Source organism: Rousettus aegyptiacus, unplaced genomic scaffold (genome assembly GCF_014176215.1).
Source record: "Rousettus aegyptiacus isolate mRouAeg1 unplaced genomic scaffold, mRouAeg1.p scaffold_m13_p_8, whole genome shotgun sequence".
NCBI classification, from domain to species: Eukaryota; Metazoa; Chordata; class Mammalia; order Chiroptera; family Pteropodidae; genus Rousettus; species Rousettus aegyptiacus.
Genome location: NW_023416311.1, coordinates 17,640,902 through 17,781,706, shown reverse-complemented (window position 1 = coordinate 17,781,706; position 140,805 = coordinate 17,640,902). Strand labels below are relative to the sequence as shown.

Here is a 140,805-nt window from a genome sequence, read left to right as displayed (position 1 = left end):
CTGGCCCCTGGAGTCCTAGCTCCAGCTCCTGCTTCAGCTGGAGCCTGGCGCTTGCTGCCTGTGCTCCCTGCTCCCTCCGACTCCAGTGGCTGCTCCGGCAGACTGGCTTGGCTGTGGGTATTAATAGCTCCACATTCACGCTGAGAAGCCGGGAGGTTAACTCCTTCCCTGCCAGAGCTGGGAGGCCGAGCGGAGAGTGGGTGGCCGCAGGGAGCAGAGGGAAGGGCGGTGCCTCGGTTCGCCCCCACCCGAGCCTGGCCGCCTCCTGCCCACGCCAGAGTCTCCGAGTCCCTGTGCAGCACTCAGCATCTGGATCTTGGTCAGTGTTCTGGCTGTCCGAACCCTCTGAAGGCACTCCAGGGAGCCAGGTGAGACTGGGGGCTCAGGGCAGCACCCCTGGGATGGGCAGGACTCTGAGCTCCAGGGAGCACCCCCAGGATACCTCCACTCACACATCCACCCCTCAGCTCACGGGGTTTCCCCCTCGCATTCCTCCCTCCCTCCCCGCCCGCCGCTGTGTTCCCTTAACAAACAGCATCCCCGACTCTGAGTACAGGTCTGTGGCTGGCTCCCTGTGGGACCAGATGAACTGCATGCAGAGCCTGTGAGACCCAGAGATGCACTACACACAGCCATTTATTCCATTGAGGAGTGTGGGAAGAGGGTGGGAGTGGAGGAATCTGAGCAGAATTCGTTTGCTTGAAAATGTTCGTTGAGCCCTGCTATATGCCAGGCACCGGCAATGAAGAGGGTAGACACTGCTCTTGTCTTAGTGGGCTTGCATGTCACAGCAGGAGGCCAACGGGGCCACAGTCTGTCTACAGGGTGCCCTATGGTGACTTAGGAATGGGCGTTCCCTCCAGGCAGGCACGGCCCAGGAGAACCAGCTTGTAGTGTGGATCACAGGCTGGGTTTCAGCCCTACTCACCTCCTCTGCAAGTTACAACATGCACGACCATTCACAGTGGCCTGGAAGCATCAGCAAAGAAAGGACAAATAAACTCAGATTGTGAAAAGTGCTATGAAAAAATAAAACAGGGAGATGTGAGCGGCTCATGCTGGGGAGGTGGTTTGACAGGCTGCTCAGGGAAGACCTCTGGGGGAGGTACTGTTGGAGCTGTGACCTACAGGAGGAGGAGGAGCTGGCCAGATCTGGAGGGAGAACAGCCCAGGAAGAGGGATCAGCAGGTGCAAGGGCTCAGAGTCAAGAACTAGTTGGCATGTTTGCGGAAGAGAGGGAGGAGCAGAGGAGAAGGCCTCCCAGCTGAATCTTAAAGAGTAAGTAGAGTTTTGCAGGGGGCTCAAGAGGTGGGACAGCGCCAGCAGAGAGAACTAAGTATGTATGCAAAGGCCCCGAGGCATGAAAGGGGGGACAGTGCACTGCGGGGAGAAGACCGAGGCGACACTGTCGGAGATGTAGGAGGTGTTCATTCCCGTGCTGGCCCTCCCAGGACTCCAAGGAGGAAGGATGGGTGGCGGGGAGGATGCCAGAGGGAACCTGGGTCAGCCGAGGGGCTGAGGGAGGAGGAGAGCCTTGGAAGGAAACACCTGTATTAGCTGAACTGAATTCCACCGGCTGGAAGGGCAGATCTGGGCCTTCTTGGCCAAGAAAAGGTGAACCCCACATTCAGTTGTTTAGGCTGCATACATGGCACTGGGGGTCCAGGGAGATGGTGAGTGGGGGCCGATAGCCACCCACCTCTGCCCTGCCAAGCCTTTCACCTTTAGAACTGTGACAACGTAAGTGGGGGTTACCTTTTTCTAATAGGTCGGCCCAGAGGAATGCCTTATTTGAAAGTCTATCCAAAGGGAGTGACTTTTTCTGATTTGCACAAAGGCTCCCCATAGGCTAGGCTGGGGGTGGTGACATAGGGGTCCTAGGTGTGGGCTCTCTACAGACTTGCTGTGTGCTTTGGGCCAGTCACTGTCCCTCTCTAGAGCCATAGACCTAGATATTTAGCTAGAGGCCAGGCAATCCAACCCATGAGCCCAGAGAGGGTGGCCTCCCCCGAGGTCACATAGGGATGCACAGCAGAGCTGGGCACTCCTGACTTTCATCTCAGTGCTGTCTTCCCCGCTCTAAGGCAGCCAGGGTCTCGTGCCTCAGAGACTTGGTGTTTCTCTGAGGAAGAGGACAAGGGACAAGAATAAGAGCGAAGACTAGGTGAGGAGGAGGTGGAGGGGAGGAAAGGGAGGCCAGGCTGTGCCACCTTGGAATGGGAGTCAGAAGGGGTCAGGGTGCCCCAGGCCTCCAGGCACCCCTTTCCCCCTCCCATGGGCCCCATGGGGTTGTCATTTTTGGATGTTAATTATTCATGATGCTGATGCTTTGCCTGGTTTTAATGCACTCTGATGGCGTTCTCTAGCTAATGGGGAAAATCAATAGGTTTTAATTCTCAGTGGTTGTGAAGCTCTTTCTGTCTCCTGTTTGGGTGACTGTGCCTGGCTCTTGCACTGGGGGTGTGGGGAGTGGAGGATCAGACCCAGTTCACAAGAGCCTGGGACTCTGCTTTCCCCTCTCCCAGCCCTGTCCCCTTCTGTCTCCAGGCTGCGGAGGAAAGATTAGAGTCACCAGACAACTCCAAACTCTGTTCCTAGCATCTTAGAGCAGGCATTTGCACCCTGCTTCCTTCCTCAAGAGAGATAGATGGCGGGTGGCCCTTCCTGGCCCTTGCCAGACCTATGGGCCTGAGGTGAGGCAGCAGGGGCAGCCCCACATTTAGGCGGCTGGTGTCAGGCCTGTAGCTCTTGGCTCTGGTATTTCTGGGACTGGGGGAAGCTTTACCTGCCCACCACTCGGGATTGGCCTCAGCCCGGTCAGCCTTCCAGGCTCAGGCCGGCCTCTTAGGCATGGGGAGAATCTGGCCCAGGCCTCACATTCCTGAACAGATTTAAATATAAGCTTCCAATATTATGTCTATGTACAGTTATACATTCAGTTATAAATTCAGACTGTTTCTCTGACAGGATTTAGAACCAAGAACATTCAAAGGGCATTAAAAGCACGTCCCATTGCAGACCACATCCTCCCCACACCCCTGCCTGAGTTGACATTGTTTATGAATCCTGTAATTATCTTGTGAACAGAACAACTGTATTGCACTGTATTTGTGTGTGTGTGTGTGTGTGTGTGTTAAGAGTGTTAATTAGGCAAGCATAAACATTTACGATACACCAAGCCCTCACAATGCTGTCCTCGGTATTTCTTAATGCTTCCAGAATACAATGAGTCTCCAAAAATGAAGAAGGCCTGACATGTCTTGACCTTGGAGAGGCCCTACCTGCTTCCCAAAGAACTCACGCCTTTCTCCATGGACCCAGGGCTCATGCCTGGCTGGCTGGAAATGCTCGGACCATCTGCTGGGTTCCTAGCCTAGCACTGTGGCTCTTCGGAACCCAGCAACCAGGACATGGAGAATGATGACTGCCAGGTCTCACCCATTCTGTCCACCCCAGCCTGGCCTCTTGCTCTCTCCAAACCAGGCTCCAGTGGATACTGGGCCCAGTCCCAGGCCAGACAAGGAGCTTCTGGGGTACAGCTTTACAGTGGAGCAGACCTGGCTTGAGTTCCCCTCTGATATTTAATTTCCATTCTCCCCCTTATTTTTCATTTAGGACTTACGTGCTCAGAAGACTGAGTTAATCTTTCAGTTCACAGCACACTGTTATTCACGGTCCACACAGGGCCCCGCCTTTGTTTTTATTAATTTCTCTATTCTCTTTTACACCCATGGATGGTAGGCAGGCAAAGCTGCCTATATGAGCAGAGGGTGTAAAATGCCTGGCATGCAGTAACTGATAAGTTAAGGCCCAGTTCCATCTCCTGGTCCAGTTCTCTCTCACAGGCGTCTTTAATGTTTGGACAACACACCTTCCCCTTTGGCACATCTGAGCATGGCTGGTATTTGTCAAAGTCCTTCACTAAAGACCAGAATGATCACTGAGGGGGAAGCAAATATAACAAAATTATTTCCCATTGCAAATCAAACACAGCACATCTAGTCCAGGCCACGTGGTGAGCAGCACACACAGGGCACAGAGAGCAAAGGGTCCCACCTGGGGGAAATTCTCTGCCCCGTGGGAGTGGGTGGAAGATGGCCCTTCTCTCCCTATTAGTTAGGTTGTAGCTGAGCTGCTGTAACAAAGAGGCCCCACAATATAGTGGCTCAAACAAGTCTTCTGACTAATTAGGAGCATACGCCAAAGTTTTATTTCAGGTTTGCCATGAAGAAAGCGGCTATGACCAGGCTGGGTCAAAGAGACCTTTTAAGGAAAGAGAATAGTTATTCTTTGGCCAGATACAAGAGCAAAAGAATGTCTGATGCCAGGTCATTAGCACCATGAATAACTGACAGCTGAGTGGATGGGAAGCTTGCTTCCTAGAAGTTGCACTTGAATTAAAGTTTATCAGAATGTTGCTTACGCATTTTTGTCAGGAATGCCAGGGTTTTCCCAGAGGAGCTTGTGAATTATAACACGTGGAAAAGGTTACGTCTCAAACCAGATTTGGTCCAAGTTTTCTTTATCACAAGATGGAATTTTATTTCTCTTCAGATAACAGTCTGGAGGTATGTGGTCCTGTTGGTTGAAGCTGGCGTATGCGCACCATATTCATGTTTTAGTCCTCAAGAAGGAGGAAAGATGGGGTGATGCAGAAGTGGCATTCCTCACTTCCACCGTGTTCTGTCGGCAAGTAGTTGGTCTCCTAACTGCAAGGGAGACTGGGAAGTTCAGTCTCTATCTACACAACCAAATGCAGAAAACTGGGGCCGGAGTGGGGTATCACGGAAAGGAAGAAGGGAGAATATGGTACGGTTAGCAATGATCAAGGCCTAGTTCACACCTGAGGCTCTGCTTCCCGCCACAGTTTACCAGTCAATTTTTTGGTCTTTTTAATTGAGGAAATATATGGAACGACCAATCCATATTGGACCAAGAGGACAAAGGCTCCAAGATGTAGCTTATATGATGTGTTTGAAGTTACCAAGAAGAGATTTTTAGTTTTGTCAGGCAGGTTTGAGAATGCATTACTGAAGGTGAAATGAAAAAAAAAAAAAAAATGAAGCAATTATCAACTTCAGGGAAAACAAAACTTTGTTCAATAAAGAAACGTAATCTTAATATACTATGTGGCTGAGCTGTGAATATTATATATAAAGGCATAATAATATAAATGCTAAAAATGATTTTAACCAAACGGGGACTATAATTACATTGGAAGGATGAGGACAGGATGCGTGTGTGGGTGAGGGGGACAAAGGTATAAGGAAATTAAATTTTCATTTTTTTATATTACAAAGAACAAAAACAGAAAAATTAAGAAATAGCTGTATTAACATGTTATGTAGAATCTTACCATTTAAAAAAATGATCCACGGACCAGCAGCATCAGCATCACCTGGGAACTTATTAGACCTGCAGAATCTTGAACCCCACCCTAGACTAGCTGAATCAGAACCTGTATGTTAACAAGACCCCAGGTGATTCTCATGCTCCTTAAAGTCTGAGAAGCCCTAACTTAGCAAGAGAATGGCAAACAGAAGGAACAGCTGAAAGAGCTCAATTCACTGCCTCTAGGGGTAAAAAGTGAGATAGGGGCCCGCTAATGTGTTATGTAAGCCCTGTAGATTTTTTTTGAGTATTAAACTATGTGGAAGATCTACGTCACTGAAAAAAAGTAAATCATGTGTATAATTTAAAATACTAGCAATATACTAGCAAAGGCTTCCTCTAGAGAACCCCGGGCTGCTCCCCTTTACCTTGTCAACAGTTTCTAGAGAATCCCCTCAGAACATTTCTATGCTCATTCAGCCTATGTGCGTATAAATATCCTGTTTATTTCTTACAGATAAGAACACATGCAATGTGATGTGCTGCATCTTGCTATTTTCACCTAGCGATATCTCGGAAATTGTTCCAAACGAGCACATATAGATCTACTTAATTCATTTATACACTATTACAGGATAACCACTCCCCAACTGGTGGAAAATTTGGTTGTTTCCAGACTTGTTACAGACACTGCTGCAATAGCATTTTGTAACTGCAAGTACGGTGTGGAGTTAGGGCACAGGCCCTGGACATAGATGCTTGGGACTGACAACCCAGGGCTGCTGCTAAGGCTAGTTATTTCATGTGCCTCAGTTTCTATAGCTGTGAAATGGGGACGAAAATAAGTTACCTCTGAAGATTATTGGGAGGAATGTGTTCAACAGATGTCTATTGTGTACCTACTAGGTATCAGGGACTATTTTAGATACAAGGAATTCAGTAATGAACAAAACAGATAAAATCCCTGCCCTTGTGGAGCTTATATTCTAGTGATGGGAGACAGATAGTAAACAAGATAAATTAATAAAATATATGATGATAAGTGCTAAGGAAGTAGAGCAAGGAAGAGGGATGGAGTGGGAGGCTTGCAATTTTAGATAAGGTGGTCGTGGACGGTCTCACTCATAAAGTGATGCTTGAGTGACACAGGAGATGAGTGGTGAGTTACATTAATACCTGAGGGGAGAAGATCGGGGATAGGGAACTCACCACTTTCCAAGACAGCTGCTGGCAATGGGAAGGGCCCCTGTACCTTCACCCACCGGCCCTATGTCTGTCCTTGGGGACCTGTACAAAAGAAGTGGAATGCCTCTTCTACGAGCAGCAGCCCTTCCTTCAAATGAGACAGCTGCTGTGCCACATGACCCTGTGTTGTGACGGAGTTGCCCAAAGAACTCCAGTGGCACCAGCCACAGCTGAAGAAGCCTGGTGGCCTAGTGAAGGAACTGGATACCTGGACCAGTGGGATCAGTCCTTGGCGCCAGGAGACTGTGTCCAAGCCTCGGTCCTTCTTCTCAGTGGTGTATGGCAGGGAGGAGGAACCCGAGAGTGAGGGTGGGGAATGCTGTCTGTGGGTCTATATACTGGGTGAGCTCAGCATGGCAAAGATAAGCTTCGTGGGTGGCTGAGCTGTGTGCGGACATCAGCCAGGCAGCTCTTGGATCCGTAAAGCAGCCCCTTAGGCCTTGTGATCTCTGCTTCTGAAACCAAGACCAGTTCCAGAATTTCTCTGTAGGTCTCTTTAGGACAACAATCTGAATACAAGAGGAAGAAGAGTTTGCTTTGAAGCAGTGATGGAGAGCAAGGGTGCTGTTGAACTTAAGACGTGTTTATTTGGGATGACTTTGGAGCAGAATTACTGAAGTGGTGGGAGTGTTTAAGCCCTTTAAGCCGCCCACCCTTTAGCATCACCATTGCCCCGGGGTCATGTGCCTTTTTCACTCCTCCAGCCTTGAAGTCTACCTCTAGCACTACCTACAGGCAGAGGCTACCACAACCCGCCACCGCCTCCCTCCCACCCCACCCCCGCCGGCCGCCCCCTGCCGCCAAACCGAGTAGAGTGGTACCTGACACCAGGGCACTTCAAATTTGGAGGAATGGATGGGTGACTCAATAGGCTTTCAAAAATCTAAATCTGGATCATCACTTACTGGATGTCTCACTTGTTAAAAGCACAGGAAACAACAGATGGATCAAACATTTCAAAGTTAAAAATAAAACTATAAAAGAATTTGAAGAAAATATGAATAAAATTTAAAAAATAACCTCAGTGGGAAAGTGTTTTTCAGGTGAGAAATCAAGCTCAGAAATCACAAATTTGACTATAAAAAAATTAAGATTTTTCTACACAGCAAAAACTACCACAAACAAAACCCCTAGAAATGGCCAACTATTTTTAAAGTGTGTAATACAAATGACAGATAAAGGCTAATATCCTTAATATTAAATCAGCTCTTATAAATCAGAAAGAAAAGGACCACAAAACCAATAGAACAAAAAAGAGAGATCATGAACTGGCAGTTTCAAAATAACTAGAAACAGCCAATAAGTATGTGGGGAAGGATAGATATTCAACTTGTCTTGTTCCTGAAGGGTCTTTGCACTTCCTGTTCCTTTTTCTAGAATGTTCTTCCCCCAACTAGCAAATAGCTTGCCACCCAGTTCCTTCAGGTTTGTGTCACTCAAGTGTCACTGTATAGCCTAAGGGTTATAAATGACCAGGAGCCTGAATTATAGAATATTGCAGGTGGGAAGGCCCCTGCAAGGTTATTTGGGAAACAGGCCCCCTCTGCCACAGTGACATAAAGCTGGCAGGGACCAGGCCTTGTCAGCAGGTTAGGGGATTTCATTTGATCCTCAGAGCAATCAGAGGTCAATCAGGGACATAATCACATTTGTGATTTGAAAATCTCCCTCTGGCTATGGGTGGCAGGGTGGTGGTGGGGAGCCAATGCAGGAGATGGTACAGTGGACTGGGCTAAAGGTGGTGGTGGCCTGGAGCAGACTGGTGGCAGTGGGAATGGGAGAAGTGGATGAACTAGAAAGATATTTTGAGGGTGGGTCGTGGCAAAGCTTGAGGAAGAGGGAGGTGTTGAGGATGACTTCTAGGCTCTGGCTTGCATATCTAGACTGCTGGTTTTGCCAGTCATTGGAATAGGGAATGCCAAGAGGGGCTGGTGCAGAGGGTCACAAGAGCTTGGCCTGATGGTCGCTGGGGCCTTGGAAATGTCTGGGTGGAAATGTGGAACAGGAAGTTGGATATACAGAAATGAAGCTCCAAGGTGAGGTTTGGAAGACAGAGATTAAAGTCAAGGGAGTGGGTGACATCAACTAGGGTTAGTGTGGAATGAGGGGAAAGAGGGTGTAGAACCCCATCTTGAGGAACCCCCATATTTAATTGCCACCTAGAAGGAGATGAGCCAGTAAAGGGAATGGAGAAAGGGAAGCTGAGCCAGCTTTTCAAGAAGGTGAGAGGGAGAGTCAACGATGCTGAATGCTGCTGAGGGGATAAGAGGAAGACTTAGAACAAGTCCACTGGACTTAACTTTGATGCCAGAGGCAACCTGAATGCCGTGTTTCTCACCCCTGGCACTGTGGACATTTGGGTTGGATGATTCTGTGTCGAGGGGCTGTCCTGTGCTTTGAAGGATGTTTAGCAGTATCCCTGACTAGATGCTAGCAGAACCCCACACCCCAGTTGTGACAACCAAAATTGTTTCCAGACATTACCTAATGTCCCTTGGAGGGCAAAATCGCCCCCAGTTGAGAACTGCTGTCCTGACAGTGTGTTTTCAGTGGGCGCGCAAATGGAGGCAGTGACATTAGGTAGTTGTTTCCAGGGTCTGCTCGTGGAGATGGGAGATACGGAAGTGTATGGAGAGGGCAAGTGAGAGTTACTTTACTATTTTTTTAAGAGGGAAGAACTTTGAAAATGTAGAAATAATGATGAAGTGTCAAACTTTTGAATTTATTTTTGCCACTTTTTGATAGGTGAAAAAAATCCCCTCATTATGGTTTTCATGGGCATTTCTTTTATTATGAATGAATTTGTCATCTTTTCATTGGTCTAATAGAAAATTTTTATTTAGAAAATATCTTTTTAATTCTTTAACCCATTTCGCTATTGGTTAATTGGTCTTTTTCTTAATGATTTTAAGAACTCTACATATTAGGCAGAAGAGCCCTTTATTTGTGATATATTTTTCCCTAGTTTGTCATTTTTGACTCTTGTGAGGCGACAGACAGGCCCTTGTGTACATTTCAGATAGACTGTGCATATTCGTACAATTCTTGTGATTGGTAATTTATCTCATCTATCATAATTACAAATGCATTTATCCCTTGACTCAGCAGTCTCACTTCTGGGAATTTACGCTACAGAGCTACTTGGCATGGATGAAAGAGTGTGTGTGTGTGGTGTGTGGTGCGTTGGTTGTTGTTGCTGTTGACTTTTTTCTCACAGAGACTGGACATAGCCTAAGAGGCCACCAACAGGGCACTGATTAAATAAACTCTGGTACATGTGTAAAATGGAATATTTTGCTGCTACAAAAAAATGAAAAAAGTTTATACGTACCATAATGGAAACATTGCTAGGATAAACTGTTAAGTGAAAAAAAAACAAGAGGAGGAAGAGTATATTTAGTGTACCATCTTTTGTGTAAGACATGGGGGAAATGGGAAATATGGAAATGTTTGTCTTTGCATAGAAACATACTGGGGAAAAAAGTAAAAAGTGGTTACCACAAAGGGGTTGGAGCATGGGGAGAATGGGGAACGTGATGACAAATGTAACTTTATTCTTGTTTTTAGTTATTTTTTTTTTAATGGTGAATTACTCTAAAAAGTTAATGGGATGGATTCCAGTCGGGAGAAAATATGTAGAAGTTCTCAGAGAGGTGGGAGCGGCTGGGACTCAAGGCACAGGTGTAAGTAAGAATAAGGGAGTTGTTTCAGTTTTTCCAACCATAAAATGAGGGTTCTTGAGCTAGCCATGAAAAGCACCTAGCATTGATTTTCGTCCAATGTTCAGGGGAGGCTAGGTTCAGGGGAGGCTAAGTTCAGGGGAGGCTAGGCAAGGATGATGGCCTTGGGAACAGGCCTTGTCAACAACTCTGATCCACATGTCCTCCAAGAGCATCCTGGGAGGACAGTCAACAGTCAGTGGAGGGCCTGAGCCAGTTCAGAGCCTCACTGGAAGTGAACCAGGGGAGGGGAGGCTGAAGGCCCACAGCCATCACTATGTGAGTCAACCCACAGCTTTCTCCAGCTCCACCAAGCCCACAGTGAGGACAGACTGGCTCTAAATTTAGGTGAAAAGCAGCCTTAGAGGGAGCTTTGAGAAGCAAAATGCACAACAGCAGCCATTAGCATGTTAAGCCCCTTGCTTCACAAAGGAGAAAACTGAGTCTCAGAAAGGGCAGGGAGTTATTTACCCAGAGATGCACTGCTAGGCAGGCCCGGCTCCTGCTAGCAAGTATATGTTAAGGAGTGGTGTTCACCCACCTCGATTCATATTTTGAAGTCTTGAACCCCAGTACCTCAGAATGTCAATGCACTTGGAGATGGTGTCTTTAAAGAAGTAAATCAAGTAAAATGAGGCCTTAATCTGATGTGATTGGTGTCCTATAAGGAGAGGAGGTTAGGAAACAGATATACAGAGGGGAGATGATGTGAAGACAGGGAGAAGTTAGCCATTTATAAGCCAAGGAGAGTGGCCTGCTGACACCTTGATCTCAGATTTCTAGCCTCTAGAGTTGTGAGAAAATATATTTTGTCGTTTAAGCCACCCAGCCTGTGGCACTCTATTATGGCACTGCACCCAATATAGTGCATTTTCCATTCACATTAAATAAGTGTGGAGGCAGACAGTACAAGACGATATGGCCATGGCACATAGACTCAGACTCTACTTTCTCTCCCACCTTCTATTTTCAAGGTCACTTCTTGGACCAAGATGGCTGCCTGTTATCAGACAGCAATAGGAAGAAAGGACAAAGAGTCGGTCTCTCTCTTTTAAGTCTACTTCCTGCAAGGCCCACAGAGCGATTTTGCTCACATCTTACTGGCTACTGCTTAGTCACATGATCATACTTTGCTCAAGGGCGTCTGGGCAACATGCCTAGCTAAAAGCAAGGGTTCATTCCTAAGGAACAAGGGGAGAATGGATGCTGGGGGACGCAATCAGACTCTCTGCCATAGAGTATGACCTCAGTCCACACCCTCAAGGGTGCATGAAGAACTTTCTTTATGTTTTCCATAACTCAGCAAGATTTCTATTTCAAGCCAGGATGGCACTTTTACCCTTTTATATGAATGTGTCTAATTCCTGGGTGGCTTTGAAGTGTCCAGCTATGGTGGGCAGTGTCTGTCCTGAAGTCCTTTGTCCATGTAGGTGTGCCCACGGCAGCAGCTCTCAGCCATCTGCCCCTGACTTTCAACTTGCACAGGCCACCTTATTTCTGTCTGTGCAGCTCTTTGGCCTCTTCTGGACCAATCTTAAGGCTCAGGGATTGTTCTGTTGCTCCCACACCTGCTGAGAACCAGGCTACTCTATAAAGCATTCTTTCCATCTGTTCTTGGGTTTTTGAAATCTCTCTCTGGAATTTCGCCATTCTCCCACAAGAAGTAAGGTTCAGCGTCTTGCCTTCAGAGACTTCACAAACTATATTTTTTATTACCTCTCCTCTGCCTCTTTCTTTCCCCCTGAACCTCAGGAGACTATTACTGATCTGAAGGTAATAAGCCTATTTTTGGTCTTTATGTTTCTACAATAAGAATATAAGCTATTGGGGCATGGGTCAGACTCATGGGTTTTTCTGCTTCCCACCCTCTCATATTCCTCTCTTGAGGTGACAAGCACATATTTTGGCTTGACAGTAGGGAGTAAAAAAGAAAATATAAGAAAATTGAAAAGAACATAGGTAAGTGGTCCCAAAATATTATCCTGCTATATTGATGATAAACTTTCCTGTGGTTGACGTTATTTGGCATTCCTTACCTAATTTTCTCTTCTGCCACTGTACAGTCTAGAAAAGCTAAAAGTTACTTTCCCACCCTCTCTTACAGGTTAGGGAAGCTGTATTTCTGAGTTCTGGTCAATAAGATAGGAGCAGGAGGCTGCTCATTTTCAGAAAGGTTTCACTTTATCCAAATGAGGAGCAAGGTGTGGTTGGCAACATATTTCTCCCTCTGCTTCCTACTTAGAATGTGAACACAATGCCTGGAGCTGCAGCAGCCATCTTGCTACCATGAGAGCAAAGCTAAGTGAATCATAAAGGTGCCATGGCACCATTGAGCAGCTGAGTCAACATCATTTATTTACTTTTTTTTTTTTAGGCGAAGCAACCCTTAGTTGACCTCACAGATTGCAAGGACCCTGTCAGCTTACAATTCCTTATTAAAAAAAATTTTTTTATGCCTATAGCACCTGGTCTTCCTAGGTGGTCTCTCCATCCAAGTACTAACGAGATTCAACCCTGCTTAGCTTCTGAGATCAGAGGGGATTGGGCTTGTTCAGGGTAGCATGGCAGTAGACCACTTATTGACTATTAAACAAGAAAAATGAGTCCTCATTTTTAAGTCTTTTATTACTTGCTGTTGAAAGCATTCCTAATGTATACTATCGCTTTGTCTAAATTGGAAGTGGGTTCCATTTATTGTTACAAACCATGCCCAGAGAGTAACAATATCTTGAATTCTGAAACAGATATATGCCAGACAGTTCCTAACTACCCTCCATCCTGCTAAGCCCAGGCTTAGCCACTAGTTTTGTCCTGGTGGTCCCCAGGCCAGGCTCTATTTTTCAGTGAGTCACATAGGTAAGATAATACTATTCAAGGATATTCAGCAGAAAATCTTGGCTCTTCAAGCAGGCTGGAGGATGGAGGTAGTCCAGCAACCATTGTCAACCTTGGGACCTACTACATCTCCTTGGCTCCCTTTCTGGGCAGCAAAGGCCTTCATTCACTGAAATGTTTGAGGGAAATTCAGACCTGTCTACTATAGCATGTGTCATAATATGTTGGGCAGGTTCCTGACTATTCCAAGGGGAGGTACCTGCCTGAGGTCTCCCTTTCTGTGAGAAGTCCCCTCTGTATCCTCCCTAAGCTGAAATCACCATGGCTTGAAAATGGAGGGGTGACAGAGCACAGAAATGGTTGGTATGTGGGGCATCTACGCCATCCAGGACTTCAAGTCAGATTCCACACAGTTCAGTAGTGATGGCTTAAGCAGTTCCAATTGGAGAATAAATCCTAGAACTCTTTCCAGAACAGTTCCAGAAGAAAATCTTTCTTTCCTTTTGAGTTATTCCTGAAACACTGATAGCTTGGAACAGCCAGAGTCTACCACTAGGGGAGCGAGCTTGGATAAGACCAAAGCAAAAACTAAGAAACAGAGAGACCAAGTCCTAAAAACATGGTAGGAACCCCAGATCAAGCTGTGCCTGAAGGCCACCTATACCTAGACTTTTAATATATATATGTTTTTAAAAGCCAATTTGAATTGCTTTTCTCTCATACAAACTAAAACAGACCTGAGAAGTTCAGCCTTTGACAAATAGTGTTGCAGGTAGGCAGGTAGGCTGAGACCTAAGGCCCAAATTGCCTGCTATCAGATTCAGTGCAATGCACTGATTGACCAGAGCCTGAATCTGAAGTGTCCTTGGAAGAATCTGTGTGCACATAGCTTCTCTTGATGTTTGAGCTCTGCCTGGTCTCTGAGGATTTCCCAGACCATTTGGTTCAGCCCAAAGTGCATCTCTCTGCTCTGCACATTTGTCTGTGCAGTGCACTTGGCACTGAAGTATGTACCATCACACCTGTTGTTGGTCCTGAGCTGGTCTTTAAATCTGGGCCAACTCAGGCTGCACTTTAGCTTTTCTCTTTTGATGTGAACTCCAGGCCAGGGACTGGCTCTTATAGGTTCATTTTTCCAAACAGCTCAGGGCTCAGCGCATGGATAGAATTTTCAGGTGGCATCATGGGACAATGGAAAGAACGCTGGCTTTGAATCCTGGCTCCGCCAGTCACTAGCTGGGTGACCTTGAGCCAGTTACTTAACTATTCTGAGCTTGGTGAGGGTTATTATAAAAGACACTCTGTGTCAGACATGGGGCTAGGGGCTGAAAATCCAATGGTGAGTGTATTAGTCAAGATATACTTTGGTTGGTGGCAAGCAATAGAAACAAAATCAACCCTGCTTATTTTTCATTTTGGCATACAGCTAAACTATATTCTTTAGTAGTTGAGTGGGGCCATATGGCTAAGTCCTAGCCAATGGAATTTGGAGCAGAAGTGATATATGACACTTCTAGATCTTTCTCCTAAAGTACCTGCTTTGGAATACTCCACGATCTCTCTTTTTCTGTTTGCCAGCAGACACATAATATCTGATGACTCCAGGGACTTAAAGGAAGGGTGAGTTCCAAGATGGAAAAGGTCTGGGACCCTGAATGACTGTGTGGAGCAGAGCTTGTCTGCCAAACCCCTGTGACTGTGACACGAACAAGAAATAAACTTATACTGTGTTAAGCTACTGAGATTTTAGATTGTTAGTTATAGCAGCATAGCCTACCACGACATCAACTGTGACTGATGGAAATAAAAGTGAATTTCTTCGAAGGAAATGGGCTCCTTGTGGCATCAACAGGAGGCTTGGAGATGGGCAACTCTAGAGGTTAAGAGGGGGATTTATCACATAGAGTGACATCTATGCATCTAGAGCATAGTCTGACCATTTTGTTGTTCCAATTTTAGTATATGTGTTGCTGAAGTGAGCACTAGTTTGACCATTTTAATCTCTTTGTCTAAATATTCAAATTCCTGGTAGTGGAGTCCATCTGCTCTAGTTTAGGCCATGTGCTCCTCCCCTTGGCTAGAACAAAGAAAACCTATGAGAGGAAGAAAACCTCAAAAGAGATGGATGTTGGACAGCTTGAAAACAAATGCTCCCCCAAATGAGCACAATGCCTTCTCCCTTAGAACTCCAACCTGAGGGAGGCCCCTACTAATCCCATCCTCCCACAATATGATGTGATGACTTAAAACATAACTTAGTATTATCCCTCATAGTTCTGTGGCTGGACTGAGCCTAGCTGGGTGTTTCTTACCTGGGGTCTCTCCTGTGGTTTCAGTCATATAGTCGGAGAGGTGCTGGGGCTGGAGCCTACAGAAGTCATGACTGGCTCAATTGTCCAAGATGGCCTCTTCAGTTACATGGCTGGCATCTCAGCTGGTTTAGCTGCAGCAGAAAGAGGCTAGTCAGGCAATACTTTCTCCACACGGTCTTTCCATGTGGCTAGCTACGACATCCTCACAGCATGGTATTCTTAGGTAATCAGACTTCTTATATTGTGGCTGGCTTGCCTCAGAGGGAACATTCTAAGAAACCCAGGCAAAAACTGTAGAACTTTTTAAGATCTAACTTTGGAAGTCATACTGCATTCCCTCCATTTCATTGGTCAGAAGTGCATTCACAGGGTCAGATTTGAGGACAGGGGACTATACAGTGTGTGAATACTGACAGACCCGATTCAGCAGTAGCTCACCTTTGCAGACCAACTACCACACACGATCATGTGTATCGGTCAGGAAAGGCCAGGTTACGCTGTAGGAATGCACCACCCCTAAATCTTAGTGCCTCAAAACAAAAGTTTATTTATTGCCTGTTTTTCTAGCTTGGTAGGGTCAGGGAGGTGTTCTGACCCATGTAGTCATTTCATCTCATGATGTACAATCTCAACATGACAGCTCAGGGTTCACAACAGCAGGGGAGAGTAGAATCAGAGGGATTTGCACAGGCAAGGAAATGCTCTGGCCTGGGAGTGACAAGAGTTACTTCTATTGAGTTGGCATTTTTCTGCCCAACTGTAAGGAGTGGGGAAGTGTAATCCTCCCTTTTACTAAGAAGACAGCAGAGGCAGATATGGCTGAACAATAGAGGCCTCTCCCCCATGATGCTGTACCCATGGATAATTCCTGTGGTATGTCACCATTAGGTAAGTTTTCAGGCAAAATTTATCCATTAATCATATTAATAGATGTTTATAAACAGCCTTTTATTCCACATGTGGGTGTCAGACCAGCCTGTTCCACATCTCTGCCCCTCTTACCAGTATCAGGGTGGCCTCTTCTGTGTGTCCCCACTTGTAGGACTTCTGTTCAACTAGACTTCGGGCAACTCCCAATTATGGCTGTTCTGTAGTTTAGTTGTAATTTAAAGGTCACTCAGTAGGAGATATATGAGTTGGGTCTTCGGGTTGAGTAGGAATTTGAAAGGAAGGCAAAGAGATGAAGGAAAGAACATTCCAGATGGTGGAATGACAAAAGCATAGGCTCAGAGACATCAGTGAGTCTGCCTTTTTTTCCAGGAGCCATGATGATTCTAGCTTGGTGGGTTGTAGAAGAGGAGCAGATGGAAAGGTGGGCTGGAACTAGGCTGGGAATAATAATTATTAATAACTATAATGTATTAAAAATCTTTTACTACACACTCATGAACATTACCACACTAATGTGCTCTGCTCGGTCTCTTTCATTTGGACCCGGAAGTCCCGTTCTTTTTCTCTACCCAGCTCTGTGCTCAGGAGGTTGGCCTCTATGAACTACATCACCAGTCTTCCTTGCTTTCTGGCTTCTGGTTGGGTTTGTCTAATGGGGAGCCCCACTTGGAGATAGAGGGAGGGAAGACAGTGAGTCAAGTATTTACCTCATTGGCTTGCTCCCTGCAGGATCACCTTGGATGGCTGCTTCCTTCAGTGGCATTCACACGATTCCCTTGCCTGATTCTGGCAACTGTTCCTCCTCCTGCCCCTCCAGATGTAGGGATACTAATTGTCCTTGAACTAGACCTGGGTACTCTATTACCCTCTGTAGGGTTTCCTTACAAACTGCCCTTTTTAAATAGCCCCCTTGTCAACTCTTCACATTCTAATTAGAGTTTCCTGATAGAATCTGACTGATACAGGTACCTACCTGACCGGGTAGGTACAAATATTGTTTTTATTTTATAGATAAGGAAACAGGTACAGAGAGTTTGAGTGATGTGCTCAAGGCCACACAGCTGTGTAAGAGAAAGAGACTTAACCCAGAGCTTCTGGTCAAGATGGCAGAGTAGGTAAATGCTGTGCTTTCCTCCTCTCACCACATCAAAATTACAACTAAACTACAGAACAGCCATAACTGGGAGTTGCCTGAAGTCTAGCTGAACAGTAGTCCTACAAGTGGGGACACACAGAAGAGGCCACCCCGAGACTAGTAGGAAGAGCAGAGACATAGAATGGGCGTGTGGCAGTTGAGAATCAGGAGGGATATCTCAGTTGAGGAGGACTTCCTGGAGAAGGGGTCACAGTCCCACACCTGGCTCCCAAGCCCAGGGTTCTAGTGCCGGGAAGAGAAGTGCCCATAACCTCTGGCTATGAAAATCAGTGGAGAATGTGGCTGGGTGAGACAGAGGGCAGCTCCTCTTAAGGTGCCTACATGCATACTTACTTGCTGACTGACTCACTTGCTCTGAGTTCCAGAGCTGGTGCAGCAGCTTGAAAGGCACTGGGACATTCAAGGAGGAACTAAACTGGCTTCAGAGTGAGGGATGGAGGGGCAGCTTTCTCCTAGACAGATGTGCTGGCAGAGGGCATTGTTCCTTTGTTGAACCCTCCCCTTCCTGGCGTGCTGATGCAGGCAGCCACCATATCTGGGTCCCTTGTATGGGTTGTGTGTGCCCTCCTTGCTCTGCTGATTCCCTGAGACCCTACCTCACCCAACTTGCAGGCCCACTCAAAACACTCCAGTGGCTTTTCCATACAAATGGCTTGTCTTGGTTCATGTTGCACTATCCTAAAATCTCTAAAAGGTTCATAAAACCCAAACAAGCAGCATCTGGCCACTGTATGCCCTGTACCTCTTGCTGAGAAGCCTGAGCCCGGCACTAGCGGCAGCTGGCCTCGGTTTGTGGCTTGGCCTCTCAAGGCACTTCCAAGCCCAGAATGAGTGGTGTTCATCTGCAGATTCCTTAGTGGCTCATGCCAGGTGGCCTCAGGGAGGGCACAGGCTGTGGCTGAAGTTGGCCTGTGGTGGGGCACCTCCCAGGAGTCCCCAGGCCAGCACACTCAGAGGCTACTCTGATCAAGCTGGAGCACCACCTGAGACTGTACCCAAGGACGATGCACACAAAAGGCAGGCAGCAGAGCCTTGCTACAGTGAATCCTACTTCATAGGGTCAGCGCCTATATAACAGCTCCTCCGCTGTAGTCATAGCCAGTCTTCACAACCAATTTGAGGGCCAGTCCCTTCCACTGACATACAAGGAGCAACTAAGTTCAAGTACAACAGGAGGGCACACACAACCCATACAAGGGACACACCTGAAACACCTGGCTTAGGTGACCAGGGAGACTGCACCACTGGACCCCACAGGATACCTATTACAGAAGGCTATGCTACTAAGACTGGGAGACATAGCAGCTCTATCCAATTCATAGAAACATTCACAGGGAGGTAGCCAAAATGGGGAGACAAAGAAACATGTACCACATGAAAGAACAGAACAAAGCTCTGAAAAAGAACTAAACAAAATGAAGACAAACAATCTACCAGATGCAGAGTTCAAAACACAGGTTATATGGATAGTTAATGAACTTACGGGAAGAGCAGATGAACTCAGTGAGAACTTTAACAAAGAGACAGAAAACATAAAAAAGATCCAGTCAGAAATGAAAAATACAATAACAAATGAAGAAAACATTAAAGAGAATCAACGGTAGATTAGATGCAGAAGACTGAATCCATGATTTAAAAGATAAGGTAGCAGAAAACACCCAATTGGAGGAGCAATAAGGAAAGAGAATCCAAAAAAAAAAAAAATGAGGATAGTTTAAGGGGTCTCTGGGACAACATTAGGTGTACTAACATTCAGATCATAGGGGTACCAGATAGAGAAGAGAAAGAACAAAGAATTGAAAACCTATTTGAAGAAATAATGACAGAAAACTTTCCTAACCTGGAAGAAAATAGATATACAAACTCAAGAAGGGCAGAGAGTCCCAAACAAGATGAACCCGAAAGGCTCATACCAAGACCCTCATAATTAAAATGACAAAAGTTAAAGACAAAGAGAGAATCTTAAAAGCAGCCAGAGAAAAGCAATTAGTTACCTACAAGGGAAATCCCATAAGACTATGTGCTGATTTCTCAATAGAAACTTTGCATGCCAGAAAGGACAGGCACTAATTCAGTGATGAAAATCAAAAACCTATAACCAAGATTACTCTACCCAGCAAAACTTTCATTTACAATCAAAAGACAGATAAAGAGCTTCCCGGATAAGAAAAAGCTAAAGGCATTTATCAACACCAAACCAGTATTACAGGAAATCTTGACAATAACTACATATCTATCAACAATTATTTCAAATGAAAAAGGATTAAGTGCTCCAATCAGAAGATAGGTGGTTGAATGGATAAGAAAACAAAACCCTCATGTATGCTGCCTTAAGAGACTCACTTCAGAGCAAAAGACTGAAAGTAAAGGTATGGTAAACAATATTTCATGAAAATGGAAATGAAAAACAAAATCTGGAGTAGTAATAATTATACAAGACAAAATAGACTTTAAAGCAAAGGCTATAGTAAGAGACAAAGAAGGACCCAGTAGTCCTATTTCTGAGTATTTATCCAAAGAAACCCAAAATACTGCTTTGAAGGGAAATGTGCATTCACATATTCCTTGCATTATTTATAATAGCCAAGATATGGGGTCAACGTGGATGTCCATCAGTGGATTAATGGATAAAGAAGAGGTGGTACATATATACATTGGACTATTACTCAGCCATAAATAAATAATAAATAAATAAAATGAAATCTTGCCATCTGCAACAACACGGATGGACCTAGAGGGTACTATGCTGAGTCATATAAGTCAGACACAGAAAGACAAAAGCCATTTGATTTCACTTACATGTGGAATCTAAGCAACAAAATAAAACAGAAACAAACTCATGATACAGAGAACATTTTGAGGGTTTCCAGATGGGAGGGGAGTTAGGATGGTGGGTGAAAGAGGGGAAGGGATTAATAAGTACAAATAGGTAGTTACAAAATAGTCATGAGGGTGTAAAGTATAAAATAAAGACTATAGTCAATTATATTGTAACAACTATGTATGGTGTCAGATGGATACTAGATTTATTGGGTGATCCATCATAAGTTATATAAATGTCTAATCACTACAATGTACACCTGAAAACTCATATAATATTGTATGCCACCTGAAAAATAAAAAAATATTTTAAAAAATTCATATTGAATAATACTGTTATTCCTATGCTTGTTGAGAAATCAACAAGATTCCTCATCTGCAAATGGAAGAATTCTCCAGATTCTGATAGCCTGGTAGAGCTGTGGTGCAGGCTTAGAGAAGTCTTGGCTATTAAAAGAACTATTCTGGAGCTGGGGGTAGAGTATATGACCAAGGTCCAGCCAATCAGAGCATCTCATTCTCTCTGGTCACAGTGATTGATTCAGGAATGATCCAATCAAAGTCAATGAGATTATTTTCCTGGAATGTTTGTAGGACAGGCATGATCTCTTCTCTATCAGAATTCAACCTGGGAGAGGATAGAGCCTAGATATGCTACAGACCACCATGTGAATAAAGGACCCCCTCCCCCCAATCCGCCCCAATCAAGGACGCATAACCAAGAAATGGAGAGAAATTGAGTTTTGTGATATCATTTCAGACCCATGTCTGAAATCCACACAACCCTTTGGATGATTCTCTTACCCGAGATGATATAGTCCCTTTTTTCCTTATGATAAAGTTCCAGCTTTAGAGTTTGAACCTTGTTGCAGTGGAAAGAGTCTTGGCACAATAGAAGACAACTTAGAGTGGAAAGAGTAGTTACCCTGCAGCAGTCAGGTGAACTTCTATTCTTCTGTGAAGACTCAACTGAATTACTATCTTTGTTTAGCCTTCCAGTTACTGCTCCGCCCATACTTAGTTGCTCCCTCCCCACTTGTGTGCTTAGGTTTGTACACATCTCTATTATAGCACCTCTCTCACTGTGCTGTATTGTTTGGGTGGTTGTTTCTACCAAGAGGCAGAACACAATCTGCTTGAATCTTATTCATTTGGAACACTTAGTTTTTGCAAAAAGGCCTGGCACAAAATTGATACTAACTCATTGAAAGTTTGTTGAGCAAATAACTAAACGAATGAGACTGAGGCAGCAGCAGTAGGAATAGGCAGGAGGAGATAGATGGGGGACATTCCTGCAGTGCCAACAAAAAGTAATAGCAGCCTTAAATGTTTTTTTGGAATAGATAGGCTTGAAATTAATATTAATAACAAAATGTTATTTAGTTGACTTGGACAAAGTCCCTGGAGTAAAATTAATAATAGCTGTGATTTATTGTATGCCTTATGTGCTAGGTGTTTTGTGTACATTAAATTTAATTTTCACCCCAGCCTGGCAATGGAGATATGGTGAACTTGTGGTGACTCCACTTAATCCACTTTATTCTGGGGAATTGAAATCAACTCCAGGGGCTGATTCTCTAAGACCATCATAGCAATTCCACCTTCCTCCACAGTAGCTAGTTCAGAGATGGGCAGGCCTGGGACAATTAGGACCAGTAGTATAAAGCTTACTGCCATGAGAAAGGATGAGAGAAAAGGTGCTCTCTCTTGCTGGATGTGAATGGGGATGTTTGTGGCCCGGGCTGTTCCTGGCAACCATCTCGATGTGAAGGAGAGCAGAGCCAAGAAAATTCTAGAGGAATGGATCCAGGGCTTCCCATCACTCCCAGCCTGAAGCTGACCTCTCTCTGGATGTTCAGCTATGGGAATTAAGTGAGTTAAAGGCAAACCTCTAATTCATTCTGAGTTGAGTTTCTGTTATTTCATCCAATTACACAGCGAAACCAAGACTTTGATAGTAATGTGCTCAACAGACCTCAGCTAGCACTGTAAGAGCTGAGATTCCACTCCCAATTGTTTCATCCAAAAGCCTTTCATTCACTAAACTGAGCCAAGAAAGGACAAGTCAGTCCTGGGTTTTCTTCTTATCTTCCGAGATGACTTTTCTTGTACTTTCATTTTCTACTGCTTAGACTATTCTATGCCACCTCTCTTTGCCTAGCTAAGTACATTTCTTTCAGGCCACAGCTTAAATAAATGTCATTTCCTGACCACCTCCCTACCCCATGCTTTGAGATTAGCTTAGATCCCTTGGCTGTTAACTCTCATGGTGGTTTGTATTTCTCTTTCACACTGTTATCCAAATTATAACTAATTACTTATTGTACATTACTTTAAAAATAATGTCTCTCTTTCATAAGGGCACGTGTGTTTTGCTCAGCACTGAATCTTCAGAACAGTGGTTGTCACTCAGTAGGTAACAGTATATATTTGATGAAAGAATAAGTGAAAGTTTTCTGTAGTCATGAGTTATATTAGCAGTTCTCTAAGTGTGGTCCCTGGACCAGCAGCATTAGCATCACCTGGGAACCTATTAGGAATGTAATTAGGTTCCACCCCAGATCTACTGAATTAGAAATTCTGGAAGTGGGGCTTAGATGGCAATCCGTGTTTCAATGGCTCTCCAGGTGATTCTGATTCTTGCTGGTGTTTGAAAGCCCCTGGTTTATACAGATTTGCTCGTTTTTGCAGTCCGCAAACCCTAGCAGCACCTCTGCCACTAGGGACTTTTTCCTGTTTTGTTTCTTAAAATCAACTTTCATAAATAAGGAAAATGGGTTGGAGAGGTACAAGAACTCACCACATTCTTGGCCATCTCAGAACCCAGATCCTCAGCAGTTGTTCCTTCGACTTTGATCACGCTGGCCTTACTGACTTTATCTTTCAGGTCTGTTTACATTTTCCATCCCTCCCTTCAATTTTCTCTGAGCACACTGAGTGTTTGTTGTGTTCACAACACCCACAGTTTTCCTCATTTCTTACAATATATTATTCATTTGCTTTTGTTGCTTATCTGCCTCCTAAAGGGCAGAGACTATAGCATTCTAGTTTATCGCCCAAGTCCTAGAACCCACAGCAGCACCTGGGCCATAGTAGGGCTAAAACGTGGGTGCACTGAATGGATGTACGCTTCACGAGGGCGGAGGCTGCGTGCCGCCGAATTCTAGCTGGGTTCTTGACATGTTAAAGGCTCTTCCCCAAAATTTGCAGAATGAATGAGCCAACGAAACGAAAAAGGAAGTGCCCCTTTACTAAGATGACAGACCCAGCGCCCTTTACCAACATGGCTGCCGGCGCGCGTGGACAGGCGCCGGCGCGGGGCGGGGCCTTCGGGGGCGGGGCCAGCGGGAGCCGTCAGGTGCGGCCCCGCCCTGCGTGCCCCCGCCCCTCGCTCGATTCCGGATTGGTCCGGTTCCAGCGCCGCAGCCCGGCGGCCGTGCCGTGGAGCTGCGCCGGGCGCTCACCACTTCCGGCGCGTTGGAGCTGTTGGTCGGGGTTAGCCTCGCGGCGCGAGCGGGCAGCTTCAGGGTGGAAAAGCGCAGGGATGCTCCAGGGGCTGGCGGGGGCGGCGGCCGTCTGGGCTGAGGCGGTGAGGATAGTGCGGGTCTCCGGGCCTCTTCTCTGAGCGGGTCCCTCAGGCTGCGCCGCCGAGGCCCCTCCAGCCTCCGCCCCTTCAGCCTCGCGGCAGGGCCCGCCTCTGCTTCTGAACCCGGAGGCCGGGGAGCCCCTGCCTCGGCCCGGAGCCTCCCCTCGGGGGTCGGGCCCGGGCAGGGGGCCCCCAGCCGCTGCCCTCCTTGCCGGCCTCCGAGCCCCATTTCCTGCTTTTTCAGCTTCCTTGTAGGGGGGAGTGGGTCTTGATGAATTGTTCCGGGGGTCCCCGATGAAGCAGGGGCCGCGCTCTTTTTAGAGGGTCCCCGTGGGGCCCGGGTGGGGAAGCGGTTCTTTGTGCTTGGGCGGGGGACTTCCCGAGCCTGCCGGGACCATGACCTGACCTGTGCGAGCGGGACGTGTCGGAAGCCCGAGAGCCAGCTCACCTGAGCCGTCTCTCCTTCCCCTGCCAGCATGGTAAGTGGGGTCCGAGCTTCTTCCTCGTAGGGTGCCCGGCCTGGGGTGGGAGCGGGCCCTGGAACTGCTGAGCAATCGCTTCTCTCTTGGGCGGGGAGAGGCGCGTGCCGAGCAGGGCAAGCGACACATGCGTGCAGGGTTTGCAGCCCAGGCTCTGGGCTCCCATCCCCCCAGGGATGTCTCAGGACTGGGAGGGACCTGGAAGCACAGCCCGCACAACCCCTGCATCTGTTTTCCTCTCACGGTGTAGCTCATCATTACAGTAGCTATCATTTTTTAAGGGCTTACTATGTGCCAGGGCCTGTGCTAAGTGATTGACATGTGCTATTTAATTAGCACACCAGCCGTCTTTCGAAGTGGGGAGACTGAGGCACAGAACCACTAATTACCCAGCTCAAGGTCACTCTTAAGTGACAGTGGCACAATTTGAACCCAGGCAGTCTGACTTCAGAACTGTTAGATGCAACACACAGAGCTGATCGGGGTCTTGCCGTAGGTTTATATATGGGGAAACAGAAGGTTTGTGATTTTGCAGAGGTCACTTACTTAGATAATAGCAGTCAGGAACGGTGCTATTCTTTTGAAACTGCTGTTCTTTCTACTACGTGCTCTGGCCTTTTCCCTAGTGCCTGGAAAACTATTCATCCTTGCAGATCCAGGTTAGAAGCCGCCTCTGCTGAAGATGCCTTCTGCATTTTCCAAGTACTCCCTTAGATTTGTGAACTCACTCACATCTATTTATTAAGCACTCGTCTTTTGTTATTGTAATGGTTTCTGAACCTTATCTATCTACTATTGAAGACGCAAGTCCCTCAGAAGTGAAATTGTCTGAACCTTTAGTTCCCCTGCTCTTGGCAGTAGTAAGCCATGGGGAATGGTGGATGGCTCACCCTGTGTTTGAGCACTTTCAGAGACAGAAGTTTTTTTAAGGCTGCCTATTTTACTCCTGCCAAGCTAGTGATTTAGTTGAGAAAAGGACACAGTGACATCTTTTGTAATATAGACGTTCAGGCCAGTGGGATTTTCAGAACATTCGAAGAGCCTGTGGATGGTGTGTTCAGGTTCTGGGCATAGAAAGAAGACCTGAGGTGTAGCCCTTGTCTTATTGGGGTTTACAACCAGTTGGATAAAATACACTGTTAATGCCAAGCAGCACTGTGTAGTAGATACTATATGTAGTATAGTGGCAGGTCAGCTAAGCTCTCTGAGTTCCAGTTTCCTCATCATAAAATGTGGAGGTAGGAATTCTTTAATTAATAACCCAGAGGTATGAAAGAGAACATTTAGTGAGTGATAAAAGTAGTACTGAGTATTTCTTCATTTATTCTTTCAAATAATATTTTTTAAACTGTAAAATATACATAATATGAAACTTTTTAAATCATTTTAAGTGTACAGTTTTGTAGTTTTAAGTATCTTCACATTGTTGTGCATTCCATCCCCAGAACTTTTTTCATCTCGCAAAACAAATTGTACCCGTTAAATACTTCATTCCCTTCTTCTTGTCCCCTGGTGACCACTCTTCTGCTTTCTGTCTCTCTGAATTTGACTACTCTAGGTACCTAATATGAGTGGAATCCTTATTTCACTTAGCTTATTTCACTTAGCATAATGTCCTTGAGGTTCATCCACGTCGTAGCATATGGCAGAATTTCCTTCCTTTTTAAGGCTGAATAATACTCCATTGTGTTATTTTGTTTATCCGTTTTGTTTATTCATTCAACTATTGGTGGACACCTGGGTTACTTCCACCTTTTGCCTTTTGTGAGTAATGCTGCTATGAATTTGGGTGTACAAATCTTTCAGTGAATTTTAAATAGGTATTATATGCCAGGCTTTAGGGAATGTCAGGTAAATATAGTCATATTCCTCCTCTCAGGGAGTTCTGGAACCCCTCCGTCAAATTTACTGGTTATGCACTAAGCCAAACAACTTTGTATTCAGGTTTCATTTTTATTGGTGATCAGGAGAGCATTATGAAATGACCACCTTCGAGCAATTAATTGTAAAGTAGTAGTTGATTTTATAATCACTATGTACAGTTTTTTCTGAAGTTTCGAGTCACGTATTTAAGCACAGTGGATATGAGATGAACAGGATGCTCTAATTATGTCCTTTCTGCATCACTGTCATCAGAGGTTCATCTATAGCTGTACCAGGGTCAGGGTGTGGGCAGGGCAGGCTTTGTCCCCAAAATGCAAGGAAGCCATTGCCTGGTTTGTGTCTTAAAGGAGGAAAGTCTTTCCCTGGTATCACAGGTATTTATTTATTCCAGGAACTTTTTTTCCCATCTATTTCTTACTGACAACATTTTTACTCCTAAGAGTATTAGTTGACATGTTTGACAGTGGATTAGTGGTTACCAGAGGGAAGGGAGGAGGAGGAGGAGAGGAGGTAGATAAAGGTAAAAGGGGTCAAATATTTGGTGATGGAAGGAAATCTAACTCTGGTGGTAACGCAATGCAATACATATGTGACTTACTGTTGAATAATACACTTGAAACTTATTTGATTTTGTTAAACTATGTCACCCCCAATAGTTTACCAGCTTCCCATTTACCAGCTTGAAAAAAAAGTGTTAGTTGACATGTTTGAGCCTTTGTAATAACTTCTTTTTAAAACTTCAACTCTAGTAAGACAAAAATAGTATAATATGATAAAACTACCATTTATAGTGTATCTGCTGTAAGTTACCTGTTTTCCATGTATTCATTTTTCACGTCATTCAGTATCAGTTAACCACATCCATCTTGCAAGGTTACATTATTGTCATTACTACCATAAGGGGAGATGAACAGACCTGTTGTATGATACCTGTCTCACAAGCATCTGGACCCAAGGTGCTCTACCCCAATACCTGTGCTCTTTGTAGTACATATACTGTCTCACATGGAAGGTGATTGGTGATATCATCCAACTGAATTTGAATTCCCATGAGTTCTTAAGTAATGTAACATCTTAGAGTTTCCCACTACTTCTCTGAAAACTTGTTACTTAAATGCTTATTATGGAAATTTTGTGCAAACTTGAGTCTTTGCTTACATTTTTTTAGATGCTCAGAAAATTGCTTTGGTTAGAAAGGCTTCTCATTTTTGAATGTCACCTTCTGCAAGTGGTCTGTAATGGAGGCAAAACCAGACTTTATATTTGGCAACTCAAATGGTGTGTCTGTCATTCATTTGTCCATCAACAGTGTAGCATGGTGCACCATGTGGTGGGAGTTTTGAAGAAGCCATGGTGGTGTATAGAGGTGGCAGGGAAAGGTTCAGCAGTACTCAGAGGCTCTGTAGTCAGTCACATAATTAGAGGTGGACTGGGAGACAGGTTAAAAAATATCAAGAAGTAATTTTAACGGCTTTTGAAAAAATTAGTACCTGACCTGGTTCAAGTGATGAAATTATCTGGTAGACAAAAAACTCAGTGTAGTATAAAGAAGTAATTCTCTACTGTAGGTCAGCGCTTTCTAGTGCCTCAGTTTATTCATATATGAAATAATATATTGACTTCGCGAATCAAGCTTAAAAATCCTAGTTACTATAGATATAATGTAATAATATAATAGTTAATATTTATAGGGCTTAGCATATGCCAGGCATTTTACATATATTAACTCATTTACTCTTCCAAACAATGCCAGGAGGTTGAGGCTATTTTTAATTCTCATTTTATAGATGAGAACATTCAAGGCCCAGAGAGGTGAGGCAACTTCTCAAGGTCACACTGCAACCACGTGGTAGAACTGGGATTCAAGCTCAGGCAATCTGGCTTGAGTCCGGGCTCTTAACTGTTATTCTTTCACCCCACGAGGGGCGCTGTTTGTTGTGCCTTCTCTTTAGGAGTCAGTTTAGGGAGGAAGTTGGGACATATATTCTGATAATTATAAGGGACTATGATAAAGGTGATAGAAGAATATCTGAGGGAGATTAACTGAGGAGAGGGGCCAGGGGAGGCTTCCTGGGAGGTTGAGTCTGGAAGGATTAGGAAGAATTTGACAGTTGGATGAGGGAAAAAAGGGTCTTTCAAGAAAATGTTTGCAGGTAGTTAACAAAAATCAGATACATATAAGTAAAGATGACAGTGATAGGTGTAAAGGGAGGAAGGACATTTATTGAATATTTAGGACTTTTTAGGGCTTGATGTGCAAATGGCACTCAGGCATGGAACTCTTATAGTAAATATGTTACTTCTTGCTAGCAACTGCCCTATTTCTTTGTTCCTTTTTGCAACAAAATGCTAGGTAAGAGTGGCTGCTAAGTGGTTACCCTCTGTTCTCTCTCAGGTTCATTTGTCAAGGGCCTTCTCCCCATGGTGGCTAAATGCAGTGGTTTTCAGTCCTCATTTTACTTAATTTGTCGGTAGCTTTGGACAAGTTGAGTACTCCCTCTTCCTTAAGTTTTCATTTGGCCTCCTGGACATGTGCTTTTGATTTTCTTCCATCTCACTGATTTTTGAACAGCTGGGGTGCCCTAGGTCTCAGACCTGGTGAACTCCCAGTCCAGACCTCTCCTCAGCTGTAGTTTTCATGTACCCAACTGCCTGCCTATTTGACATACAAGCTTGTTTGTCAGGCACTTCAAATATAACATGTCTCAAACTCAACTCCCTATTTTCTATAAGTCTTCTCCACCCACAGCCTTCATTTGGGGGCTGCTCTATCCTTCCAGCTGCTTGTGCCAAAAACTTGGAAGTCATCCTTGACTTTTCTTTATTTCAGATCCCACATCTGGTCATATCAGGAAAGCTGATCGTTTTCTACCGTTGAAATGTAGCCAGGACTTTATCTCTTCTTATTCCCTCCACTGCTAACACTCTAGTTCAGGACTTCATCGTCTCTTGCCTGGATTGTGGCAGTTGCCTTCTAACTGTTCTGCTACCTTCTGGTCTTGCCCCTTTATAGACTGTTTTCAACGTTGTAGCCTCAATGATTCTTAGAAAAATCTAGGGCAGGTTGTGTCTTTGTTCTGTTCCCATGGCTCTTCATTTCACTTAGAGCAAGCCAGTAGTGGCCCATGTACTCCTGCATGGCCTACTGTGCCCTCCATATTCTGGCCTGTGGTTATACTCTGAACCTGTCTTCTGCTATCCTTTTGGCTCACTGGTCAGCTACCCCGGCCCCCTTGCTATTCTTTAAATTCCAGGTGTATTTCTGCTTCAGAGATTTGGCCTGGCTGTGCCTCTGCTTAGACTACACTTTCCCCTGAGATAGCTGCACGACAGGTTTGACTTTCTGCGAGCCTTCTCAAGAGTCATCTTCCCAAGGAGGCCTGTTTACCACCCTATTTAAAATTGTAATCCCACTCCAGAACTCCCAGTCCTTCATATCCTGCTTTACTTCTTTATGTAGCATTTACGATTTGTAAACATTTTATATACTTAACGTTATTTATGAAATCTATTTTGTTATCTCCTTCTGCTAAAATAATAACTCCATAAAGCTGGGGATCTTTGCTTTGTTTGTCGATGTATCCCAAGAGTCAGGATTAATTCCTGGCTAGTAGCCAGTTAAATTGTGGTAGGAATTCTATAGTGGTCTTGAATATTCAAAGATGGTTTTATTTTTTATTTATTTTTACTTATTTTTTTTCCCCCCTCTATAATTCCCCCCTGCCACTTCCACCCCGACCTACGGATGTTGCCATCTTCCCTTAAGAACTGGATCTCTGAAGGTGGGGTATCGCCTCCCATGTGCTCGCGGCACGCCCCCAGGGCCTGGTGCACCTGGGGCCTGGCACACTCGGGGTATAGTCTGTGGCTCCACCTGGGGTGCAAACCCAGGACCTTCTGCGTGTATAGCAGACGTACTAACCACTACACTATGGAGCCACCCCCTCAAAGGGAACCAGTTTTAGAGCGAGTAAGCTAGGTGCCTTATGATGAGTAGAACTTGCAGTAAGAAGATATTTCAGAAGACGAGAGTGTAACTAAATGTGTAATATTAAGAAAGACTGGTTTGGCCATGGCGGAGGTTTTTGTGAAGTAGTTAGCTAGAAAGCTGTAAAGATAGTTATGACTAGCTTATGGAGGGCCTCCAGGACTGCTTCAGGGAGTTGGGCTTTGTTTTTTGGCTATTTTATCCTTAAAAATGAATTCATCTGCCATGCGTAGGTTAGATTGGTGTGAGAAACCAGATATGACACCATGCTTGGACGGATGTGCCAAAGGCCTGTTTTTAGATGTGGAGAGGAAGAGTGAAGAGAGGTGTCACTGAAAACTGACTGATTTCAGGTTCAAGGAATGAAAAAAAGGGGAAAGCTCAAACTGATCTTGGAAGCTTCTAACCAGGCAATTGGGAATAGTAGAAAATTTTAATTGGTGATTTGGATTTGGTGGGAATGGTAAAGAAACTGACAGGAAGCTGTCAGGAGATGGGTCGTCTGCTGATAAAATAAGGGATCTGGCTCTGTAGGTAGGTGGGCAGTTGTTGCTGTCGAGATGAAGGTAATTGGCATTGGGCAGTACAAGGATCTTGATGATTTTAGGTAGTTGGATTGTGGACATACCTGGTCCAAGTCAAGGAAGATGTGACAGCACAGCTTGGGGTGCAGAGGGAGGGAATTCCTGAACACGTAGGAGCTATTCTACCTCTGGTATTTCAAACCCGTTTCCCTTCCCAGCCAAGGTTCATTCTACAGTTATTGCAGACTTTTTGTCTTTGCTATGTTTTGAGCACACCTATAACCTCTGTGTGCTGAATTCAATACAAATTGCCTCATTTTAGTCCTTGTGCTATCTGACTTTTCCTTTTGGCCTTTAGCAACTACCAGTCTCTTTTTCTTTTCCTGAAACACTTTTTCCCCCCTCGGCTCCCTTGGCTTTCATAATATTACTCTCTTGGTTCAGTCTCCTTGATCTTTCCAATGGCTTTAACTATTGACCTGTGTGCTAGTTAGAACTCAGCCTTCCTTTCCAGACTTGGATATCCACCCGAGTGACCTGTAGACATCAAATTAAACATGTCTAAACTAAATCCATCATCCTTCCTTCAGGTTAGCACCACCTCCCCCATGCCCTAGTACTGTTAATGACCTTATTCACAGGACACTCAAATGATAAACCTGTGTCATCTTTAACTTTCCCTTTGCCTTCAGACTGGTGGATGCTGCTGCTAACTTGTGTCCTGACCCCTGGCCTTTCCCTTCATCCCCTCCACTTTAGTCACACTATTGTCTTGATGGTTTCCAGGTTCTTCTACCACCAGCCTGTCTTATGTAGTTTTACCAGAGCTACCTCATGGAACTCAGAAGTGATCATGTCACTTGATCCCAAATCATTTGGAACAGAGGGTCCCCACTGTTGTCAGAGACCAAGTTTTTATCATAGCAGAGGAGCAGAAAGCATCATGGCCCTGGATTTTCATATTTTCACTCACTTAGTTTTCTCAGTAAGGATGAAAGTGATTTATTAAATGCATAAAGTGATTTATTTGGAATGTTTTTTAGACTTCCCAAATTATGTCATGTTCTCTAGCCACAACAAACCACTTGTCATTCCCAGAACACTGAGTACAGTTCATACTTCTCTGCCTTTGCTCAGTGCTGTTCCCTCTGCTTGAATGTCCTTTTCTTCATTTTTGCAGGTGAGACTTTACCTACAATTTCCAGGTCACCATAACCTCTTTGAGACTTTCCAGTCACTAATATCACATTTATCATCTTTGATTATAGTTAGGCCTTTTATTCACTTTTATTATTTGGATTCATTTTTATTATATAAGAATTATGAGACTATATTGTAGTAAGTGTCAAATGGTTCAGAACTTCGAAGAGCAAAATATGAAACTCGTTCATTTGTGCCTTCACTCCCCACCACTCCCACTCCAAGCCTGGGAGTGGGATTCTCTCTGAGTCCATATCAGGATAAGTCTCGCTCCTCTGCATCTCCAGTGCCCAGTAAGCAGTCAACAGTTATTTAGGTAGTCATGAGTCAAGTGTGAAAATAAATCCAAGAGGGTCAAGGTGGGCCTTTTAGGTTAGTAAATGATGGTAGCAGTATTTAGAGAGAGCGGTAAGATTGAAATAGAGTATGAATATAGTTAACACCTTGTTTTTCCAAAACCCAAAGCAGCCAGCAAGCTCAAGTATTTTTTTCCCCTGGGCAGGTGGAGATATGGAGCAGGTGAGCAAGGGGAGTTGTTAGAACAAATGCCATGTAGATAATGTACTTACTGGGAGGTTCTAAAAAGTAACTGCTGCTAGGGGAAGTGCTGAGGAGCAATTGCAAGTGGGGATGGAGGGAGCGGAGAAAGTTGTGGATAAGGACTGAGGAGACTCACAAGGCAGAGAGAAGGAGGGAGGTGAAAGAGGCTAATGGGAAGGGAAGGAAGCTGGGGTTTAGAGGGAGAAAAAGGTCAGTGTATGTTTCATAATTACACTTTGTGCAGACTGTTGTTCGGGGGCCCTCGTGTGCTGCACACAGTACATCCTTTAACATCGACAGACACCCTGCAAGATAGGTATTATTATCTGTTCCTGTATTACAGCTGAGGAAGATGAGGACCCTGAGGCTCAGGGAGGTTCGTGTCAGTATCTTCTCCGAAATTACATAGTAAGTTGATAGAGACAGGATTCAGACCCACTGCTATGACTCTACAGCCTGTGGTTTTTTTATTAAAAAAAATTTTTTTTTTTTACTACTAGTTCTTTTCTTAAGCTTGTGCACATTTACTTAGGCATATTTACTTGAATTGTAGCCCGATTTAAATACTGTTTCAGGAAAAAAACTACATCTAGTTATCTAACCTTAAAACTTGCAAAATATGCTTCATAATATGGTTAGAGTTTGCTGTTAACAAAAGAGAAAATAGATATTTCTCCATATCCTCTAATGTGATAAAAAAGCATGACCACAGTGGTGGCTGGACCACGTTACAAGTCATCTATGGGAAGGTTGCTTGATAATTTTTTTTCACGGCAAAGAACTAGTTGTCTTTTATTGATTAAAAAAAATTTCCAATCCATCATGGGCCAATACTTTTATGAAAGACAATAAAAATGAATTGTTAGAAAAATGAAATGAAAAACATGTTTCAAAATGTGGTCCTAAAGTTGTTACTGGGTTTGACAGACAAAAAATTGTGGCAATGCCAAAATGATAAGAAAGTATTTAAATGCTTTCAATTTCTGTACTTTGCCATAGACTAGGAGTAGTGTGAAGAGCACTCCTTGAGCAGCATTTGTTGACACCCCTAATTATGGGTAGTAGCCTAATCCTGGACTTTCTTCATCCTCATTCACCCCTACTAAAATTCATCCCACCAATAAAGTTGTTTTTTTTGTTGTTGTTGTTTTTGGTGGAGACGCTTGGGATCGAACGCAGGACCACATACACCAGTAAACTTTTGAAGCAACTTCCATACATAGGTCACAGTGTTAGGGATACAAAGCTAATTATGACATAGTACTTGCTCTAAGGAAGTTATAGTTCAGTGGAGGAGCTCAAGGGAGGTACATAAATAGCTGCATGTGATGGTGTTTTCACCAAAACAGTAATAATAATACCTAGTCTTAGGATTTAACCTTTTTTCCTCAGTCCTGGCCTGTCATCAGGTGCTAGTGCAGTCAGTTTCTCTGACTTTTTGTTAAATATCTCTGGGATATCCTACTCTTATTTCACTCTTGCTTTCTAAAACTGAAAACCAATTGCTTGATTTTAGTTCAGCCTATTAGGTTTAGCTTTTGCAGTAGTTCATTTACATGAGCAGCCTGCTGCTATTTTATATGAAGGTTATAATGAAAAGGATCTCTGGTCTCAAATTCCCTGAAATGCTAAGGGTATTTCATAAGCTAAATGCAGCTGGGAAAAAAAAATTCCTTGGTTTCTAAATTGGCTAATAATCAGACCTGGGAAGATTTTTTTTTTTGAGTAACAACTGGATAATTTTTATAAAAATGACACGTGTGCATTAAAAAATAAAGATACAAAGAACATGGCAGAAAAATTACTCCAAATTCTACTACCCTAAACTATGGTTAACATCTGAACATTCCATACATCTTTGTATCTATCAATTGATCAATCGATAAGGGGAGTGGATACCTAATCTAAGTACTTTTATTAAAAAAGTGCTCATTTTTTGGGTCATTCTAGTTTTAAAAGGAAAGTCAATTTGCTATCATTTGCATTAAAAAAAACTACATTTTTTGAAATATATATACACAGGAAGTTGCAAAACGAGTACAGAGAGCCCCATGTACCCTGCACCCAGATTCCCTCAATGGTGACATCTTGTACAGCTGTGTGCAATATCAAAACCAGGGAATTTGACATTGGTATATATCAATTATTAACTAAACTACAGACCTTATTCAGTTTTTACCATTTTTTAACCTGCGTTCGTGTGTGTATGGTTCTATGCAGTTTATTCCATGTATTGATTTATGTAACTACCACCACAGTCAGGGTATATAACCACCTAAAAGAATTCTTTTTTGCCTAATACTCTGTTTGTAGTCCCCCTCCCTCTCACCAAGCAGCTACCAAGCTGTTCTCCATCTCTATAGCTTTGTCATTTTGAGGGTGCTATAGGAATGTATAATCTGCCATGTGTAACCTTTTCAGATCAGCTTTTTTCACTAAGCGTAATGCTTTTGAGGTTTATTCATCTGACTTAATTTTATAGCAAAACAAAACAGAAACAAGTGAAACTGAAAAAGGAATTGTCAAATTTCAAATCTTTCCTTTATTAATTATTAGCTCTTGTCAAATCCCTGTAGGTTAAGGAAAAGGATTATGGAAAGCGTTAAGATGATGGCATTATTTTATACAAATATACATTCCACGTTTCAGTTCTAGGCAGTATCAGTATACTTCATAATGGGAAAAAATAAGAACACTCCTGCCTTTCCCTTTTCACTCTTCATTATTTTACTTTGTTTTTAGAGCATAGTCTGATCTATACCCAGAATTCCTTCAGTATTTAGTTTTATATTTTAAAGGATCCATTGTTCCTTTCTGATTCTTGTTTTTAATTTTATTTTTCAATTAGAGTTGACATTCAATATTATATTAGTTTCAGGTGTGCAGTGTAGTAGTTAGACATTTATATAATATACAAAGTGTTCCCCCTGATTAGTCTAGTTCCCCACTGGTTCTTTTAACTATAGCGTTTCCATATCTGAGTTCTTTGATTCAACTCTCTGTTGGCTAGATTTTGTCAGTTTTTAAAAAGGGTGCCTTATTTGGTGAATTAAAGAGTGCCAGCATGCCTGCCTGCCTTTATACTTGAAGGACATCTTGATTAGATATGAAATTCTTGGGTTGTAATCTTTCCCTCAGATCTTGTAGACAGTGTTCCACCATCTGGGATTGAGTGTTTTGTTGAACCTTTTAATGCATTTAACATTGATTAGCTGATAATTTTTTTTTTTTTCAAAAGTTTGCTGTATCTCTTGAATTATTTCATGTTTGAAAATGTCTTATCTGTTGTCCTTACCCATTGTGGCAATCTGGCTGGGTATACTCAATGGGAATACATTCTTTTCTTAAGAAGTCTGTAGCTATTTCTTATTGTTTTCTATCATTGAATGGTATGTGGAAAAACTTGGTTAGGCTAATTCATACAGTGCTCACCCTTTACCTCAGTTAGAGATAACTCGCCCTTTTTACATGGTTGCTGGAAGAAATCTATTTGGCTGAAGTTCATTAACTCAATTAAGGTATCTTTTAGCATGGGTCATTTTATTATTTTACCCTGGAACATGGTATGCCTGCCTGCCTTACTGTATTTACCTAGTTCCCTAGTTTAGAATTTTAGTGTTTGCTGCCAATACCATAAGTACTACAACAAACACATTGAATATATATTTGCCCACTTTGTGAGTTTGTAGGATAAATTACCAGAAGTGGAATTGTGGGGCAAATGGGCTGTGCATGTAAAAATTCTGGTTGATAGTGTTATTCCTACAAAGGTATTGTATCAGTTTATACTCTCACTAATGGGATGGTGCCTGTTTGCCTATCTTCTGGTAACAACATTAACACTTTTTAATGTGAAAGGTGAAAATGGCACTTGAGGAATTACATGTGCAGTCCTTTAGTTCCAGTTAAGTGGAACATATTTTGATATTTTATTGCCATATGTATTTTTTCCTATGTCAGCTGATCATTCTTGATCTGATCTTTGTAGATTTTTTGTTGGGTCAGCCAACAAATTTTTTTTTTTTTAAGTGTAATTTGGCTGAATAATTTTAGAATGCTGATAAAATGAGATTTGGAATAGCTTGCACATTTGGTTGATGAATTTCTTGCTGCTGATTTTAATCAGAATAAGAATACTAACATTTTATGTGTACTAATATTGTGGACTTGAATAAAATTATTGTTTTGTAACCATCATCCATTTATTTACCTTTTGTCTAATGATCCTTGCAGTTAAGATGTAAATTCCTCCACACTTAGCTTCACATTTATTTGCCATAATATTATGTAAGAACAGGTTTAACTGTAGGAAAGCAATTACAGTGCCAGAAAGTTGCGGAGTTTACTTTGGTGAAATGATTTTTCTGGTAATCATTTGTTGCTGGTTCTACTAATTGAGTAATGAACCAGGGTATAAATTAGAATATTATAGGGTATATGAAGGAGCTTCATAGGAGAGTTTACTGATCATACATACTTAAGGTTTCTCTGATTTTTCACTGAAATTCCCCCAGTGGCAGAGAGAGCCTGTATCTGTTGGAAGGAAGGCACCTGTCCTGGGTCTATAGGTCATAGCAACCCTCTGTAAACCTGAAATTTCTTGAAAATCTTGGGTTGTACCTTAAACATTTATTGTTTAAAAATAGGTAATATATTCTTTTTTTCCTTTCCTCTCTTCTCTCTTCTATTCCTTTCCTCCCCAATCTTCACAAGCCAATTAAAGATACAGGCATATGTCATCTTCGAGGAACACTGGGTGGCCTTCATCTCATTTTACTGTGGTGACTGGTCCATGTCTCCAAAGCTTTGTGGACTAGCATACTTGACTGAAAAGTGCTGAAAAATCACATCATGGTGTATCTGTAAAGAAGACTTATAAAGAGAAAAAATTTGAAGGCTTTTGAAAAGACCTCAAAGAAATGTAAGAAGACATTTTTGAGAGAGAATCCTTTACACCTCAGTAGTGAACAGATTGAAGATGAAAGAACTTTGATTAGCATACTCAGTAGACCCTTGATATTCAATACTTGTGTTTTTGATAGATTGTCAGTAACCTTCAAATCCTTTGATAAATCATTTGCAATTTTAAAGAGGTCTGACTTGCAGAACCTTCAGGTTTCTGGAGCAAGTCACTTAGCTGGCCAGTGAGTGGGCCCAGCTGACCTCCTAGCTCCGTGTAGCCTGGATGTTCTTTACCCTTCAAGGTTATGACTTGGAATTTATAAAAATCTTCATTATTTTATGTAAGATAATATCTAAGAAATTCAGCTAAGAACTGGTCATGCACATAAAAAGATATGAGGAAGTTAAATCTCTTAGCAAATAGAAGTTATGGGTAAATTAGAGAGTAGAATGTTAAAATTTGGTGTCTTGAATCCACCATACTCTAGGTGTAGAAAGAAAGGAAAGCAATTCCTGATACTGGGTGAGTGCTGGGCCATTGCAAACATTGCTCATTTAGAGAAAGTCCAAAAACACACTTAGCTCCTGGTGTGAGTCTGTGCACTGGGATACGTAATTTGTAATTCTTTACTGAAATGCAAAGTCAGGAGCTGGAAGGAAGCCTTGTTGGTGAATTTGGGGGCTTAGTTGCAACGGAGTTGCAAAATAATTGAGAATTATTGAATGTAAGCATGGAAAAGGGTGAGTAGAAGTTCAAGAAGTTTATAACTTCTGAAAGTTTTGAACCTTGCATGAGGAGATGTACGTGTCAGCAAATGAATACAGTGCATATAACTACAGAAACAATCTTGTAGAGGTACAACAGGTCTTAAAAAAAAAAAAAAAGCCTGGCTAAATTGGGGATGGGAGGGCTGTATCAGGGAAGGCTTCCCAAAGGAGGTGACAACTGAGTTAGGTTCCAAAACAGAAGTGGGAAGTCACTAGAAGAGTTTGGGGCCTGAGTGAGGAAGCAGAAAGGTCATTTGGGGCTGATGGAGCCACAGATATACACGGAAAAGTGAAAAAGCTCTGTGTTTAGGTCTGTTCATGAAGATGAAAGCTTTGAAATGTGGAAGAACAAGGCCTCTAGTAGGTAAGCGCAGGTGATTTCTGTGAGGGCAGCTACTCCAGGAAAGGCTTTATTTAACTCATGAGGAAAAGCGCCTTGTACTTATTACTGCCCAGGAAATTGTTCATCTACATTCCACATTCTGTTTTTAGTGAAAGATAAATTAATTGATCTATCAAGGATTTATTTATTTAATTTAAATGTCTTATTTTGAGATATTTTAGACTCGCAGAAGCACTGCAAAAATAGTACAAGAGAGTTCCTTTATACTCTTCTCCCATAGGGATTTATTTAAAAACAAACAAACAACCCCCCTCCCCCCCCAAAAAAAAAACCCCACAAAAGATGCAGTAGCCATGCCTTCTAAGGATGTGTGGCCAGTGATTTAGTGCAGTTTCTGCACCTTCTTTGTTCTAGTACTGTTTGGCAATTAGAGTAGGTACTGATGCTGTCAGAAAGTCTTCTCTGCCACTTATCGATTTTGCTGTTATTGTTTTCCTGACTGTAGAAAGTATTTTGGGCTCTAAAATATTTGTTAAGTATAAAAAAGAGAAGAAATTACCACCATCTGATTTAGCCTTTAGTAACATTTTGGTTTGTTTCCTTCTAGTCTTTTTTTCTATTTACTTTTTAAATATAGTTGAGATCACACTGTAAATGCAGTTTTTTCTTCTGCCTTTTCCATTTAACATTATAGTATAAGTGGTTTTTGAAATCCTTAAATACTTTATAAATATTTACAATGGCTTATAATATTGCATTACATGGGTTCTTGGGCATTTAGATTGTTCCATTTTTTTTTGCCATTGTAAATAATATGTGATTAATGTTTTGGCAAAAAGCTTTTTCTGTATTTCAGAAAATTGCCTTAGGCTAGGTTCCCAGAAGGGCCCAAGGGTATGAAGATTTTTTTTTTTAAATAAACCTTTTATGTTAAAATAGTTTTAGATTTAGTATGAACATTTTTAAGTGACATCATCAGATATTTTCCAGAAAGGTTATGCCAGTTTATTCTTCCTACCAACTGAAGATAAAATACACTCATCAGCACTGGGTAGTGCTAAGAAAAATGTTGCAAATTAAATAGGTTAAAAAATGGCTTTTCATTGTTCCTCAATACCTTTTTTTGGTAGGAAAAGTTATCAAGTTATATTTTTTTGTTTGTTTATAGGAGTTAGGCACCTTATGCTTACTGTTTACTTAAGTATCCTTTATACTTTATTAGAAATGGCGCCTTAACATATTTTTTTTTCACAGTCTTAAGTTGGTGATTTTTTATTTTGGCACGCTACACATAACATAAAATTTGCCATTTTAAAGTGTACAGTTCAGTGACTTAAAGTACATTCACAATGTGTGCAATCTTTGCTACTTTCTAGTTCAGGAGCTTTTTTGTCACTCCAAAGGAAACCCCTTACCTATTCATCTCATTTCTCCTCCCCCTAAGCCCTGGCGACCACATTTCTCTTTCTATGGGATATGCTTATTCTAGACATTTATTTAAATGAAACCATATAATATGTGGCCTCTCAATATCTTTTAAAACAAAAAAAAAATGAAGTAAACTTTGAGTTGAATCTGTGTATTATAGTTTGAAAATTAACTATATATGGAAACACTCTTGAATTTAGCATGTATAGTTGGTCAAGATGCCCCATTCCTAGTTCACAGTTATTGTCGGTAGAGAGAGGGCTACAGGTTTTGGGGTAGGATTGATCTAAAAATACAGATAGGAAGAGTCTGGTGCTTGGAGAGTGAAAGCCAATGAAATGACAGCACATTCCATGGCCGGGTCTATACAGGGAACTTTTCTAAAAGTTAACCTTCACAGCAGAGTGATTTGAGAACTGTCAGGAAAGGTACTTCCCTGTGTTTCATCAAAAAATGGCAACAATAGCAGCAAATAGCCTAAAAGCTAATGAATAAATTTATGACAGTATCTAATATGTAAAACCTCAGGAAAGGGATAAAATTTTGCTTAAAAGCAAGAGTGGTATCGGGGAACAAGGACAACCAGAGAGGGTCCAGGGACATGTGTTTCTCAGAGTTTGACATCTTCACTGGGAGTTCTGGGTGGTGTTATGTTTCAAAGTTAAGTGGTTTTTATTTTTCACATAGAATTATTTTCCACAATGGGAGTGAGGTCTTTCCCTTAGTTTTTTAGATCAGACACTCACAGAGGTGGAATGCTTGGTATAGATAGAGGAGGATTTTATTTATGGAACCAAATATAGCTTCTGTGGTAAATTCACAGGTGGGCAAATCAATGTCATGTTTTAATCATTTCCCCAGAGCCTGATCCCCTTGGGGGTGGAATGAATGTGAATCAGCAAAGCTAAAATCAGAGTGTAGATTAGGAATTCCTCAGCCCCACATAGGTGGTGGCCTAACTCATTTTACTTCAACATGTTTTATAATTAAGCATTTGGCAGGAGATTTTTGTAGCAAATGTTCAATAAGGAGTGTATTTTAGTGTTTAGTTATTTCAGTATATTCCTAGGTATGTGAAGACTAGTATAACCTCATATTTAAGAGCAGGGTTTGGGGGCCAGCTTTTGAATCCTGGCTCTGCCACGTTACCCAGGTGTGTGATTGGGGACAAGTTACTTAATCTCTTCAGGCCTCAGTTTCCTCATCTGTGTAATGGGATTGTTATGAGAATTAAAGGAGTTAATAATGTCACGTCCTTAGGACAGTGGGTGCTACTCAGTGCTAAGTAAGTATTAGCTTTTTAAGTTATCACCATTAGTAACTAGTTCACTTACTATAAGAGAAGAAGTTAAAATGATTCCTGCAGCAAATATTTATTAAGTGCCTGCCGTGTGCTAGGCACTGGGAACTTAAGAGATGATTAGGAAGCAGTCTGTGTACTCCTAGGCTACCAGGGAAACCTGCACAGGTAATTCCTTTTTTTATTCTCTTTTTTCTTTTCTTTTTTTTAAACAAGTGATTATTGTATCATCTTGTATCATCTTTAAATGATACAAGAGAATGTACAAAGTGTAAGCCTCTTTCCTTCCCCCGGTCCGCATAACCCCATTCTCTTCCCTAGAGGCAGTCACCATTATCAGTTTAGAAAAGAAATATATACGAGTGTGAATGTATATAGTATATATATGTTTTTTCATATTCCCCACTCTGTCTTCATGAATGGGTAGCATATTGTACACACTGTCATATTTTGCCTTTCGAAAACAATTTATATTGGATGTAATTCTATACGTATGTATAAAGCTTTCTTACTGTTTTTCACAGTTGCATAATATTCTACAGTATGGATGTACCTTATTTAACTAATCTTGCTTTGATGGAAATTTAGGTAGTTTCCAATCTTTTGTTTTACAAAGTGTTGACTAAGTAAGATCCTTTTACACACAAACTTTTGGAGGAAAAAGTCACTGAAAGGGTACTTGCTGGGTGAAGTTGTTTATGTATTCAGAATTTTGATAGGTATTGCTAAGTCATCCTCCATTGAGATGGCATTAATTTATGCCCTTGCCGACATTGTATCAGAGCGAAAGAGGTCAGTTCAATTCAGTGTATGCAATGGTATGTTAACAAGCCCAGGAAGAGTGGCCCTGCTAGGGGTTATAACTGTAGGCTTCACAGAGGTGGTTAAATTGTCAAGGTGTCTTAGTGCATAGGCAGGAGTTTTTCAGGTAGAGAAGAACATTCTAGATAGAGGAAATGGCATGCCTGAAGACATGGAAATGTTATGAGGAGGGAGAGTGAGAAGCTGGGTCTGGCTGAGGCATAGGATGGGTGAGGAGACTGGGTGAGGGAGTGTGGGGACAGGGAAGCTCAAGGAACAGGCTAGGGCCAGGTGATGCACTGATTTGATTCCCCTTACCCCACATGGTCAGGTGATAACCCTGGAGAGTGATGAGGGGCTTGCAGTTGAAAGATACCTGAAAGAATTTACAAACCAGTCTTCCATCAGCCATTTATTACCTGAAGACAACTTTCTAGACTTGGTAGAACTTTGAATTATAAAGCTGGAGGGCTTTTGTGCAGAGGCATTTTAGTGTGGGGATTTCTTGCTCATGGTGGGGTGTCACTGCTGGATTTGGGAGTATATAGACTTTTGGGTCCCCCTTCCCCACCCCCACTAAGCAAGCAGAGTCTCTGAGTCTGTGTCATATATTAGGGTTCTGTGTGATATTTCTTTCCAAAAAAAAAAAAAAAAAGAAAGAAAGAAACAAATAGAAGCCTGGAGGATGTGCGCCGCCATTCTTATAATCTTTGCAGAGCTGGTAGGTGATCTGTATACAAATGAAAGTGAAGACAGTTGACATTCTTGGAATTATTTTTTTTAAGCATTTAATTGACTTGCTATATGTGGGATTTTTGTTTATTTGGTTTTTTTCTTTTCTCTCTCTCTTTCAGCTTATTAACTCACCAGTGAAATATCTATAGAAGTTGTTTTGGTAATTATGGTTAAGGTTGCAAAGGGATTAGTAATTATGTCTCCTCACAACTACCTGGTGAGGGGGAGTTTTGTAAGTCCATTTGGCAAGTGAAGCACCTTGAGGCTCATAGAAGTTAAGTAATTTGCTAAAGATCATGGAAATCTGAAGTAATGAAGTCAGAAATCAGATCTGGGCTGACTCTAGAGCTCACCCTTCACAGTTAACACTGACAAACAGTTCGTGTTAAAGCGTTCCCAGGATAGGGAGCAGCCAGCCATCTGTGTGGTGGAAGGGCACAGGTGATAATGGTATGGAGTTTCTAGTCTTTGCACTATTGCCCATCGGGAAGGAGCAGAGCTGGGCTTTGGAGCAAATCAAAAGCATCATTTCATTGCTCTCCCACTGCTTTCCCTGTGTTCTAGCAGGGTTGCTGAGAACTGTGAGAAGGATGATACACACTCCCCTCTCAAACCTGTATGGCGATCGGACGCTGATGGAAAGCTGCATGTGGAGTCACCCCTTCATTATGTAGGGCTGTGAGCAAGGCCAAGGTTCCTGGCAGAGTTGGGTAATTAGACAGGGGCTAAGTACTCAGGTCTTTCCTCCCCAAACAAACAAGTTGCTGTCTTTCTGCCTTTCTAACCCAGTGAATCTCCAGTGGTATGGAGGAAGGGAATCATGTATAGTTTCAATATTCAGTCCTTGGCTGAAGAGCATTGCTCTCACCCAGCTTGATGTGTCCTCTCTCTTTGTGGCCAGCAGTCATCTAGGTGATGGGAGGAGCATTTAGAATCCCCGGGCCAGGAAGAGTCACTTCCTGCTGAACACAGATCTTTGCTTATGCAGCACCGTCACACTTCCTGCATAATGTAACACCATCAAAGGTCCCCCTGCAGCTGCCCTTATGGGCATTATTGTGTATGTTGTGTGGGATACATAAGCACCCTTTGGCAGTTGGTAATGATACTTTGAGAGACTTGGAGTGATGTGACTTATCAGGAATTGAGAATTAAAGTAGTAATGTGGTGCTGGGTGTAGTAAGAGGGACAAGCTGTTGACAACTGATGGGACTTTGCCTTTATAAAAGCAAATCTAAACATGGAGTTTGGGTAAGAGAAAATTGCAGTAAGTGAAGGATGACCACATTAGCCAATATTTGTGTTTTATAATCAATACGCAATATACACGCCTCATTGCATTTAATAATAAGGGTGCTCCAAAGAGCTTGCAGGATTTACCCAGAGTCACGTAGGCTGTCCTCAGTGGTGCTGGGACTGTCTCTAGCTCGTTATTTTCTCTGCCCGCCATGCTGTGGCCAAGTGCTTCTCAGTGGGTGCACTGATTCCCATGAAGCTTGTTCTCTTATTGCTTGTGCAGAGGACATCCTTTCTGTGTCCCTTCATTCAGGGGGTTGTCATCTGGCAGGTGGGAGCAGTATTGGAACACATTCTTCTGGGCTTTGTCTACCCCTCACTTTTTTCCTTCCCACAGGAGTGATTTCTCACCTGTTTTGTTTATGATGGGTGCACTGGGGAGAGCCTAACACTGGCCCACGTCTGCCAGGTGTGAGGTCTCTGCACCAGAACACTGCCTAGTGCTGTGCTTATAGTGTCACCTGTTTACCTCCGGAGAGGCTCGTCTTTCTCTGTGATCTGCTTTCCTGTTGTTGCTGGGCCTGGCTGGGTAAGAACAGTTCAGTATGGGAAGGAGGAGGCATTGTAGTTTTGCCAGTCATGAAGAGGACATTAGGCTTTGACCTGCACTAGGTTTCTGGAGACTGTATGGCAACTGGATAGAACCTGGAGGGGAGGAAGGAAGTGCTTATGCTCCCCCAAATCCCAGCAGTTTGTAATACAGTCTGGAGATTCTTGCCAAAATAAAATGAGTGTTATTTTAACTTACTTAAAATGAGAGTTTTCTCTGGGAATAAATCAGGATGAGGGTGGTATAGGTTTTATAAGAGACTCGATCTTAAACAGTTGCAGGTGTTAGCAGCCACTGAAATGAATTGGTTTATATATGAGCTGTAGTGTTAATCGTGATTTTAGATTTCCAGCATGCATTTACAGTGGTCCATCAGCTTCAGTTATTGATTACCTGATTTCATCTGATGCAAGGTAATGCTGGCTCATTTCTTTGTCCTTACAGCCCTTGGAGAGGAACTCCTTGGTGCTGGGAAAGGGCTTTGGTGTTCCTGCTCGGTGACTTGACCAGTAGCAGGCCAACTTTGGGCACGATATTCTCTCTGAGCTTCATTTTCCTCATCTGTAAAATGAGTTTGGAATCGCTGTTCTCTAGGGTTTGTTTGTTTCTCTCCAAGGATTCTGTGATCCTGTTTTAGCACTTTTTGGTAGCCTGCCTTCCATTAATGTGCTCAGTAAATATCCTTTGAGTTTAATTGACTGGGCATGGAGATATAAACATTTCATCCTCTTCGGGTATGTACCTGGGAAAGAGAAGCAGATGGGATTGTGAAGAGAGAGCCTATTCTTGGCTATTACTCATTTATTTTAGACAGTTTAACTATTTTTTTCATTTGCTTTTTTTGTGTTTTTTTTGGCTAACTAATTAAAACCTTCTGTATATAAATTAATGTCTTTTAGCTCCTAGTGGGATATGGTTATTGTCCAACCAGCAGATGCAAAAACTTTAATGTCTGGGCTATTTACTATCATTTTTCAAAAACTACGTGTGGTAATATACCTGTAATCTGAGAAAATAGAGTAAGCTCCTCCTTATTCTATCCTTTGCTCACTTTCTCTGCCCAGCTAGTTTAGAACAGTGAGGCACAAAGTGGAGGGTACTGATCCAACAGATGACATTTAAAATCACTATTTATTTGGAAATAATTCCAAACTGATGGAAAGATTGCAAGGAATGAGTAGTACAAGGAAGGCTCTTTTACCCGTTACCCAAACTCACCTACTGTTAGCATCTTGCTATTTGCTTTATTTGCACTTTATGTATATACAGTTGACTCTTAAACAATGTGGAGGTTAGGGGCGCCGACCCCACACAGTTGAAAAGCTGCATATAACTTTCGACTCCCAAAACTCAGTTGTCCCTTTGTATCAGTGGGATATTGATTGGATCCAGGACTCTCACAGGTACCAAAATCTGGGCATGCTCAAGTCCCTTAATAAAATAGCAGAGAACAATGCATATAGTCAGCCCTCCACATCCTCCGACTCCCAACTGTTTCCTTCCACTGTTGGTTGAATTCGTAGATTTGAGACTTGGGGATATGGAGGGCCGACTGTGTATTAAAAAAATTTGCATATAAGTGGACCTGTGTAGGGACTTTAGTGTTGTTCAAGAGTCAACTCTATATGCACGTACATACATATATATACACACACAAATATATATTTTTTTCTGAACCATTTGAGAGTAAGTTTCCTGCATCATGGGCCATTACCTCTATATAGTATATTTTCTAATAGAGATATTCTCTTACATAACTATAGTGCAGTTATCAACTTCAGTTAATTTAACATTGATTCAGATTCAGTGCTTTTATCTGATCTACAATCTGTATTCTAATTTTGTCAGTTAGCTCAATTATGTCTTTTATAGCATTTTCCCCTTCAGTACAGGATCTAGTCAAGAATCAGTTGTAGCATTTAGTAATTGTTATGACTCTTTAATCTTTTGTTGTTTTAAATTTTTGAAACCAGTGCACCTGTCCATTGGTAGCTAATGAGTGCTTCTTGTTTTTATGTATTGTCCAGTGGCATGTGGCTCCTAGCATAAAGCATACTAGTTGTACAAGTTGTTTCCTCTAATTGGTCCCCATGGGGACAGAATATGCTGCCTCGACATTATCACTACCACAGTGGGACTGGTTGGGCTTACTGGCCCAGATGCCTGGCAGTCATCCTGCTTCTAACTCATGGTCCTCAGCAGTAAACAGATAGATCCCTTTGTTCATGGAAAAGACAGAGAATCGGACTGGGCACTTTGTGCAAACCCAAGAAATCTGGGGGGAACAGTTTACCATTGGTCATCTTTATAATAGTTTTAGATTAAAGCATAAAAGTACCTTTTAATGACTAGAATTATGGTTAGATGTGGCCAGAGTGTATACTTTAATCAAATATTAAGTATTTGCATGATGATATTATACAGGTTATAGCTGTAGTTACTCCCAAAGGGCAGATACTGTTCACATTTAAGTTGTAGGCAAAACAGTGAGGAACCTTTCTGAGGCAAGTGCATAACTTCGAGAGTTAGTTCCAGACGTGTTCGTAAGCTGTGGTAAGTGGCACCCACCTTGGCTTTGCTTTCCCAGTACATGGTGTGGCCTCTGTTTCTTTCCTACAGTAGGAGACATTTTTTCACCCAGTGACTTTTGAACATAATTTTTAGAGTTAATTCCTTTAATGTACAGTTGACACTTGACAACACGATTTGAAGTGTGTGGGTTCATTTGGAGATTTGTGACAATTGAAAAAAACTTGGATGGAATGCATAGCCTAGAATTATCAAAAAAATTAAAAAAAAAGAATAGTATGTCATGATGTATACATATTTTCTCATGATTTTTAAATATTGTCTTTAGATTACTTTATTATAAGAGTATATAATATAACAAACTATGTGTTAATCGACTGTTTGTTTTCGGTAACACTTCTGGTCAACAGTAGCCTATTATATTAGTTAAGTTTTTGGGTAGTCATAAGTTATATGTGGATTTTTGACTGCGTGGGGTGGTCAATGCCCCTAACCCCCACATTGTTCAAGGGTCAACTGCATATCTGTACCCCAAGTCTCCCCTCTGTTTGACCTTACCCCTCCCTCTCTATAACAAATAGGCCAAGGGAAACCGAGGGTATGGTCTAGGATCAGGAGACCTGCTTGCCACTTACTGGCTTGCACTTTTGAGCGAGGCATTCAATGCCCCAGGGCTTACGTGGCTGCACTTCTGAGTGCTAGATTTTGAAGATTCAACTGGTTTCACCAGGTGCTTTTACAGAAAATAAGTGATGTTTACTTCATCATGATATATTTAGTTTTTTTTTTTTTTTTTTTTTTTTTTTTAAAGAACAGTAGCTGCAGTTCGAGACACAAGAGCAGTGACAGTAAAGTTGGGAAGCGGACTTGTTCTAAATAATGTTCTTCTGACTGGGGCTTCCTTGCTATTGGTGTGCTTTTCTGCTATCTAGTGTTTTGAGCTGACTTCAGGAGAGGGTAGATAGATGCCACATTGATTCCTATTGTGTGTTATTTTTAAGTTTAGTATTTCATCTCATACTTACATGCAGGCCTAAAGGCTGAAGAGATTTTTTTCCTTGTCTGTTTCCTTTGCAGTGGTGAAGAAAAGGGAAGAATGAGGGTGTCCTTTTGAGAACTTAGACATCCATGATAATCCTGTTAGCTTCCAAAGAAAGTTATATGAGATTTAATTTCTTTGCTAATGATACGTGTTATAACTAACAGGAGATAAGTTTTGCATACATTTTAACCTTGATCAGCAGCTACTGTTCAATCACTTTCCCCAGAAACCTTCTTTATATGCAAGCAAATAGAGTGATAAAATTGTTCTAGATATGCCACAGGAATATTTTAATGGGACTCTGGGGTGCTAGTCCTCATTTTTAGGTTTGCTATCAAAGAGGCCATGAACCTGAATACAGGAGGCCCTTGATATACAAAGTATGGCTTTTGGAAAAGGAGGCAAAAAGCTTGATTATAGTTTCCTTTAAAAGAGTCATTTTCTTCCCAATACCAATTTTGTAAAAGGTTATGTTTCAGAGGGGATGTTTTAGAGCCAATTAGGTAAAACATTACATATTAGGGTTTGAGAAAACCGTCATCTAGGTGCCTTATTTTAAGGGACAAAGCACCATGGTATCCATCCACTTTTACTCTATTTTTTTAGATGAATTATCAGCAGTCTCCTGTTTTTCAAAACATATTCTTTGAGTAGCTATGAGCAAATATTGTGATCAGAGGCCTTAAAGGGGGAAATTTAAACAGTCATATGTATCTTGAATTTAGAGGAATTACTAATATTCCTGAGAAACCAAAAATGATAATTGATAGTCTGTTTGTTCCTTTTACTCTCCTGAATTTCATCTGTAAAATATTTGAGTACCAGTCCATACTGGATGTTATAGAAAATACAAACGTAGTAGGTAGAGTCTCTTTCCAGACATTTTATGTTCTGGTTGGGGAGAGAGGCCTAATATCTATGGAATATTATCAGTTGCAGGTAGAACTTTCTTTTCAGCCCTTACTTTATTTCTGGCATTATGTTTACCACAGACTTTACTATTGTTTAAGCCTCAAATCAACCCCATGTGTTAGGTTCTCATTATCCCCCATTGTGCACAAGAGGAAAAAGAGCGACAGGTTAAATAACTAGGCCTAGGTTGAGGTACGTTCTGATTCAAACCCAAGGAACCTGACACTAGAGCCTGTGTGCTCTTTCAGTGTGCCATTCTGAACTGATCAGAGAACAGTGCCACGGGCAAAACTCTGTAGTGCTGGTTACAGGACAAAGACAAAGAATGAAAATAGAGAAGGGACGGTAGAAAGAAATTGCATCAGGGTTGAACTATGCATTGCATGACCAGGAGCAAATGCAGGATGGGAAATTTGCATACGTGATGGTGAGTGTTCAGACTAAAGTGATGGTTTCCTGTGGTGAGTAGTGGTGAGTAATGATGAGTCAGGCATGCTTTCCTTCATTTTTCCTCCTAGTAAGCTTCCTCTGCATTCTTCAAAATCCAAACTATATCATCACTTCTGTGACGCTTTCCCTGTGTCCCTCAGAGTTAGTTGTCTTTGGACTCCTGAAGCTGTTTATATATGTATGTCACTATTATAGAATATAAACTATCATATTCTACTTTTTTATTTTAGATTCTATTCCCCCCCCCTCCCTGCACCCCTCAGGCCATCTTCAGTTCTTTGAAGTCAAGGGGCTAAATGCAGTTATCAGTTATGTAGTGAGTATTGAACTTATTTGTTTATTGAGTGAATAGCTGAGTTCCTTAGTTGGTCCGGATTTAAAGGCTCTTTAAAGCTAGCTTTCGAATAATTGGGGCAGAAAAATCTGTATTTAGGAGAATTTATCTGGTGATGAAATACAGATTGGATTGGAATTGGGAAAGCTGACATCAGGTGATCAGATAAAGGAAATTATGGTAATCTAGGCAGGAAGTGGTTAGGGCTGGTGGAAATAGTAGTGAGGGAACAGGTACAAATCTGAAAATAGTATAAAGTACGCATCAGACCTGATGATGTTGTGGGCATAGAAGATATGGGGGAAGAGTCACAGAAGATTTCAGATTATGTAATCCTCCTCTTTCAAGTTTTTCTTAAAATTTATTAGATGATTATGGGTCTTGGTTGACTTAGTAGTTCCTTAATAAATGAGTCGGTAGTAAAAGTCTCTGAACTGCTAATCACGAGTAGTACAATAAAAGGAGCAGATAAAGTCAGTGCAGGCACAGATGAAAGCTCTTCCACTTTGCAGATTTTAAACTCTTTCTGGAACAGAGAAGTTTGGTTTATTTTAGATATATACATAGCTTTGCAAGAGTATATTCTGAGCCAAGTATAACTCATCATCCTGCCCAAGGATTTTAATTCCCTATTGAGGTAAGCCAAGCAACTGTGAGGGAAGCATAGGGTTATGGGATTGTAATAGTTTGTGTTGCTACCCTGGCATCTCTGAAGACAAATAAGTGATGGTTCCTAGGAATCCAGGAGTCCTATGCTCAGACGTCACCTGCATGCTAGCTTCAGGCCCCCAAGGTGCTCTAAATAGTTGTGGTAATAGAGGAAAAACACAGTTTCTAAGTTCAGAGTCTGAAAATATCAACATAAATGTTAAAAATAAGTATAACAGTATGTTTTTAAAAATGTATGTGTGCTTACAGAAACATGCACAAATCATAATGTAAAGCAATCATCCTTGTGTAACTAACACTCAGATCAAGAAAATAAAATGTAACCAGCATCCCAGAATTCCCTCTCCCCAAAGGTAACCGTTATTCTGATTATAACACCATAGATTCTTTTTGTTTGTTTTTGAAGACTAACGTAAAATGAATAGTAAAACATGTATTTTGACTTCTTTCATTCAACATTATGTTTGTGAGATTTATCCATGTTTTTGCATGTAGCAGTATTCATTCACTCTTGTTGTCTTACTGTAGTCTTCTGATGAATAAGTCACAATTTATCCATTCCATTTGTGATGGACATTTAGGTTCTTTTGACTTTTTGGATATTATGAATAATGGTGCTGTGAATATCTGTACTTTTTTGGGGGTATATACGTATGTATACATTTCTGTTGGCTGTATTATCAAGGAGTAGAATTGCAGGTATACATATGTTCAGCTGCAAAGTGGTTTTCCAGAGTGGTCATATGACTGTATACTCCCACCAGTAGCAGTATATGCATGTTCCAGTTGCTCACCATCCTTACCAACACTGGTGATTGTCTTTGTAATTTTAGCCATTTTGGTAGATGTACAGCACTATCTGGTTTTTAATTTACATTTCCCTGATGACTAAGAGGTTGAGCACTTATTTTATGTATAGACTTTTCGAATACCCTTTTATAACTATTTGCCTGTCAAAAATATTGAGTTGTTTGTCTTTTCCTTATTGATTTGTAGAATTATTTTATACAGTAAGTCCTCACTTAACCTCTGTGACTTTAACCGAAGAGATATAGAATGAAACTAGTTTTACACAGGCTATGGTATAAACAAGAATTAAGTTCCTATGACATCTCATCAATGTTATAACAAAACCAAGCTGAATGAAACAACATTATTTGAGGACTGATGCGAGTTCTGCTAGTTTATATTGGAAATAGCTTCTCCCATTTTGCGACTTACTTTTACTCTTCATTATGCCACCTGATGAACATTCTAATGTATCAGTCTTTTTCTTTGTGTCTAGGCTTTTATGTGTCCTGTCTAAGAAAATTTTCCCTACTAAGGTCATGAAGCTGTTCTATATTCTTTTCTAGAAGCTTTGTTGTTTTACCTCTAACATTTTCTATCTACAGTCTAAGTGGAATTTTTTTTGCACGAATGTCTTACTTGGTTTGAAGCCGATTTATCCTTAAGTTCTTCAAGCTCTAGGCCTTAAATCCCAAGCATAAGACGGGAAGCAGTGGGATGTATCTGAGCCCTCAGTGTTCTTCAAAAATTAGTCACTGTGGTGCTTAAATAGCCTTTGGGAACTGAAGCCGCCTCTCCCTGCCATACCGTGGCACTGCTTTGTTTTATGTCCTTTGTCCCTTTTATTACTTGAAAATGTAGTCTATGTGGACTATTACCACATCCTTACTTGTCATTAATTTCTTAACTCACTGCAATGTGGATCCTGGCTTTACCATCTGCTTGAAACAGGCTTCTTGCCAGTGGGGGAAATTTTCTAGTATCTTCAGCCAGTTGCAGGTCTTGAACATATTTTTGGTCATTACATCTCTCTTCTGATTGTATGACCTTGGCAAAGTCTCAGCCTCCTTTTCTTCTGTAAACTTAACATAGATTTCATTTTGAAATCCAGTTGGAAGAGCCCTACTAGCTAGCTATGTTTGGGACAAAGCCCTTCTGCCTGAGGGTGTGAATCTCCAGTTTCACAGTAGGCCTGACCACTTTGTTGTTTTGCTTTGGTCTGTTTTCATTTGGTATCTTAGACCAAATAAAAATGAAAGCCGTCATAACTACGAATTGCATAACTCCTTAGAGTTTTCAGAGCAGCTTTACATAGATCTCTTCATTTGATCCTTAAAACACCCTGTGGAGTAGGTTATCAGTATCGCAGTCATAGAAGTGATTGAAAATGCCAACAGCACATGATTTGTTTTTGTTGAGAAGTACTTGGTGATGCTACTGGGTTGGGGTATGGAGTTCTCTTTTTCATGGAACCATCTTTTGGTGGGAGCCATCCTGTGACCCTTGTGGATACTTTTTGTCTTTCCACTTTCTTCTGGAATGTTAGCTTCTTGGGTTGGAGCAGGGAAGGTGGAGTGGATGGGACTGGGAATGGAGATAGAGTTGGATTCTTTGGGGAGATTGCCATGAACTTGCCCCTGCGGCCTTAAATGCAGGGCCGGTAGTTTTCAAGTCCACAAACTTATGTTTTAAGAACCAATTTGAAATGAACCTTGGTGGTTTATTGCCTGAATATGATGAGCTTCGATTATTTCCAGGATCTACTCTAAAATGATTTACTACAAGAAAAAGTTGTGGAGCAGGTGTCACTTGAAGATATGTCCTTAGTTTTCAGGAATCCATTTTGGCTCCAGAAGAACTATTGACTTAACAAATAGCTCAACAAATATCTCTTGAGTTATGTTTATTTTTATTTTTTTCCTAGTAAGTTACTTTAACATGTGAGATTTTCCTTTGATTCTTTTAAATCTTCCTACAAACTTTTTTTTTAAACAGCAATTTTTAAAAAATGAAATGGTACATCAGGTTGATTTATGAAACACACCAAAGTATTATTTTTCATATAACTTTGCTTTAGAAGTTTGAATTCATAGGATTTACTTGGAAAGTTAGTAACAACAGTGAGGCTGTTTTGATTACAAAAAACTTGAAATGGATTGAAAAAAATTAGTCTCCGGGGGCAACGGAGAGGATGTGGGAAAGGGAGGAGGAGAGAGGATTGATGGGAAGAAGCAAAATAAGAAATCAGAACTGATGTTGGCTCGCGATTATCTTTGGGTAGGTTAATGCCAGTGAGGGTTCAGAAATGGTCTGGGAATGCTCACTTTTTGCAGATGGGTTGTGTGAAGGATTGTTGACTTATTGCATCTGATGTTCATTCCCTACTTCAGTGAGAGAAGAGGAAGTGGTTTGGGGCTCCATATGAAAGAGGGAGAGCAAGGCTTCTCTCTTCTCATCCTCCTTTAGAGCCATTCTACTAAGAGTCTGGCTTTCTCTGGGTCTATGATTGGAGTGGCTAATTTCGAGTCCCTGGTCAGCTTGGTTCTTAACTGTACCTTAATCTCTGTTGACTGCTCATGTGAGATTAAGAGTTGACTGGACATGACTCCTGAAGCACCTTCAAAAAATTTCAAGAATCCATGCAGCAGTTTGACTACAATGTCTCTGAATCAATATGGCTAATTATGGGGGAAATGTATTGTTGATGGATAGTCTGTAGGGAACCCCACTCTTTCTCTTTAATGTCTTCACCTGGCCTAGTTAGTCAGGCCCAGGGGCTGTTAATTTGCTTTATGTTTCCAGAATGAAATCATGAATTATTTGCTTCCTTTATCTTAGCATAAATAATTGAAAATCAATTTCACAGTAGCATGAATTTATAGAGTATACTAAAACTTGGAGTTTCAAGCCAGTTGGGAAATTCCCTTCAGTTTTTCTGGCTTATACTACGTATTTGAAGAATGTTTTGAGGAAGTGAATTACAATTGCTGTTGAATGTGACCTGGAAGGAACTGAGAAACAGTAGAACTAAAGATATAATTTATTGATTTTTTTTCCCCCCAAATTCCTTTGTTAGGCATCTGAAGAAGCCTCCCTCAGGGCATTGGAAAGTCTGATGACAGAGTTTTTTCATGACTGTACAACCAATGAAAGAAAACGTGAGATAGGTAAGTGAAGTGTTGAGTTGTAAAGAGTCATGTATAATGGAAAGGCCGCAGTGGGGAGGAAGGAGTTGGTAGCCTTGACTGGTCAAGCCTATATGTTTCTCCTTGAATTTTTTGTCTTTTTGCTCTGGTTCTGCTGGTTGGTGGCTGGTGAGATCTGCAAATCTAGCTGCCAGGGCTGTATTCATTGGAGCCCACCATAGTCCGTAGTGATGGATTTTCTTTCCTTTGGTGAAGTGTGGGAAAGCCCTCCCCTTGCTTCGTTCTTAATTTCAGCAGTGTTGAACTTTCTAAGAAGTCTATGACTATTAGTTTAAGAAAACTCATAAAAATGTTGAAATGAACATGTTTTTCGTGTATAGATGTGTAAGCTGAACCTCATTTAGTGCCCAGAGAGCCTTTAATTGGTATTACCTTTGGGGGCTTCTTGCTTCTTTTTCCTTATCTCCACTGTTACCTCACCCATTCTGCCAGTTTTGGTGAATAAAGACTTCAAACAACAGAGAGGTGTAGGTATAATTACTGCAAGTCTTTTGGGAACCTCAGCACCTCCTAGAACCTCTTTGAATTTTATTTTCATGGACGTGAATAATCTTCATTAAAGTGTACTGTAAACTAGAAAGTATATTCAAGTGTCAGATCTCTGTCTCAGGGACATGTTGCACTGTGGTCCTAGAATAATCCTTTTCTCTCTGAGTCCTCATTTAACCCCTGAACTTGAAAATGAAAAATATTTTTCTCAATTCAAACCTGAAGGCTTTCCCTTGGTTGTCTGTACTGACCTTACATTCATTGCTTTCACCTCCTTGGAGGCCTTTTTCTATGTGGAACTCATTTCTCTGTCCACTTGGCCTCTCTAACATATTGATCCAGTTAAGTGTTATGGCTGATTTTTGCCTTTGGTCCAAAGCGTGATTGGGGTTTGGATTTCAAGTGGCCAGTAGACCTTGGCTATAGCTCATTTTTCTCTTGGATTCTGTGAGCATCATATCAGTTCCTGGTAGATGCTAACTTCTTATCTCTCTTAATTTTAAACTTGGTGTCTCTTTTGGACTTGCCCTGTACATGCCTTTCTTTGCTGAGGGAGTGCCCAGAGCATTTCTAAACAGCATACTGACAGAAACTGAGCCCAGTGGATGAACTGGCATTTGGCTTAGAGCAGCGGTCCCCCACCTTTTTGGCACCAGGGACTGACTGGTGCTTCTATGGGAAGCTAATGCCTGATGATCTGAGGCGGAGCTGAGGTGCACTGATGCTAGTGCTGGGGAGCAGCTACAAACACAGATGAAGTTTCGCTTGCTTGCCCGACTCTCACCTCCTGCTATGTGACTGGTTCCTAACAGGTCATGGACTGGTATAAGTCCACGGCCCAGGGGTGGGGACCCCTGGCTTAGAGGATCTGCTCCGCTTGCTTCCCCAGATCTTTTCTTATTACTCAGTTGACCAGACCCTTCTCCTGCCCCTAGAGTGATCCCCCTGTTAGTTTTGTTACCAAAGTACCTTACAGTAACTATATCACTGGTGATTTTTACCGAAGAAGGTGAAGGATCTTTCCTTTACCTTAGTCTGTTTTAAGCTTTGTTTTTAGCTTATATGTAAAATGCTTGTGTTTTTTCTCTTATTTTGATTTGCCAGGCAAATATTGCTCACCTTCAGTGTTCACGAATTAAGAGTAGAACCTTCTGAATACGTTTATATTCTAATCTGATTTAAAAAATGTCTTTAAATATCTGGATGTTACAAATGTCTGATTTAAATGCAGGCTAAGGGGAATCCGGGGGTTTGGTTCTATGTAGTGGGCGTGTCTTAGTTCAGGTCTCTTTGTATCTAATCCTCATAGCTTTATTTGAGTGTGTGGGCTGGAACTATTTCTTGCTTCTTTTTTTGATGTTGTAAGATAAACTAAAGGCCTTCTAGCTCAGTGGGAGAAAGGAGGGAGTCCTTTTATTATTATAGGCTCCCCCCCACTCTTTACCAGAGGTGCGTTATAAGTGTTCTAGAGATAGAGCCGTTAGCAGGGAACCTCAAGAGAAAATCTAGCCATTTTAACAGTGGAGGAAACCGAAACATCAAAGAAGGGCAGTGGTTCACTTGGGATCAGACTCAGTGAATTAGTGGCCAAGTCTAGTACAGAGCCCAAGTTCCTCATTTCCAGCCAGAGCTCATTCTCTCTGGTGTGACTTCACCTCTGGCGTAGAAACTTCTGCTTAATTATAAGAGCAGGCCATCAGCTTCCTTTTGTGGAATTTCTAATGAGACTGCCTGGCGCATTTAGCCTAGGTTACAGGGCCTACCAGAGCTGTGACTTTAGGGTTAGAATGGGCTTCTGTGCTTCCTGCTTTTCCACAGGCTTCCTAGACTCTTTCAAGGTTGTTGCCTTTGTATTTTTACCCCTTTTCTGTTAACATTTCATGACCAGTGCAGCAGGTTAAGGTGACTAAGGGGCTGCGTTTCCAGAAACATGGTGACAGACTCTTAATGCTTGCTGTCTGTTCTGGCTGATGCTACCAGAAGCCTAAGGGGGAGGAAAACCATTTCTAATTGATTTGGTGTGGACAGGGCTGCTCCTAGCAACTCCTATGATTGCTATTCTTATTTACTTTTTTTGGGTGGTAGTTAAAAATAAAACCAATCCAAATGAAGAGAATTAGTTATCTTGAGTTCTCTTGCATTTTTTTCTGTCCTTTATTTATGTTAGTTTTAATTTTTTCCTAATTCTCAAGCTTTGTGTGTGTTTTCAAGCTGTGTGTGTGTACATGTGTGTGCGTGAACAGTGTGAAGAGGATATATTGTAGCTCCTATCACAAAGGAAACAAGTTAACAATTAGCTATCATTTATAAGGTGAAATGATACTCTTGTAATTGTCTATCCACAAGGTAGGTTAAGTAAGAACTTTAACAGTGAGTTTCTCTGCCTATAAATGTGTCTGTAGCAAGCTTACTGGCTTTTAGATAGCTGAACACCATCTATGTTCATGGCCACCCAGAGTTGGGAAAATATTGTGTGGGCCGTCCTTTCTATGTTGAAGAATTAGCTGGATTTTGTGAGTTGGTTTTGACATTATTTACATATACGGAGAAAGGCGTTTAAAAAATGAGACAGCCCAGCCTTGAACTAATTTCTTGTATTTTTATGGCCTTCTTTTGTTGCTATTTAACTTTTCCAGAGGAGCTTCTTAATAACTTTGCCCAGCAAATAGGAGCCTGGAGATTCTGCCTATATTTTCTTTCCAGCACTAGGAATGACTATGTGATGATGTACAGTTTGACGGTTTTTGAGGTAAGTTGTCACATAATTTTATACTGTTCTAAAAGTATTTTATAGTCACATTGCCATGTCATTGGCATTAGGCTTTAGCTTTGATGTACAGATGCCTGAGAAACAGTGGTAACTCAGCTCAGGGGCTTCTCCACGTTCTGTCTTTATCAGGATATCTGGCATTCTGGGGTACCTCTCCATCTTTCTCAGAAAGGTAAGGTGGGGTTAGGTAGGCTGGTCATTTGTGGTAACATACAACTTTTTCTTCCATGTTATCATTTAAAAAAGAAAGAAAAACAGTTTGGCAGGAGGGATAATACCCATAATACTATCATCCCAACCCCCAAATTTTCCTTTTTTAAAAACCTAATTACAGCAATCATATGGCTCAAACCATTTTGTATTCTGCATTTTCCCCCAACTTACCTTTATACTGCATTCTCGTTTAAGTGGTTGTACCGTTATTCCCCATGCTATTTTCCTATTTGTATTTCTGTCCTTATTTTCTGGTGAATTAGAGACAGTGGTATAATAGAAAGTTTTTACACATATAGCTTTTTGTTTCCATTACATTTAGCAGATCTTCCTAGGATTGTTGTATCAAGATTTGAATATTTTTTGTTACTCTTATTGCCAAATTGCCTCAAACCTTTGTTTAAAATTAGGGTTTCTAGTTTGAAGTGATATAGTCAACCATTGGTTGAAAACCATTAACTTTTGTGTTGATCGCTAACTTAAAAGATGTGTATTTGTTTTTCAGAATCTGATCAATAAAATGTGGCTTGGGGTCCCATCTCAGGATAAGATGGAAATCCGTAGCTGCCTACCCAAACTCCTTTTGGCTCACCACAAAACCTTACCTTATTTTATCCGGAACAAGCTCTGCAAAGTTATTGTTGATATTGGCCGTCAAGATTGGCCCATGTTCTACCATGACTTTTTTACTAACATTTTACAGGTAAGGATATAGCTAAGGAAACTTTTATCTTGTAAATTGTTTGTAGAAGTGATTATTTCCTTGTCTTGAAGAAGAGTTTTAAGATAAGCATTTTGGAACTGTAGTAGCGAGGTCATTGTAGGACAGATTCATGTAACTTTATACTCTTGAGACATGTTGTACCTTTGTGTGTTGGAGAAAGGCCTGGGGAAATCCATTTGCTTTGTTAACCTCTTGTGAAATTTTGGTCAGCAAATATTTGAAAGCCTGTTAGGTACTGTGCTAAGTATTGGAGTACAAGGACGAGGCCTTCAGTACTCATAATGTAGTGGCAAGATAGCTATGCAAACAGTAATTATCCAACAATATGACAATTACTGTAATAAAGTGTGTGCGGAGTGCAGTGGTGGCATAGTGTTTAGATTCAGGAGCTGAGGTATTTTCCGTGTTGTTGGTAATGAGATGAGAGGTGGTAGGGTGGTAGAGTAAGAAGCTAGATTGACGGGCAGCGGCCAGACCAGGAAGGGCCTAATCCTCACAGGGGAGCTTTGATGTTTGTCCTACCTTCCTTGCGAGCTAATGAAAAGTTTGGAGAAGGGAGGGAACGGCACCTTTCAAACGATGGAATGACAGCTTTAGCAGTTGTGTGGAGTCTGGATTGCAGAGGGGCAAAGCTGATGCGAAGGAGGCCAGTAAGGCTGCTGTTGGCAAAATCTAAGTGAGACGAGGTGACCTACACAGAGGCCTGCTTGGTGGAGAGAGGCAAGGCACTTTGGAAACAGAGTCAAGAGGCTTCGGTCAGTGACTAGGTGGTAGGGGTGAGGGGAAGAGGTATTCTAGAATGCTTTCTGGATTTCTGGCATAGGTAGCAGGTTTTCCAGGCCAGGGATGAAGAAAGGAATGAATTTCAGTAGAAGGTGGTGAATTCAGTTTGGCAGAAAATGCATTTAAGATTTGTATGTTTCTTCCATGTATATCTAGTGAAACATCGGGAATTATGGATCTGAGGTTCAGGAAAGAGATCTGACTATATACATGTCAGGATTTGGAAGTCATTGTGCAGTAGGTGTAACCTAAAAGCTACGAGGGAGATGCTGTTCATTTGATTCATGTTTTAGAGCTAGAAATGTTGCCATGTTATTGAGACAGTCTTGAGTATGCAGGAAATGGGTATTACCCTTCAGTTTATAGGAAAAAAAAATTGTTTATAATCTCACTGACTTGCAGGTTCAGGATTTTACAGAACAATACCATTTTCTAACATTCTGTCTGCTCTTCCTACAAATCATTTAAATGATGCAGCAATTAAAAAAAACTCAACATCAGTATTTCTTCTCTTAGATTGCTTTTCAAAGTGGCCAACAAATTCTTCATTCAGTTTTATTTGTTCATTTATCTAGAATTTTATTGAATTGATACTGTAAATGAAATTCATGCATTTGTTTAGTAAACTATTTGTTGAATACCAGCCATGTGCTAACTAAGCATATAAGGATGTAGTAATGAAAAAGTACAGTGTCCTGTCTTCATGGAACTTGTAATTCTCGGGTGTGTGGGGGGGATCAGTAGACAATGAGCAGATGAATACTTGCAGGTTATTAAAGTATTATGATGGAAACTAAATTCAGGATAAGGAGAAAGGGAATATCAGGAGTGTTATTTAGATGGGGTGATTATGGAAGGCTTTTCTGAGAAGCAGACATTTGAGCAGAAACCTGAGTGGAAGTGATGGAGTGATCCATATGGGTATCCTGGGGAACAGTGTTTTAGGCAGAGGGAATATAGCAAGTGCAGAGAACCTGAGGAGACCAGGGAGCCTGGAGTGGTAGGATATGAGGTGAGAGGCTTTGCTGGTTCTATTTTACTTACTTTCACTCCATGCTGAGGACAGTTGTGGTAACTCTCCATGGCTCTCTAAGGTGGGAGCTGAGAAGTCCATTGGGGATGGAAAGACCAAGAAGGTTGGAGGTCTAACTGGTTGGTTAGGTGCATGTCCCATGAGAAGAAGCCATGGATTGTTAGCCAGTAGCAAGTGAGGAAGAGCCATGTTTTTACCCAGCTCGGGTCAGCTCCTTTGTTGAAGAACAGATATTTCTTGTCTATCCTTGAAGTATAATTACAGATGATAAATGAGAATTTGGAAGAGCATTTTTAGGTGAAGTGCTCATGGAGATTTAAAAAGGCTAGTTGTCTTCTCTTGTCCTCTACCACTTCCTTCTTTCCACACCTTCAGAAATGACGTTTTAATCTCATGCAGCCTTCGTGACTTTGAAACACCCCATAGTCGAAGGAGCTTTGCGTTGGGAGGCAGCAGATTTGGGGTCTGCATCCATTCTTGTCAAATCATATTTGGTTTTAGTAGGCCCTGCTGCTATGTGGGCCTATATTTCCTTCTTTGTAAAATGAGAGGATTGGACCTGGTGATCTTTAAAATCCTTTCCTTCCATTTGTATTATTTTCTGCTACTTATTTGTTCATGAGAACCAGTTAGTGGCATGAAAGCCATGTCGAGAATGAATGGTGTTCAGTTGCTGACATTTCAGATAATGATAAAGTGAACCTTTTCTTTAGATATTGGTAAACAAGACCAAACTGGTTCTGGAATCAACTTCACCATTATACAGTCCTTTGATTGAACCTTGTCTAAAAGGTTTTTTTGAATTCAGTTTCATCCTGGTCTGCTTGCAGTCTGGGATGCATAGTTAAAAAATTTAACTCTGTGACAGTTGGCCGGGGGCATCTATGCAGTTTATGCTACAGTTGTGAGAACTACCATACCTGGCAGAGAGGAGTTGATTCAGGACCCCAGAAAGATCTTGCAGAAGTAGTTGAAGTCCAAACTGACCACCATTCTGTCCCCTGCCTCCCCCCATGCATTGGCACACACACCACACCTTTCTCTTGAGTCTGTTCTTCAGATTCCTGAAATCTCCTGAGCTGGACCATTGCAGCTGAGGCCAGATAATTAAGGGGCAAGCAGCAAGCAGCATAAGAAAAAATTGCCTTTTCTCCTGCGATTGGTAGTAAAAATTGTTGTACTTTTTCAGAACCTCACAGTAAGAACCTGAACTTGATTTTCAACCTAAAAGTGCTATTCTCTGTTAAAATAAATTGCTGAGATTACCTGTGTTATGAGCTTAAATTATATATGTGAAGATGGTAAAAGGAAACACTATTTTAATAAAAAAAGCATTCTGGACATAAAGCTAGTGGGAAGTAAAATTATATACCTTATCAGACTGTTCTTTCATAAAGAGAATAACTTTCATTTTCAGCCTGTTTCTCGCCTGTCTCCCCTTCTCTCAAAGGATGAGAGAAAGGAAGGCTTTAAGATACATTTTCCATATTGTAGGAATTTATTTCTGGGGAGCACAGAAGCATTTCACATCTACAGGAAAATGTATTGCCAAATGGAATATTTGGTAGTATGAGTCATTCCAGCTGAGAGAGTAAGGTTGAGGGCTTGGGGGAAAATGGAGACATGACATGATAGGTGGAGAAGGAAAAAGTGAAAGGAGGGAAGTAATGGAAATCTTATAAGGCAGGGGTCCCCAACCCTGGGCCAAGGACTGGTACTGGTCCATGGCCTGTTAGGAACTGGGCCGTACAGCATGAGTTGAGTGGCGAGCGAGCAAAGCTTCATCTGTATTTTCAGCTGCTCCCCAGCGCTAGCATCGCCGCCTCAGCTCCACCTCAGATCATTGGGCATTAGATTCTCATAAGAGCACCAGTTCCTTGTGCCAAAAAGGTTGGGGGCCTCTGTTATAAAGTACAGATGGGTAACCCAAAGGTTTCCAAATGGAAAGAGGTGCTTATGAAAGGTCAGTTCTGCTTTATTAAGGAAAGAAAAATTGTTAGATGACAGCTTCCTGTTCCTCCCCTACTGCATTATGTGAATTTAAGTTGGTGTTAGAAATAGTGCAAACTTGTAGAAAATGAAGAGAATATTTGTGGATGATGTACTTGAAGTTTTAGTATTCAAGAGAACTGATTTAATAGACAGCATTTTTTTTAAATGGAGGTATAAAGGTGGTTAATAACATCATATAAATTTTAGGTGGACAGCATAATAACTCAATGTCTGTATACTCAGTATCACCACCAAAAGTATAGTTTCCTCTCATCACCCACAGAGAGCATTTGTAATATGCCATTAATTGCTGCCGGTTTTACATAATGCTGCTTCTGAGGGCAGTTGAATTTATCATAAGTTCTCATTTTTGAGTACTTTTCCTCCTCTTTGAGGATGAATTTTCCTTGGTCTGCAGTGGGAAGAATTGTGTTCAAGGGAAAGGAAGGGTTCTGTGTTTCTCGAATTGGGGAATATATGTTCTGTCTGGGTGTAGTTCCTGGTGTCCTCCTCTTCCCTAAGGCTTTTATTTTGTAGATTGATAAATAAAAAAATTTTTTTTTTAGACAAGGCAACCCTTGGTTGACCTCACAGATTGCAAAGACCTTCCTTGTCAGCTTCCAATCCCTTATTTAAAAAAATTTTTTTTACACCTACAGCACCTGATCTTCCAAGGTAGTCTCCTATCCAAGTACTAACAAGGCCCGACCCTGAGAGTAAATAAAAATTTTATTTGTATCAGAGAAGGAACTACATTTAAAGTTAATTATGATTTAAGAAAATAGTCACGTGTTCCTTAAATTGTTTGCTTTCTTAATAGATTGTTGCATATAACTCAACAGAGAATTTTAGTGGCAACTCGCTTACGTCTACCGTATCTGGAAACTGAAAAATAAATGCGATAGTAGTGCTTTGAATTTTGTGAAATTGGTTAGAAAGATAAATACTGTTACGCTGATGACGGTGGACCTTTTTTTCCTGTCTTTTTGTTTAAGGAAACTTATGGTATAGTGGGAAAAAGTAACTCAATTTGCCGCATGGGTATTTGCAAAATCATAACCATAGTCATAGTTTAATGATGTGTATGCACATTTCTGCCCTGTCACATGTTTAAACTTGAACTTGCGTGAAACTTGCAAAGCTTAGAAATATGAAGTTGATTTAAGATCTGAATGTTGAAAGGATATCACAAATTGGTTTACACATATCTTAATCACTAATATGTTTATCTGGGCAAAGTAACCAAGGCCCTGTTGGAGTCTGGACATGTATAAAAATTGTGGTATTGGTGTAAAAGAGCATTGTTTTCTTGTTTTTAAGCTCGTGGTATTAGCATTTCATTTTTAAAATAAAATGAGAATATATTTTGAATGATTAAGAGGTACATAAATGTACTCTTAAGTCATTTTTCTAAAGCATTGATTTATGTAAAATTAAACACGCAGGTACTTCACAGGTGTGATGTTACTCTGTCCTCTTTATACCTTAATGGCTAAAATAGTCTACTCAACACTTATATTTTCCTGGCAGTTGATCCAGTCCCCTGTGACAACCCCCCTGGGGCTGATCATGTTGAAGACAACTTCAGAAGAGCTGGCTTGTCCCCGTGAGGACCTCAGTGTGGCTCGGAAGGAAGAGTTGCGGAAACTGCTCCTGGACCAGGTGCAGACGGTGCTTGGGCTGCTGACAGGTAGGCAAGCAGTTCGGTGGTGTGCCAAGAGATAGGGGCCTGCCCGCGTCACCCAGAGCTCAGGCTCAGAATTTCCTAGTAGATGTTTTAGCTCTTACTGACCTGAGCATAAAAACAAAGAAGGTGCTGCCTTATTCCCAACATCTAGCTCAGTGTCTAGCACATTAGGTAGAAATTCAAAAAATGTTTGTAACTTATTTACCTTATAGTCTTCCATTAATTGGTCCCTACTATTAATGTGATTAATGAGGTATGGACTAGGTCATAGGAATAAGATTGAAATGCTGATAACTGCATTCTAAGTAAGGTGGGTGGCAAGCTTTACTTAAAATAATTTGAATTTAAGATCAGGGGAAGTTGGAGGAGAAGGAAGATGTGAAAATTTCAAGTTCTGTGTTGGGAAGTGAGGCAAGGTGTGGAATCAGTGCCCTGTGTGCTCGGTTGCAGTTGTAGGTTATATTCTTTATCATCTTCTCTGTTTTATTAGCACCCCATGCCAATGTGTGAAGAGTAAGACTAGATAGAAGGAATGAGACAGGAAGGTAGGAGGAGTGGAGCACCCTGAGTCACAAGGACCGGGACTGCTGCACTGCCAGTGGGCCTGCTCCTTAGGAGAGGTGGTGCCTGACTGAGAGGCCCTGGAGGTGCCAGGAGCCTGGTCTTGCTTGAACGAGTGTTGTAGTGAAAGGAAGTCTTTATCCCCAGTTCCTCTACCCAGGTTTCTTTCTGCACATCTAGAAACTTTTTCTTTTGTATGCCTTATGGAAGTGCTTGGCATGTAGTGGGCACTTAAAGTTGGTTGTAAGAGTGCTTGATCAAAAGTAATGTTATTTGTCTCCTGTCCTTCCTCAAATATCTAGGGGGAGACCCAGCTCTCAGAGCATTTATTTATTCAGAGCGCTTATTGACACCCCCAACTAGGTGTTAAATGTCTAGAGTAAGGGACCATGTCTGATACCTCTAAGTTCTACTGTAAGAACATTAAAATTTTCTAAACTGAGATGTAACTTACTTATAAAATACACCATTTTAAAGTCTAACAACTCAGTGGATTTTAATTTATTCACAGGGTTGTGCAACTATCACACTAATTCTAGAATATTTTCAGTGCCCTCCAACTACTGGCAGCTTCTAATCTACTCTGTTTCTATGGATTTTCCTGTTTTGACTTTCATAAAAATAGAACCATATATTATGTGACCTTTGGTGTATGGCTTCTTTTACTTAGCATGATATGTTCAGGGTTTGTTTGTTTTTGCTATAATAGTAAATATTTTGACATTAAAATATTTTCAAAAGCTTTATGGTCTTAGGTGCCAGGTTCTGTGAGGAGACAAAAAGAGGAATAAAACACAACCCCTGCCCTCTAGTAATGTATATGCTAGTGGGGCAGAAGGGCAACTTAAGAAAGTGTGTTATGTGCAGGTAAAGTGTAACAGGCAAGAAAACTTCCTGGAGGAGGTGACAGATGAGCTGAGTTGAGTTCTGGGGGCCAGACAGGTAGCGCGAGTCTGGTGTAACGGTCAAGTTTAGATTCCGGGGAAGGAGAGCAGGTCAGAGGTTGAGAAAGAGTAGAACACATGTAGAAGGACCAGCAAACAGTTTAGCATGATGTGGTCTTTTGTGTGGGGTAGGAGCGAGGCAAGGTGGGGAGAGCAGAGGCCAGATGCTGAGATTGTGTGTGATGGTGCTGGTTATTTTGGTTATGGTGAGCGAATGTAAGAGGACTGGTGACAGGTTTATGGGGAAGATAAATTGAGTTTGAAATATCTTAAGTAGTGCTGTCCAAGAAGCAGTTGAACATGTAGCTGAGAGAGAAATATTTAGAGACTGATGTTTGATCAAAGATAATCAATAAATTGTTTTTCTAAATCTGATTTACATATGTTGGACTTTATTTCTCTCTTAAACTCAATTTTTCCTTTCTTGGTGTAGGTATCTTGGAGACTGTCTGGGATAAACACAGTGTTACTGCTGCCACTCCACCACCATCCCCGACCTCAGGAGAAAGTGGTAATGGTTTGACCACCACACGTGGCATTCCTTTTTTAAGTGAAATCGAGAGTCTTAGTGGGGCAGCAGTTGCTTATTTATGCCAAATACAGATGCTGATTCTTCCTTAATCTGTTTTTGGCCTTTTTGCCTATGTTTTCTGAGTAGCTAGCTTTCTTAGTTTCTTATAAGTACTTGTACTTTCTAATGTAATATTTTGAACAACATAATTTGTTTCTTCCTTGCCTATCAGGAAGGCGGCACCTTTGATCTTCTGGCATCTACTTCCATCCCCTTCAGCTTATAACTGCTGACCCTCCTGGTCTGTTTTTTCCTTTTTCTCAATCTTCATGGCTGTATTGCTCATGCTGAGGTTCGTATGAGCCTGTGGGCTTGACAGGTCTGCTTTGCAGTTCTGCAGGGGTTGCTATTGCAGGAGGAGGGTGGCAGCCTGAAGGAGAGGACGGGGGAATATGGAGTGCATTCCTCCCCACTGGGCTCGGGGAGAAGTCCTGTTGGCCTGGATAGATTAAAACTCCAGTGTGCAGTAATCAGCTTTGACTTTATCTCAGTTCAGAATAATTTGATAAAGCTAATGCATGGGCATATTTGCAGTGCTCATTAAGTAATTTACTGGTGGCTTAGAAACTGTCCACAGATATATTAATATCTGTTTCAAAAGTTAGAGTGCAGTTCACCTTAAAAATGGCTGCTTTCAAGGATGAATGGAAAGAGGAAATTGTGTCTGAACAGGAACTTTTAGTTTCTAAATGTGTTTGTTTATACTAAACGATCATACGTGCTTTTCAAGTAGAGGACATCCTCTGCATTGGCACATATTTCTTTTACTGTAAAGGTTGATGTGGTTAATGAGAAATATTTCCACATCTTTCTTCTTTGCCCCAAGGAAATGGGCTGTTGAAATCAGACATCTCTAAGCACAAGCTGTTTCATGTAGCCTGTTGTTCATATGTGGAAGTTGAAATTCTTGCAGTTACTGGAGAATTGAAAATATACCATAGAGTTTTGGGAACTGCTCATAGTATGCTAAGTCATTCCAAATTCCATTTATAAAACTGGGATTAAAAACTATTAGAGTCGTTTGTCATACTTCTTAGATTAAAAACTATAATGGAGGTCTAGAGTATATTTAAAACTCACAGGAAATTTAACTTTATTTGTACTTCGTGGCAAACCTTCATTTTCAAGGAGGATATTTGAGGTCACTTAGCAGTTTCTATTTTGCAATATTTGATTAAAGAAAAAATTAAAATGATGTAGAGATTTGATATTATGAGTGTACCTCTTGGAAGTTCTTGCAGTTTGGCTGATCCTAAATGTGTCCTTTCATTTAAATACTAGTTTGCAAAGATTAGTTATTTTGAGTTAAATTTGTTTTTAGATCATTGAATCCTAGCTTAGTTTAGCATTCAGTCTAAGTTAGCATCAACAGTGTCCTCCAGTAAACTTGTTTTTCTGAGATGATTTTCCACTACCAAAAGCTGTTTTATAGTTGGCTTCGTTCAGGTTTATACTTTAGTAGATAACTCATATATCAGTTTATACTTTAGTATAACTCAGTTTATACTTTAGTGGACTTATTTTCCTAGAGACCAGGTTGGGGAATATCAAATAACAAAAATCAAAAATATGTCCTTGCTCTTTAATGTGTTGCCTAGGTTTTGTTTATGAGATTAGGTAAAATAAAATATGAACTAATTTGCTATTTCCACATAAACAAAACTTAAAAATATGGCATGTACTTCTTGAGAATTGCCTCTTAGACACAAATAAAAATTTTCACAAAGTCTTGAATTTTAGTATTCGAGAAAAAGCAAAATAAATAGAGACTGTTGGGGACCTAGGGACTTAAGTAAGCTTTTAAGCTGGTATGCTTCCCCTTTAAAAAAATAGAATTGCGTGTTCACTTGTTACGCCTTTTTTCTCTTTGTGACAGTTATAAGTGAGGTCATCAGATCTTGCTTCATTATTTGGACGGTGCTGATGATTTAATCAACATTTGTTTTGATGTTTTTGCTTAACCGCCTTGTGCATTTAAGACACCAAGTTAAGCAGTTAAACTTCTAGAAAATTGTTTAGCTTTCTTGACTATAGCTTAGTTTTATGGAGGAAATTCATTGTGAGAAATCTTAGGGGACCAGTGGATAACCAAATCATTCCTAAACACACCCTGTCAGCAGTCCCTGCCGGGCTTTCCCTGCCCGAATCCTGGGCAGCTCCCTGTCAGGCTTAGCCCCGTGGGCCTTTGGTCTCTGTTCTCATACCCTGTCTCACAAAATTATATTCTGTCCGATCACTTTCCTGCAACAACTTCTCTAACAGTCAGTGTGGAAAAAGTCTTGAAGGGAGTATGTGGTTTATTTCTCAGCATTGTTCCTCAGATTGTTGTCTTATCTCCTAAACGCCCCTCACTAGACCAGAATCCTGTAAAGTAGATGATGGTTTTATGTCTTGTTTACAAACCAGGAAGCTGGAGCTCATGGTGGGTAACTTGCCAGAGATCACATCACCAATGATTGGTGGAACAGGGCTGTCAACCCATCATCCCTAGTGTAGGTGTACTGTCTTTGTCCTAAGTTTGCTTTCTTGGTCACTCTCACCACTTCTGTTGGCCTCTTTCTTCGCTTGGTTTAGAGCCCTTGCTCTGCCACTTACTCTGTATGCTTTCTCTGACACTGATGTCCTCTGCTATGAAAGGGAGAGTAACTGTCCTTGGAGGATGAAATTGAGGGAAGATGTGGGTGTGTCCTCTGCGTGCTGTGCCTGTTGCTTCCTTCTGCACGTGGGTAGCCTCAGCCCTCTTAGTCTCTTGTCTTCTTTTTGTTTAGGCAAATGGAAAAAAAAAGTGAACAAAATGCATTTATATAGATACTGCGATTCTGAATTAGCTTTGATCCGAAATAAAAATTTCTTGTCCACACGGTATGTAGTTTCAAATATAGATCTGTACACACACTGGCAATGGAAAGTTTTTCTGGGTGCAGAGAGCTTGTATTGATTGAGACCAAATTATCCCTTCCTGTTTCTTCCCAAACTCTTTCCAAATTGCATATTTTTATGTACTTGCAAATCTTCACATGTATTCCTTTATAAGCTACTTATAGGAAGTGGGACTTGGGAGGGCCACTCCCAACAACTGTAATCTCATTTTCTCCTAAGGGCTTCTTGAATAGAGTTTCTCCCCATTTTACTGGACCGAGTGCTTCTCAATTGGGCCAGCTTGGCCCTGCAGGGACTATCTGGCAGTGTGGAGGGGTTTTTTTGCTACCGTAACTGGAGGAGCGAGTACTATTGACACGTGAGTGGAGGCTCGGGTTGCTGCTAAATATCCTACAGTATATAGAACAACAAAGAATCTCCTAGCCCAAAATGTCAGTGGTGCTGAGGTTGGGAAACTCTGAGTTAGTAAATGTTGAACTGAATGGAAAACATAAGATTTCAATAATTAAAAAAATACAAGACCAAGGGGATCTTTGCATGAAAGCCTGTTGTAGGTGTTCCAGCTACATCTGGGTTGCTTCCACTGTAGGAAATGCACTGGAGTCGCCCATACACCTTTGGGGGCATGGTACGTGTTGCTGTCAGGGCCAGGCCCATTAAGGGTGGATGAAGTTGCCCTCAGGTTTTATACTCAAGGTGCCGCCTTATATAGCCAGCTTGTTGAGCTCTTTCAAATTGACATTGGAAATGTTGCAGCACGAAGCAGAGTCCCTGTTCTGTGGTGATTTCTTCTACTTTGATTAAAATACAGTTTTGAAAAACTCTTCTAGGATCTAAAAAATCTCGAAACATTTAGAGTAAAATCACTTTTATTGAGAAACAATGTTAAAAGATTGTGGTTTTGAGGGGGAAAAAGTCGTAGGTCTTCCTATTTACCTAAATTTACCTTTGCATAATTTTGTTTAGTTTTTGTCCTTTTATCTTTCTATAGTTGTGGTCATAGTGTAAACATGCTATTTTATATGAGACTTTAAATTGTACATCTTTCTATATTTGAATATTAGCTTTCTTACTGATGATCTTTCCTGGTTACATAATCTTTGCAGGTGACCTGCCTTTTGGGGAGGAGCATGGGCTTTGGGGTTTCAGTTTTAGCTCTACTTCTTACTAGCTGAGGAACGTGGGAGAAATGCCTAATCTGTCTATGTTGTAGTTATTCTAACAACCTGTAAATGCAGATAATAATACCTACCTCAGAGCTGTGAGCATTAAATGAAAAAATATATATATAAAGTGCCTAGTGCAGCACTAAGCAAATAATAATAGCACATCAGATGTTCTGAACATCATCATTGTTATTGATATTTTCATTCAGCGTTCCCATTCTGGAAAAATTCTTCTGAGCTAACGTGTGGGGATTTTTCGTGTGTGTGTGTGTGTGTGTGTGTGTGTGTGTGTGTGTGTGTTTTAAAGCCAGAATTAATTTCTACTTAAAAATGTTCAAGAGACTTTAAAAAGCCAAGGGCCCAAAGATGCCCATTTTTAATATAAGATCATACTGAGGTGGTGTCTCTTGGTTCCTCCAACGCTATGGCTTCAATTTGATCCTAGTTAAGTGTACACTCCAAGAATTCTAGTTGGGTAGCAGTGGTTTCTCCTGACTTCGGCATCTTCCCTAAATGGCCATCAGTCCACGAATGACGAACAAAGTAATACCAGAAACAATCGCTGTCACTGGAAGAGAGAAAGTTCTATGACTCAAGTAGACAGCCACCACAGCAATTCCAAAAATCAAAATAATGCAGTAACAAACAAATTGAAATGTTTACCGATTCTACTTGAACATGCTTCTTGCATCATTCTTTGAAATCAAATCCTCTGGTTATCAGCTCGGATAGCTGAGATCATGAGTCTCATCTGGTATTAAAAGCAACTCTTCTGCAACAGAAACCAGCAAATATACTTCAAGATAAAATGCAAGGGGACAACTCGTTAGTATATTTTTAACAGTGGAAATTAATGCTCTTATTAATAAGTTACAAAATTCTCATTTTAATGGCTGAGGAGATTAGAAGGGTTAACTAATCTGTTCATATTCATCCAACATTAGTGTAAGGCAGTAGTTCTCATTACCCCTGGTGGTCCCCCAAACCCTTTCAAGGTCAGATATGTGTTCATAAAAATACTAAGACATTGTCTTTTTTATTCTTATTCTCTCATGAGTACAATGAATTATTATGAAGTAAATATTTTAAGACTCCAGTTTTAATTTCTCATATGAGAAATATCAATAGAAATAACGTTCATGAACAAGAGCTCTTGGGTGTCCTCAGTAATTTTAAGAGTGTTTAAGACAACAGAACTGCTAAGGTTAAGGTACAAAATAAAATGTAAAAATTTACCCAGTGTTCAACCATATAGAGATAATCATTCCAGAGATCTCTCTGTGCAAAGATAATATATAAGACAGATAGAACTGAGTAAAAAGACAAAATGGCATTATGTCACATATTTTTATTTGGAATAAACACAATTAAATTTTAGTTTTACTTGAACTTAACAGAAGGTATTAAATGGAAAGAATTGTTGACCTTGAGATGCTTTTTTTCACAAAGAATTAGTTTGTAAATGATACCTCTAATGTAAAATAAAATAATTATGAAACCGATTTCTTGCTACATATTTTAATTTTAGGCCATGTATGTAGAGACTTCTTGTTTGTGAAAAATGAGAAAGTTAGCACACCCTTCTGTAATTCTTATGTTTGTTTAGTCTTGATTCTATATTTAATTCAATGCTTGCATTAGTCCTTTTCCATAACTTCTACGTTCCTTAATTTTTTACTTTTATTTATTGCTTTATTTGCATAGTGTCATTGCTAAGCAACTTCCTTAAGCAGAATTTGTAGGCAATATATAATCTGAGTTTTTGCATATTGGAGAAAATGTCGCCTTCCTTTATACTCAAAGGAGAGCTTTGGGTTAAGTCATTCTTTGTCCTAGAACTTGGAGACACTGCACCACTGTTTTCTGGCTTGGAATGTTATTGTGGAGGAGTCTGAATTCAGTGTTTTCTCCTCTGTATATGTGCTTTTCCTGCCCACATTTCTTCCTTAGTCCTAAAGTTTTTAAGATTGATTACTCTATTATTTTTAAGGGCGGCAGAGTAAGTCCTTTTGTTTTGTATAGTCATATCTTTAGGAAAAACTTTCTCCTCGTTACAGTTTTGAATGTTTTTCTTTTGTCTTTTTAAAATTATAGTCCCTTGCATTTCATTTTACATGGTTTCCTTTAGTCCAGTGCTTCTCAAAAATTAAGCAAGAATAAGAATCAACTAGAAGCTTATAACAATGCATAGTCCTAGGCTCTGCCCCTCCAGGTTCTACTTTAGTAGGTGCGTGTGGGATGGAATCTGATAATTTATGTTTTCTTGACAAGCTCCCAGTGGTGCTGATGGTGCAAGTCCACAGATCTCATCTTGTCTAACCCAGTAGTTCTTAAATTTCCAGTCTCTGGACCTTTAACTTCCCCACTCCCCCCACCCCACCCCCGCCCCACTTTTTTTAAATTGAGGTATAATTGGCATAAGACACTGTGTTAGTTTTAGATGTACAATATAATGACATATGTATATGTTGTGAAATGACCACCACAGTAATTTTAGTTAATATCTTTCATCCCATATAGTGACAGTTTTTTTTTCCCTTGAGATGAAAATTTGTAAGATTTAGCAAATTTTCAAATATATTAACTGTAATCACCATGCTGTACATGACATCTCCAGGACTTACTTACAACTAGAAGTCTGTACCTTTGACCACCTTCACCCATTTCACCTGCCCTTACCCAGAATTCCTTTACTCTTAAATAAAAATTGAGATCCTCAAAGATCTTTGTGAGTTATGTTTATTGATTTTGAAACTGAAAAAAACTTAAAAATATTTATTAATTTATTTAAAAATAACTGATGAACTCATTATATATAAACATATTTTAATAAAAAATGTTTTCCAAAGCAAACAAACATTTACTGAGAAGAGCGACATTATTTTACATCTTTGCGTACATCTTAATGAAAGAGCTTTTTTGCTTTCTCTCTGTTGAATAGATACCACATGTAATGTAGCCTCTGGAAAGCTCTGTTGTATACTTGTGAGAAAGGAAAATAATATTATAGTATTCTTTAAAAAATAGTTTTGAATTCATGAACTCCTGAAAGGGTCTTGGGGACCTTCAGGGGTTCCTGGACCAAACTGTGAGAACTGCTGCTTTATAGTAATGCTTAGACTTTTTTTTTTTTTTAAATAAGGAGAGTTACTCAAATTGATTTTTAAGAGATTTGATAGTGTAGATCTTAAAAGCCTTTTATATTTTCAGGTGACTTACTGAGTAACCTGTTGCAGAGTCCTAGTTCAGCCAAACTGTTGAATCAGCCAATCCCCATCCTCGATGCGGAGAGTGAGTATATCTGTTCCCTGGCCTTGGAGTGCCTGGCCCATCTCTTCAGTTGGATTCCTCTGTCTGCCAGCATCACCCCATCCCTCCTTACCACCATCTTCCACTTTGCGCGCTTTGGCTGTGACATCCGGGCCAGAAAGATGGCATCTGTTAACGGCAGCAGCCAGAACTGTGTATTGGGTCAGGAGCGCGGCCGGCTTGGGGTCCTGGCCATGTCCTGCATCAATGAACTCATGTCCAAGAACTGCGTGCCTATGGAGTTCGAGGAGTATTTACTGCGTATGTTCCAGCAGACTTTCTACCTCCTGCAGAAAATCACCAAGGATAACAATGCCCACACGGTGAAGAGCAGGCTAGAAGAACTCGATGAGAGGTAATGAAAATAGGTGTAGAGTCGGCTGTGCCCTGAGAAAGGGCTTTGACTAGTTATCATGGTGTGTTGCATGGTGTCTGTAATCCTCTTTGGTTTCAGAATTTGGGGCTCCTGATGAGCAACAGAAAGGTAGGTGTGTACCAGTAAGTCTAAACTTAGCTGGAAGGGCTAGGGTGGTTAAGGGAATTGAGGTGAGTTTGAAAAGTGATTGTGAATTGTGTAGGTTTGTTGTCTTTTTTCCCCATCCATCTCCTGTTTTCCCTTCCACCACCCCCCTCCCCTCTTCCTCACTATTTGCCTGCAGGTCTGAGGTGCTGCAGGAACTGAGACTGCTGCTCATGCATAGTCAAGAACAGGAGAGGAGGTCTGTGGAGGTACAGGAGTTACGATCACCCCTTCTCACTTGATGTGGCTTGTCAGTTTTTACTATTTGACTTTTCCTAAGTGAACATCAGGCAGTATATGGGAATGTTGTTACTATTGTAAGGTTTACACAGATAGCAATTTTCATCAAAAGAAAGGAGAGATGTTAATTTGGGCACCAGTTAATGTAACACACATCTGTGTTTCTTTTTAATGTCCATCTGAATGGAGCCTAAAATTACCTAACCTGTCTTTCTTAAGTGCTATAAAAGATGACTTTTATCACAGTACTCTGAGACATGGTCTCATTATTTATTTCCCTTGCAGATGATGTCATTTACTTATCTTACAACTTTCATTAATATGGTGTTGCTGTGGTATAAAATCAAGAGGGAGAATTGGAAACTTATGTTAATAACATTATGTTGACTGTTCAGAAACTTCAAAGCAGATAAATTGTATTGAATTAGTAAATATGTATAGATTGATTGTCAAACAAAGTTAATATTTTAATCAATTTTCCTTGGCTTGTTTTTTGTTATTAAGCTATTACTTCTTTTTCCGTAAATAGAAGAATATAAGTCAGGTGCCTAAAGTTAAGACAGTTTTGATGTTTTTTTAAATTTAGCAATTTTAATAAGTTTTTCTAAATTAAAAAAATTGGTACATAAGATTATTTTAGTTTATCTCATTGTAAACAAGCTTTGTGTAAAATTTTCTCTGTACAGTTAAAAAAAACTCATCTAGTATAGTAATATGTTTTATTTTTCATTATTTGGTAATAGCTTTCTATATGAATTCAAAGGCCGGTATTCAAACACATTTTATATTCTTTCTAGCTTTGGTTAAGAAAGGCTTTATGTTCATATTAAAAAAAAAAAAATCTAGCTGCTTGTATCAACCACCATTATCAGTTGATTTGACTTTTACTTGTAGCATAATGTTTGTTAAGGCTAATCCTCTGGTGATACAGAAATGTTGTCATGGATTATCTTTGTATTGATTTTGTTACATGTAACTTTTGTGCTCTTGGTTTTTTATTTTAATCCTATGCTTCCTATTGCCCCGTGAAAGCTGAGAGGTGCCTGGAAGCAGAAAGGTGACATAATACTGTGTGCTCGCTTCCTGGCTCTTGAGTCCCTTACCACTAATTCTAAACAGCTCAGTCCATTCTCGGTTGTTGAGGAGCTACTTACCCAGGTCCTTTGCTTCTCTTCTCCTTTACTGCCTTTTTTCTAACTTTCTACTGCTCATTAGCACCTGTACCAGAAGGTGGGGAAGGGAAAGAAAATGAGGTGAAATAAAATCTGTAGTTTTAGCTACTCAACAGCTTTGTTTGTATTCTTTAAAAAATTGGGTTGGAGATTAAAATAAAAATTGAGATTGCGTGATATATTACCCATGACTTCTTTTTATTCTTTTATGGGTGGCAGGAAATTGAGTGCATCTTCTCAAAGAGCAGCCAACTGGTTGGCGATTTTGAAAATCCATGTAAAAATGTAATAAGCTGAGTGAGGAGTGAGAATTTCCTACTCATGAGCATTAGTGATTGAAGGCATCAGAGAGAAGTCTCTTTGTACTTTTCTGTCTCTAAAAACAGTTGATTTCAGTGCCTTACTGTTTTTCAAGTATTTGGCCCCATGATCCTTATCAAATACATTAATTTTTTTTTTTTTTTTAAACCTACAAATAAGTTTATATGTGCGTGGAGGTCAGACAGACCGGTTGGCCACCCTCGGGGCAATAGGTCCCAGGAACAGTATGTGACATTTTAGTTATGGGCCAGTTTTGCTCTTTTGAGTTGTAATCATCTTCTCCCCCTTTATTATTTTATGTATCTGTGGTTTAAAAAATAGTGTTTTGTAGTTAGGAGTTTCAGAATTGATTTTAGCCATTATTTAATTTTTGGCTAAGGCCTTTTATGTCTATCTTTTTTTTATTGGTCTCTGAAATGTGATTTATAGAGATATGTCCATCTCATTTTCTAATCACCTTTTGGTATTTAGGAGCTTAAAATGACAGTTTCTGAAATGTGAGAGTGATGATGTGCTGTGTATTTAATAGCAAAAATTTCTATCCTTGCAGCTGTGACCCACTCTCTTCTGTGAAGTGATTTTGTGAATACAAATAAATTGGGGATGCACTGTGATGTGAAAAGGAGGAGCCCTGGCTTGGGAGGGGATGGTCGTTCCATTCTGCCATGAACTGGCTGAGTGACCTCAGGCCGGTCACTTTATCCCTCTGGGCCTCATCTTTAAAATGGAGCATCGGATTAAGTTGTCCTGAGGCTTTTTCAGCTCTAACAGTCTCCCTTCCTTACATTTGAAATCACTTTGGAGTGGATTGGGATGTGCTATGTTTAGTTAGCACCAGAAGTGAGAGGGCAGGCCTGAATATATCTTACTTGGATGCCATGCCTTATGTATAGCCTTGTTTTTTTGGTCTTTTTAGCACATTTATTTTAATGTTTTAGCCTCATGGCATAGAAAACAATCTTCTATACTTGCCACATTGAAATGACACAAATGATCCGCCCATCAACTTTTTAGTACCATTTCCTTTCACTTTAATTGGGTCATAACACTAATGAGTTGGAAAATATGAGAGCACTAGCTTATAAGATGCCTTATAGTACATAGTGTCTGAGGATTAAAGTTGCTTTTTTGCTATGTTTCAGGTGGTAATGGAATGAAGGGTTGCCTGAGCTGTAGGTAATTTTTGCAGGCCTTTACCTTTATATTTTTAACTGAAAATATAAATCTGTATAGTTCTGTACTGAAAGAAATTTGGATTGAATTTGAGATCTGTTCTAAGGAGGTTGCTGGGTTTTTTATTGTCACCTTTTGTCTTCTTGTCTTAATTCAGCTACATTGAGAAGTTTACTGACTTTCTTCGGCTTTTTGTGAGTGTGCACCTAAGAAGAATCGAGTCCTACTCCCAGTTCCCCGTGGTGGAGTTTTTGACACTTTTGTTCAAGTACACATTTCATCAGGTAAAGCACCAGAACTGCCCCTTCCTCCCCAGAAAGTCTACTTTTGTTAGTTTCCAGAGAAGAACTACTTTATTTCCCAAACATTTACATAGTGCTTATTATGTGAAGATTAATACATTTATCCTTCATAACAACCCCATGAGGTATTAGTATTATTATCATATCTGTCTTACAGATAAAGAACCTGAGGCACAAAGAGTAACTTTCTCGAGGTCATACAATTAGTAAGTGATGGAGTCAGGATATGAACCCAGGATTCGTGCTCTTAATCCCTATTATGTTGGAGAAGCAAAATATAGAAAAAGTCTGAAATAAGGACTTATATTTCTATAACTGTCACCACAGGAAGAGCGAAGCTCTTAAGAGTTAAGTTTTGGTGGATTTATTTTTTCCCTCTATTCAACAAATGTTTTTTGAACTCCTATTGTATTCCAGAAGCTAGGCATATAACCCTTAAAGTACTTGCCTTCATTGAGTTTATATTCTAGTGATTCAGTCTTTATCATATGTATATTTTTAACACTTTATTGAGATAAAATTTAAATACTACTAAATTCACCCATTGTAATTGTATAATTCACTGATGTTCAATAAATTTATAGACTTGTGCAGCCATTACTACAGTCTACTTTTAGACATTTCTGTTATACCTATCCCTTGTGTCCATTGTATGTGTTTTTAATCATCTTTTTTATTGAAGTATTACACACACAGAGAAAAGTACATAAATCATACATGTACAGCTTGATGCATTTTTCCAAAATGAACAAACCATATAACGACCACCTCAGTCAAGAAGTAGAACATTACCAGCATCCCTGGAAATCCCCGCCTGTCCCTTCCCAGTCACTTCCCCCACACTTCTCCCCAGAAGTAATCCCATTCTTGGCCTTAACATCCCAGATTAGTTTTACCTGTTTTAGACTTCTCTAAGTAGAAATGTACAAGGCATATTTGTCTCGTTTGGCTTTTTTTCATTTAGTATTGTTTGTGAGATTCATCTGTGTTGTATGGCAGTAGTTTGTTTATTTTTATTGCTTTATAGTAAGTCATTATCTGAAAATCCATTCCACTGCTGATTTGGGCTACTTCCAGTTTTGGTGATCATGAATCATGTTGCAGTGAACATTTTTGCATACATTTTTTGGGGTACATATTGTAGCTCTTTTGTTGGTATATGCTAGGGACGAAACTGCTGGGTTGTTTGAACTACTAATGTAGCCTAATTGAGACTAGAGGAGAGGCAAGGGTCTAGGCTGGAGGGGGGTGTGTATGTGATAGGGGATTTGGAGTAAGAATTTAATGTGAGAGCTAGCCTTTCTCAAAGAGATACTTGGCACATAAAAGTCAGATTACCCATGGTAAGGCTGAACCATTCCTGGGAACCAGGGGGAAGGATGCAGGTGAAAGAGGATGACTAAAGGTTGAGGAAGTCTTACGATGTCTGACAGAGGAGCCAGTGAATGCTGAACAAGGAGGAAAACACACCGAGCTCACCTGACCTAAGAAGGAATAGCAGAGGTGATGAGATGTGGGAGGATGAGGATATAGAAGAGAAGCATCAGAGGTGGGAAAGTTTTGAGACAGGTCCAGAGAAATCTTAAAGGGGAACAGGAAAAAAGGATTTGATAGATACCTTAGGATTAAATATAGCAGAAATGAAAGTTAAGGAGCCAGTGCTGAGGTGAGAAAGAAGGAGTTTATTTGGAAAAATGGAATGAAAATGTCTTGCTGTTTTGCTCCCTATGTAGAAAGGGATCTTTTGGTATATATGGTATAGAAGAAAATTAAAAAAATTTGTTGAAGTGTTCATGTCTTATGCCTACTTTTTTGGACGTGGACCCAAAAATTCTGTGTTGAGTTCTGGTTATTTCTATTAGGTCTGTGTCCTTGGAAAGGTTTGGTTTTGTTTGTTTGTTTATTTCCTTTGATTTTAGTTTCCTCACTTAAGGAGATAGGCTGCAGTGGGCATCTTCATGGTCTTTGGCCAGTGTTCATCTTTGATGATTCTTTCACTAGAATCCTGTGTGTTTGTTTTCCATTGAATTGAAAGTGGTGGTTTTCTACATTTCCACATGTTCTATTTACATACTGGAAAAAAGAAATAGATATGGTAATGAAGCAAACAGCGAGCTTCTGTCAGCTGACCTCCCTTCTGTCAGCTGACCTCCTGTGTCAGGCCCTTTCTTTCTGGGTGCAGGCTCTCAGACTGTGAGAGTTGGTGTCCTGGGCAGAAGAAGCAGACTCTGAGCATCGGGCAGAGGGGTAGGAACCTGGAATGTTCTCTATGTGGTTTACTGTAGGGTAGGCAGCCCTTTGCTGGAGAGGCAGAGTGGAGGAGAGGTGGCAAGGCATACTCTATGATTAGGAGCTAGTAGTGGTTAGCTGTCATTTTCATCAGTCTATCTGATGTTCACAATCATCCTGGAAAGTGGACAGATCTGTTTTCTATATAGAATAAAAAAAACCCAAGGATATAGAAACCAAGGTTCAGAAGCAAGGTTACCTGCCCAAGGAGACATGATTAGGAGCTGGTGGCAGGGAAGCTTTTAAGAATAAGATTTAAGAATAAGAAGTTAAATGCTCTCCAGATAACTTTATCATAGTTTAATTATCTGGAAAGCGAGAAGATGTGTCTTTTTGTCTAGAAGGGTATTTGTTAATGAGAGTACTCAATATTTTTGCTTTTTGTTTCTAAAATTTATAGACATCTTAGTACTGGTAAACATATTTGAAAGAATAGTAATAAAGATGGTGTTAGTATCTTCCTTTTACCAGTTCCTCGCTATTTCTTTTCCTGCAGTTTTTCTTTTACCTAAGTGTCTTGCTTCAGTCCCTCCAGCCACTAGGGCTCACCACCTGTTCACCTCTACCATCACTTTCTTTCCTTGCTGAGTCCCTGAAGTGTCTGTATAAGCACATGATTTCTGTCATTCTATTCCTTCTTTTATTCTATCATTACCAATTCCTTCTTGGTCTTGCAGTTTTCATTTTGCCCCTTCTTTCTAAAACTCTGAGATGGTATGGCTTGGGGCGTGGGGTAGGGCTCTGGACCAGAGTCTTAAGATCCATATTCTAGTTCTGTTTCTGTTCCTTATCATGTCTCCTTTGGCAGGTAACCTTGCTTCTGAACCTTGGTTTCTATATCCTTGTTTTTTTTTTTTAATTTTATATAGAAAACAGATCTGTCCACTTTCCAGGATAATTGTGAACATCAGATAGACTGATGAAAATGACAGCTAACCACTACAAACCATGTGGGGATAAGAGTGATACTATTATTAGTGATATTATTCTTAAAGAGACTTGACAGGACCTTCTGTATTAATCAGCCCTGGAATCTGAAAAGTAAATCTGAGTACAGGTACATTTTTAATATGGGTCTATGAGTCATGGATTCTGAAAGGTTGAATGACTCCAAAAGTATAACCAGCCTATCATCTTTATGATCGTAACCATCTGTGCCCACAGCCAGACCATGGGCAGTGCATAAGGTCTCACAGTGAGGCCTGCATGTATGGATGTGAATGCTACTGTTTCAGGTTCCACAGAGGGTATAACTGCCCATCTTTTTTTCCCCAGCCTTGAGCCACAAAGTAAATCTTCAATTCAGACTCATGAGGAAGATTTGTATATTTGTAAAGTATATTGGTATCACTGTAAAACCTGGATTTATGTGGTGGCTTTTCTCAAAAGGACTTCCGCATGATCTGATCAGTTAATGTTCTTTGGAGGGACTGGTGCGTATCTTCAAACTAAGGAAGGACAACTGGGTGACTTACTTAAGGGAAACTCAGTGTGCCAAAGCCAGGACAAGGCTACATATATTTCCTGGCTATGCAAGTTGAATGTCAGTCTGCCAGCTACCCATCTTATTTTCTCATGGCTTATTCGTTGTTTCTCTAGCTTTATTCTTCTGCTTTTTCTTATCTCATGGACATCTTGGTTTTGCAAAGTATAAGTGGAGACAGGAAATGGTCTTTATAAGTTTTCTGAGGATGGTCCTATCAGTGGTCCCGATTGAGCTGTAGCAGTCTAGTTCTACCCTGTGGGTTGTGAGCTTAGAGTCTACCTACTTTTTAAGTAACAGTTTTTTACCTTAGATTCAGCTCGGGTACAAAATGCACATTGGCAGCTGCCACCCAGTGTTAGTTATTTTTCTGGCAAATTCTGTACATTCCCTTGTAAACTTCTGAATTTCCTCATAGATAGAAATGGAAGGAAAACTGCTCCATGAAGAAGATGGTATTATTTTTTTCCATATCTGATTCTGCCACCAATTACGTGGTTCAATGAAATACTCAAAAGTGAAACCAAAGAGTTCTTGGAAGTAGCAAGAATTTCAGTGGATATGTAAGGGACTGGGGGACCACAAGTTGAAAATGAATGTATATAAGAAGGACTAGATGTTGGAGAATATAGTGCCTGGATTTTGTATAAATTAGAATCTCAAGGTTCTTTAGTTAATACAGTGGTCCAGAATAGGACCCTGCAACGGCTTGTCTTCTCTCCTCACATTGTCCTTAACACCAGGTTAGAGGTTGCAGTTAGCCTGTAGGACACTCCTAAGTTTGCAGTTGAGATAATGCCCAAGACTTAAGAAGCTCATTTTCAAATTTGTTGCATAGTAAGACTGTAAGTGTTACTTTCATGATGTTTAAATATGTAAACTTGGCATCTTTGGAGCCAGTGAAACTTATTTTTGGTTTTGTGCTAGTATGTAGTAGAGAGCCCATTGGCGGACGGGTGGGGGAGGGGTAAAGAAACCTGTTCCTTCTCCTTGACCTTGAGTAAATCATGTCTCTGGTTCCCAATTTCTTTTTCTGTGAAACAGATTTGAGCCCTCCTCACCTGTTAAGATAGGTGTTTGCTTGGCCTGTTTCGTAACTCAGTTTGTCTTGCATGATATCTCCCTAATGATGTGTTCCGTGGTACCCTTGTCTCATTGAGTCCAACAAGGCTCAATCATGAAGATCAACTAAAGACACCAGTTGCAGTTACCAGGAAGTTGAGGGAATCCAAGCTTGTGGGTGTTTTTTTAAGGAGAATTTGCATTAAGTAATTTTATTGTCTGGATTTCTTTTGCACCATAGCCTACTCATGAAGGTTACTTCTCTTGTTTGGATATCTGGACGCTCTTTCTGGACTATCTGACAAGTAAAATTAAAAGTCGTCTGGGAGACAAGGAAGCAGTTCTCAACAGGTAAACCCCAGAAACATTTATTATTAGAGACAGACATTTTTGCCAGTTTTTCTTAAGGGTTGAAGGGGCAACCGTGAAGCCAGACCTCTTCAGTGAAACTGAGTCACATAAGCTGTTTAGGTAGTAATGCCATTGAGTATTTTCTTCTTTTCTTCCCCTTAAATATCTCATTTTCTGAAAATATTATTTTCTGATTAAAATGTGTATTGTTAATTTTTTAGGTGTGATAATGCTTTTGTGTTTTCTTTTTAATGATACTACTTTAGAGATATAAATTGAAGTATTTTATTGGATGAAGTAATAGTGATATCTGGGATTTGCTTTAAAATAATACACTAGGCATAGAGGGGAAAGTGGGTTTGGCTGTATGTTGATAATTAATGTTGGAAAGGAACTTGAGTTTCATTATATTCTTTATTCTTTTGTATGCATTTGAAAATTTTCTATATAAAGTAATAAATACTGGTCATTTATTTTAGAGACCAGAGAAAGATAAATGTAAAGGAGATAAGTTATCCATAATCCCACAATCCAGAGATAATTACTTTTGTACTTTTTATTGTATTTTTTAAAAGTAGAAAATAGGGAAATGTTTTTTACCCATGTTTCTCAACCCCATTTTTCTTGCTAGTAGGCAGAAAGTATGTTTCCTGTATACTAGGGTCATTATTTCATTTTAGAAATGAAATAACGAGCTAACGTATCTAGCATGGTTGGCATATTATGAATGCTCATTAAATGTATCAGTGGTTGGTGGTGAAGATTGTGAACACCCCTTCCCCAGAAGCCAAATGGAGGTGGTGAGGAGAACCCCTGCCTTGGTAGAAGTCTAGAACCCTTTCCATTGCTGAGGTTTTATGAGGTTTAAAAAATTTTAAACAATATTTGTATTCCCAGTTTAAAGATTTACACTTTTGTTCCCAAACATTATTTTTGTGATTGCAAAATAGCTTCCAAGTTGCTATGGTGCCAGGTCAAATGTGGTTATGGGTAGTATATTCATACATCAGAAACCTTATTACACAGCAGTAGATCTTGTTTTTGGTGAATTTGCCAGCTGTAAGTATTTGACTTTTTGAATGAGATTCTTCAAAGAAAAGGTGCTTCCACCATATCGGCTTTCTTGGATGCCGAGCAGTTGCTCCTGGTACTGCCTGATTTTGCTATATTTAGTGGTAGATATTCTTTCACATCTCTCAGGCTGTTGGGTTAATAAACTGGGGAAATGATTAATATAAAAATGTTTTTTAAAGCGTAAATGTGCTTTAAGTGTGGAGAATAGTAGTTCCATTGAGTAAAAGTACACTAGCAGATTATTACTATTAAATATACACTTATTCATGTTTTTGTGCCAACAGAAAGAGCAGGGGTATAGAGTTTAAATTCCTTTCTGCTTCATGGTAGCAGTGTTACTTTTGGTCAGGTTATGTGCTGACCCCATTTCCTGTTGTAAAATGAGCGTACTAATACCTCTGTTGAAGGATGGTTATAATTTAAGGAAATTATGTATATAAAACACCTGGCCCAGAATCTAACATGTCTTTGGCACTCAGTAAATGTTCACAGTGATGACCCCAACAGTAATAATGAGTAATAGATGACATTGCTGCCATTTGGTTGTGGTGGTGACCATGGAGTTAAGTGACAAGGGCTTCTGGACAGCCTCAAGGCCTTTAGTCCCTCTTGCAGATGTAGACCTGTCTGTCTAGGCATCTGCCGTCTGATATCATCTGATATCCCAGTTGTCAGTAGTTCTGGCTAACCACTTTAAACACTAGGCGTGTTTCTTATTGCTCATTTGATTATCGTCCTAATTTTTCATGACTTTTTTTTTTTTTTAACATGCACATATAACACTTTCATGTCTTAAAAAAAAACTGGAACTCCAAACCTTCAAAGCTTGTGTATGATTTATGCTGTTAAAGAGTAACCACCATCTGGGGACCTGCTTATTGATCTAGTATATTTTATCTGTCACCTCTATACATTTATACAAGTGTGTTTTCAGAAGTTTTTAAATGAAAAATTGGAAAGTTTGGCAGCCACTGCTCTAGGTTATGAAAGACCCCAATGTATCAGAGTGCGTGGTTTTGCAGAAGCAGCCGATAAAGAGCACCGTACTGGTAATTGGCCCATTCATTTTAACTAAGAGCTTACAAATGTTTTTCAACTGAAAAAATATATCTGAAAGAAGTTGGGGTACTTTTGGAATCACACTTGTGGCTTGAGCCAGAATTTCAGAAACTGATCTTGCAGGAAGTAGTCAAGAATGTTTTCTCGGTGTCTTAAATGGGAAACGTAGGTGTGGTTAAGTTACAAAGGCAGCACCGAGTTCCTGTCTCTTGTGGTTTAAAGGTTTTTCATCATCACAACAAAGTGGTAGGCATTGTAGGCTACAAATTTAGAAGCACAAATGTACATGGATTTATTTTTGGTCTTAGGCACTTGGAAATCAGAGCTATGCATGTTCCTTGCTCATTGAGAATGCTCAAGAGTTTCTTGAGCTGGTGGGAACTTTAGAGAACTTGATTCCCAGTGCTAATGGAGTAAATGTTCTGTAATATACCCAGCTGAAAAGGATTGCTGGTGGGGCTCATTGTCCAGATTTACCATTTTGAGGTGGTATGCAAAGACCCGCATGTCAATCTTGTTTTCTTTGCTGATACTTTGGGGATGGTTGTATCTACCTTACATGTTGTTGAGAAAATTAAAATGAACCAATGTGTGAAGTACCTAGTCTGACAGTAACTGCTTAGTAAATAAGTATTGGTTCTCTTCCCTTTTCTATCTTTCACTCCCTTCTCTCTGTGCTAGTCAATGCGAAGGGAGCCACCTGTGTAGAAACTTATTTTTACAGGAAGATGAGGAAATCCGAAACGAGTTAAGCAACCAAAATTATTGAGCCATGACCTGTGAACCTCTTTGTCGTGAGAAAATGGGCAAGTGCTGGCCACAGACCAGCCAGGGATTCCTGGTGACTAGATTGGACTGTAAACAAATGCGAGTGAGCATGAGAAAAATTGCTGCCCTTTTTTTTTTTTTAGTGGTTTTTCTGCTTAATAAAGAGGAAATGCCATTATGACACATGACATTTTGATATAATTAATAATAGGTTAGTTAACTAGGTTTATATTAGGGCTCTAGTAGCTTTCTAATACCTGCTGAAAGAAATTCGTGCTATTGACTGGCCTTAAAGAGCAAGCGAATGGGTCTTATTCATTATAGAACTGAAAAAGCTATCCAGGATTATGCTTTAGTCCTTTGTAGTTATCTGACTTGGACTTTTGTTTATTGCCTGTGTGTTTATTCCATCGTTCATTTGTTCTTTCATTCATATACTTAGCTGAGCACTTATTATGCAGTTGCCTTAACATGTACAATTTTATTAAAACTCTCAGACGTTGGGATGCTGTTGGAATTACATGTGTCTTGAGCCACATAGGTTATAGGTTTTTCTCTATTATATGCTTAAGCATTTAAATCTATAAATTTCCCTCTGAGAAGTACTTTAGCTTTATCCATCAAATTTTAATATGTTCTGTTTGCTTTTTCATTGTTTAATACTTTTAAAATTTTCTCAACATTTCTTCTTTAATTTCCAAATATTCGGAGGTTTTCCATGTATCTCGTTATTACTATATTATGGTTCATACAGATCTGCAAACACAGTTGGTGTGATTTCAGTTCTTTTCAGTTTGTTAAGGTTTGTATTAGGTCCTAGTTCACCATGCACTTGAAGAGTGTGTGTGTTCTGCTGTTTTTGGGTGGAGCACTCTATAAATTTCGATCAGGTCAGCTTGGTCACTCACATTCTACCTGTCCTTATCTGGCTTGTCTGTCCACTACCAAGAGAGTGAAGCGGTGAGCTCTGCAAGCATAATGGTGGCTTTGTCTAGGCCTCTTTTTACTTCTATCAGTTTTTGCTTTATGTATTTTGAAACTCTTAGTTGAATACAAATTTAGTTTTCCTTTTCAGTGAATCTACTGAGTGTTTGACTATCTCATGAGTTTTTTTGGTGGTTGCTCTGGGTTTTATAATATGTATACTTGGCACATTTTTTTTTTTTTTTTTTACCACTTTAAGGTAGAAACCATACCACCATATAGATCCTTTACCCTCCCTTCTTTATTGAGGTTGCCGTATGTTCTACCTCTGTGTACATTGAAAACCACATCAGTCAATGTTCAGTTTTTGTTTTCATCTATCATTCATATTTTAAAAATTTCAACAAGAGAGAAATAGTCTATTGTTTTTTCTCAGACATTTGCCAATTCTCTTGCTTTTCCTTCCTTCTTTCTTACCATTTACCTTCTCTATTAGTCAGCTTAGTCTGCCATAATAAAATACCACAGGCTGGGTGGCTTAAACAGCAGAAATTTATTTTGTCATAGCTCTGGAGACTAGAAGTCACAGATCACGGTGCTGGCAGCTGCAGTTCCTGGTGAGGACTCTCTTCCTGGCTTGCAGATGCTGCCTTCCATCTATGTCCCCACATGGCCTTTCTCCTGTGCTTGCACAGGGGGAGAGAGCGAGCAAGCACACACATGTGTGCTATCTTGTCTTGGTTCATACAAGGGCACTAGTCCTACTGGATTAAGGCCCTACTGTTATGACTCCACTTAACTATTATTACCTTATATAGACCTTCAAATACAGTCACACTGGTGGTTAGGGCTCTCACATAGGAATTTGGACACAATTCAGTTCATAACACCTTCCATCTGAAGAACCTTATGGAGGATGGTTATGAGAGCTGCTTTAAAAGTCTTCGATAATTCCAACATCAGTGTCATCTTGAATTTGGAATCTCTTGATTGTCTTTCCCTGATAAATGGTCAGTGTCTTCTCATTGACTAATATTAGAGATCCTTTTATATATTTGTTCTCCTAGCTGTAGGCATGGTTTCCATCTCCACAGTCACCTTATGGTCATGATAGATGCTGAATCTACAGATATCACACCCACAAGTCAAGCAGCAAGAATGAGAAGGGGGAAAATTTGGGCAAAAGAAGCTTTACCAGAGGCCGTACCCAGTGACTTCTTTTAATGTGTCTTTGACCACACCACTATGTGCAAGTGGGGCTGGAAAATGTAGTCTTCCAGATGGCCTCAGTGCCCAGTGTTCATTTACTAAGAAGGAAATAATGGGCATTGGGTAGGCAGCCAGAGTCTGCCACATCCATATACTCCCCAAAACTCACCAAACACTTTGGGAGATTAATTGCCTAAGTGTGCATTAACATGGTTCCTAGTTGGCTTTAATTTTCTAAGTGGTACTTTTTTTTTTTTTTTGCAGCCAGAGTTGCTAACTGCCAGTAAGGGTTTTAGGTCTAATTTAGGGTTATCCTTTGCATACTAAGTCTTCAAATTCCTTTTTAGCTCAACAAGACAATTTATAGCTGACAGATTTTATCAGTCCTCTAGTCTGAAGTGAATTTTCTTTCCTAGCAAAATTGCAAAAATGTTTTGGTCCATCATTGCAAATTATAGCATGAAACTTCTGTAACTTGAGGAATTTATCTCCTGAGCAAATGGCAGATATAAGCTTCAGGCTTAATGTTTGATCTTACCTTTCTTTGAAGTCTACTGAAGTGGGATTTTGATTCTCTTGGCAATTTTTCCCACAGAAGTTGCCTGTTTTATTGGTGATTTTTCTCTGTCAACATTCTCTTCTGGGCCATGCTCAGTTGCCGATCTAGTCTCGGTTGTTAAGTCATTTACAAAGACTGAGGGGCTCGTTGAGGGGAGGTGTGGGCAGCGTTTCTCTACTGAAGAAATAACCTCTTGTGCCTGCCACACTCTGAAAAGTGACAGTTCAGGAAGATTTTTTAGTAGTCTTTGGACTGCCTCTCTACAGAGTCTCATCATATGAATTGAACTTAGACTTGATGGACTGTATTGGATCTTGGCATTGGATACCTTTTAGCTTTGGTCATCTTGTCCTTGTACTCACCTGTATAGATTAGGTGGTTTATTAGAATCTTGTCAGGAAAACAAAGCACACTTAATTATTTTAAGAATTCAATGTAGGAAAGTGATTAAATTGGTTTTAGAAGACTGGTAAAGCAAAAGGGGAACATTGAGAGAACATAGATGATTAGCTATAGGAAGCAGCTCCACCCCTAGGACTCGGGGTACAAAGGAAAGAGGTTGGGGTTATGGGAATTTGGAATATCGGAGGGAGGAGCCCCAGGCAGCTAAAGCTCAGATCTCTGAGGACAGGGCACTGCCCAGCTGCCCCGGGAGCTCCAGGAGGGGCCCCAGGAGCTGGGGCTCAGTCCTTTGAGGAGAGGGTGCAACTTTGCTGCAGGCACCTCTGAGGGTGCGTGATAAGGTCGGTTCTGGGAGTGTGGAAGCTGGAAACTGGAACCAGTTATTACTACCTGGTGACCATTTTTGGGGTGATACTTCTGGGACAGCAAGCCCACAGGAAGAATGGTGTCCCTTTGCTCCTCCTGCCTTCTGGTCTTCCTCCCGCACCCCTGTTGTCAGAGCCTAACAGGCAGAGGACAAATGTGCTTTGCATAGTGTGAGCCCCAGCATTACACAGTGTGGAGAGCAGGTTGGCACCGAGAGCCGAATAACCAGCATGGACGGTTTGCTTTATGAGTGGGAGCAGTCCCTGTACTTAGAAACATTTCAGAATAGAAAGCATTCAGGCAACATGTGTTATTCTTGAAAATTAGTGGTTTGTTGGTTCTTGTGATAGCAACTGTTGTATACAATTTGGTGTCTTCTGAGTTAAATTCTTTTCACATGTGAGCAATATCCAAGCCTCAGGCTCCAAATGTTTCTGTGAGAAATTGTTCTCAGACATAGATCCAAGGGGCAAAGTTTCCCCAAGCTTTTTCCATTTATCTGTTTAGGTTTCACATGTTCTTAAAAATGATTAAAGATTAGGTTTTGGGAAATGGGTGGAGCAGGCTTTGAGCCCATTGGTGGTTGTGTGTAGAGAGAAGACTATGGGTTGTTGAGTTAGGGAGCCCTGGGTTCAAATCAGCTAGCTTTGTAACCTTGGACAATTTATTTAACTTCTGTCAACTGTAGTTTTCTCATCAGAAAAATGCCATTAATAATTAATATCAGCTACCTCTCACAGTTGTTAAAAGGGTTGAATCATTTAATTAATTGATATATATATATATATATAAATAAAATCTCCAGGGCAACCACTGAGAAAATAACTAGAAAATAACTCTAATATATCTGGTAAAAGAAACGGCAAGGGAATTAAAATGGTATACTAGAAAATACCTATTTAACACAAAAGAAGGCAGCAATGGAGGAGTTGAGGAACAGAAGATATGACAGAGAAAATAAGTAGCAAAATGGCAGAAGTAAGTCCTTCCTTTTCAGTAATTACATTAAATGGAATGGATTAACTTCTCCAGTTAAAAAGCAGGGATTGACAGAATGGATTAAAAAACATGGTCCAACTACATATTGTCTACAAGAGACTTTAGTTTCAAAGACATAAATAGGTTGAAAATAAAAGGATAGAAAAAGATATCCCATGCAAACAATAACTTGAAGAGATCCAGGATAGTAATAACAACAGACAAAACAGACTTTAAGACAAAAATTGCTACCAGAGACAAGGATATTATATAATGATAAATGGGTCAATTCATCAAGAAGGTGCTTGGAACATAGTTAAATAAATACCTCTGTTATTGTTCCACTCTCACACACACACTTGTCAACCCATAAACTAAATTTAGTTTAGATGCTGCTTGTGTATGGTAATTCAACACACAGACACATTCTCTTCATTTTCGAAATCCTAGGCTTAAACCTGCTTTCACCTGATGTTGAACTTCTCTCTGTCATGTAGGTACGAAGACGCCCTAGTCCTCTTGCTCACAGAGGTGTTGAATCGAATCCAGTTCAGATATAATCAGGCCCAGTTGGAGGAGTTGGATGATGAGACTCTGGATGATGATGTAAGTGACACACACCCTAACTGACCTTTAATCACTGTCTTACTGTGGCATGAATCAGTATGGAGACTTTGAACCTGTCAGCCCTTTGCTCTGGAGACTGTTTTTAAGCCAAAGTAATCTTTCGGTTTGAATTGTGCATTTGAAATTTATATCCTCCCCAATCTCTTTGGGTTCGTTAACTTGGTAAAAAAAGTCTTACAGGCATTTTTACCTACATAGGCTGGAAATGTAAGTACATATGTACATTGAAAAGTGGTTTAAAAGAACTTTATATTCCTCATGTTCCCCTGCCTTGCACCCACACCTCCACTCCCCACAGTGGGCAACAAATAAAAGCTAGTCGGGTGCTGGTGGGAATAGTTAAAGAGCTACTTAGATGATAAGGCTAGAAAGAAAGAATGTTTCTTTTGAGTATATTTTGTAAACTGGTATCTCTTAAAAAATCAATCTTGAATTTATGGCTGCTACTGTACCCCACATTAATAAGAAAAATATCTTTCAAGTATATAACTTCTGTGTTCTTTTTTTATTAACTACATGCACTTTAAAATTTTCAAGTCACTGGAATGACTTTCAAAATAATACTGACTGTTGCATCATCAAGACCTTTGAGGTTCATTAACTTGGTTAAAAAAGTCTTACAGGCTTAGAAAGAGCCCTGTACTTGAAACCAGACGTCCTGGATTTGAATCTTTGCAACCTTGGGTGCGAAGGAGATAGAGGTCCGAGCGTTGAATTTCTCTGAGCCTTAATTTTCTCATCTCCCAGGAGGGGCATGATACATCTGTGTTCACAGTTCCATGAGGGTAACACATGAGGGAAGGACTGGCTACATGCCTGGTGCATAGTAGTTGCTTGGTAAACTTTAGCTTCGCTTCTTGTTAAGTATATGATTTAGGCCAGTGCATCTCATATTATAGCCTAGATAAGCTTCACTGGGACAACTTGTTAAATGGAGTTTGATTCAGAAAGTTGGGGTGGGGCCACAGCATTTGCATTTCTGACAAGCCCCCAGGAGATGCTAACGTCTGTCTGTAGACTGGACTTTGAGTGGCACTAATGTAGTCAATTGTACTTATAGGAGAATGGTAGTAATGAAGTGCCTCTGAAGACAGTGAGTGACCAATTCCTAGAGCTGGGATGACGTAAAAGGGACTGAAAACATTTCACAAATGGCTTTTTTATATCTGGATTCCTATAGGACTGTAGGGGAAAAAGTAGGTAATTCTTTGTGGTTCATTTCTGTTCTTAGGAAAAAGCTTTTAGTGACATTAATTCATTGGATTTTAAAAATATATTTTCTTAGCCTTTTTAAAGTATCAGAAAATGGTTTTATTTGCTCTTTCTTCAGAATGCTATGTCTGAGGGTAGACGTGAGGCAGAGGACCGATGGGCAAGGAAGGTGACAAGACCCTGCCTGTTAAGAGAGCTGACCCTTTTGTGTTTCCCCTGCAGCAGCAGACAGAGTGGCAGCGGTACTTACGCCAGAGCTTGGAGGTGGTGGCCAAAGTGATGGAGCTCCTTCCCACACACGCCTTCTCGACACTGGTAACTCACCGTTTGGAGGGGGATGAGAAGAGCCTTGTGATTTCCTTGCTTGTGTCCTGAGTAGTATGGCTTTCTTGCTCACTGGTATTATAAAAATATGTATTCTAAATAGAGAATAATAATTACCATAACCAACACTTAAATTTATCAAATGTTAGCATTTTCCCCAAATATTTTAAATCAACTTTTGGAAGCCCTGTTTTTCTTTCCTAAACTCTTGGATATAATATGAATTTTATTAATACCTTCCTCAGTAGCTTGAAAGCAGCCAGGCCAAGTAGAGGATTTATTTATATGAATTAAATTGCCGAAAAGCTAGCCATTATTAAGCTCACTCTTGACAAGTTGCTGGCACTCTGCCTACATTTATATTCTGGAACCTTTAGTCATAAGGAATGGTTTTATTCATTAAGTGGTACTTGTTTTTGAGGAGATTTCATTAAGCCCATTTCTTCAAGGCAAGATAATTCGTTGGGGTCAGCTTTGCATTGCACAACCCAGCTGTATCTTGTGTTCTCTTATGGAAAGTGCCGTTTTATTTTGTCATCTGCCTTTCTTAGCGACCTGTCACATGAAAGTTTTTTTAAATGGTGAATTAACGGCTTAGAAAGTAGTTAGCAGTTTAGAAAGAAAAGATACAGCTCTAGTTATGAAGGTCCTGTCTGCTAAATAAGGAAGGGAAACTGACTTCCAAATAACCTGGCTCATCTTTTCACATTGCCATGCACTTCAATAAAGGCATATCTATATTTCTCTAAAAGATAAGGTTTCCCTTGGATTCGAAGGGAGATAAGTCTGTCTCAGAACTCTCGTAGGTACAGATCATTTTGAGGCTTGGTGTCCTCTTTTAGGGACATAGTAGTCATATCCAGCATCCACTGCTTTGTTTTTAAAAAAAGTACCAAACTGATGTTTTCTTTCTTAGTCCACATACTAATTGGTGGTTTCAGTTATAGAAATTGCCAGGGGTAGGGGCACTGAAGGGAGCCATCTTTTCTTAGCTGCATGTAAAGGTTTCCAGGGGGTAGTTTTTATACCCCCACTATAGGTACTTGTACTGCTTTAATGGTAAAATGCTGTTAAAACTCGAATTTTTTTTTTTTTTTTTTGTAGTTTTAAATCTTTGTTTCTTTGTTTTTCAGTTCCCAGTTCTTCAGGACAATTTAGACGTTTATCTGGGGTTACAGCAGTTTATAGTTACTTCAGGGTCAGGTAAACTGGTTTTTATTGTCTAATTTAACCAATACTCAAAAACAATTGACTAATAACATTTAATTACTGCCTTTGCTGTCAGAACATGATTTGTCCACTACCACTTCCCTACTGCTCCACCTCTCCCCACTTCTAAACAGAAAAAAGAAAAAATCATGCTAAAGAGAAGCGTGGGGGAGTAGACGATGAGGCTGTGACAGTATATTCCAAAGAATTGTTTTATTGAGAGAAAGAGGAGATAATTTGGAGCAAAGAAGTAGGGTTTTTTTTTTTTTTTTTAAAAAACCTAGCAACTGGAATATGTCCTTACATCCTTTAAACCTGCAAGTGTGCTAGGAAAAAAATGACCTTGGACTATACCGTGGTGTGCTGTTTCTTCTCTGGGTGTTAGAATCCAGTAGGACAAAGGAGCAACTCTGGACCAGGCAAACTCCAGCAGAGCACGGGGGTAGCTAGTAAATGTTAGCTTTCTTCTTGTAAATGGCCTGTGGGCCGATCTGACATAGCTAGTTGGAAGGACTCTGGGCTGCCATTTAAAGGTTTCACCTGCTTGGGATTTAGAGTTAGCACTTTTTTTGTTAGTAATAACCTCCATTTATAAAACACTCATTACATACCAGGTACTGTATTATTTGCTTATTTTATTTCATTCCCTCAACTGTCTTATAAGGTTGCAAGCATTAATACTAGTTACCCCTCTTTTACAGAAGAGGAAATCAAATGTCACATAGCTTGTTATTGTTAGTCCCAAGATAGTGTAGTGGGGAATGAATGATAAAAAGTTGAATCTGACATTTATTATGCCAGTGAAAACACCAGACACTTAATACTGTGCTTGCAAACATAACTGTGTTCCCCCTGCTCCCCTATTCTCTAAAGTCATTTCATACTCTTCCTCTTCACACTGTTTTCCTTACAAGAATTATGTCTGGCCCTGGCCTGCAGCCCCTATGTTGTGTAACTCTGTTGTTTCAGCCTGGCACAGAGCTGCCCAAGGTGCAGCCCTGCTCCTGGACGAGCTTGTTATTCATGGCAGAGCCTCCATGAGAGGCTGTTTCTGAGACTGCCCTTCTTTGTGGCCTGTGACTGCTTGTTTCCATGACTGTTAACTTCTAAATAATCCACTGGGCCCCAGGAGGTTGATGGGACTTGGCATGTCCCAAGTACAGGCCCCAGTTTTGTAGATAGGATAAGAACAGCTTATACAGAACTTTAAAAAGACCACTTTTCAAAGCAAACATGCCTGCAAAATAATGTTGTCAACATTAATGAAAATCATTTGACTGTATATAAATGCTGCAGATGTTTCCAGAATTCATTCTTGGGAAAAATTGTGCCCTGGTGGTCTCTCTCAGAATGTAGTCAGGACCCTGAAGACATTTATCCTTGATCTTAAAAATAAAAAAAAATCGAGCATATATTTCTTCCCCCTAGAATTGACCACTAGGTTTCCTTTTTATAGCTGACTTTTCTGTTACATTGAGTCTGCCTTCAGGTGAAAATCTGAAGTGATTCTTAAATCCTTTTTCTGAGACACAGCTGATAACGTAGAGCTTCTCCTCTGAGAAGGATAATGTGACTTATTTTTCTCTAAATGAAATATATACCTGCTCTCATTGAAGCCCATTTACTGGCAATTTCACAGTGCTCTTGGCTCTTCTAGATCATTTATAAATCTCATCCCTAGACTGGTCTTTAGTATATACTCCAGTGGCAAAACCTCTCAGGCCAGAGAAATACTTATTTTCTGTTTTAAAATGAGCTCTCTTATCGATGACGAAGAATTCACCTATCCCTTGGTGGCTCAAAAGCCAAGTTTCCAGTGCAAAGGCTATTAAAAAATGGAAACTCTGGAGTACATTCTGTCCCTGGTTCCCATGGCCATTCATCCCTCCAAATAATCTCCATGCTATATTAGTCAGCCTTATTGCCTCGTAACAGAAACCATGTTATCCTTTCCCCAGTAGGTTATGGCCCACTCCTTTCGTTAGCATATATCTAGCCAGCCTTTAATTCTTGGATCTCCTCTGGAGCCTTTGTAGATTAGAGTCTCACTGTTTACTCTGCTGCTGCTGCTGATTTTACTGCTTCCATTTCCTCAGTAAAGCCCACGACAGAGCATGACGTGGGTGTGGCACATCAGTTAACTGTGCTTTCTCACCCCTGAGGTGCCTTGCCCTCACTGTCTGTCTTGCCCTACTGTTTGTGGGGTGAGAAATCCTCTCATTAGTGGTTGTGCCCCTTGTACTTCATTTGTGTCCTTAACTTGGCCCTAAGGTATCCATTTGTATGTGTATTTGGCTTCATCGCTGCTCATTGAAATCTTCCCTCACTGGGACAGTATTTCTGCTCTAAATAACCCTGTTCACTTTCTTTTTCAGCCACGTAGACTTTCCTGTCTAAAAGATTGGTTTATTTACAATATAAGATTTTTCGACCTTAGATTTCTTCATTCTGCTTTGGTTCATTTATTGCTTGTTTGTTCTCTTAGGATGGAATGTTGCAAATGCTAATTTTCACACCTTCACGTCCCCCAGCCTTCCCAAAAAGAGAAAACCAGATTACATGTAACTTTAGGATATTTTTTTCCTAGGGCAGTGATTTACCAGCAACCTGTTCTTTGGATGTGGCTTAGAGCACATCTGGACAGCTTCAGTAGACTTGGTTTGTGGAAAATAGGACTTTAGTGTGGCCATAATATTTTCACTCTCGAAAACCTATATGCAGCAGTATTTTCATCTGAAAGTTCCACTTTGCAGACGTTCTGTGCTGTTGGTGGGAGATCTAAGCTTAGCCAAGTAGAAGAGAATGTGGGTGGATCTGAGCAGCTTTTCAGAGTGGGAACTCTGGCCTGTCTCCTCAGGTTGAGATGCCTCACATGATTTTGTGTTGATGGCGGTGGCGGCGATATGAGGTTTCTAGGCTGTGGGGTGAGGCAGAGGCTTGAATTTGGGGTATTTATTGCCTGTGTGTTTGCCTTGCAGACAGAGCAGGAAAGAACCAGCTACAGTTTTGATTAACATGCACCTTAGATGGTACATAATGTGTTAAGTTGAATTATATGGAATTGCAGTTTTGTAAGGTCAAGAATGGTCAAATACCAACAATTTCATATAGTTCAAACTAAGAGTTAATAAAAAACACACACATACAACAGTTCTGAGCTTTTCTCTGTAGGTTCTGCTCTTTGTTAAACAAATTAGGGCGGGTTTAGTAGGGAGTGATCACAATGGCAAGGATTCTCAGAAGGAGGGTGGTGTGGGAAATGGAAGGGACCACCAGGGGTTTATTTCACCTAAGAAAAAATTTGCAAGAATGTTATCCCTGTCTAAATGTCTTTCCAAGACTGTTGTGTGTCAGCTAGCTTGAGCTTGTTTTGTACTCTATCCTCCAGGGGTGGGACAGGGGGATGAGGAATGACAGGGAGACAGATTTCCCATTTTTGACCAAGATGATCAGAGATGGAAGGCTCCCTCAAGAGGTATTGGGCTCTTTGACACCCAGTTGAGGTGTCCAGGAAGAGGCTGAAAGGCAGGTGGGAAGGGGCAGTGCTGAGGGAATGCCATCATCAGATGCATTTGTGTGGATACAGGGGGCAAAGGGGAAGAGGGGAAAGCCCGAGTAAGATAACTTTTAAGCTGTATAACGACTATCTTTTTGAGACTGTACGCAAATGGAAACTTGATTTAGGGTGGTGGTTTGATTTGTTTTTTAAAAGAGAAATCCAGAATGTTTCCCCTCATGCTTAAAATATTTAAGAATCTAGTTCTTAAGGGTACCTAGTTCTAGAGATTAAGTACAACAAATAAGTGGAAAGCTAGTGGTCAGGGCGGAGCGTGGTGGGAGATTAGTGGCAGACAACGATAGAGTTATCTTGGGAGTTGGTTACCTGGCTGTCACCCTGAAAATCTTGGACATTCAGAAGGTGTATAATTGTGCTCCTTTTATTAACTGGGAGATGAGGAGAAGGGGACAGTGTTCCCTCTCATGTGACCCAGCATGACCTGGTTCTGCCTGTCCTATGGGCTCATCTGGCTGGTGTTGTGGGGCGGTCCTCTTCTTGCTCTGGGGTGGGGGAGAGCTGGCTCACTCTCCCCCACCCCAGGAGCCTGGCAGGGGTGCTGCGGGGTGGTAATTCTGTTTGCTATGCCAAGGGCACTGCTCTCCAAGTGGAGAGGAGGAGGGAGGAATAGGCAACTGGGGGCTGGTCAGAGCTGGCCCTTGTCACTGGGTCTTAACTTGTAAAGGCCCTTCCTTGAGCCGCCTCTTCCTTTTGTTCTCTTGCTCCTTGGAATGTGACCAAGTGTAATAGTGCTCTGACCAAAGTGTCCCCTTTTCCAGGCTCCTATTCTCTCCCGGGAGCTGTCACAGGCTCTGTTTCCAGCCTCATCACTTGGAAGTCAGTGTGGGATTTGAGGCATGAAACTTACTACTTCATGTACCACCTTCTTCATGGGTGTTCAGCCTTGCTGGTTTCCTTGCCACGGGTGTTGCCTATCCATATATTCACCTTTAAATACTAAAGCGAATATTCCCAAGGGTGGGATGAAGAAATTGAGCTCTGGAGACTCCCTCTCCTGCTCCATCTAGTTGACTCTGTGTTCTGTTGTATTGGACTCATTCACATATTTGTGGTCCCTGTGCTGTACCAGTGGGGTGTGACACTGGGCCTGACCTCTCACCATGAAGGCCTTGTTTGTGCAGAGAAGACCTGTAAATCATTAGTGTATTTCTGTCTCTGCATGAAATGCCCTGGAGGAATGCAAAACAGAGAGAAGCAGGTCCTCTCTGTTGGGGGAGTGGCGGGTAGGCATGACACCTTTATGAGTCAGGAGGGTACGTAAAAGCATCCAAGGCATGGGGTGGGCAGAGGATGAAATGGGCAGTCCAGGCAGAGACGCAAGGCGCTTGGCGTGGGCATGGTTATCAGTGGGTCCAGATGATACAGTGGGATAGTAGGTGAGGTCATGAGAGACTCGGAATTGATCCTGGGAGCTTGGGCTCTCCTCCATTAGCTGGGGAGAGCCCCAGAAGGGTTTGGCACCTTGCTCCAGGGGAGCTGTGTGCTTAGATCAGGTTCTAGGGAGATGTTTGTGGAGAGCTGGGGGAGTAGGGTTGGTGATGACCACTCTGAGGCACTTGCCCCCTAACAGTAAAAACCTGAAGTGGTAGTGGAGGGAAAAGGCTAGAAAAGTGTTTAGCAAATGGTGGGATTGCAGGTGCCCTGTGGGCAGGGATCCGACTATTACTCCTTCTTCCCTCCTGCTGGGTGAAGGAGGAGAATTTTATCATACTTAGAGCCTCTCCTCTGGCTTGATAATTCTTACTGTCTTTTATAGACCTTTGTGGGGTGAGGGGCCCAAAGGGCAAGAAAGTCACTAAATTAAGGATGTTTTTGCCTTTCATCGTTGCATCCTTCTTGTTCAGCTTAAAGAAATTATGTAGAAAAGTAGGAAAGTTTTAGGCCTTAGAAAATCACAAGCTCTTTGTTTTTCCTGATTATTACAAACATTGAATAATGGTTTTTAGTTTAGAGATTTTTTAAAAAGTGGATTCTAACTTAGCCCTTATAATAGTGAATTAAATAGTAGCATTATTTTCCATTTTTAAGATGTGGAAACTGAGACTTAGAAGGGCTCACTGAGGCACAGAGCCAGTGAGTAGAAGGGAGTCTGTGTTTTCTGAATCCTGGTCCTGTGTTCCATATTTCATGTTGTGATCCTATAACTCTTCTGGGGGGAGTGCTCAGTGCACTCAGTTCTTCAAGCAGGGATGAATCCTGTCTCAGCCCATGGAGATGGTATACTATCACCATGCCATGTGGAGAAGGCAAGCAGGTTTAGAGTTGCTTAGACACGGAGCTTAGGACACCAGCTCTGCTCTGGAAATGTGACCCGCCTTGGGCAAATTACCAGGTCTCCCTGGATGTTTCCTTGTATGTAAAATTGGTGGTGTCAAACTCTCATAGGGTCAAGCGGAATCGGATGGGGCTTGGCCCATGTCAGCACAGCCCAGGCTATCTGTCCCTCTCTCTGGCTCTGGAGTGCATGTGGGTATGACTTTAGGTGGAGACAGTGCCCATTTTTCTTGCTTAGTCCTGGGAAAGAGCCTGTGGGTTTCTGTGTTTCAAGAATTGGTTTTGTTAAATATAGCTTGCCTGAATGAGCTGTTATGTATCGTGATAACTAAAGCGTGTTCTTCCTGTGAAAAACTGTCTGAGGTCTTATGTTTTAGGACATAGGTTGAACATCACAGCAGAAAACGACTGCCGGCGATTGCACTGTTCCCTGAGAGACTTGAGCTCCCTGCTGCAGGCTGTGGGCCGCTTAGCTGAGTACTTTATCGGAGACGTGTTTGCTGCACGGTTCAGCGATGCCCTCACAGTCGTGGAGAGGTAGGCTGGCAGTTAACACCATGGAACCATTTCCTGTCACCTCAGTCACACCTTCTTATTTGAGGGCCACCATATCAACATGCCAGCTAGCTTTTGCTCGGGCACTAGGTAAATCGAGGCTTTCTTCATGTCTAGGTGAATACGGAGCAGTTACTTGACTTCTCTGAAGTTCAGGTTCCTCATCTATAAAATGGCATGGACAGTATCTTGTAGTTTTATTGGGAGAATTAAATTAGACAAGGCACTTAGCACAGGGCCTAGTATGTAGCAAACAATAGAAGCCATTGGTTTTATCGAAGATCTTATATATAGTTATAAAGACAGGATTAGCCTGAGAAGGAGCCAGGTGAGGTCAGTCTTCATGTCTTTACTGATAGGATAGACAGTAGGAGAACCCTATTAACTAATAAAAAGACAAACGAGCAGGCAGCAGGCACTATCCAAGTAGGCAGCCAGATGTCAGGGGTAGGGCTTTTCCCGGTCCTATTTTAATAGGTCTGGTGTTTCTAGTCCTATTAGGATCCTAAGGCGTTAAAGCTGGGCAGCCTCCAAGCCTGACATGACAGGTAGTTCCCAGTCTTTCCACCACCAAGCTGCTTTCATTGCTTCTTCCCCTCAGTTCCCTTAGCGTTTATAGCTGTATTTGTTGAGGACCATTTTATACTACCTGGTCCGTCCAACTCCCTGCTCACAAACTCATACACTTAAAATGTAAAGACATTTATATTGTTTTCAAAAATTTTTGATACTATAAGTAATGCTTTAGTTGGTACCTTTGTATATAAATCTTTATGCACATCTCAGATTATATCTTTGGGATAAGATTGAAAGTCTGGTTTTTATTCTTTGGACCTTTTTTGCTACCTTGTCTGTTTTGTCTTATTGTGGTCCATAAGCTGAATGTTTTTTCTTACTTACTCTTGCCAACAGGTTGGTCAAAGTCACTCTGTATGGATCTCAGATAAAATTGTACAACATTGAAACTGCTGTGCCATCAGTATTGAAACCTGATCTCATTGATGTGTAAGTATAGAGTTAGATATTTGTATATTCTCAGGTAAGACTTTGTTTTTTAGCCTCAAATAATTTTATAGATAAAAAGGAATAGTGGCTCCCACAAAGAGGAGAAAAACTCCCACCTCAAAACCTAGAAAGAGAAGGATTGATTGTATGCCTGGGGTCAGGAATGTTTGGAGTAAGTGGACTTCATCAGGCAGGTGAGAGCTGGGGGCAGAGGGCACATGGAGTAGGCATTTCAGGAGGAATTGCAGCACAGGCCAAGTATTGCTGAGTCACACAGGGAGATGGTGAGCAATTTGTGTGGTGGAAGATGAAGCTGGATAGTATATTGGTACCAAAGTGAAAACATCTTGAATGCCATGAATCTCAGTCTATGGACCAGGGACTGACGCTGTGCCATACAGAAGAATTACTTGGGGTACACATTCCCTCAGATAATCAGGTTATAGGAGATGGCACAAGGCTGCATAGTAAAACCTCAGGTGATTTTGAAGCAGGGCGTCCAGGGAGGGACCATACTTTGAGAAACTTTATAGATATTTGGAAACTATTAGGAAAGTGACATATGGAAGGGATAGAGGAATGGGGACTGGAGATAGGGCCATATCCCAGAGATCACACTGCCCAGAAGGCTTGCTTCTGGATTAGAGCAGGGTTTGGCAAATGATGGCCCGTGCCAAATCTGGCCCACTGCCAACCTTTGTAAATAAAGTCGTGTTAGAATAAGTGGGTGCTCATTCATTTACGTATTGTCTGTGGCTGTTTTTGTGTTACAGTGGTAGAGTTGAATAGTTGTGACAGAGTGAATGGCCTGCAAAGCTTACAATAGTCACATGGTTTTTACAGAAAAAGTCTGCTGACCCCTATTCTGAAGCATTCTTGAGTTGCAAGTTAAATAAATGATAGAATCTTTTTTAATATGGTGGTTTACATTTTTAAAATATTGCTTTTTTGAGAATTTAAAGAAAGCTGTGAAGATTCTGAGAAAAATGCTAATTTGCCTGATAACACACAATTTCAGGAAGTTTTAGAGTCCCTCCTTTCAGCCTCAAAGAGCTCTATAAATTTAGTAGATTGATTGAAATTCTTAAGACTTTAAATGTCCTTCCTCCTTTCGGTACTCTGAACCTAAATAAAGGGTAAAATGATCAATGGATTCTAAATGTAAAGTACAAAATAACTGCCTGGTCACTATGAATTTTAAACCCTCAATATCTGTATTTTCTTTAAGGTACTTTGTACCTTTTCTTACCCAACTTCTTATTTTGAAAAAGTTCAAACCTATAGAAAAGGGGGAGGATATAATGAACATCCTTATACTCTTAAGCTAGACGTTTCAGTTATAAATACTTTGTTATATTTGCTCGTTTCTTGTGCTTTCTCTCTGTGTACACGCATACACTTTTTGTGTTTGAAAATAAATTGCAGACAATATGTCACTTCACCAATAAATCCTTTAGTATATATCTCCTAACAACAAGGTCATTCTCCTACGTAAATACCATTATCAATACCCAAATTTTCATGGATAGAGTAATATCTAGTATTTTAAAGAAAGAGTATACACACAGTACACGTATATATGTATGTATATTCCATATTCATATTACCCCAATTGTCCCAGGAACATCCTTTATATTTACACACACACACTTGGATCTAAAACCTAACTAATTATGTATCACAAATTAAATTTGTCTCATAATCTAGAACCTTTCTCCCAGTTATGCATGTTGTGGGGAAGAGAGATGGGAAGAGGGAGAGAAAGAGAGACTGACCTTTTGGAGATCCAGCCCTCGATTTTTTTTTTTTAAAGCAAATCTTAAAAATCTGGATTTGTCTCGTTGTTTCTCTACTGTACTATTAGATGGCGTTGAAACATTTTTAGCAAAAATGCCACATAGGTTGTGGTGTGTCCTTCTTGCACCATGTCTGGAGGCCCTTGAGGTCAGTTCACCCTCTAATTGTTGATGCTGACTTTGATTGTGAATTGGCGTCTGTCTAGTGTTGTCTTCTGAAAGCTACTAGAAGCAGTGACACCCAGTAGCAACACTAATCCTATTACCCAAGCCTTTGGTTTCTAAATTACATTTTCCACTAAATCTTTTTAGTTCTTTAGAGAAATAACGCCAAGTTTGGGGCAGAGTGATACTGGAGAATTTTGTTGTGTCACTAAGGAATGTTAGAGACGTATGAAAAGGACACAGAGACTAGCTTGAAAGGGTTTTTCCTGGCCAGACTTGACAGTTTAATCATAAAGAAAGAATAAGGATGATATTTCATTACAACATTGAGTACAAGAATCCATGCATCTGTAATGATTTTTAAAAAGTGGAAGAGGGAAAGCTTTTTTACAGAACAGTACCAGCAGCTAGTGAACAGTAAAGACAGAAAAATCACCGGTTTACAATCATCAGTGTAATAAAGATTTAGGCAGGGATTCTCAACAGGTGACAAAACCATGTGTTGTATGTTGGGGAACAGTATATTTACATGCTATCAAAGTATCATCCCATAGATTTCTTATTATAGGAAAGGGAGAAATTACATTTAGGTTTATTATAGAAGGTCTGCTGTTTGTAAGTTCTGAGACAACTGCCTCACTTTAACATGTATTATCTTTAATGAATTCTGAGCTTTATGAATTATATTTTGCTTGTGTAATGTAGTACAAAATTGACAGAAACTAATAGTCTTTGCCACCTGCAGAGTTTTCCCCTAGCCAGATATAATGTATGGTGTGGTGGAAGATTAAATTGAGAATCTTATATCAAAGATTATTTACACTCCGGTCGACAGCTCTGTATATTACCTTTTTACTAATTCCAAAGTTAACATTTTATCACTTAAGTTCTTTTGTTCTGTTTTTTATTTATTATTCTGTCAGGGGAGCTCACGTGTGTCACAGAAAGATTGAATAAATTCCATTAGACATTTGCTAACTGCCCTCTGTGTTCTAGGCAGTGGTGGCAATATTTAGAAGACGAGTTTCAATTTTTAGGTTCTACATGAGCACATAAATGATTTCCATGCTGTTAGATGGATCCTGGAACAGGATACACAGTGAATGAAATTCTTACCTCCTATGGAAATGCATTTAATGCTAGTGTATTTTGCCCTTAACCTTCAGAATCACGTCTTCTCTCTTTTTTGTAGGCATGCTCAGTCCCTGGCTGCTCTGCAGGCTTACTCGCACTGGTTAGCACAGTACTGCAGTGAAGCTCATCGGCAGAACACACAGCAGTTTGTCACGCTCATCTCTACTACCATGGATGCAGTCACACCTCTGATCAGCACCAAGGTCTTGAAACAGCGTGGGCTACACCTTTTCTCTAACTCTGTCTGTCCTTCTGTCCATGTACCCATTTATTATAAAATTAAAATATTACGTAGCATTAGACCCATAACTCTTACCACTGTGATACAACTATGTCATTTCATGTTCCTTTTTAGTTGTAACCTATGTAAATGCAACTGTAACTTTATATTTTCAGTTCTCTAAGTCCTACATGAATACATGCTCATTGTGAAAAGTAAAATGTGGTTCAAATTTATATGGACTGAAAAATTATGGTACTCTTTAACCCTTCCTCCAAAACATTTTCCTTTCTACTGTAAGCATATCCTTATGTGGTTGTAAGGATATGCTTGTATATCCTTCAAACATTTTTCTTTTTTTTGCATACATAGTAAAAGTTCGTAGATCATATGAAATACTTATTATTTTGGTTAACAATGTGCTTTGGAGACCTTTACGTGGGTAGAACAACTTCAGTTTTTCAAACTGGCCCCACTATTCTGTAGTAGGAATGTATTACAATTCTATTAATGTAAATTAGATCCTTGTAGGATGGATTCCCGGAAGTGGAATTGCTGGGTTGAAAGTCATATCCATGTGTAAACTTTGATAGGTTCTCTTAAGTTGTCCTCCAAGAAGACCACCAGTTTATATTGCTAGAGCATGCAGATGCTTGTTTTTCTTTTTAAAATAGTTTTTAATCACATGCAGCATTCTGTACAACTATAAACAGGATAATATATTGTTTTCATAAATTTCTGTTGTATTTGTTAATTGTAATTCGTAAATGAGTTATGATATCATATATCCTCTGGGAGGTGTTTCATAAGTTACCTAGCCATTGCTAAGTAGCCACCATTTAAACAAAAGTCATTCCAAATACTTCTGAAATGTGTGTATTCATGAATGTAGCTTGATCCCTTTAGGTAATTTTCTTAGAATAAGTGAAATTATAGAGTTAAAAGTTAGGGATATTTTGTGCTTGTAGGAAATTATAGTAATAATCCTTTCCTAAACAATCCTTGTGCCCCTGACTCTTTTGTGTGCTGTTTTCACCATAGTCTTACCAGCATTAGGTCCTGTCTATAAAAAGTTTTCTCTTTTGTTAATTTGAAAAGGACAGAATGATACTTGAATCAAGTTTTTGATTGGCATGTTGAGGTGAAGAAAGTAGGAGAGCCTGGTGTGATTGATGGAGTGGAGTGTGAAGCGGGGGCCCAGAGAAATTTTGGGTTGGTTGGAGCAAGAGGAGTAAGATGAACAGTCCCAGAGTGTTTGAATAATGTGCCAAGGAGTTTGCTGTGTGATTTAAGTGCCAAAGGGAACCACTATAGATTCGTGAGCTGACAAATGGCTCAGTTCAAAGATGCTGGTGACTATGAACAGGAGGAACTGGAGGTGGTGATCCTGGCTCAAGGGCAGGAGCTGTGGACATGGCGAAGAAGATGCCTTTTTGATGGGCGGCATCATAGGAAAACTCCTTTGAGATAGAGACTACATAGTATAATTTTGCAGTCATGAACCATATTTAGCTTGTGGCTGCCTCATCAGAGTTCTTCTAATACCAATGTCCCAGGGGATGCAGTGAGCTGACATGTCCTCTTCCCTCTTTAGGTTCAAGACAAGCTGCTGCTATCTGCATGCCACCTACTGGTATCACTGGCCACCACTGTGAGGCCTGTCTTTCTGATCAGCATCCCCGCAGTGCAGAAAGTGTTTAACAGAATCACTGATGCCTCTGCCCAGCGACTTGTTGATAAGGTGAGGCCCCGGGGCTACTACCTAGGGTCATCAGACATGTGGCTCATCCTTAGGGAACCCGAGGAAGAAGAGTCTCGCTTTTCTTTTTTAATCTCAGAGCTTACAGACCATGCCATCATAGATGGCTTTCTAACACATGTGGCCCTGACATAGTCTTAGTGCTTTCTTGTAATGCTCTTCCCTACGTGGACACTGTGTTAACATGGAAAGTTCCTCCCAGTACACACAGAGATTGTGCTGCTTTGTGGGCTGGTAATTTGGCTGTTGTGAGAGTCTTTGCATTCTTGCATTCTTTTTGATTAAAATCTTTTTTCTTTTTGGTTACATATTTGTTTCTTTTGGGGGTTGAGATGCTCCAGATAAATATATTCTCTTAAAGTCCTAGGAGGCTCAAGCTGGAAGTTTAGAAAAGTTGAAACAGGGCTGGGGTCAGTGGATAGTTAAAGCCATTAATTAAGAGCATGTGGATGTGACTGTATTGCTTCTGACTTGCTGCCGAGGGTACATTGTAAAGGGTTCTCGTAACAGCCCTGTTCTGAGTAGCTCCTCAGAGGGTGTCAGAAGCCAGCAGCTGCGAGACTAGTTAGATGCAGTGTCTGTGATTTACCCCTTTGATGCTTCAGGAACCAGATCAGAGGGGAAGTAATGGCACCAGGATTGATTACTAAGGCTGACCCTGGGTTGTGCTAGATTCACACGTGGTGTTATTGGTTCAATTTCTCTTTCCTCCCTGGGTTGCCTTAGAGTTAAACCAAAGCCCCAGGCCCAGGTTTTAAGAAAGCCTGAGGGCCTGAGCTTAGTGTGTGCAGTGGGTGCCAAAGGCTGTATGAGGCAAGGCTGCTCTGCTGTCTTTTGCTTTTAAACTTCTCATAATGGATGCCTTTGGGTGGGGCGGTCTCTTCCAGGCTCAGGTGCTGGTGTGTAGAGCCCTCTCTAATATCCTGCTGCTCCCGTGGCCAAACCTCCCGGAGAATGAGCAGCAGTGGCCTGTGCGCTCCATCAACCATACCAGCCTTATCTCTGCACTCTCCAGGGACTATCGCAACCTGAAGTCCAGTGCCGTTGCCTCACAGAGGAAAATGCCACTGGATGACAGTAAGTGGTCCCTACACAGGGATATCCCAGGGAGATGGGCAAGGTTGGCAGTATTCTTCCTTTGTGGCAGCTGAGATTTGCACCTGAAGCTCATGAGCTGATTTCATTTGTTCACAATCACACAGCTGCTAAGTGGAAGAGTCAGACTTGGGGGCTAGAACCCACTTACCTCTGGAATTCAGTGAACACATCAGCTGGATCTGTTTCCTGAATGCAGGACGTCCCTTCTCTTACTGAAAATGTGAAAAAAATACGAAAAATGTTTATTGAAGGCCCTAAAAAAATCTTACAGTGATTATTGATCCATTTTAGATACTTGTATAAGCAAGCAAAGCAGTTCACCTCTACACACTGGGAAAAAGAATAAGGATTATCTTTTGAAACTGTATTTAGCCTTTTTCCAAATACAGATATTTCAGTCCTCAAAAGCATGGCTTCTGCTGTACCCTTCCCGAAAGCCACCTCAGTCACCAGAGGCTGGTGTGCTCTGGGTTCAGGGCGATCCACAGAGAACTGCCAGGTGGAGCTCTGCCTGGATTGAGGCTGCTCAGCTCAGGCTGAGCCATGGCAGGCTTCTTGAGGGAGCTGTGTCTAAGGGGAGGAGCACCCACTGGTGCTGGGGAATGATGACAGCTTTCCTCTCCTGGACCTTATATATCACTTTGCTAGAATTATTCTGAACCTAGTCTCTCATCCCCACAGCAACCCTACAAATGTGGGGTCATCGGCTCTACCCATTGCACTGACAAGGATCCTGCCCTGGGTGTATAGCTGTCTAGTGATAGATCCAGGCTTCTCTGATCCAGGCCTAAAATAAATATGTATATTTTCTATTTAAGTAAATTCTAATCATAACTCACCAGAGGTCTGTCATCTGTTTCCTGGGCGCTGCCTCTATTTCCCTGTGTGCCGTGTGGAGTCATCCAGTGAGCTCATACATTAGAGTATTGTTAGAAATATATATTGTCAACAACATGTAATACAATATAATAACAGTAATTATGTATATTGTCAGGCCGCAGGCCCATTGATCAGGCAGTTTATTCCTGAACACATCAGCAGTAGATACTGTCACCCTTAAAAATAAAATAGCCAGTTATTTTACCAGTAAAATGAGTGTTTGGGAATAGCAGAGAATTGCATTTGGGGACAAGAAAACTAATTGCTTGTTGGAATTTCATTCTTTGGTCAACAGAAAAAATTTCTTTCTCAAAATTTATTTTCCATAAACTTTCTACAACTTTTTATGTCCAATTAGGTTATGTCCTTTTTCCTTATTTTGGAACAATTGTTTTAGTTCAGGACAAAATTACTTTTTTCCTCCCTACCCCTTACCAAAAAAAAAAAAAAAACAAACCTCCATTCCTCATACTTTCTTTTATTGAAATACATATTTTTCATATGTCATCATTTTCTTTCCTCCTAATTATTTTCTAGTAGTTTTATTTAAAAAACCTCATTTTCTGACTATTTCAATTTTATTAGTTTAAATGTTACTTTCTCAGTTTCAAAAACTTAACAAGGCTAAAGAAATGCAAGGCAGTTGTTACGGAATTAATTACAGATTTACTCTTAGAGGATAGCATAATTGCCTATGCATTACATTAAATGAATATAAATTCTTTCTACGTAATATGGTTAAAATAATGATTAGACCAGGCAGGGGCAATATGAGTCTCACATTATTGCTGAAGAGGATTGTTCTATATTGAGTAGGCAGAATAAAGATTTGAAAGATGGGACAACTTCTAAACTGATGGCAGAGCTTATGTGGAAAGCCAGCACCAGAATTCCCAGCCTAGAAAGTAATTATTTGAAATGGGGGAAGTTTCTTTTAAATAAAGATTACTGCCTGGCTACAAATTTGAAAAGACAAAGCAACAAGGTTTGAGCCTCTTAAAGAGTGACTGTAGCCTGGCCTCAGGGAGTTGGCACTGTGTGTACAGAGAGAAAAGGTGGTGTTTCTTGGATTGGCCTTTGCAGCTGGCAGCACAGACACTTTTGCTCATGTTTGCTCAATTCACTGTGGTACAAGAGCAGTGACTTTCAAACATGGTGGATCATTTCATAGCAAGAAATATAGTGTATATTATGGTCCAACGTATACCTCTACATATAAAACCATATAAGTAACAAAAGTTTAATAAATTGACATGTATTTCCTGTTTTCAGTATATGCCTTGTATGTATTCCATTTTGCATTTTATAAAATTCTATTATGATGAGATAATTAAATCTAAAATCTATAATCTATAAATTGCAGATAGAATTAAAGAGATATAATGTCCATTTGTCAATATTGACAAATTTAGATAACATGTATATGTTCTATTTAAGTAAATTCTAATTGTAACTCACCAGAGGTCTGTCATCACAGTCTGAAGAACAAGTTACAGTAAATCTATCTGTAGTAGGGGAAAATGCTCATGGGAGTTCCATTGCTCATCTTCCAAAAGGGAGGGTGTTTGCTCTTTACTTTCTCAGCACCAGTGCTCATAGTTTGTGCACATTAATTTATGCTTATTTTTCTAAAGCACTTCGATATTTTCTCTTTGGTTCATTTTGCATTCTTAGCTCTTCTTCCAACTTTTGAAACTATTTATAATCTTTACTTTCCAGTGAAAACTAGAAAGCAGGCAGTTGTGAGCTGTTCATATATTAGCATCCAGTAATAGATTAGCAAACTTATACATTTCAAAATTTTTGTAAGTATATTTATCCTAATAAAGTTTTTAAAAAAATTAAAATTAAAATGCCTAAAGTGGTTAAACTTATGTTTAGCATTTAATGTTTATCTTATTTGGAAATGATTTAAATATTCAATAAATATCTGGTATAGTTTAACTTAGTATAAACTTTGATTTTATTTGCATTTATTTAAATTACTTGTTTTTAACAATTATACTTTCATTAGACAGCTAACCATCATCTGAAGTTATTTTCCTTGGTGACAAATTTTGTAACCAAGATAATATCAACTTATTTGATTTTCAGTAAACCTAGGTAAAATGAAAATATTATGCTAGTAATTCTAAAGACATGGCTGTTTTAATTAAACCAACAACCTGGAACTAATGTTAATATTGAATACTTTCCTTGAAATTTATTTGGATTGGTTTCTATTACATTTCTGAGAGTATACATAATTTGTGTAAATGCTTAATTTTTTAGAGCTTATTAAATAGACCTCTTTACAAAACAATTTTGGTAATACCATTTGGAGGTAGAAAAATATCATGTACGTACGTAGGCAGACAGATAGACATTTTAAAAAACATTAGCCATGACTCAGGCATAAAAATCTCAAAAGAATAGTTGGATCCAAATTATATTTATGGCATATAGAGTAAGTTAAGGTTACCTGCTCAGATGGCCATAGTTTTATATTAAAGATATATATTTTTTTTATTTGCATGCTGTAAAGAGCCTTTTTAGAACTTTTTTTGGAATTATTTTGTCTTTTAGATGCTTTTGCATACCAACCAAAGAATGCATTTCATTGTCTTAAGAGAGTTTTGGAATTCTCTTTTAAGGATGTCCCTTAATGTGGACTTACTTAAAACAAAGTTTCCTCAGAATTACCATTATACTTCCAAACAGAGGACTCACCAGGAAGGGCAATGTCCTTATAAAAACAGCAAGGGTGAAGCCTTTAAAAAGATCCCAGAAAGTGGGGGAGCTCAACCAAAGGGAGGAAGCTTGGCATCAGGCAGGAAAAAGACCACTCATGGAAGTGGAGAGCGCAAAAGACTCAAGTGGGTACTTCACACAGTTTCAGGGGTCCGTTAGCTCCTCTGGGGCTTGTTTCCTTCGGATCCCATTTTTGACACCACATAATGTCAACCTCAAAAATAAAATAGCTAGTTATTTTACCAGTAAAATGGGTTTATTCAGGAATAGCAGAGAATTGCAATTTGGGACAAGCAAACTATAGCAAGCTATAGGCAAGTCTTAAGAGACAAAGGGAAAGACATTTTTTATTAGGTTTTAGGAGGGAACGGGGGAGGATTGTTTTGCACTGAAGTTCATTGAAGGAGAACAAGAGTTTAAGATTGGCAGTTTCTCAGTGACTGCAAACAGTGATTAGTTCATTGTTGCTGGGCCAGGGAGGGATCTTTTTTCTTAAAAGCAGGAGATGAAATTACTATTTGAAAAATGACCTCCCTTGTCAAAGTAATTTTTATCTTTATGCTGATTATATAGGCTACAACAAGTGGTATGTGTGTGAGAGTTTCCCATTAGGGCTTCCCAACACCATTTTAAGTGAGGTTTTCTAGATCACTAGGCTAGAGTCATGTTTGGAGTTGAAGGAGAGTGTTTGATCTGCATGTGACACTTATTTTCTCATCACTCCATTCACCATTTTAGAGTCTTGTTTACGTCCAAGCAACTTTTCCTCTCTATGGACTTGTTTCTGGCTGATAGAAGCAGAATAGAGAGAATAGAAAGAACTGAGCAGGCAACTGGAGTCTTGACATTAAAAAGGAAAAAAAGAAAAGGATAGATAGATAGATTGAGATAAAGAGAACTCAATCAAGAGAGACTGTGTATTTCTTTAGGAAGACATCTGTGTTATTGTCATCTGAATACCTTTGCAGATTTCTTCCCCTTCCTTTATGTTCCTTCTTACTTTGCTTTATCCTCAGACAGGTCATAACCTGCATCTTAATCTTGATTTGCAGCAAAAGTGATTATCCATCAGACACTTAGTGTCTTAGAAGATATCGTGGAGAATATCTCTGGGGAATCCACCAAGTCTCGACAGATCTGCTACAATTCGCTGCAGGAATCTGTTCAGGTCTCCTTGGCCCTCTTTCCAGCTTTTATTCATCAGTCAGGTAGGAGCTGGCCGCAAGCCTCACTTGTGGGTGGTGCTGACAAGGGCCAGAGTAACTGTTTAGCTCTCTGTAGAGCAAATTGGCAGTGCAGGCCTTGACATTGAAGCCAGAGGACAGTGAGGTTTATTTGGGGAGTCTGGGGCTGAGGCCCCATGGAGCTTTCATATGGGCCTCACACTATGTCAGGTGGCACCGAGTCACTTGAGACTTCTTGCCTCACTTTTATTTTTAAGACTTTGCCTTCTAGTTTGTAACATTTATGGGTGGGAGTAATGGGGGCATTATATAGGAGAGGAAAGAGAACTTTTTTTTGATAAATGCTACTTATTTACTTACATGTCAAGGTGGGTTTTGTTGAGATGGTTCCCCTCATCCCTCTCTGTCACTGTCACTGATAAAGGCTCTCTAGCTTTCTGAATGTATGTGCCCGGCTCTCATGAGAGCATTTACAGTACTAGTCTTGTCAGTCTTTTGAGAGAAATACTGGGGGCTTCTCAGTCAGCAAAAATTCAGTGATTGCCTCTTGTAAGCAGAGTTTGTGTGGTTAGAGCCAGAATATACCGTACAGGATGAATGCTTAGATCTGGAAGTGGGACTGCATTAAATGTAACCAGTATTTTCTGTAATTAATGCATTTAATGGACCAGGGCTGTGCAACCTGAATACACCTTGATTATCCACTTTTAGCCACTTAACCTCTGACTTAATTCCAATTGCAGGGGTTATTGGTCATACAGAGAAATGGCTAAAGCACTCAGGTGTTGACCCAATTGAATAGTTCCCTCGTGTGCACACAAAACCCTGAACATTGCTCATACCGGGCAGTGAGAGGCTTGATTTCCTATAGTGAGCCATCACTGTATCAGAGCTGTTTTCTCAGCATGTCCTTAATCATTTTCCACTTTTCATCACTGGCTCTGATGGTGTTGGAGGAAATTTCTTTCAGCAGGAAGCCTTAGAGAGAGATGATAGTGCAGATTGCAAGAGGAAGTCCATCAAACACGGGATTCTGTTTATCCCTGTGTGCATGCCTCTGATCGTTTGCTTTACCCCTTTGTTTAGATGTGACAGATGAGATGCTGAGCTTCTTCCTCACTTTGTTTCGAGGCCTTAGAGTACAGATGGGTGTGCCTTTCACTGAACAGATCATACAGACTTTCCTCAATATGTTTACCAGGTAACCACACACTTGCTGACCATGGTTTTCAGATTTCAGGTGAGAGGTAGTGGGACTTGGCTGCAAGTGTGAGACTTTTTGCTCCTTTTCTTCAGTTGCCACAGTGTTTGTTTTCATGCTGGTCTCAGAGACACATTTCCTTGGCTATTGTGCAGTTTCTCTTGTCTGCAGAGAACAGTTGGCCGAGAGCATACTCCATGAAGGCAGCACTGGCTGTCGGGTGGTCGAGAAGTTCCTGAAGATCCTTCAGGTGGTGGTCCAGGAACCTGGCCAGGTGTTCAAGCCCTTTCTCCCTAGCATCATCGCCCTGTGCATGGAGCAGGTGTATCCCATCATCGCTGAGGTATGACGGGCTGAGGTGGTCCCCTGTGCTGCTTCTCGTCCGATTGGGGATGGAATGGGATATCAAGGAAAATGGATTGTGTTTTAAAGCTAATTTGTTAGTTATTTTTCTTATAAAATATTTTTTTTCCAAGAAAGAATGCCTTTAGCTTGGTACGGTATTTATTTTTGTTGAGTTAATGAGAACTAGTCTAGTGTAAGCCTGGCAGGTTAATTGTCACAAAGTTGGTCGTTAAATAAGAGCAGTTTCCCATGGCCAACAGTTTATGACATTATGTGAATATATGGTTTTCTACAGCAAACATTTTAACAGATGTCCTATTGAGAATGTTCATGATCTCAAGGATATAAGGCAGGTTCTCGGAAGGATTCAAAGCTCTCTTTGTTATATAGGAAAGCTCTTTGTTCTTCTTAGAAAAGACAGATGCTCTCATTACAAGGTCTAGAATAAGTATAGATTTAACTTAATTTTCTGTAATAGTTATGTAAATAAGAGCTAACCTTTTTAACAGCCCAAACTAAGGCTTAAATGAATCCAGTTGTTTTGAATCATTAAACACATTTGGGCCCTGCAAGGACTCTATCACAGCAGCTCATGCGTTCAGGTCTCAATTTCATCTTAATCAGGCTGAATTAAATATATCTGGGCCTTATAATGTTGAATTCTACAGAGACATCTGGAATAATGTGACCTGTCACACTCTCTAGTGACTTAGAGATTTTGAGTTAAATTGGAAAATATTGCTGAGCCTGCTTCCCTCTCCTCCTCATCCCAGAATCCCCGCCGCCAGTGAAAGAAGAGACAGGCTCAGAGAGCGCTTAGCCCTGCACACTGCCTCCCCCCGGAGGTCTTCTGATGCTTCTTTTTGTGGTTCCTAAGTGCTCTTTATACTCCTTTTCTATAAAGGGCAGATCTGCTTTATGGCTTCTTATTTGTCTTCAGCTTTTGAGGTTGCACAAGATCAGCAGGTTAGCTGGACAGTGTTGTTTATTCTGGGAAAAGGAGCAACACAAGCAAGATAATGTGACAGATCAGATCAGCTGCTTTCTGAACAGAAATCCATATTCCTAATTGTTCTTCCATTTAGTGGCCTTTTCTTAGCTTGAGAAGCTGAGTGCTTCCATTAGGGAAAAGGGCCATTGGTACCGTCCCAGGTGTTCTGTCTCAGATGTAGCCCTGTCTCTGCTGAGTCCTGGTTTGAACTGCTCACTTACTGGGGCTTTATAGGACAGAAGTGTGGGTGGGAAGCTCACATTCAGCTTGCTGTTGCCAGGCCTCTCTTAGGCCCAGGCTGTGAGTGGCTCCCTTAACCACAGGAAGGGAAGGTTTGAGGGTCTATATGTGTCTCCACAGCGCCCCTCCCCTGACGTGAAGGCCGAGCTGTTTGAGCTCCTTTTTCGGACACTCCATCACAACTGGAGGTACTTCTTCAAGTCTACTGTCCTGGCCAGTGTCCAGAGAGGGATTGCCGAGGAGCAGATGGAGAATGAGCCTCAGTTCAGTGCCATCATGCAGGTAACATGGCAGAGCTGGTGAGGCTGCTCTGGGATCCAAGAGCAGACAGGCCTCATTTGGGACACATCTTGGGTCTGTTGACTGTCTCTGTCTCCCTTGCTTTACTTCTGTGCCACATAGTCCCATTTCCTCTCAGGCGGCCACTGCAATAAGTATAGTTTTTGAAGCCCTGTAGTGTTGGTTCTGAAGCTCGGCTCTACCTCTTAGTACCTGTGAAGTTGATTAGCTTTTTGGAACCTCAGTCTCTTCATCTGTAGAGGCGGGATAATACTGCCTATTTCATGGGCTTGTTGTGCAGTTAAATGAGTAGCATAAAGAGTACCTGGCACAGGTAGATGCTGGAGAAATAGCAGTTCCCTTTGCCTAATAGCAGTGTTTCCCCACGTGTAAGGAGACTGCATGAGAATCACCTGGGCCTCTCATTAACTAGAGCTAACTAAATAGAAGTCTCTCAGGGAGGGGCCCAGTGATCTGCATTTTTAAAAAATAATTCTATCTAGTACTATGTTGGGAGAAGCACCGCCCTGTGAGGCAGTGTTCCCTTTCAGATCTAGGGTGACCATTGTATCCTAGAGAGTGAGCTTTCTGGGGGGCTAACCTCACCTGGCTGTGGAAGACTGGGGCAGCTGCCTCTTGTCAGGATGGCTGGGCTGGTTTGTGTCTGCTTTCAGGTGCTCGCCTTGTTTAGCACTCAGTTGTATAAATTTGTGTTCCAAGTCTGGGTGAAGTAGGTTTTCTTTTTTCTTTCTTTCTTTCTTTTTTTTTTTCCCAGTGCATGCTTTTCCTCATGCAGAAGGAAGAGGGAGTCTGCCATTCTCCCCCCCCCCCCCCCCACACACACACATGCCTGCGTGCACACACTCCCTCTGGAAAAACACATGCCCTGCCTCTGGTCTCTGCAGTCGCTTTGCTGTGCCCCTACCTCCAGCGCTCAAGTGGGCTTGGGTTTAGAGTATTAGGTGTTTGTCCCCTCCTGCCTCCCTCTTAGACTCTGTCCTTGCTTTTAAGACTTCTTTGGCAGACCGATTCCTGGTCCCATACTCAGCACTGGTAAAAGCCACTTTGGAAAACAGTTTCATAGTTTGGCAGTTTCTTATAAAGTTAAACATGTATTTATTATATGACCTAGCAATTCTATTTCTAAATAATTTAATATATGAAAACATGTATTCATACAACGTGTACACAGGTGTTTATAGTTATTTTTTTTTTCATAATAGCCAAAGCTAGAAACATTCCAAACGTCCATCAGCTGGTAAATGGGTAAACCATTTTGCTACACGCATGTAAGGGCCTGGTACTCAATAAAAAGGCATGTATGATTATACAGATGACAGCATTGACTCCCAGATACATCATGGTAGGCCAAAGACGCCAGATCCAAAAGGCTTCATACTATGTGTTCCATTATATGGCCTTCTGGAAGGCACAGCTAGGACAGGAACGAGCAGTGGTTGTCCAGGGGTTGGAGGAGGACTGACTGCACAGGGGCCTGGGGGAACTTTCTGAACAGCTGGTGGTGTCCTGTGTCTTGATGAGGGTGCTTAGATGACTGGATGTGTTCCTGATTATATAATGGTGAACCTCAAAAGCTTGCATTTTACTCAATTTCATAAGCATAACTTTAAAAAAATAAATGAATGAAAACCATTGGGCATCCTGGAGATTCCCATCACTGCAGCAGGGGTTGTTACAAGACCCTTCTTGAGCTTAGGAGCCCAGGGACAGAATGGCAAAGCAGTCACCATCTTATTTTAGGGAGGCTTGCATTTCGGTGGCCTATCCCACTCATCCCACTCTTCCCACTCTATTGGAGCAGGGCCCTTTGTGGGTCTTTTTGGGGGAGGGTTTTTTTTTTTCCCTTTGAACTAATAACTTTTATAGCTCAGGAATTGCAAAGCAGTTTAAAAATTTGCTTTTACTTAACTCCAAGGCACAGGCAGTCATTTGTAAAGGAGCCTCTAAGGGTTTGTGGGATGCCAGGGAGAGGGTGTCTCATGGAGTGCAAGTGGTTGGCTCCAGGGCAGGATGAAGTACTTGACTACTGCTGTTAGCTTCTTGTTTCAAAGATAAGTCCTATGAAGGGGTCTAGAGTTTTATTACAAAAGGTGCAGGATGAGACCAAAAAAAGAAGTGAGGCCCAGTGGAGAAGGCTTAGGGGCATTCCAAAGATCTGACCAGATGGGCCAAAAGACTTGAGGCAGGTGACCCCCTTGCCCCACTGTTGGCATGAGAAGCCACTCGCGGAGTGTCAGTTCTTCTGGCACGGTGGGATGTGCAGAAAGGCTTTCCCTGAGGATGTTTAAAAGCTGCTTATAGCATGGTGGTCTTGTTTCCTTGGCCAGGCTTTTGGACAGTCTTTTCTTCAGCCTGACATCCACCTATTTAAACAAAATCTCTTCTACTTGGAGACTCTCAACACCAAGCAGAAGCTGTACCACAAGGTAAGTGCCCGTCTCTCAGAAAGGTTCCTTCGTCGGAGGTGTCATAGGCTCAGGCTGAGTCCCATCTTTCTCAGGTCAGTAGCGGGGAGCATGAGGTAGGCTGGGACCTGGACAGGTCCTGAGTGAGCCACCATCATTTCTTACCTTGGGCTCTTTGTCTGCAGAAGATCTTCCGGACCAGCATGCTGTTTCAGTTTGTGAACGTGCTGCTGCAGGTCCTGGTTCACAAGTCCCACGACCTTCTGCAGGAAGAGATTGCCATCGCCATTTACAACATGGCCTCTGTGGACTTTGATGGCTTCTTTGCAGCCTTTCTCCCTGAATTCCTGACTAGCTGTGATGGTGTGGATGCCAACCAGAAAAACGTGCTGGGGCGGAATTTCAAGATGGATCGGGTGAGGAGAGAGAGGCCAGGCTGAAGGGAGGGTGGGCGTGGGCTGTTAGGCCTGGCGCCTGTTCAGTGAGGAGGGGGCAGGCTGCCTCCATGTGTGCTCTGTAACCCTGGTGGCTCTGAGGTAGCTAGTGCAGTACCTGGATGACCCAGTGCTGTGGCTGGATTGAGGGGCACAGGCTTCCTCAGTTTGGGCTTCAGCAGCACCTGTGTTCTCCATCTTTGCTGGGCCCCGGATTTGGCCTCAGCAGTCCAGCTGCTTCGTCTCGGCTTCTTGGTAGTTACTACTGTTGCACACACCTCTGATCCGTGCCCAGCACTATTTCCTCATGGGTCGTGAGCCGCTATAGCCTGAGCTTACAGATAGGCTGGGAAGATTGGTGTTTGGGAGCTAGCTGCTCTCTGGGTCCTCAGGCTCAGAGACGGGACCCTTGCTCTTCCCAGACCGGGGAAGGTCTGGTGGGCTGTCCCCACCTGTGCAGCATCTTGGGTGGGAGTCGGGGTGGGGACAGTTGTGGATGCACGTGGAGCCATCATCGCTGGTGTATCTGGGCCCTCGCCTCCCTCCTCCTTCCTGTCTCAGCTGTTCAGTTTCTGCCGCTTGCCGGCCAGCTTTCCCTGGGACTTTGCTATGGGAAAAGTAATTTTCATCTTTTCACCATTCACACTTGATAAAATGGAGTCTCTTTTGCTCACATCCTCTTGGTGTTCCTGGCTTGATTCCTGTGCTTGCAGCCTGTCCACAGTTTCACTTCAGTCTTCAGATTTACATGTTGCTTTTGCTGGAGCAAACTACTTCCTCCTTGCTTGTCTTGGCTGTGATATGTCAGAACTGTTTTTTCTTAGACTCAGTTCCTGTCTTCCTTTGTCTTGGAATCTTTCTTTCCTTGGTAATAACCTTGTTCTCTCTTGAGCTTCTTGAAGTTCACTTCAGCTACTTGGGTATTTTTCCTTCCTTTTCCTAGAGGCCAAATCTTAATATTTAATCATCAGTTTCTACTGATGTCATTACTGATGTCGTTTGATGTCAGTTAATTCTTGATTTTAAACAGTGGTTTTCAAATCTAGTCATGCATCCAGAGCACCTGGGATGTTTGTTAAAAGTAATGGGAACGTATTTGTGTGCTCCATCCACCAAGAAATTCAGATTTGGCATTTGGGAGCCACTGATTTAAAAGACATCCTTTGGTTTGATTTCTTGAGGATGAAATAAAGGAATCAGTGCCTTCATTCACTGTGTATTTGAAGCTGGCTGCCTCTCAGGCCCCTGGCCAGGTGTTGGGGCACCAGTCTCTGTCTTCAAGGAGTCTTGCTGGGTGAACAGGCAACAGCGCCCTCTGTGGACCACACTGGGCTTTCCAAAGTCCTGTTAACCTTAGTTCTCAAGTGAACCCAGGCTCAGAAAGGTCGGCAATTCTAGAACTTGGGAATGGCAGAGCCAGGAAGCAGGAGTCAGAGCTGGGTATCCGGGCTCCAGAGCCTGCACGTGCTGTCACAAGCAGGGTGGGCCAGGACGCTGTGAGAGTTCGGAGCGGAGGCACTGACCTGCTGGCTAGGGCCAGGAGGGAACAGGTTTCCCAGGTGCCCGTTTGGCAGAGGCGGGGTTCGCGCCACAGTCCGAGGAGTGGTTAGCCAGCTAGTCGGTGGGGCAGAGGGGTGGGAGTGTCTTCATCTGTTTTCTGAGCCTTGTCCTGTCACCCAGGTTTCAGGAGGGATCACATTGGCTCCACTAGCCAGGCAGGGAACTGATTCATGAGTTACTCCGTGTTTGGACCCACAGTTGGCGTTCAGTAACCCCAAACTAAAGATGAGGATGCGGACCTTGGCAGTCTCTTGGTACTGCTTGGTGGAGTTTCGGGGGACCCTCTCTGTCCCTCTCTGTGTGTAGCCTGTGGCCTTGTAGGCTAGGTGTTGGGAGCATGTGGGCAGTGGCCGGTGTGTGACTTTTGAGGAGTGTGGCCTGCCTGGGCCCTGGGTGGAGGAGTCTGTGGACGCGGCCCAGCTGGCTGTGGTGAAAGAGAGGAGAGCACTGGCAGCCATGCCAGTGTCCCCCCTTCCCTTCTTGTAATCTCTCTGTGATTCACATTCTTCATCCTTAAACTGGTGGTGCTAAGAGGACCTGTCCCACAGCCTTGTGGCGAGGATGACAGGAGCGAGCGTCTGAGAGCCTGGGCCGGAGCCTGGCCCAGGGCGTGCGCCGGGGAGGGGTTGGCTGCTGCTCTTCCCCCCACAGGGCCTTCGCTCATGCCTGGTGTGCGAAGGAGTGGAAATGCTAGTTATGTAAAATGTTCACAGGGCTCTGGAGCACACTCTGGGGCAGAGGATCTCTTTGGTGGGTGGGTGATTTGGGGTGCTGGGTGCGGCCAGGCTGCAGCTCTGCTCCTGCCTTCCAGGACCTGCCCTCGTTCACCCAGAATGTGCACAGGCTGGTCAACGACCTGCGTTACTACAGACTCTGCAATGACAGTCTGCCCCCCGGCACTGTGAAGCTCTAGGCGTGGCCTGCTTACCTTCCAAGGGACACGAACTCCTGCCGCTGCCACCTGCACCACCTCGCCTTCTGCCACAGATGTCTCCCAGACAGGTCTTGGCTACTCCTTGGATTCTCACACCCTGAGCAGCGTTGCCTGCCCTCTGCCCCTCCTCCACTCTCCTCTCCTGCCGCCTACCCAGCAGAACTGGCTTCAGGGTGTGTCTTAGCACTGGCTGGAGTGCCCGGGGCGTTGGGCAGGTGGAGGGCCATGTGGCCAGGTACCAAGGAGGCGCCGGGAAATCCTCTGGGGTGGTCTGTGCAGATCACGCGTGCATCAGTCATGAGACAGAAACGCCAAGGACAGCTTACGACAGTGCCCCCTTCTCGCCTTTCCACCGCCCTGCGGCTCCCCAGCCCAGCCGGCTGAGGAGAGACAGACATGATGTTGGCACTGTGTTGGCACTTCTCTCAAGCCTCCCTCCAACCCTCCAGTTGCCTTGAAGTCTCTGCTCTCTTTGTTAGAGTTGGCAGACTCATGGTCGTTTGTTTTTTTTGGTTTTCTCATCATTCCATTGTGATACTAAGAAACTAAGAAGCTTAATGAAAAAATAAAATGCTTATGTTGTTATATAAATGCTGGTTAGGGAGCTTCTTTCCACTCAGCCTCCTCAGGGCCGGCATCCTGGTGAGGGGACCGTCCTGGTGCGGGGACAGGGCAGTGAGGGATGAAGCCTGGGAGAGCATCAGAGGAGGACCAGCCTGTGTGGGGTCTGCTTGCATCCCACCCTCTTCTAGACAATGTCTTTAAGCTGTGTGAAGACATGGGGTCCCCATTTCTCATATTTAAAGAGCAGGGGGAACTTGATCTCACAACCTAGTGGTGGAGGTGAGCGTGTGGAGTCTGGGGCGTGCTGTGCCCCTCCTCCTCAAACTGTGGGTTCGCACTCTTCTCCCTCGCAGAGAGTGGGTCCCTCCCCAAAATGCCCAGCTGGGCACTGTCCCTCAGTGGACTGAAGGGAGGTGACTATTTTTTGATGGACTGAGAATAGTGGTTGGAGAGAGGAGGGAGGGTGTAGCTGTGTGAGGGGTGAGGAGTGGGTGAGACTGAGGGCTTGTTGGTGTGTCAGGGCAGGGATCTTGCCCAGTCATTTGTGGATGGAAATGACACTTGTCCTCAGAGTTTCTGGGATGATTGATCAACAGCTTCTCCTGTGCCAGCTGTCACAGTGATGGGACAGGACTGGGGCAGGTTCTAATGTGGACCTCCACACCCGGCAGGAAGAGGTTTGCTCACTTGAGAGTGTTCCCTGAAGAGGAAGGGTGCTCCGGGGATTGTTGGTAGAACCGGGAGGAGGGCAGTTGGGGGCTGATGGCTTCTACTTCCGAGGTCCTTTATAAGAGTCACTTTGGTGTGGTGGTGGTGGGGTTGGGGGTAGGGTCCTGGGCTGGGTTTGGGGGGTTGGAGAAAGAGATAGACGCAGCCCCTTGCTTGGTGTGGATCACCCTCCTAGTTGCAGCTAGTCCCACTTCAGAGTTAGAGAGGAGGGAATTGAAACTCCAGTCGCTCTTCTGCAGAAAGGAATTAATAGGCAATTATTCTTGAGCTATAAATACTACCTCACCTGCCTGCTAGAGAAGGCCAGGAGTGTTATCTATGACTGAGATTAAGAAAGGGCTTTTTGAATGTCTGGAGATGGAGCGGGTTTTGTCACCAGTGGGCTCTCCCCTTGGACAGAACACAGAGCAGGACTTGGGATGGTAGAGAAAAGGTTATGAGGAGTAAGGTGGGCTGGGATGGAGGATTTTGAGCTAAGACTGATGGACATGGCCCAGTTTGTGAGTTGTGGTGAGCTCACAGTCCTTGGAGGTGTGCAAGCAGAGGCCGGGTAACCTGTAGAAAGGGGTCTCCTCCACTGGGAGGGAGGTCAAACAGATCTGTGATCTGATTCCTCTGTCTGCAGTGCCCCACATGGGGCCTGGCACAGAGCAGGCCTTCAGAAGCTCGGGTGGAATTGGATGAGTTCTCAGGCCATTGACAAACCCAAAAATTGTCTTTGCAATTTGTGGAAAGGGCTAGAGAAAGAATGGCGGGGGTTTTCAACCAGGTGGGCTGCTCTCCTTGCTGCCTTTGACTGTGAGGAGGCTGTTCTAGTGCCCATGTCCTGCTTTTCCAATTGGTTTGTCAGTTACATTTTCCAGAGGATCTTATGAAACGTTTATCTTCACGATATTCAGCATTTTCCTCCACTGCTTTCCACTGGCCTCATGCAATAGAGGGTTAACTTTTAATAGCTATTTTTTTTTCTCCTGACTATAAAATGTAGAGTAATAAGTGAAAAATGCAGAAAATGAATTTGTTTAATCCCACTGCCCACTATTAATTTTCTTTACGTATTTTTCTATACGTGTGCAAATACGTATGGTTTTGCTTTTCCTTTTTTTTTTTTTTTTTTTTTTTGGTAAAATTGAGCTTTTGTTGTTTTATAGTCTCCTTTTTACTCACTTAACATGTTCTGATAATTTTCTCATGTTAAATATTCTACTCAAACCTGATTTTTTAATGGCAGATGGTGTTCCATTGTAAGGATATACCATACTTTGCCTAATTTTTTTTATTACAAATGATACTGCAGTGTATAATTCTGGTGTTTTTCTGGTGATTTCCATAGGTTCAATTCTTAAAGGTGAAATTGTGGAGTCAAATGTTTTTGAGGCTGGTGGTAGATATTGCTGGGGTCTGGTTTCTAATGTGAAGAAGGATCTGAGTTAAGATTTCAGAGTTGCAAAATGTCTGAGCTACAAGGCTCTGTTGAGACGACTGACAAAATCAGCCCCTGGTTTTGTGGATCTGGAAGACTGATGCTCAGGGCCCCTGGCTGGTTAGTGGTGGGGTCTAACCAGGCCTCCTGGACACTTCTGAGCAACATATTGTTCCTGAGTATGACATCTCTACAGGCTGCTGGGACCAGGGAGAGGAGAGGAGCTGATAGTTCTAGTTGGCTCCTTGATGCATGGCGGTTCATTACTTTAACAAACATTATTTATTGAATACCTCTATAAAGCCGGGTGCTGGCTGCAAGTGAAGGATTTGGAAATTAATAAAAGACACAGCCTGTGCCTGCAAGGAATTCACAGACTCCTAGGGAGACAGGCAAACAAGATTGCTGCAGAGTGGTGTGTTAAGTACTGTGTTGGGGGTTATAGAGAGAACTAGGGCGGAGGATCAGGAGAGGCTTCGAAGCAGGTAGCAATCATCAGGCAGTGGGCAGGTGGGTGGGGAAAGGGTACAGACACAAGTGTGATGGAATCTTAAGGCTGGCGAGCAGGCGGCAGTTGTCTGAGACATTTTAAGGTTGCTGTGAAGCTTTGATGGGCAAATGAGTAGAGTGACTATAATTTTTTTCCAAACCAAGATGTGTTAAAAAGAGACAGTATCAGCAATAGTTCTGGGGGTAAATTGGGACTTCTGGTCTCCCTGGTCCTGGAGGAGAAAGTGCCTGGCTCATCGAGGCTTTTCGTGTCACGAAAGACGGGAGAAGACGACCAGCCCCGGCACTTCCTTCCCACTTCAGATGCCGCAGCCTGGCTCCTCGGGAGGAGTCGGCTCTGAACTGGCCCCCAGACAGACGCATAGATGATGGGCAATATTTTCTTCTGTGCAGTGAGCTTTTTGGCGAGTGTGGTTTGATCACTTTGGGTCATCTCTGGACCCGCTCTGGGGGAAAGCTGAGATCTTTCCTGACCCTCCCAGACTAAGCTGGCTGTCTTCTTCCAACTCCTCCTCCTCCTCAGCTCTCCTGAACTCTTCTTGACAGTGAGGGTCTTCCTCGCTGCCCCACGGCACCTGTGTCTGCTCTTGTCATTGGCCCCTGCGGTGTCCCCCACCGAACTGAGAACCTCCCGAAGGCAGGGGATTGGTCTCTGTCCCCAGCACTCAGTGTAGGGCTTGGCCCGAAGCAGGTCCCCAAAGATCTTGAGTGCATCAAGTTTCTCCAGATTTGTTCAAATGGGTTTTTCCTCACAGGAGGAAGCCTGGCGTTACACGGAGGTGTCTTCTGACTAATTTTTAACATAGCGAAGCCACATCCTCGGTGTTTGCTCAGAACGCCTGGCCTTACCTTTTAGGGCTCCTCAGGGAAAATCACTCGAGTAAATGGCTCTTCAGTGAAGGATTTCTTTAGCTCAAGGACTCCCTTTTCTGCTCTTCCCTGTTTGCATCGTTGGAATAATCTTTAAAAAGCCATGTTAGTGAGTCAGCTCGGGCCCTGGGAGTTGGTGGGGTGGCGGGGTCATAGCAAACTTGGGTTATGCAACCTCCCAGGTCTAGGCCGAGAGCCCTGTGCACTGCCAGCCAGCCAGAAGACGACAGGGCCCCAGGGACACTGAAGGGCATGGGGAACACGGTCAGTCGAGGGTCAGCCCTGGAGGTCGGGGCATCGGAGGGTGGAAAGTGTTTTAAATGAAACATCCAGAAGCTCCATAGTCCTGTCATAGGTGGGCATTTTGTCAACAGATATGTTAAAAAAAAAAAAAAAGCTTAGCTTTCTCTCCCTCCTCTATTGTAGAAATAATACATGTTCCTTGGAGATAAACAGAAAATGAAAATCCAGTCATTTAATGACTCTGTAGTGGTCTTCCAGGCCTTTCCTTAACATCTATATACGCGGCCCCATCCCCACACCACTCGGGGAATAAGGTCACATTACCTGTGTGGCAGCGTTCTGCCCCCTGCTCTCTGCACACATACACACCTTTTAGTGGGGCACAGGGCCCTGGAGACCCCAGCTGCCTACTGCTGTTTTAGCCTAAGCCACAAGGGGCCAGTGAGGTGGAAACATTCTCTAGAACATTGTGGGAAGTGATTGTGCTCTCGTCTTGGGCCTACGTTGGTGTCCAGAGCTAGCCTGCGGAGCTGAGGCCAGAGTTGAGAAGCCAAGTCAGAAACCGTTGTGGTTCTTAGACCCCTGAGGAAGGCAAATCCCCATTATGCAGAGGTGGAGCCTGAGGTCCAGAGGCTGCAACCTGCTCCCGCCCGCCTCTCCCCCGTGCCACAGGAGTTGATGATCCCTGAGCTCCTGGCAGTTGGCAACCTTGCTTCCAGCCTCTGAAGAGCACTGGAGTAGGAGTGAATCAGACTCAAAAAGAAAAAGGAAAGATGTGTGAGGCGTCTTAACCTTCTTGTCTCAACCTTTGTGTGCCAGGCCTGCCTGGAGGGAAGGGGGGGACAGGAGCCCTAGGAAGCGCTGGGGGCTTGTATTACGTTAATGACCTGTATTGGGGCATTTCCAGAAATGGTTCCTGCTGTAGGAGAGAAGCATTACTGCCTCCCAGGGGCAGGCCTGCTGGGTCTTCTGCGGGTGCCCATTCCCTTAGGGTTCCCCTGCCTTCAGAGCAGATGCTTACAGATGAGGAGATTGAGACTCAGAGAGGAAGTGACTTGCTCAGGGCCACACAGCAAGTTGCTAGCAAAGCTGGGGTCCACTTTCAGGTCCGAGTGGCTCCAGAGCCCACATTTTTTCTGCTGTACCTGGGCTCCTAGAGTCATCCTCCTTTCAGCCATAGGGAAACCTCTGTCTACCAAGGGGCCTAGGAAACCGTTTTTGTGCTCGTGGCAGTCATTCCTAAGCTCTTAACTGATAAGTCAAAGAGACAGGACTTTTCTCACTGTTCCCATTGAACCTGGAGGACAGTGAGGCCCAGAGGGGTTAGGGGGCTTGCCCAAGGTCACACAGCTGGAGAGTGGCAGAGCAGGAATTCCAGCCAGATCCGTAGGATTCCAAACTCTGCTTTGTTCCCTGCTAGAGGTGCTGTGGCAGCTCTGTTCTCTGCTTCTCCACAGACCTGAGTGGAGGCTCTTTGTGAGTAGAGCTGCTGCTGGAGGCCCAGAGCCTGAGCTGGCTGCAGGGAGCAGGAAGCTGAGAATGTGAAGTCTGGGGCCCACAGGGGATTTGCCATGCCTGCCGGTCCTGTCCCTTTCCCTCTCAGGGCATGGCAGGGGCCAAAGCCAGCACCTCTGAGGGGTGGGCCTTCTTCCTGGAGCACAGAGAGGCTTCACATCTAGTTGGTTCTGCTTCTCCTGAGGGCTTTGAGAGCTGTTTGCAAAATCAGTTTGCAGGTGACTCAGGTGAGGCTGCTCCTCGGGGAGGCTCCCGCACTCCGGCCCGCCCTAGTACAAGGCTTCTTGGGGTTATTCTGTGGACAGCGGTTGTGGAGTTAAAGGCCAGCTGTGTAGGTTTCCTTCGATATGACAATGCATGCGTGACCCGCCGTCAGCTCAAGACGTGTGTCATTAGTGCGTCACCCTCCTATTCCCTCTTTCAGTCCATCAGTTACCAAGAGTCTCCTCCATGACAGGTACTGGGTCAAGGACTAGGCATGAAGCATAGGTAACACTGGGTCCTACTGTGCCATGTGCTTTCCATAATAATAGTTACTCGTGCTAGTGTGTGTGTGTGTGTGTGTGTGTGTGTGTGTGTGTACCTGCACGCACATGCATGCATGCACGTGTGTAGTAGGGTGGTGCTCTATACCCTGACCTGACTCCGACGTGCACAAAATGAACATGTTTCTATAACTGATAACATTTTACTCTGGACCACTGGTGGCAGGAAAAATACATATTTTTGAATTTGCCAAAAAACAATTTGCCCACCAACCTAAGTGCCCATCAATAGATGATTGGATAAAGAAGTGGTATGTATATACAATGGAATATTAGTCATAAAAAGAATGAAATTTTACCATTTGTGACAACATGGATAGGGTGTTAGGCTAAGTGAAATAGGTCAGGCAAAGACAAGTCCGATATGATTTTACTAATATGTGGAATCTAAAGAACAAACCAAACGAACAAACTAAACGGAAACTCAGAGAAACTCCAGATGGGAGGGGGAAGGGAGGTGGGTGAAAAAGGTAAAGGGATTAAGAAGTGCAAATTGGTAGTTACAAAATAGTCATGGGAATACAAAGTATAGCGAAGGGAATATAGTCAATAATATTGTAATAACTACGTATGGTGCCAGGTGGGTACTAGACTTACCAGGGGATCACTTCATAAATTATGAATGTCTAACCACTATGTTGTATTCCGGAAACTAATATAAAAAAATATTGAATGTCAACTCTAATTGAAAAAAAAGGTCCTAAAAAAATTTGCCCGCTAACCAGAAACCATTCCCTCCAGATTTAAAACCGGCTCTTCTGGATAACATATTCAGTTAAAGTTCAAACATTAGACAGGCTTTGTGAGAATTTCAAAAGGCACCTCTTTTTCCAAGCAGGTGTAGCTGTGTGCCAGGAGGAGGGTGGGCAAGATTTATAACTGCGCTTCCTCTCAGCCAGGCCTGGACGATGAGCAGCCAGCACAGCTGTCCATGGTGGATGTGTCAGACTCTCCATCGGAACTGTCTGAAGAGGTCTTTCCTCCTCGTCCCTCTTTCCAAGATGGCTTTCAGGGGAGGCAGCTTATATGTCTGTATGGGGTTGGGAAAAGGACATCTTGCCCTTATTTTGGACTTTGGGTCCTGAGACCAAAAGACCACTCACTATGAGATGGACGTGGTCCCCTCAGGACTGAATATCCAAAATTAACTCAATTCTGTATTTGAGGCTAAGTACGCCCGCAGGCCACACTCGCAGCCTGTAACACCTGGCCTTTCTTTACCAGTCCTCACCAGTACACCATAGGTGAAATAATTAACTTGCCACTGGCCCCTGAAACCACCTTGCCTATCAGAGCAGAAAAGCAGAGGGAGCGGGCTTGAGGCCTCTGTGCTGTCACTGCGGGAAGTGGGTGGTAGAGCAGCTCCCGCGTCCCCAGCCCTCCCAGTCTGATGTGGGTGCTGCAGCCTCTCCCCACCCCTTGGTGGGCCTGTTGTCCCGGGCAGGCCTGGGGTGTCCTCCACTGACCCTTGAGCCTCAGCTTTCCTTCCCTACCATGAGGACCAGGCCGGCCCCTCCCCCTCTGGCTTGGGTGACTCTCAGTGGCCTCTCTCCATTCCCCAGGCCCTGGGGGGTGCAGGTTTTCCATTTGCCCTCAGCCACCCCCAGGGGTTCAGGTACCATTGATCTAGGTAACTCTGGAGAGTCCATGGAAAGGGAACGGGCAACGGGCCGTGACATCAGAGGGGGCGGAGCCAGAGCTGGGGCACAGGTGGGCATTCGTCCTGTTGGTCAGTTCTTGCTGCCCACAGGAAGGCCTCAGTGGACACCAGGAAGAGTTTGACCAGTGTGGCTCCGCAGGGGTCTGGTGTTTCCTGGCCAGTCTTCTTTCCTGCATCTCTGACGTAACAGGTGCTGGTTCTCTCCCCCCTTTTCACGCTGTGTCTTCCTTTTCCCCTCTGGCCTCTCTGCTCCCAGCTTCTTCCAACTACCCAGGGGCAGAGTTTTGGGGTCAATGCTAGACTCGCATCCTTAAAGGGCCAGGAGCCTCATGCCAGCCGCCCGAGTAAGGGGTGCTTCATGTCCGTGTCAAATCATCTCTTACCCTTTGGAGCTGACCAGCAGGACTTGATGAGAACACCAGGCTGCTCAGGGAAGCCTCAGTCAGGCTTGGAGCTCTACCACGAGGGGCTGAACTCCAACTGCGGGCCGGTCCTGCCACCTGCCTCTAAAATCTCCCTGTCTTCCAGCATGCGTGCTCTGCCTCCTCCTCCAGGAAGCAGCTTTACTCTCCCCCACACTGGAATCCTATGTGGGCACATCCGATGGCCAAAGGACATGAGTATTGCCTTCTTCACCAGAGAGATGGACTCATAGCGAGAGAATTTCCCCCAGACACAAAGGCTATTTAGATGGTGGGCAGCGCATTGTGCGACCTATGCCCACTAGATGGCCTCACAGTACTTCTGATCCCTAGGACTCCGGTCTGTCCAGGTGAGCAACAGGGCCAGGGCACTGGCCTGGGCCTTCCTGAGGACCTCGCCCTCTGCCTTCTCTCTCCCGGTCCCAGCCCCTCTAGACATGCGAGGCAGCCAGAGGATGGGTGTTGTGGAGCCTGGTAGAAGTTAGAGTCTGTCTGTCCTTGCTGAGGAGGTTGGGGGGTCATGAGAGTCAGACTTGGGTGGATCTGGGCTCAAGTTCACACAATAATTGCTTACTACAGGGCCAGACCCTAAACACTGAAAAAAGTGTACTGCCAACCCCCCACCACCTCATCCTTAAATAATTCAAAATAAAAACAATATTAAGTCAATTATACCTCAATAAAATGAGGCACCCCCCCCCCCCCAATAATACTAAGCCATAGAATTCTATTTAATATTTTAAAGTAATGCTACATTCACATGTCGGCTGATTTCTCTCTCGTGCTTCCAAGCTCAGGTCAGTCAGCCCAGCTGTGTGACCTCAAGGAAAACACTTAGGCGCTTAGTTCCTCAGTCCTTACCTATGAGTGGAATTAGTATGGGTTCTTCCCAGGATTGTTGAAGCCTATTTAGCTTCGAGCCTAGGTTGCAGTTATGTCTCAATAACCAGTGGTCCTTTGGGCTGTTATTGGTATGGGGTTTATTAGGCTGTAACCCATAGCACTGGAGGCCCGGTTTCTGTCAGTCAGTGGCAGCCAGGGATGCCTAGGCGTTCAGCTGAAAGCTCAGAGAGGACCTGAGACTTGCCCAGCATCAGGGCAGAGTGGGAACTCAAGCTTAGGTCTGCTCTTCCTGAGCACCCCTGCCCTGTCTTGGGGTCTTGGGATGGTCTGGGCAGGCTGGGGGCCTGGTGGACAGTGAGGCTTTCCTGGGCTTCACTGTGGCCTCCTCCTGCCACTTTTGGGACACAGTCTCTGACTTGGACACACATGCATGCTCACCACACATGAGCATATACATACACCTATCTGGGACCCAGCCAGGAGAGCAGGAACTCCCTGGGATGTATGGCCAACAGCCTCTCTGATCACAGCCAAGTCCAATGCCTAGGAGTCTGAGGATAATGTGGGGAACCAGCCAGATGTGAGAGCCAGGGTTAGAGCCAGAGTCAGAACCTTAAATCCAGGCTTGGCTCTGTGAGCCCCTGGGAGGGGTCGTTATGGCAACAGGGGTGGGTTGTGGTAGTCCAGGTCAGTGGGAGGAAAAGGCTAGCGAGCTAACATCTCTTGAGCATCTACTAACTGATCAGTTTATTGGGACATTTAATTTACCTGAGTATAACCATGATCTGGTTTCATTTCTTAAAAAATAAGCAGACAGCATAGCTATAGACTTGGAATTCCATGTGCCTGGGGTCACATCCTGACTCCTTGCCTCCTGCTGTGTGACCTTGGGCCAGTTTCTGACCCTCTTTGCCTCAGTTTCTTTATCTTTAAGATGGAGACATAATAATAATAGTATAGGGTTCTCATAAAGATTAAAAATTACTAAATCTAAAAGCACTAGGCTATGGCTGGCACACAGGAAGCGCTGAATGTCAGCTGCTATCATCATTATTATTTTTATTATTCATGTAATTGCCCACAGCTGCACGCCATCCCTCATTGCCAGATGGACCAGAATACACAGCTTCTGTTACTTTCTGTCACTAGGACGGTCTCATGTCAGTAGCAGACTCACAGGTGCTTGTTTTCAAATGTTGGTCTTTGATTCAGTTCAGGGCTCCTGTCTTTGGCCCCCAGAAGTCGGGGCTGGGCCCCAGTGCGACCTGGGTGTGCGGGTGCTGCTGTCAGGCTCTTCCATACCTTCCTCATCCCTCTACTACTTACTGGCTCCTCTGGGTGGGAGGCATTGTGGCCACTGAAGACAGGGTCCCACGTGAGTCGTGGCGGAGAGGCCACCCTCAGCTGGATCTCTGTGGCACTGAGCAGGTACCCCACGGTTTAGTCCTCAGTCCCTTCTCCAGGCCAGGGCTGCCCACCAAGTCTTAGTTCTGTGGTCACAGAGAAGTCCCGTGACCTTTTCCTCTGAGGGCCACAGGGAAGAGCTCTGATTATCCCCAGGTGCACACCACCACAGGCCCTCAGATCAAGGTCATCTGTGAGCCTGGGTCCCTACAGTGGGCCTCCCACCTTCAGAAGTCTCTAGGTGAGAAATGCCGCTGGTGCCCTGGTTCCCAAGTGTACCTCAACTCTAGCAGCCAAGCCCCATGCTGTCAAGCACTATCGGCCCAGACTCTTCGCCCCTCCATCACGTCTCACCTCCCCGGCTCCGAAGCAGCTCTCTGCCCATGGCGGCCTCTCACGGGTGTCAGTGCGGGCCTGTGGTGTCTCCAGCTCAGCCGGCTCCCAGCAGGCAAAGAGGGGTCCGTTCCCCTTCTTTGGAGGCCGCCCTAGGGTCTGTTCATGCGATTCTCACAGAACCTCCCTTTCTTTAGAATTTGGGGTACTCGTCAGCTTTGGACCTTTGCCGCCAAGCTGGGACAAAACAGGAAAACAACCGCACCGGGTGGTCTGTTACCTGAATATTATCTTAATCTCCTCCACAAAAAGCGAGATGCCCAATGGGGGTGCCCGCTTTACAGATGAGACTGATGTTCAGCAGTGGTAAGTGGCCTGCTGAAGGTCATACGTGATGGGTCCAGAATCCCAACACAGATGTGTCTGGCATTGGCACCCTTGCCCTTGGTCACCGTGTCCTGTCATATCCTGAAGAAGAGAATCTCAGCTGGGCCGGTGGATGAGCAGCCCTCTCTGGCCACCTCACAGAGTCTGGGCTGAGAAGGGCCTGGGCTTCTGAAAGGAGCTCTTTGGGGCTCCTCTCCTACTTGTTCCCAATCCTCCCCCAAAAGCAGTTGCTATACTTGTGTCAGATTTATGGGTGAAGATGGGGCTCCATTCATCAGATGCAGAGGAACAAAAAAGGCGGGCCAGGGCCGCTGTCTCCCTGTCCGTCCTTCTCTCCCTTCCTTCTTCATTTCTCTCTTTAACAAACATCCAGTAAGAATTTACTTCATTTCAGGCTCTGTTCTAGGCACACGGACTCCACAGTGAGCAGAACAGGCCTGGTCTTGCCCTCGTGTAGCTGGCATTCCCACACAGGAGACGGAACAGACAGTAAAGGAACAACTGAGCGACCGAACATGGCCATTTCGGATTGTGCCAAGTGGAGACCATGTTGGTCATGGGACACATGCACAGTCACAAGAGTGGCTTCCTTTGGGTAAATACCCAGGGAGTCTCTGAGGAGGCGATCTGGAGCTGGGATTGGATGAGCTGACAGTCAGGAGCAGCAGCAGTGCAAAGGCCCTGAGGCAGGAATCAGCTGGGTGTGTTAGAGAACAAGAGGAAGGCCAAAGTGGCCAGACTTTAGAGGGAGAGGGGAGAGTAGTATGAGGTACTATTTGATTATTAAATATGTCCAGGTATTATTTTGATATGGATTTCAAACAGTAATGGAAAATCGACAGCAGCACCAGCTGGTACTTCCCCACCCTCAACACGGCCCAGGGCAGGGCCGCTGTCTTGTTCTGGCCCTTCAGCGGCCCTTGCTGGGGTCACTGTGCCCCCACCCCAAACTCGGGCAGCCTGAACTCTCTCTTGCCTCTCTGGCCTCCCATGGGGAACAGCCTGTCTGCTGACATGATCACACCCAACAGATCTGCCCATCGTCCACTGGAGCTCGGTTGTGAAGACTGTTTTCTGTGATAATTGACCTGAAAGTCAAAGCAGGACCAGCAGCCAGAGCCTTCTGCTGTTGGAGGAGCTTGTTTGCTCTGCAGTCTGGGCGAGGCTTAATTCCGTGTGACCCAATATACTCCCTTTGTCTTCTGTTTTAAGAAAGGTCCTGGGAAGTGCCCGAGGTTTAGGGACCTGGAAATAGCTTTGGGTCTCACCTCTACCACCTCCTGGCTAAGTGACCTCACCCATTGCCACAGCTTGCTTACAAAAATAATGGGGGGAAAGAGGATAATCTAAACAGTTCCAAGTTAGGGCTCTGTGAGGTCACCTACATTAAGCACCAGCACAGAAAAGAACCACGGTGGGAATTATTCCTTCTCACGCGGTGAAGGGGAACAGAGTAGCCCCTTAGCTGACGGTACACAGAGGAAAAGCTGGGAGCAGAGATGACGCAGCCACAGAGACACTGATGACAACCTGAAGCTGGAGGGAGCAAGGAGGGACCCTCCCCTGAAGCCTTTGGAGGGGGCGTGGCCTAGCCATTGACACCTGGATCTCAGACTTCTGGCCTCCAGAACCATGAGAGAGCACACCCTTGTCGTTTTGAGCCCCTGTTTCCGGTGCTTTGTTACAACAGCCCCGGGAAGTCGGAACAGTGGGAAGTCAACACCCAGAACAGGGCCCAGACTGCGCAGAGCGGCGCGGCGGCTTCCTCTGGAGCATGCCCCACAGCACGCGCGTGGGGCTCCCCGGGCGCACGGCTCCGTGGCCCTGCCCCGCTCCGAGTGCGAAAGCAGACACACACAGTTCCCGAATGAATGGGCGTGGCTGTGCCCCGAACGAAACTTTACTCATGGATACCAACATTTTTACTTTTATATAATTTCTCTGGGTTAGAAAATACGATTCTTACTTTGATTTTCTTCCCAACTGTTTAAAACTGTAAAACTGTTCTTAGCTCCTGGGTTGAACACAAACAAGAGGAGGGCTGGGCTTGGCCTGAGGGCCGCAGTTTGCTGCTTCGTGTAGCAGATGCTCCGATGAGTATTTGTTGAAGGAACGTTGGAGACGGCAGCTGGCGCTCCAGTCAAGTAGCCCAGAGACTGTGAAGGAGCCATTTTCAAACTAAACTCCCTGAGAATTCCAACAGACTTGGGTCCTGGGGCCCTGTGGACTGCTTAAGGCAGATACCCCCTAGAGGGCTACGAGGACATTTGAGGTCACTCGGGTACCAGGCTGGGGAGGGGTGTTCCCAGGTCCTTAGTGCCATGGTGGCTAAAGCGATGGAGGAGACAGGGGGAGGCTACGATTGCTCCCTACATGGAATGGGGTGTTGCTGTAGGGTTAGTGAGAGTGGATCCTGGGGTGAAGATCTGGGTGGAACTCTGAGGACCATGTAGTCAAAACGCTAACCCAGGGGTGGCAAACCTCAGCGCCTGCTGGGATTAGGCCAGGAGTATAAGTGAGCAAAGTCGGTCTGATGTAAAAATGATGGGGAGTGGTGGGGACTGTGGCAAAGAGGGAAGACCACTGCCTGCCTAAGGCAATTACTTGGCTCCAGCCAATCCTGCCGGTGGGATGTAGGCCCAGTGATGATGAGAAGCTAGAGAATTAAATTGTCTATATGAAATCTCCTGATTTAAAATCTTGGCTCAAATTGAGAAAAGATCATTCTAAGTTTCTACATGGTAAATGGATATTGTTACACCCATCTTATGGTTCAGAGGGGCTAAGTCGCTTGACCGACAGGACACAGCTCTAAGATGGCCAACCTGGTGACCTCAAAGTCTTCCAAGTGGGGGCCCTGTGTGGCCTCATTCACTGGGTGGAAGGGGAGGGGCTCAGCAGTTCCCTTCAGCTGGGAGGGCTGGGTCACCTTCAGTCAGAGGGGGCAGAAAGGTGCTGTTCAGGTTTTTGGAGGGGGAAAAAGCCACAGGCAACCCTCCTTGGTTGATGGAGAACTGGCTGGGCACGCACTCCTGCGGCTGCTGGAGCAGCTGTCACGTTTGTGAAGGAGGCAGCCCTTCTGCAAAGAAACCTTGGGAAAATAGGTTTGGCTGCTGTGCTTCTTCGGGGCTGGGAGAGCACTGCGCATGCACCTAGCAAAGTAGCCAGCCCGCTATGTGCTCCCCTCCTGTCCTCACCTCTCATTTCACAATTCCATCGGGGTGGGCGACTGCCTGAATGTGAAAGGATTCACTCCTAATGAGTCTGCCCAGAATTGCCTTTTGTTTTTTTTTTATTTTTTTGGCATTGACAAACTATATCCCTTAATAAAAGTTTAATGACTTAATTTAGTGAGGGAGACATGTAATTCCAGCTCCTCCCACCTTGATCTCAAAGATTATCTATCTCTGGGTGTTGGTCCCAAAAACATTCTTGTGTTTGGCTCAGTGCTGTCTTTGGGGGCATTGCCTGCTGAAATTGCCAGCACATCTGTGGGCAGAGGAGCCATCTACTCTCTGGGAAGGCCTCGCTGTCATTGCCACCTTTGCCCCTTCATGGTGGTCATGGGCCATTTTGGCTGTCCACAATCTATTCTCCTGCATCTGCCCTCATCACCTATGGCCAGTTCTTCGTAGACCTTGCATTTTCCAACAAGAGATAACTGCTGTAGCCACCTCTCTCTTAGTCTCAGCCATGACATCTGGGTGGGGACTGACCCAAACACAGCTTTAGGGGTAAGGCTTGGCTGGCTTAGGCCAATGGGAGCATCCATTCTCTCTATCCCGAGGGAGATGTCAGGAACCATTTACTGAGCTTCCTAGAAAGAGAAACTTCCCATTGTTTGAGAAAGAGCTGGTGTGGTGTGAGAATGTGGGATCAGGATCCAAGGCAGCCATTCGTTGCCTAGGGAGAGCCTGGAACTTCTGGGGGCTGTCCACGTGCAGCCAGGCAGTGGGGGGTTGGAGAAGATGCTTCAGGAGGGACACCAGAGGCTCGAGGGGACCCAAGCCCTTGGCATCACTGAGCTGCTAGATCAAGCCACACCTAGAGCAAGACCTCCCCCTCAACTTTCCAATCATACAGGCCACTTCATATGGGTTAAGCCAGCCCCCAAAGGGCATACTTTCCTTCAAGGAGTGTCACAGTACACTCAGGGGATGTATTCACAGATTTTTTTTTTTAAAGTTGAGGCCTGTGGAGACAAAGAAATGTGTCAAGGGATGTGCATCAGAGTTTTTTTCCTACTGTAAAACTAGAAGTAACCTAATTGCAGAACAACAGGAGATTACTTAATTGTGGAACATTCCAATGAGACCCTCTGCAGCCATTAGAGTACCGGAAAGGCCATCAGATCTGAATTGAAGTCTTGACGGTTTCTGTCATTCATTTCATGTGTGACCCTAGGCTACTTATGTAACTTTTCTGAGTCTCAATTTCATCCTCTGTAAAGTTGGTACAATAACAGTGCCCACCTATAGATTTTTTTTTTTTTGAAAAATCAAAGAGGTATGTGAGGAGCTCAATACAGGGCCTGGAACATTCCTAAATATTATTAACATCTAATGACATTGAGCCGTGATCATGATATGATTTCCAGTGTAAAAAGCCAGATACAAAACTGAGCATGCAATGTAATTAAATTTTATAAAATGTACATAAAATTTTGCATCAAAAACACTGGATTATCCATCGAAATGAATCTCAAATAATTGTGGAATTATAGGTAACTTAAAAACTCTTTGTCCTTTATACTCTCTAAATTTTTTTTTACAACATATTATCTTTATAATTAGAAGAAAAAACTATCAAAAGGAAGGAAGGAAGGAAAGAAGCTCTTGGGTGATAAAACAGTCACAAAAAGATAGAGAAGCAAGTTTTCTTCTATCTGACATTGAACTGTTGACCAATGGTAGGCAGTCTCCAATATGGCCCCCGGTGATCCCTGCCTTCTGTTTTTAACAACTGGAGTAGTCCTCTCCCATGCTGAACAGTACTGACTTGTGTAACCCAGTGAACCTTATGGAAATGGCAGTGCGTGACATCTGAGGGTAGATCATAGAAGGGCTTGCTGCTTCCACGTGCCTTCTCCAAGACCACTCGTGCCAGAGGAAGGCAGCTGCCATGTGCGAGGACACTCAAGCAGCCCTACACGGACGTCAGCAGGGCCGGGTCTGATGCTTTCTGCCAACAGCCAGCATGAGCTTGCTGGCCAGCCATCCTGGCCGTGGCCCCTTCAGCCCCAGCCGAGCTTTCAGAGACTGTCTCCCTGGCTGACATCTTGCCTGCAGCCTCATAAGAGACCCTGAGCCAGAACCACTCAGCTAAGGCAATCCTAAATTCCTGACTCAGAGAAACAGTGAGATCGTGTGAGTTTCTTGCTGTTGTAAACTGCTATGTTTGGGGTAATTTGTTACACAGCTATAGATGACACCAGGAGAGAGGAGCCCATATTTATCAAACACTTACATTGTTCCAGGAACTCCCAGACATTTTTCATGGCATCATCTCAACATAAATCTCTTAACAAACACTCATATAGCATTTATCATGAGTCAGGTATGATTTGAAGCATTTCATATATTACTCATTGTTTAATTCTCACAATAACTCTATGAGATAGAAGCTATTGCAATCCTCACTTTACAGATGAAGAAACTGAGACACAGGAAGATTAAGTGGCCAAAATTACATAGCGATTGGTGGGAGAACCCAGATTCGAACTCAGATGGCCTGGCTCCAGGGTCTACACTCTTGCCCATCGTGCCATTTCCTGCAAAGATCCAAGGGCAACAGCTAGCCGGATGTCCTCGTGAGTTCCCTTTCTTTCTTCTCTTGTACACTTTTCTTACGCTGGAACCCCCTTGTTTTTATAAAAACACAATTTGTTAACATCTCTGGGATATACACGTTGGCCATTTCTGCTCTTGATATTCTTTTTCAGTTTCGTTGATCCTGTACACTTTGTTTTCAAAGAAGCTTAGTAGGTTCTTAGAAGGCGCCTCCAGTTTACCTGTCCTCGTCTTCCTGAACTGGATGCCTGGGCCCACCAGTAATTTCCATCCGGTTCTTTCCTCTTAAAGAACTTGCCACACACAAGTCAGCAGGGAGAGAGTTTGAGGCTTGAAATGTGAGAGAAGTAACCAGAACACCTTGAAGCAATACTCATTTATTCACGTGAACTTGTGGGTTGGTTGGTTGATTGATCTAGGCTGAACATGGTGAGGGAGCTCTGCTGGTCTTGGCTGGGCTTGGTCACATATCTGGGAGTCAGTTGGGGACTGTCAATAAAGGTCCTCTTCCTGGGGTCAGCTGCCTAAATTAGGTGTATTCTTATCATGGTGTTGACACAGTGCAAGTGTGTCAACAGTTCTACCTTATACTATTGGTAAAACAAATCACAGGGCCATGGCCAAAGGTCAAGAGGCAGAGAAGCAGGCCCCACCCACAGTGGAAGGGCACTTCAAAGGGATAAAGAATGGTGTCCAAGGACGGAATCTGCTTCATCCACTCATCTCAATGACAGCATCATTTTTTATCTTTCCCACCCATCCTAAGGAGCACCAGAGCCAGAACAAGCAACCTGGGAGAAAGGCCACAATAGCTTCCAGACCCCACTGTGTTCTCCCAGGGCCTATGTTCTTTCAGCTCACAGCTAGGCTACCAGGTGGACAGGAGGGGCCTCCACTCCAATAATTATGACCACTTTAGAGTGAGATACCATAGACTGGTAGTACTAACATCCCTGAGCTGAAGACTTACTACAATCTTTGATTTGCAGTCTGAATCTACCCCCTTGTGTGCCCGTACCCGGTTCACTGTCCAAACCCCAGCTAAGCCTTTTCCTAGGTCGGCATCCCCAGGTGCTGATCAGGCAGTAGATTTTCTCTTGATAATGTCCTTAACCCAAAGAGGGGGCTCCATGCCTCCCAGGGCGTTGAGCCCAGTGCTTGGCTCATCTCATTGATGGAGAGGCAAAAATGGAATACATCCCACTCCTGTTTCTGTTTCTCCATGTCTCACTGACTTTATCTATTTTAATGAAAACCTCTTTTAATTCAATAGATTTCTCTTCTTCTGATCAAACACTCCCAACATACAGAATGGGTTGACCACTCTGAGGGTCCCTGAGTAGACTCCTTCCAGAGGCCACTGGAATTAGAGCCACACTCCTGGGTTTGGACCCTAGCCCTGCCATTGACCTTGTGCAGGGCACTTCTCTTTCATTCCGTTTTCTCATCTATACAATGGAGATATGTCTCATAGGGCAGTTGCAAGGAGTAACTGAGGTCATGTGTATATAAAGCTTTGGGCACTCAGTCTGGTCCTTTCTCTTTGCTTTACTTGGGAGACTACAGCAATAAAAGGGGTGTCATGCTGGTGTGAGTGTGAGTGTGTACGCGTGCGTGAACATATACATCGGTAACAGAGTGTGTGGTAAAGATAAGGGGCTCCGGAAGATGTATCTCACTCATAAACCGGAGGAAGGGAAGGCGGTGCCCAGCACAGGTGGGAGCCACGCTTTTCCACTGAGCTCAGGGCCCCTCACCTTCCATCACCGTGGGGCTCGATAGGCGCCCGCGCCTGCGCCAAAACCACAGGCATGGCCTCAAGTCTGCCAGAAGCTCCGGGTGTCACCTGCTTGGTGGGAGAAGCTCTGGTTCTCAAGTGTGAGGGTCCCCATGTTCTCACGCTGGGAACCCTCCCCTGTTACCGGACAAATAGTCTCCCCTTTGATAGTATTGTCGGTCATAGTCACAACAATAATGTCCTAAAGACACTTGCTGGTTGACCTTTCCCAGTTCTGCCACTTCTGTGCCTCAGTTTCCTCATCTGTCAAAGAGGACTAAAGTCGTATCTGCTTCATGGGGTTGTCTGTGGGGTAATGAGTTAATACTCGTGAGCCTGCTTATATAGTGCCTGACATAGAATTAAAACTTTCTATTATTATATTTATTCTTTATATTAATACCACTAAAAATAAGACTTTTCCATGGAAAACTCTGAAATGATACTTTGCTATGAGATGGGAAGTGACTCTGAGAGTGGCTTAAAACAGCTGCTGTGCCCGAAGACGGCTCGTGTTTTCCTTTTGTCACAAAGGGCCACATTCGACGACCTCTTCTGAGGCGACATGTGACTGGCAGCTATTTGTGCCCCCTGAAACAAAACACCTAATCTGTTCTTTAAAGAGGAAACTGATTTCTAAACAATGCGTGAGAGTGTAACCGCTTTTGGAGAGGAACCCACCTATTGGGAAGAGTGTTTTGAAAGCAGATGTTTAGAAACATTTCCATTGTTATGAGTTTTTATTGCCAAAAATCAACAAAAGTATGTTTCCTTTGAAAACTCTCCAAGTCTACACACTTTAAGAACTTGAAAACAGAAAATTCCAACCATTTTGAAATCTTCCAAAAGAATATGTTTAGGCAGTTTGAATCCATTTGTTAAAAATATACAAATACCAGCCCTCCTTATTTGCAGGACTGCGTGATAGACATACATCAAGGAATATGGACATATTAGGTTGACCCTTGAATAACGTGAGGGTTAGGGGAGCCAACTCTGAACAGTTGAAAATCCATGGATAACTTTTGACTTCCCCAAACTTAAGTTGTCCCTCGGTAGTCATGGGATATTGGTTCTGGGACCCCACCCATGGATACCGAAATCTGCTCAAGTCCCCTGGATAAAATAGTGCAGAACAACGCATACAGGTGGCCCTTCATATCCGCAGACGATCAGCTGTGAATGGAAAGCAGTATAGGTATTTATTGAAAAAATAAGCGTATATGTGGACCAGCATAGTTCAAACCCATGTTGTTCAAGAGTCAACTGTATTAGCCAAATTTCACCAAAAACAGTTCCCTCTTTTGTGAATGGGACTAAAATATGAGTATTGATATTTAGAAAGCACAGTCCAAGAGGCATTACTTCTGTTTGGATTTATAAATCTTTGAATAAATCCAAATTTCAGCATTGTTTTTAACAGCCACTCAGATTAACTATGAAAACAAGCCTACACAGCACCGGACCCTCGAATCATCCCCGTATGGCATCCTAACCCACGCTTTCCAAAAAGACAAAAAGCACATGCAATTGCATTGCTGGTAATAAAAAAATATTATTAAGAATGTTTAAAGGAAAGTCAAAGGATGTGTTATACTGTTAGTAAATAAAATTTATTTAAAAATAGTGTTTGTTTAATCTTTATGTCCTTTAAAAAATTCCAGTTTTTATACATGCATTATATGTTCATACATA

At 42.4% G+C, this 140,805-nt stretch overlaps 1 protein-coding gene across 2 annotated transcripts; it reads left to right on the top strand.

Moving 5' to 3' along the window:
• Positions 1-23,741: 23,741 nt before the first annotated feature.
• Positions 23,742-120,687, top strand: XPO6 (exportin 6). 2 transcript variants are annotated; one of them, XM_016136795.2, is made up of 24 exons: positions 23,742-24,374; positions 54,435-54,525; positions 57,690-57,802; positions 58,542-58,739; positions 64,099-64,258; positions 66,194-66,271; positions 73,588-74,041; positions 77,270-77,396; positions 82,490-82,599; positions 90,436-90,544; positions 92,000-92,092; positions 93,235-93,304; positions 99,539-99,698; positions 100,629-100,721; positions 103,875-104,019; positions 105,631-105,777; positions 106,683-106,872; positions 111,555-111,710; positions 112,773-112,887; positions 113,059-113,230; positions 114,584-114,745; positions 117,091-117,189; positions 117,354-117,584; positions 119,974-120,687. In XM_016136795.2, exons 1-24 carry the CDS (start codon positions 24,372-24,374, stop codon positions 120,073-120,075), a joined length of 3,378 nt encoding a protein of 1,125 aa, XP_015992281.1. In that variant the 5' UTR covers positions 23,742-24,371; the 3' UTR covers positions 120,076-120,687. The 2 variants fall into 2 exon arrangements, with proteins under 2 accessions (XP_015992281.1, XP_015992283.1); XM_016136797.2 differs by lacking the exons at positions 23,742-24,374; positions 54,435-54,525 and adding an exon at positions 57,953-57,995 and having other exon boundaries at positions 57,688-57,802.
• The last annotated feature ends 20,118 nt before the right edge of the window (positions 120,688-140,805 follow it).

Excerpts from the sequence above, each read along its gene's own strand:
- XPO6 (XM_016136795.2), top strand. Across the intron at positions 105,778-106,682 it reads CCCAGCGACTTGTTGATAAG|GCTCAGGTGCTGGTGTGTAG; the intron begins GTGAGGCCCCGG and ends GGTCTCTTCCAG. Across the intron at positions 112,888-113,058 it reads TTCCTCAATATGTTTACCAG|AGAACAGTTGGCCGAGAGCA; the intron begins GTAACCACACAC and ends TCTTGTCTGCAG.